This window comes from Ptychodera flava, chromosome 14, assembly GCF_041260155.1.
Source record: "Ptychodera flava strain L36383 chromosome 14, AS_Pfla_20210202, whole genome shotgun sequence".
NCBI lineage: Eukaryota > Metazoa > Hemichordata > Enteropneusta > Ptychoderidae > Ptychodera > Ptychodera flava.
Window position 1 is genome coordinate 6222507 of NC_091941.1, and position 144179 is coordinate 6366685.

Here is a 144179-nt window from a genome sequence, read left to right on the forward strand (position 1 = left end):
TTCATGAAAACTATAGAAGATATTGCATATTGCTATATACCATTTTCAAGAAGAATAAATCACCTTTCTAATGATACCCCATAACCTAGGTCATGTTAAACAGTAAGCTCAGCAGATCACGTACAAGAAGACAGGTTTGACAAAAATCCATGTGGGTCACAAAATCGTGATTTTGTGGTACCCTCCAAACATGACCATAACAGCTATTGAGTCCCTATATTTTGTCTGTTAAAATCCCATTTCTTATTCTAGGGATCCCAAGGCTTCTGAAAATTACAAGTTTGTTATCCTGTGGGGTTGGGGGTGCATGTAGACGCCCCCTCTAGCCTCGGCCTAATAGATTGTTAGTAATACTTGCTGTATAAGTAAGACAAGGAGGCATAGACAATTTTCCAAATACGCCTTATCAAAATTATTTTATCGAAAAATATTTAAAAATCAAATTATAAAATTAGACAGTCATCAATGATTTGTTACTTGTTGGAGAAAATTGCAATACGACTATGTGTGCACGTTTTAAAGTCTTCTTTTTAAGGCTGTGCATTAGTTCATTGCATAAAATGCCCATTCACGATATACCAGTGTAGCAAAATTTGCTATTTTAGTGACTAGAGACAATAATGCATGGTAAATACCAAATTTTGACATTTATTTTCTTCTTCAGCACGTTGCAATTAGTAAAGAACATCCATAAATCTGTTTGATTTGCTTCATAAGGAGGAAACAATAGTTATCGTATTTTCTTCCGGTTAAAAATACTGAATTGCCAGAAAAAATCGATTTAAAGTTATCCAATTCTATGACGTCATATTTTTTCACTAACACTTTATGCATTTTAGAAAGACCAGTATCTCAGCTTTCTAAAACTATAAGGTATATGGCATTTCAAGCCAGTTTACTTCATCAAGGAAAGAATGTTGTACCCCTACCCCTAGCTTTTGCACACCCCATACAGATATACGCAATTCAGAATTGACTCCAGAGAAGTAGTGTATAGTTAAATATCTAATGTTAACACTGTTTTTCTTGTTTAATATGTTGGAATAAATAATTCAAACACAAAAAGCTGTCAAAATTTTGCTTAATAAAAAGTAAATCACAATTGTTACATGGTATTTTGGGTAAAAAATTTCAAAATTGTCAAAAAAATTCATTTTAAAGTCGTCCTATTCTATGTACACAAATTAATTTTGCTAAAATTGGTGTTTCTCATAAAGAACAGAATCTCAGCTTTCCAAAAATGTATGGTTTGTGCTATTTCATGCTAGTTTACTTAATGTAGGGGAGGATATAGTACCCCCTACCCCTACCCATTTTTAGCCATTTTTTGCTGTACATGCAAATCAAAAACCAGCCCAGATAGGTAGTGCATCCCAAAATATCCAATGTTAACATCTTTTTTCTTGTTCAGCAGGTCCTAAAGAACAAACAAATACCCATGTAGTAGGGATGTGGGGGGGGGGGTGCACGGTGGGCCCCTCCAGCCCACGGACTACATACTTTCTTGTCATCCACTCTGGTGACTATTTCCGGGAGCTTATGCATGGACATTACAACTTATGCAACTTACTGTAATTTATAAAAGGGGTTTGGTTGCAGTACAGAGTGAAAGGTGATGATGACCTGGCTTTCATTTTGATATCGATAGAAAGAGCGCCCTCATTTTAACCAATGTATTTTACACACAAATGATGACTCATGGTTTTCTGGAGAATACCACCTTTAGAATGGCCGGCGCAAAATCTGTGTGATTGCAATGCTACATGTAGATCAGATTTGAAAACAATATCAACACATGAATAATGCTATGGTAAGTTGTTTCAGGTGGGGGCAGTCCCACTTTATTTTGAAAGCAAGTTATTTACGTAATAGCGTCTTCGGCACGTAGATAGAAACGGTGACTATTGGGTCAGCTATTAACTGTATACATGATCAACATAACAAGTCATATGCAAATTTGCAAAGAGAGAAATCTGCTGAAAAAGCAAAACGCCCTTTCCCAGTCCTCGAAGTCTCTTCTCACTGCAGATAATGTTCTTCCGTCGATATAGCCATATAGTATGAAGTCGCGTCTACAATGATGACAAAGTCCGGAGGATATGGGTTATCATTGTTATTAACGCTGATTCACATTCCCATTCCAGAATTTGTCCTATAACTTTTGTCTCTTGCTCCTCCAGTATCGCAAATTTGTAATCAAACAGTACACATATGACAGATCCCGATATTCAATATTTTTTGAATGAATAGTCGGATGTTTTGTATTGATAAATGAGCAAGATGTAAAATGAGACGCTTTCCTCGGTTAACTTGGTTATCTGTATACTAAATTGCGTCCAGACGTTTATTCCGATTTTTAATGCGGATGCGGATGCGGATGTCACACTTCTATGGCTTTGTTAGTGCTAAATGGGCTGGTGTGTTTTCAACTTTCTCTTTTCACTTAACTACCTACTGGATACAAGTGTTAAAGGGGCAATCTTGAATCCCTGCTTATCGCAGTAGTGGTTGTTGACATTGACTGTTTATGTTAATTTAGTCCTTTGTTCTCCTTTGAAAATTTTGCACTACTTGTCAATCTGCTCAGAGGTCAATCTGAAAAAGAACCTGCCATTTTACAGGAAAACGTTGGACAGACATGGAATCAAGCTAAGACTCAATGCCAAAAAACCTAACACTGTTCCTTGTACCTGGAATATTAAGAATGGAAGCTTTAAATCTAATACAAAAAGAAATGTCATTTGGCCAGTCAAAGCAAATAATTGGTGTTTGTATGGAAAGGACAAGCTTCTTTATCTTCATAGCAAAATAATTGCATTTTGTTGTTACTGTAATTTATAAAAGGGGTTTGGTTGCAGTACAGAATGAAAGGTGATGATGACCTGGCTTTCATTTTGATATCGATAGAAAGAGTGCCTTTATTTCAACCAATGTATTTCATACAAAAGTGATGACTCATTGTTTTCTGGAGAGTAGCGCCATTAGAACTTTGGAGAGTGCAAATTGGCGTGTTTTGCAACCCTCTTCTTGGAAGGGCGTTGAATGCCGTGGTGACGTTTCCACACGTTATGCAGAGTGGCCACCTGGGCTTGATTCGTTGTGCCGCGTTACGGCAACTTTATTCATCATTGAACTGACGTTGTTGGCAGGGTATGCGTTGTCAAAAGTAGACACAACCAAGCCTGTGGACTTTCCTGCTCATGAAGATTCCAATATTTACATGGAATACGAGAAGTTCGCAAATTTCGACCAGATCCATGTCACCGGCGTTGTTGTCTCTGAAGGATTACAAGGTAACTTTACTAATGTATTCGTACCGCTGTTGCTGACTATGAGTGGCGATATCGAACTCAATCCTGGACCTCCAAAGCAGACAAAGCAGACGAAACTTACAGATTGCACAAGTCAAAGAGAACTGAGATCGAATTCGACTTCTAATGCGACTGAACAAGAGATAAGCTTTATGCACGACATCAGTTTGACAGATATTGTACGTGAAATTCGAGAACTCAAAACAGACCTAAAGCGACAAATCGATACATCAGTTCACAACGTCCAAGATAGAGTTGACGAGTTAAAGGAAAAAGTTGCTAGTATGCGAAATGAATTAAAACAAAATTATCAAGAAACTGTTAGACTGACAGAAGAGAATAAAAGGTTAAAGGACAGTTTAAGCTCTATCAAGAGAACTCGATGATGTCAAAGGCCGGTTGAAGCGAGACAATCTCCTATTTCACAACATTGAGCAATCCAACAATGAGACCTGGGAAGATTCTGAAAACAAAGTGAGAAGTTTTATATCAGAGAAACTAGACCTGGATGGAAGCAACTTTGAATTTGACAGAGTTCATCGTCTGACCAACGCTAGATCTCGTCCACAGCCGATCATTGCCAAATTTGCACGTTTCAAACAAAGGGAACAAGTTTTACAGAGAGCACGAGAGGCCTTGAAAGACACCAACTTTAGGATTTCTGAAGAGTTTTCTCCAATGGTGAGAGAGACAAGGAAAAAGTTGGGTCCGTTTCTTCAGAAAGCAAGACAAGAAGGGAAACGTGCCTATCTGAATTTTGACAAGCTCAAGATCGATGGAACTCTGTATATATTCGATGAATCTGTGAATGATATACGCATTCTTCGCAAGAATCGCGATCGCTAGGGATCAGGCCGAAGCCAAACGTCACAGCATATATGTACAGACACGAGAAATACCAGCCTACAGCCTGAAAATGTGAACAAAGATACTACGAAGTCTGTTAGGGACACAAACTTTATTTGTTGGAACATTAATGGTTTAATGTCAAAATTCTCAGATATTGACTTCATGTCATATCTAACCAGATCAGACTTTGACATTTTATGCCTGACAGAAACCGGGGCTCGTACTCAGAATCAGTTTGACATTCCAAATTATGTATCCGTCAATTTAGTGAGAAAAAAGATCTCGCAGATGGGTAGATTTTCAGGTGGTATCTCGATCTTTGTAAAGAATACCATTTGTAAAAGTATTCAACAGTTACCAAGCACGTCAGAGGATTTTCTATGGGCAAAGTTATCTTTACAGGATAGCTATATAATTAATTCAGTGTTAATTTGTGTTGTGTATTTATCGCCAGAAGGTTCATCACAGTATGCAAATGTGGAAATGTTTCAAGTGCTAGAAAATGAACTAGCTTATTTCTCAGCCATTCACAAAGACTGTCCTGTTATTATATGTGGTGATTTTAATGCCCGTACTGGCTGTCTCTCCGATACCATGGAGTGTGATATGAGATTTTTACCAGTCGATGATTGTGATGTAGACCCACCTTTGCCGACTCGTGAGTCACAAGATTCTACTGTCAATGAATATGGCAAACGTTTATTGGATTTTTGTAAAAGTACCGATTTTAAAATCGTCAATGGCAGATATTTCAAAGACCATGGAAGTGGTGGTTACACATATATTACAAGAAATGGTGGGAGTGTAATAGATTATCTTTTGCTATCTTGTCAAGATCTTCACTTATTATCAGATATGTATATTGATACAAGAGTTGAGTCAGACCACCAACCATTAGTCTTCCAATTGGATTTGTCACCACGTGTTAATACAAAACTGGTTAGTTCTGAACACAGCAATGTTAACAATGCAACCATGTTCAGTTGCAAATGGAATGATAATCTGCGTACCTATGTCAATAATTTTTGGAGAAGTGCCTCCACAAATGCCATTGTGACTGAAATTAATGGGTTTATCGTTGATGGGAATATTCAAAATGCTGCCATTTGTCTGAGGGACACAATCCATAAATCACTTGCCTGCATGAAGAAAAATCTTACGATTAAAAAAGGTCAAAGACGGAACAACTGGTGGGATGACGAGTGTTGTGAATTTAAAATGAAAGTTACGAATGCTCTTAAAATCCACAAGGTCAGTCCTACTTCTACCACATTTGACAACTTTAAAGCAAGTCAACGTGCTTATCATAACTTGATAAAACAAAAAAAGAAAAGCTCTGAAGTATTGAACCAGAGAAGATTTGCTGAAGCTGCGCAAGACTCAAATTCAAAGAGGTGTTGGTCCATGTTGAGACCTTACTCCCCAGGTCCTCCAGACACCATTACTGCAAAGGAATGGATCGATTACTTTTCTGTTTTATTTAACACACCTTGCAATTTACATAGTGATTTTCAAGATTTTTATAAGGAAGTTGATGAGTTTGTAAATGATTCTTTTTCATTACACAATGCTGTAAATACTAATAACGAAGACATAGATATTGATATCAGTGTTCTTGATTGTGAAATCACACCTGACGAAGTAGATTCTGCAATTAACAAACTTAAATTAGGTAAAGCTGCAGGGGTTGATGGTATTCCTGTAGATTTTTTTAAAACCTCTTGTTGAGAATTCAGAGTGATTTTGTTAAACTTGTTCAACGGAATTCTCAATTCAGGTGTATTCCCCGAAGAATGGGTCATTGGTATGATTGTCCCTCTTTTTAAGAAAGGGGGGCACGATTCTGTCTGTAATTACAGGGGTATAAGTTTACTTCCTATTATAAGTAAGATTTTTTGTAATGTTATTTTCAAGCGTTTAACAAAGTTTGTTGAACTTAACTGTCCAATTTCGGAAGCCCAGGCTGGTTTTAGAGAGGGTCACAGCACTGTTGACAACATTTACATATTAGACTCTGCTATCTGGAAATATTTGTGTAAACATAAATCACGTTTTTACTGCGCTTTTATCGATTTCGAAAAAGCATTCGATAGGATAGATCATAACTCCTTATTTTACAAACTCGTTATGTTAAAAGTATTAAAATCAATGTACAAAACTGTCAAATCATGTGTTAGAACACCTCATGGGATTACAGAATGTTTCGAGTGTACTTATGGTGTTCAACAAGGCTCTGTATTATCTCCTCTTCTGTTCAACCTTTTTATTGATGACATAGGTAAAGCTCTTAAGAATGGAATGTATAATGGTATCCATGTAGGAATGTTGAAGCTTTTGTATCTCTGTTTTGCTGACGATTTATCCGTCACAAGTAGTTCTGTAATTGGATTACAAAGACAACTCGACAAATTGAGCCTTTATTGTAACAAGTGGAAGTTAAGAGTTAACGTATCTAAGACCAAAATTGTGGTATTTAGGAATGGAGGGAGGTTCAGAAACTATGAAAATTGGAAACTTAATGGGGTGCACGTTGAAACTGTGTCGTATTTTAACTACGGTACCTTGGCCTGACCTTGTCATGTTATGGAATTTGGTCAAAGGCACAGGAAAACTTAGCTAAACAAGGTAGAAAGGCTATGTACATCATATAAAGTAATCTCAGTAAATTTAAAAATGTAAATATTAATTTAGCTTTACGTATATTTGACTGTAAAATCCTTCCGATACTTATGTATGGATGCGAGGTTTGGGGATTTCATGATGGGAACGATGTTGAAAGGGTTCACACAGAATTTTGTAAACACATTCTAAAGGTCAGTTCAGGTGCAAGCTATCTTGCTGTCCTTGATGAACTTGGTCGACAATCTTTGAAAACACTCCGGCTTCCACGTATTATGAAGTATTGGTTGAAATTACTTCACAGTGATAATGATAGTTACATTAAACAATGTTACAACTATCAATATGAAATGGCTGAGAAGGGCTACCACTGTTGGGCCAAAAAGGTCAAAGAGCTTTTGTTCAGTTTTGGTTTTGGCATAGCATGGGATATGCAGACTGTAGGCAATGAGTTAGTTTTCATTTCTACTTTTAAACAGAGGTGCCTTGATATCGGTAGTCAACTATGGTCATGTGATCTAGCCAATTCCTCAAAGCTGGACTCATATCGGGTTTTTAAAAATATTTTGACTTTCGAAAAGTATTTGAGTTGTGTAAATGTTGAAATATTTAGAACAGCTCTTTGTAGATTTAGAATTTCTAACCATAACCTGCTTATTGAAAGTGGCCGTTTTGAAGGTCTAGCCAGAGAAAATAGAATATGCCAGTTATGTAATTTGCAATGTGTTGAAACAGAATTTCACTTCTGCTTTATTTGTCCCGTGTATGACGATTTAAGGAAAAAATTCCTCTCGCCATTCTTTTATGAACAACCATCAGTGATTAAATATACCAGCCTATTAAATTCCCAGAACCCCCATACTCTAATAAACTTGTCAAAGTTTATTTACCATAGTTTCACGTTACGGGATGGTCTGTTGCAGACAAATTGATATTACACATGGATTTTCTCAATTCTTTGTATAATGTTACCATTTTCAAGTAGTAAGCCCCACTGTATCTGTCTGTATATTTATTGTCACTTATTGTATAAAAGGCCGGAGGCCTGCAATACTGAATAAAGGATGATTGATATACATACGAGGCAGAATTTATCCAGAACTTAATCAAACAGAAAAAGGTCTCTGTAGCTCGAACTTTCAATCTAACATATAGATACATAGACGATGTTATTTCAATGAATAACTCTGAATTCAGTAAATATCTCGCTATGATTTATCCTCTAGAATTGGAGATTAAAGAAACTACAGAAACAGCCTTTTCTGCTTCATATCTGGACATTTTACTTGAATTTGACTCTAATGGTCACCTTTCTACTAGGCTATATGAAAAGAGAGATGATTTCAACTTTAGTATCATCAATTTTCCACAGCTCATTAGTAATATTCCACTCTCACCAGCTTATGGGGTATACATTTCCCAGCTTATTCGATATGCTAGAGCATGCAGTTCATATGGTGATTTTGTAGAGAGACATGGCCATCTCTCTTAGAAACTGTTAAATCAAGGTTACACCAGAGCAAGACTTGTCTCCACATTCAAACGCTTTTTTGGCAGGTATCGCAAGCTGGTAGATAAATACAATATCTCTCTTCGACAAATGATCACTGATGGCATCGATGACATTGGGCCTTAGTTAGTGACCACTACCTATCTGACTTACAGATTGATATATGGCGGGTGCCACATGTGGGGCAGGATGCGCTTACTATTTTCGAAACACCTGACATCACTTCTTGGTCTTCTGGCCAGGGGTCCATATATATTTCTTTCATGAATATGACTTTGTTTGTGTACCGTCTATTTACTGTCTGTTCTGTGCTGTTTTGTGTCTACGTTTACAACTATTGTCTTACGAATTCTGACCTACTGTCATTGGATTATGGATTGGTATGATTGCGATTATATATATATATATATATATATATATATATATATTCATTCAGAGCTTCCGTTATGAATTTCAAATCTGCTTAAAGCTGTACGCAAATGTTTTTTTTTTCATTTTGCGTAAAATGTATCAAAAATGCGTACAACTACGTGTAAGTACATATACAATAGCTGTATACGCGATATCGAAAGCTTCGATGAACATCATCATTGAAAATGTCTTTCTTTGATGAGTTGTACAATCTTTAATTGTTCTGTTCTATTCTCTGTACGCAAATGGTTTTTTTCATTTTGCGTAAAATGTATCAAAAATGCGTACAACTACGTGTAAGTACATATACAATAGCTGTATATGCGATATCGAAAACTTCAATGAACTTCATCATTGAAAATGTCTTTCTTTGATGAGTTGTACAATATTTAATTGTTCTGTTCTATTTTCTGTCGGCGGAATCGTTACTTTTTCTGTCTACTACTTCAGACGATGTCTTTGCTGAAATCTATCATTGGTGCTCTGAAGTCAAATTCGCCAAGTCTTGGGCCTTCCATGGTTATCATCATCAGATCATTTATGACATCTTCACTCAGACAACTACGTTCCGATATTTTAATCATGTTTTGGGTATTGAACCCACGTTCACATGGGACAGATGAAGTCTTGTATCATAATAGCCGATTCTGCAATATTCGGAAAGAGCTCACGATACTAGAGGTAAAGAAGCCTGCAGACCGCAATAAAACTATTATTCCAAAGTCCGCGAGGCATTAGCTTAAATTTGTTTGTATTTCAAGCGGAGATCCTCAGGGTTAATTTACAGGAACGCATTGGGCGCAACGGAAAAGGAACATGTTTTTGATGCAACGACGAACTCTATTGAACATGTTAAATTGTTATTGGTACAGCCTTGAAGGAAACAATTGATGCCACGTACTTGACAGAATGTTGCACAAAATATTGCAAAGTTCTGAACATTTTTTATCAGCAAACATTTTATTTTTGGTCCTGGAGAAAGTACGGATAGGAGGGAAACCACCTGTACTCATGCATTCGTTAGGGAGACTGTTTTTTTTTCAATGCGTATCGGCTTACACAGACGTCAATTAATTTGCTTACTGCGGTGTAATTATGCGTGAAATACACAGACTTTTGCGTCGATTAAAGCTCTGTTATATATATATATATATATATATATATATATATATATATATATATATATATATATATATATATATATATATAATTTGGCGTGGATTGAAGCTGTTATATATATATATGTATGTATGATGTATAGATGTATAGATGTATAGATAGATAGATAGATAGATAGATAGATAGATAGATAGATAGATAGATAGATAGATAGATAGATAGATAGATAGATAGATAGATAGATGGATGGATGGATGTTGGGGTGCTCGAATTGGATATTGTCAGTATTTTATTTCAAAGTGGTTTCTTCAGGAACAACCCGGGAGGTGCTGCTTTCACACTTCTCTTTCTCTGTCAGAACTAAATGGGAAGGTTTGCTATCAGCTTTTACTTTACATTTAATGACTTACATGATGCAAGTTTTTAAGGAGAAGGTTAGAATTATATCTATCAAGCTAAGAGTCATTGCAAACAAACGTTACACTGATTCTTGTACAAGGAATATTAAGAATTGATGCTTTAAATCAAATTTGACACAAATAGATGTCAGTTGACCAGTGAAAGCAAATAATTTCTCTATGTACTGAAAGGACAGGTTTTCTTTGTCAATAGCAAAACATGGCATTTTATTATTTCTGTAATTTATAAAAAGGTTTTGGTTGCAGTACAAAGTGAAAGGGGATGGCCTGGCTCTCATTTTGACATCGATAGAAAGAGCGCTCTCAGTTTAACAATTACATGTGCACAAGTGATGACTCGTTGTTTTCTAAAGAATACCGTAAATAACATGGCTTTAACAAAATTATGCCTGATTGCAATATTGCACGCAGATCAGATTTGAAAATAATACCTGCCACTGCATAACGCAAAGGTAAGTTGTTTCAGGCAGGGACACCTCATCTTGTTGAAAGCGAGTTGTTTACGTAATAGTGTCTTCCGAACTGAAGGTAGAAACGGTGACGATAGGGTTAGCTATTGACTTGGGACTACTTTTTCAACATAACAAGTCATATGTTAATTTGTAACGAGACAAATCTGCTGAACAAGCAAAACTCCCTTTTCCAGTCCTCCAAGTCACTTCTCACTGCAGATAATGTTATTCTGTCGATATGGCCATATAGTAGGAAGTCGTGTTTACAATGATGACAAGGTCCGGAGGATATGGGTTATCATTGTTTATTTACGCTGATACCCATTCCCATTCCAGCATTTGATCTATAACTTTTTTCTCTCTCCCCAGTATCGCAAATTTCTAACCAAACAGTACACATTTGATAGACATGGATATTCAATAGTTTTCAATGAATGGTCGGATGTTTTCTATTCGAAAGGGGCAAAATGTAAAATGAGATGCTTTCCGTGGTTATCTCTCTTATAAGCATACTAAGCAAATAGCTCTACCTTTTCCTTACTCCCACTCCCAACCCCTACGTATTATTTCAGACGTCGATTTAGATTTTTCCCGGATGAGCTACATTAAGTTCGTAATCAAATTCACCACTTTGGTTTATGTACAAACTAATGTAATAATATACGTATCCCCCTCAATGTTCATGTATATCTACACGTTGGTAAGCCCGTATTATACATGGTCAGCATTTCACTTCAAACTGCTCATTTCGAGGACAACCTGAAAGGTGCTACTGTCATACTTATCGTGATTAGTCACTGTTAAATGAATAAATTTGTTATCAGCTTTTTCTCTTCACTGAAAGACTGACTAGAAACAAATTTCAAAAGAGAACGTTGGACTTACATAATATCAAGCAAAGAGTCTATGCCAACAAATTTTACACCGATGCTTGCACCAGGCATTAAGAAGACTGACGCTTTAAATCGAATTTGAATCCAAAATATGTCATTAGACCAGTCAAAGCAAAGCATTCCTTTATCTGTTTCAGGCAGGAACACTTTAATTTTGCTTAATTAATACTGCTGGAGTTTCCAAAGACTTGACGTAACACTCAAGAGACACGAGCCCAAAATGTCTGACTGAAGCTGTGCAGCTCCCCTATTTGTACTCAAGTGGTTATATAATAGAATATAAGAATAATCTAGAACTTATATTGATATACTAATTACTGCTTTAAAATTATATCCCTTACACGACTAATTAAATTTTCAGAACATTCCACACATGACTAATTGAATTCAAGGTCGTGAGGTCGTGAAGGACATTGACCTTGAGAATGTTCTAGACTAATTAAACTCAGGTCATGAGTGTGGGCGTAAATGACCTACATAACGATATGCATCATAAAGCAAAACTGTTTTTATACCAAAGAATAATATGTAGTTATTAGGGAGCTGTCATTATTTATAGCCTGAGGGGGTCGGAGGAATCTGAGGGGGGGGTCACTCAAAAAATCGAAAGCTACAAGGGGGTTGCTCAAAAGTGGAGAATAAGAAGGGAGGGCTACTCAATTTTGTTGATATGTACTGAAGCATTTAGTGAAGTTATGAATTAATACGACAATAATAGTAAAGAACAGCAATATGTATGCTTGAGATATGTATGTTCATACCCGGTATATGTACACACACACACATTATATATATATATATATATATACCACAGGGTATATATATATATATATATATATATATATATATATATATATATATATATATAACACACATGATATATATATATATATATATATATATATATATATATATATATATATATATATAAATATATATATATATATCATAATAAAGGTGGTTTCAAGTAGAAACTAAAATCTCATTACACTATGTGTTTCACGTTATTGTGATCTTCAGACGAGAATGATCAGCTATTCGATGTATTGCAGTATTTCCAGATTAAAGATTGATATACATGCCTGAAAATTCATGAGAAATGTCTGCTTTCTATATTCTACATCGTATAGGTTACCGATAGGGGAAAATGTGTAAAGCAAGCTAATTCTGATTCTATAAAGTTTAAAACCAGTGGAATGCCTTGACAACAAACCCATATTTTATAGCAGGAAAATAATAATAAATAATAAATGTGAATAATTGTATGTCTGTCGCTATTTTCAGTTTTCAAAAAATGCAATCTTCATTAAAATCAGTGAACTGGAATAGAAGTTTTGGAATACTGTCTCAGATTTCTGTTCCTTTGAGTTTTTATAAGAAAAAAATCTGAAAAAGATATACCCCCAATGCCACCAAATAACACCATTTTAATCTCTATTTTTCAAAAGCTCCAACGGCAGGTGGGGGAACACCCCCTCCTGACCCCATTGCGCGGTCGCTTGTGGTGCTTTCGTACCACATCTTCGCCCTCTCGTAAAAAATCCTACGGAGAACACTGCATGTCATCAGAGCACTGGATACAGACCTGTACAACAGCCCCCGTCACAGCAATGGAACCTCTTTCCGACACAGACCTGTACCACAGGGTTTAATCAGGGTCTGTACAGGGCCTGTCGCAGCAGCAATCCATTTTACTGTACAGATATTTAACTTTCCCATTTTTTGGGGGGGGGGCACTCAAAATTTCTGTAGCAGAGAGGGGGGGGGGTTACTCAAACACGTCATGGTTGACAGGGGGGTTACTCGAAATTTTGGAGTTTCTAAAGCAATTTCTCCGATCCCCCAAGGCCGTAAATAATGACGGCTCCCTTACTATACTGTGTAGACATCGGGAAAGGCAATGGTATGCCTGTCACGTGATATCGTATGAAGATCGCCCTCAATAAAACCTAGGTATTTAATACGCAAGTGATAAGTCTTTCTATACTTGAAAATACTGCCTACACGATGGACAAAACAATACTTGTCTTATTGCAACGTTACATGTAGATCAGTTTATAAAATGTCTAACCATCATAAAGTAATAATTAGCGGTTTAAGGCCCGGGTACTGCTTGCCTTCTCTGCGAGTTACGGAGTACATTTACAAAAGTTTAAGGGCCACTAGACGTTGACCGGAAGGGGAATATGGAAAAGCCTACATTCAGTCACATGCAAATTAACAAAATAAAATCTACTGATAAAGCAAAACTGCTTTTTGCCTTTTCTGAAGATAGGTTCTCACTATAGATAATGTTCATTTGTCGACAAACTGTATTTAATCAGTCGCATTTATAAGGTGTATAAGGTCTGTAGGATACGGGTTATCATTGTCAATGTGTGTACATTCCTTTCCTCAAACCAGGATTTGACCTATACATTTTGCTACTTTCAGCTGTTTGACTACCTGTTTGATGGCAGAAGAAGGCCTATGAAGGGCATCAACCTACCACCTTTATACAGGAATGTTTCAATATTTCAAGTAAGTAAGCAAAACATGGTATTTTCCTTCGCCATCTGCAGTAACGATGAATATGCATAATAGTTGTAGGATCTACTCCTCCAACACATTAAATAATTAATACAATAATTTGTCTCAATATGTCAGATCACAAAGAAGCATATACTATCTTCCTTAAAACAAGACTATGTTATGTATACTATCTTCCTTAAAGCAAGACTATGTTATGTAAGCTATAAGTTCAACTTATCTTCTAACCAGTTGATGCTCGTTTGCAAGTATTTACTTATTAATGTAAGTGTACACTAATGTACATTAATATGTTTATGTATGTGTGTTTTGGTAAATATACCTGGATGTAATTTGGTAGGAAGGCCAAATAAAGTAAAATATCTTTCCTTGTGATGCTTTTTAGCTCCCCTGTTCACATTTTTGATCTTATGTCGCAGCGATGTCTTTCTGTCTGTCTGTCTGTCTGTCCGTCTTTCCGTCGGCACGATATCTCAAGAACTGCTGATCAGATTAGAATCAAATCTCATTCATAGATTTTGTTTGAGAATGGCAAGAACTGATTAGTTTTTGGTGAGTGTGGCTCGTTATTTCATGCTTATTTGCATAATTAACGATTTAAGCGAAAACACATATTGAGAACGGCTGCACAGAATAGTATGAGATTTGCTACAAATACTGATCACACAAGGACTTATCCGCCATTAAAAACATAAAGTTAATTGCTTATTTACATATTTGATGAATTTTTCTAGTAAGGGGATATATATGAATTGACTTGATCAAAATTGACTTTACCGCAAGTCGAATTTCCTAATTTTAAAATTTAATGAGCTCTCCTACCTAGGCATATATATATATATATATATATATATATATATATATATATATATATATATATATATATATATATATATATATATATATATATATATATATATATATATATATATAAATGAATTTTCCTGAATTAAATTGATCAATGTTGGCGAAATATGCTATGTTCAGTGATGATACTAGGTTAAAATAATATGCAATGTCATTAAGCATTTTCACTTCTGCCAATCAGTAATTTGCATATTGAACGAACTTTTCCGGTAGGGGATTTATATCTAGATTGGCATGATACAAGATGAAACTTGCTATGTATATTTAAGATACACTGACATAAAAATCATGAAAGTTGTTTTAGAAATTTTAGCTAAACGTATCACTAATTTGTATGTTTAAAAAAACCTTCCTAATTAGGGATATGTAACTGAATTGACTTGATCAAAGTTGACAATACATGTGATGGACATTAAAGATACTACCTAAAAAATTATTAAACGTCATTTCGCATTTTAACTCCTACCAATTACTTATTCGCTTATTTAGTGATATTTCAATGAACATTAAAGATACTGCGTTAAACATCATTGAAAGTCATTTCGCAGTTTTACTTCAGCTAATTACTAATTAGCATATTTAACGAACTTTCTAATGATATATATATATATATATATATATATATATATATATATATATATATATATATATATATATATATCCGTGATACGGGGAATATACTCATATCTCAGACTGATGGGAATATTTATATTGAAATGTGAAATCTGAAATGTGAAATGGAAATTCCCCAAGAGTGTGTTGAATGATGAGAATTAAACTTTTATCCCACCCGTTTTAGGTATCGAAAGAAAAGTGATGGTGGAAAATAACCTACTTATCTCAAAGTCATCAGAATGCAATCTCTATTCAATATGGAGATTTTGCAGAGTGATATTGCCATCTCTCTTGCAAACTTATGATTCAAGGTTACTGAAGACAATATCTTGTCTTTACATTCAAAGATTTTTCGGCGAGTGTAATGAGTTTGTTGACAAGTATGATATGTCTCTCAGACAGATGATCACTGCATGATGGCATCATTGATATCAGTCTGTAGACTGTGACCATGTACTTCCTATTTTACTTCCAGATTTGTACAGGGCAGGAGTTACATGTTGAACAGGATGCGCATAAACTTTCGAAACACCTGACATCACAATTTTCCGTTTCAAGAGAACGTATTTGCCACATTACTTTGAAGCCGCTAGATGTATTCTTCTTCTTGAGACAGCATATCATCCATATTATATACACGTCTCGGTGATATCTGAACTGATATGATCGCTTTGGTCTTTAGCTGGACGGTGATACTTCTTCTGCCCCAGCATATGCCCATTAATATACCTTAGGACGAGCATTCTAATGAGCTGAAAAGAAAAAAAGACCAGTTCCATAACACAAATGAGTAATACAGCAATAGATTGGGCATATGGTTGGATTAATGTAACCTAATAGCAACGTCTAACACCCTGATTTAAGTAATGCAACTTGGACAAAATGATGGTCGATCCATTCTTTGTATAAAATTTCTTGCATGTGCGTAATTCAAAGCTTTACCCCGCTGTAAACTTTACCCAGACTTAACGTTGCAGATGTTATATCGAGCAAATGAATGACTCTGAGTCAGTACCTGTATGTTGTTTACACTAGACATCTTAGATGTTTCTCCTTTAATCAGCTTTATGCAACTTCTAAGGAGCTCGAACGTCGGGATGACATTAAAGGGAGATGACAACACAGGTCCTGATATGAAATCCATTATTATTTTTGACTTTACAAATTTCCACTCGATGTCTACATTGTCCTACAGATTATAACAAAGAAGGGGATAATTGTCAAAAGGGAAAGTGTGCCATATTTTACTATAGTCACACATTGAAATTGTAGATCTATTGACAGGCACTCTAGGAGGCCTGAAAAGACCCCATTTGCGACACTCACGATTCCATTTTACCTCATCCAAACCATTTCCATATGCCAAATATTAATTGGTATTCATAGAACTGAAAGGTTAGCAATTCTTGTGTTTCATTGTCTTTCACAGTATACTAGAACAGACGATATGTAAATGTTACACATGAGACAAAGTTACGTGTCACTAGGTGAATAACACTGAAAATGCTGATATAGGATATGGCAGGATAAATAATTTGAGTAGCTTTGTATCAATTAGAAGAAATCCATGGGTGCATAGAAATATATGTTGGAAAAATCTCTTCAAAGAGCAAGTATTTTGGATCGAACTACATAAGCTGGCAGGTGATTCCATAGAATGGATCAACACTAAGAAAGAATCTGTTATTTGCACGATCATCGTGCCGGTAAGTCAAAAATCCCATAATCGACACGATGATCGTGTAGATAAGATGAAAAACTGATTAAAGACATGATCATCGTGTCAATAAAGCATTTTTGTCTATAGACACGATGATCATGTCGATTATAAGATTTTCCCGCTTTTTTGCACGATCATCGTGCAATTTGCATTTAATTGCAAGTTATCATGATCGTGTCGATAAGGTGCTTTTCCTTGCTTTACCGACACGATCATCGTGTCGATAGCCAGAACGAACGCTTGCGGGAGAGTCTGCTGATGAGGAACGGAAGCTAGCGTGGGTTGCCCCATGGAGGTACTTACTTTGTTAACATGTTGTGTTAGCGGATAAGGGGCAGAGATAAGGGATGGCATGGGGACAGCTATTCGATATAAATGATCAGCGTTGACCAGGACCAAACTGAGGGCGTGGCCTAAGTTTAGCGAATTGACCCCGCACATAGCAATATAATAAAAATTAGCACTCGCGCATATTTTTATGTAGAAATTTTGTTGCGAGTGTAACAATATTGAGACCCTGAAGCTACATAGCTCAGCAGTACAGGTTGATTTCAACAGATCTTTAAACTAATTTATGTCATACAAGACATACGTGTTTGTACTTATAGGACTTCCTTCCCTGTCTGCTCTCTAACGTCGGAAAATATCTTTAAATCCCGTCCACCACCCCTGCTCTATGAATAATTACCCATGATAAACCAGTTTTTATTTACAGCATAGGAACTCACCAAAGCTCTGCACACATTAATCATTCTTGAAGGCAAAAGCCACACAGCAGAAGAGGTGGTAAATAAAATTGCAGAAGAAAACCATAGGTGATTGAATAAACAGGCAAATATAAACAAACTAAGGGGAGGAATACGGGATCAAAAGGTAGTTAACTAAATGACAAAAATATTTTAAGGTTACACATCAAATTCTGCCACCAATTACCTACCTGTTTGTACTTAGAATCATAACACAGTATTCTACAGACCTTAGGCGGCTGGGACAAATTATTTGCCTGAAAGTGGCCAAGTGATGTAAACTATCCAATTCCGAGGCCATGTCACTTATAAAAAATTAAAGAATTAGTTGACAGAGCTCCAACTTCTTGAGTAGTTACAAAAGAAAGACGAAAATTATTATTGGAAATTTCTAAATAGATGACAGCCCTGCGTCCACATAGAACCTGATTGGGTGCAAACCGTCGATCTGGCCTAAAACGACTTTCTGCACCCCGTCTCTTAGTTATGCATAGTTAACTTTACTTCTTTAATGGAAGATGCGCTTGGAACCTTTTGATCGTCTTTGCAAACGATCGGCTGTTCCAATCATACGGTTTCCACCCGACTAGAATTTACCAACAGCGCCAAGAAACAAAGAAACGAAACACATTATTGAAGGATGGACACTTGACAAACAACCGAACAGAAACGACGCTTTCAGAGCGTCTTCAAAACAAGGTTAAACGACACACAACACTAATGGCATTGCAACATTGCAACAGCAACATTAGAAGAGCACAGCAATCAAACATGAACCTTGAACCACATAAAGTCAGGCGACTAATGGTCAACATATCTTGATCAAAAGACTCAAATTCTAAGTTACAAAACTCAATCGATGAGGAGAAATAACAACATGAATGATACATTAGTGAAAGCAAGACCTCACAAACAAACGAACGAACACCAACGACACAATCACAGCGTCTTCAACACAAGCAACAGCAATTTAAACGTCTTCAGTCTTCAGTCTAAATTTGCAATTTGATAGTAAATAAAGTACGATGCTGTACGATGCGATGTTGCCGATATAACAGGTTGAAGGACTTTCAGGAACAAGGATATTTCGGGTAGTTAAATAAGGAATAATATGTTGAATCTTGTAATTTTATCCCGTAGTTAACAAAATTAAAGTTCTTATAATTTTTTAGACAAGCTTTAGCAAACATTCTACTGTTCGCATGGCACGGTCTACCTTTAAACGTAGTGAGCGCGTGGCATGACAGCGATGTTACACACAGGACACTTGTTGACATAGCAACTCTTGTGTAAACAAACAAAATGGCCACTTCTCTCCGCTCCGTACGGCAGTGGAAACGTTTTGATCGATAAAGATTGTAATAACATATTGCACCATAAAGGTTCTTCCCGTGCGACCATTTGAATCCCGGTATCTTTTCTTATGGTGTTCATTGAGATATGGAGGATTTCTCGAAAATGCTGTTGAGAGGGTAGGTGTTTCGCACATGGCAATATGTTGGCCAAACCATGTGACCGACTGAAATGTCTTTTGCAAACTTGCAAGAGCTCACATTAACGATGGGCAAAATGTCAGCTTAAATATCCCACCGGTTCTGGAGAACTAGAATATTGTAGACTAAAATAAAATATGACGACCAAAAGTCGCTTGAATACTCACGATTGTGTGCAAACTTTAAAGGGCATGAGACCTGCATAGCGCATGCTAAATTTTAAGTTGATTGGCGCTGTGGTTCCGACAATCCAATATGGCGATCAGGTCACATGACCGGCGCTAATATCAAGATAAGGTGCACAGGTTCTCATAAGCCCTGAGGTTTTTGTCAAGTTAGGGAAGCTTCGATAAACCGTTTTCCAGATTTCGGATGATAAAGAAATGGTCGGAAGGTGAAAGATTAGGAAGAAAACTCCAGTAACAAATAGGGGCAAGGCTCAAGTGGGCTTGGGCCCCTAAAAACGTCCTATGATTGGAGAGTCGAAGCTTTATGTAGTAGAATGTATAACCACTGGACACTCGTGAGACAATAAGGTTAAATAACATGGGATTAAGGAATGGTAGAAATTCATCTAACTTGAACCCCCGTGCGGTCTTAATCCAAAAATCTAGCAACATATTTATATAATGATTGCAATTTCAAAAGAAGACAACAGAGAGAAACGCCTCATAATCTTCTTAACACATCAGTTAATCCCGATCTCGGGCCTTTTCGAGCCGGGGTCTAAGGAATATCTAAGTGAGACACTATGAGGGAAAATATATGATCAAAACCGCAGACGTATACTGAAAACAAACACTTTCAGTAGCATTTGATGATGAGGAAAATGTGGTAATAGAGCAACATCCAACATACAAATCAATTATCAAGAGACTGCCACTGAAACTGCATCACTCAGTTGAGACAAATTAACTGGTCAATCAGAAAGTCACAACGAAGAAACGCTGTGAACAAGCTCTACAAATATGACGATTACAAGTGATACCCACATCGTAACAAAAACATTAAAAAGGTTGAAAAATGCCTCTCTCACTTCAGGTAGAATACACACAACGGAGATAGACTGATCTATCTTAAGCTATATTTATTAGATTTAGCATGTTGACAAGAATAAAATTTCATCACTACTGTATGACAACCGTAAATAAAATAACTCTGAACTGAATTACTGTTATGATACTGTCAATTGAATGATTTCATTTGATCTCAATAGTGTTACAAATAAATAAAATTTGATTCCAGAATATTGGAGCTGAATGTTTACTCATATAATCAGTATTGTGATTAATCTAATGTTGCAAAGGTATTTTCATCGGTCGTGTGGTTTGGCAGCCATATTAGAATTTGCGAAACACCTAAAATAACCATGAACTAACATGCCGAATTCTCTTACCCAGAACCAAAAGACCCATGAAGCTCAAATTTTGCACCATTAAAGCAAATACTTTCAGTTTTTTACCAAAGGCGTGTTAATCGATTACTTGCTTTGGTAGTCATACTGCCAATTAAGGAAACCTATCATACCTATGACACCATATTTAAAAATCGTCGTTATGGGGACCAATGGACCATTTCAGCTCAAATGAACAAGTACAGTACCAAACTTTGATGCAAAGATGACCATGAATGCCTTTGACCTACTTTCACATATCTCAGAAACTGCAAGAGACAAAGGTTTGATTTTCCTCGGAAATTGACCAGTAGGGCACACATTCTTCTTCAGAAAATTGGGATTACGTTATTTGACCTTAGGCCTTTATTTCAGCAACTGCAAGAGCTAGGCCAACGGTTGAATTTTGCATATTGACCAGTAGGCCTACATGCAGCCAAAATATTTCTGGAAACGTTTGGAAGACTTAAGATGACCAAGTTTAAGTAATTTCAACGACTAGAGTTTTTTTGTTGGCTTATGATGAACAACGAAATAGATGCTTTGCGAAATCGCGAAATAACGAAATGACAACATTTCCACAACCCCCAATTTTTTTTTTCAATAAAATCTAATATTTATATAATGTCCGTGACCGCAGCAGTTGGTTTACTGGGTTTAATGAACGGATTAGGTATGTAATGGAATATTTTGAAGTGACTTCAATCACGGTCGAACTACAAAGTGATACATGGCGAAATCATGGGCCGCCATGAAAATATCAGTATGAACACGTACTCCCACAGTCTCTACAGTACCTGTTAAGTCAGGGCAGTTGTGAAGCTTCACAAATCTCTCTCGAAATAAAGCCATAACATTTTGGAATTGAGGTTTTTAATCTTCAAACACTAGCTGTCGAAACGCAGAGCTATTAGTCCGTGGGCTGGAGGGGTCCACCGTGCACCCCCCCCCATAAACCTACTACATGGGTATTTTTTGTTCTTTGGGATCTGCTGAACTAGAAAAAAGATGTTAACATTGGATATTTTGGGATGCACTACCTGTCTGCACTGTTTTTGATTTGTATGTACCGCAAAAAATGGCGAAAAATGGGTAGGGGTAGGGGGTACTATATCCTCCCCTAAATTGAGTAAACTAGCATGAAATAGCACAAACCTTACATTTTTGGAAAGCTCAGATACTGCTCTTTCTGAGGAATACCAACTTTAGCAAAATTAATTTGTGTACATAGAATAGGACGACTTTAAAATGAATTTTTTTGACAATTTTGAAATTTTTTACCCAAAATACCATGAAACATTTGTGATCTACTTTTTATTAAGCAAAATTTTCACAACTTTTTGTGTTTAAATTATTTATTCCGACATATTAAACAAGAAAAAAAGTGTTAACATCAGATATTTAACTATACAGTACTTCTCTGGCGTCAATTTTGAATTGCGTGTATCTTTATGGGGTGTGCAAAAGCTAGGGGTAGGGGTACAACATTCTTTCCTTGATGAAGTAAACTGGCTTGAAATGCCATATACCTTATAGTTTTAGAAAGCTTAGATACTGGTCTTTCTAAAATGCATTAGTTTTAGTAAAAAAATATGACGTCATAGAATTGGATAACTTTAAATCGATTTTTTCTGGTAATTCAGCAATTTTAACCGGAAGAAAATACGATAACTATTATTTCCTCCCAATGAAGCAAATCAAACAGATTTATGGATGTTATTTACTAATTGCAATGTGCTTAAGAAGAAAATAAATGTCAAAATTGGGTATTTACAATCCATTATTGTCCCTGCTCACTAAAATTGCAAGTTTTGCTACATTGGTATATCGTGAATGGGCATTTTATTGTTATGCAATGAACTAATGCACAGCCTTAAAAAGAAGACTTTAAAACGCACACACATAGTCATATTGCCATTTTCTCCTTAAAGTAAATAGATTGTTGATGACTGTCTATTTTTATAATTTACTTTTTAAATATTTTTCATAAAATAATTTTGATAAGACGTATTTGGAAAATTGTCTATGCCTCCTTGTCTTACTTATACAGCAAGCATTACTAACAATCTATTAGGCCGTGGGCTAGAGGGGGCGTCTACGTGCACCTCCCCCCAACCCCACAGGATAACAAACCTGTATTTTTCAGAAGCCTTGGATCCCTAGAATAAGAAATAGGATTTTAACAACAAAATATAGGGACTCAATAGCTGTGATGGTCATGTTTTGAAGGGTACCGCAAAATCACGATTTTGTGACCCACATGGATTTTTGTCAAACCTGTCTTCATGTACGTCATCTGCTGAGCTTACTGTTTAACATGACCTGGCTTATGGGGTATCATTAGAAAGGTGATGTATTTTCTTGATAATGGTATATAGTAATATGCAATATCTTCTATAGTTGTCATGAAATAGGGCCATAATTTACCCCATACCCCAAAGTTTATGTCGCAAATTACTGTCAAAACTAATCTAAATTCTACCAATTATTTACCTAGACATAATACAAAGGGTAATGTTGTGTATTAACTTTGTGTTATTTGCTAGAGGTACATGTTAGAAACCTGAAATAAACTTTTGACAGAAAAAATATTTGGATCCTGTAGCTGTAACAGTCATATTTTGAAGGGTTCCGCAAAATCACAGTATTACTGAATCACATTAGTTTTTGTTAAACCTGTCTTCTTGTAAGTCTTCTGCTGAGCTTATTTTGAACATAAAGAGGCATATGCGATATCATTTGAAAGTTAATTTACTTTTCGTTTAAATGATATATTGCAATATGCAATATCTTTTATAGTTTTCATGAAATGAGACCAAAACTTACCCCGTAACCCAAAGTTTTATGTCGTAAATTACTGTCAAAACTAATGTCAAATTCTACCAATTATTTTCCTAGACACTTTACAAAAGGCAATGCTTTGTGTAAAATATATTTCATTTGGTACAGGGACATGTCAGAAATATGAATTAGACTTTCAACAGACAAAATATTCGGGTTGAATGACTGTAACTTGCATGTTTTGAAGGGTACCGTGAAGTCAGAGTATTACCGACTCGCATATGTTTTTGTTAAATGTGTCGTCTTGTAAGTCATCTGCTGAGCTTACTTTTTACCATAACCTAGCTTATGGGCTATCATTAGAAAGACAATTTATTTGGCTTAAAACGACATATTGCAATATACAATATATTCTATAGTTTTCATGAAATGATACCACAACTTACCCCATACCCCAAAGTTTTATGTCGTAAATTACTGTCAAAACTAATCTTAAATTCTACCAATTATTTACCTAGACATTATACAAAAGGCAATGATTTGTATCAAATTGTTTTATTTGATACAGGTACATGTTAGAAACTTGAAATAAACTTTTAACACAAAAATATCGGATGCTGTAGCTGTAACAGTCATATTTTGAATGGTACTGCAAAATCACAGTATTGCCAATTCGCATACATTTTCGTTAAACCTGTCTTCTTTAAGTCGCTACTGAGCTTCTTTTTATTATAACGTGGCAAGTTGGTCATCATTAGAAAGTTAATTTACTCTTCTTCAAAATAATATATTGCAATATGCAATATCTTTTACAGTTTTCATAAAATAGGACCACAACTTACCCCACACCCCAAAGTTTTATGTTCCAAATTACAGTCAAAACTCATCTCAAATTCTGCCAACTATTTACCGGAACATAATACAAAGGGCAATAATTTGTATTAAATTTAGTTTATTTGCTACAGGTTCATGTTAGAAACTTGAAACGAACTTTTAACAGAAAAAATATTGTGATGCTGTAGCTGTAACAGTAATATTTTGAAGGGTACCACAAAATCATGGTATTGCCAACTCGCATACATTTTTGTTTAACCTGTCTTATTGTAAGTCATCTGCTGAGCTTATTTTTTAACATAAGTTGGCTATTGGGGTATCATTAAAAGTTTTTTTTTCCTTTGATATAATTTTTTGCCAGAAAGCGACCGACATATTGTAATATGCTTTGTAATATTGTAATATCATCTTAAGTTGTAATGAAATAGCAAACACCTCATCACCCCAGCCTTAGTTTGATTTGCAAACTGCATCTGTTCTAAAACTTTGCCGTTTGCGAATTTGGGATGTGGGGTAAGTGTTGGTCCTATTTCATAAAACTATTGAAGGTATTGCATTTTACAATATGTCGGTCGCTTTCTGGCAAAATTGTCTTTCCAATGATAGCCCATAAGATAGGTTAGAGTAAAAAGTAAGCTCATCAGATGACTTACAAGATAACACATTTAACAAAAACACATACGAGTGGGCAAGACTGTGACTTTACGGTACCCTTCAAAACATGACAGCAGCAACCATTCCATCCCAGTATTTTGTCTGTTAAAAGTCTATCTCATATTTGTGACATGTCTATGTAGCAAATAAAACAGATTTCATACAAATCACAGTCTTTTGTAATATGTCTAGGTAAAAGCTTGGTAGAATTTGAAATCAGTAGTGACAGTAATTTGCAATATAAACTTAAGGGTATGGGGTAAGTTTTGGTCTTATTTCCTGAACACTAAAGAAGATATTGTATATTACAATATGTTATATCAAAGGAAAAAAAACCTTTTTAATGATACCCCAATAGCCAACTTATGTTAAAAAATAAGCTCAGCAGATGACTTACAATAAGACAGGTTAAACAAAAATGTATGCGAGTTGGCAATACCATGATTTTGTGGTACCCTTCAAAATATTACTGTTACAGCTACAGCATCACAATATTTTTTCTGTTAAAAGTTCGTTTCAAGTTTCTAACATGAACCTGTAGCAAATAAACTAAATTTAATACAAATTATTGCCCTTTTTGTATTATGTCCTGGTAAATAGTTGGCAGAATTTGAGATGAGTTTTGACTGTAATTTGGAACAAAACTTTGGGGTGTGGGATAAGTTGTGGTCCTATTTTATGAAAACTGTAAAAGATATTGCATATTGCAATATATTATTTTGAAGAAGAGTAAATTAACTTTCTAATGATGACCAACTTGCCACGTTATAATAAAAAAGAAGCTCAGTAGACGACTTAAAGAAGACAGGTTTAACGAAAATGTATGCGAATTGGCAATACTGTGATTTTGCAGTACCATTCAAAATATGACTGTTACACTACAGCATCCGGATATTTTTGTGTTAAAGTTTATTTCAAGTTTCTAACATGTACCTGTATCAAATAAAACAATTTGATACAAATCATTGCCTTTTGTATAATGTCTAGGTAAATAATTGGTAGAATTTAAGATTAGTTTTGACAGTAATTTACGACATAAAACTTTGGGGTATGGGGTAAGTTGTGGTATCATTTCATGAAAACTATAGAATATATTGTATATTGCAAAAAGTCGTTTTAAGCCAAATAAATTGTCTTTCTAATGATAGCCCATAAGCTAGGTTATGGTAAAAAGTAAGCTCAGCAGATGACTTACAAGACGACACATTTAACAAAAACATATGCGAGTCGGTAATACTCTGACTTCACGGTACCCTTCAAAACATGCAAGTTACAGTCATTCAACCCGAATATTTTGTCTGTTGAAAGTCTAATTCATATTTCTGACATGTCCCTGTACCAAATGAAATATATTTTACACAAAGCATTGCCTTTTGTAAAGTGTCTAGGAAAATAATTGGTAGAATTTGACATTAGTTTTGACAGTAATTTACGACATAAACTTTGGGTTACGGGGTAATTTTGGTCTCATTTCATGAAAACTATAAAAGATATTGCATATTGCAATATATCATTTAAACGAAAAGTAAATTAACTTTCAAATGATATCGCATATGCCTCTTTATGTTCAAAATAAGCTCAGCAGAAGACTTACAAGAAGACAGGTTTAACAAAAACGAATGTGATTCAGTAATACTGTGATTTTGCGGAACCCTTCAAAATATGACTGTTACAGCTACAGGATCCAAATATTTTTTCTGTCAAAAGTTTATTTCAGGTTTCTAACATGTACCTCTAGCAAATAACACAAAGTTAATACACAACATTACCCTTTGTATTATGTCTAGGTAAATAATTGGTAGAATTTAGATTAGTTTTGACAGTAATTTGCGACATAAACTTTGGGGTATGGGGTAAATTATGGCCCTATTTCATGAAAACTATAGAAGATATTGCATATTACTATATACCATTTTCAAGAAGAATAAATCACCTTTCTAATGATACCCCATAAGCCAGGTCATGTTAAACAGTAAGCTCAGCAGATGACGTACATGAAGACAGGTTTGACAAAAATCCATGTGGGTCACAAAATCGTGATTTTGCGGTACCCTTCAAAACATGACCGTCACAGCTATTGAGTCCCTATATTTTGTCTGTTAAAATCCTATTTCTTATTCTAGGGATCCCAAGGCTTCTGAAAAATACAGGTTTGTTATCCTGTGGGGTTGGGGGAGGTGTACGTAGACGCCCCCTCTAGCCCACGGCCTAATAGATTGTTAGTAATACTTGCTGTATAAGTATAAGACAAGGAGGCATAGACAATTTTCCAAATACGTCTTATCCAAATTATTTTATAGAAAAATATTTAAAAAGTAAATTATAAAAATAGACAGTCATCAACAATCTATTTACTTTAAGGAGAAAATGGCAATATGACTATGTGTGTGCGTTTTAAAGTCTTCTTTTTAAGGCTGTGCATTAGTTCATTGCATAACAATAAAATGCCCATTCACGATATACCAATGTAGCAAAACTTGCAATTTTAGTGAGCAGGGACAATAATGGATTGTAAATACCCAATTTTGACATTTATTTTCTTCTTCAGCACATTGCAATTAGTAAATAACATCCATAAATCTGTTTGATTTGCTTCATTGGGAGGAAATAATAGTTATCGTATTTCTTCCGGTTAAAATTGCTGAATTACCAGAAAAAATCGATTTAAAGTTATCCAATTCTATGACGTCATATTTTTTTACTAAAAACTTATGCATTTTAGAAAGACCAGTATCTAAGCTTTCTAAAACTATAAGGTATATGGCATTTCAAGCCAGTTTACTTCATCAAGGAAAGAATGTTGTACCCCTACCCCTAGCTTTTGCACACCCCATAAAGATACACGCAATTCAAAATTGACGCCAGAGAAGTAGTGTATAGTTAAATATCTGATGTTAACACTTTTTTTCTTGTTTAATATGTCGGAATAAATAATTTAAACACAAAAAGTTGTGAAAATTTTGCTTAATAAAAAGTAAATCACAATTGTTGCATGGTATTTTGGGTAAAAAATTTCAAAATTGTCAAAAAAATTCATTTTAAAGTCGTCCTATTCTATGTACACAAATTAATTTTGCTAAAGTTGGTATTCCTCAGAAAGAGCAGTATCTGAGCTTTCCAAAAATGTAAGGTTTGTGCTATTTCATGCTAGTTTACTCAATTTAGGGGAGGATATAGTACCCTTACCCTACCCATTTTTCGCCATTTTTGCGGTACATACAAATCAAAAACCAGTGCAGACAGGTAGTGCATCCCAAAATATCCGATGTTAACATCTTTTTCTAGTTCAGCAGATCCCAAAGAACAAAAAAATACCCATGTAGTAGGTTTATGGGGGGGGGTGCACGGTGGACCCCTCCAGCCCACGGACTATATCTGTTGGCGGTGAGCGTGCGTAGCTATGCGGTGGCAGGGTTGACCTTTGATCCGCAAAGCTCTGCATGCATGGCAGGGCACAGGCGACCCAGTAAGTATTACTGAGTTTTTCACACAGTTTTCTCTATCATTTTCTCTTCTTTCTTCATGCTCTGAATGATCGGAATAAATAATATAAATGGTTTACATAACGTAACCTAGCCTCTGTGACTATTTACTTTACACTTCATTACAAGGACGTATATCTCTCATACACACATGCTGTAATTAATTAGTCAACACAACTAATTATGCTAATCCATGGACTTATCAGACGTTGGTCAACATCGGAAAGATAGGTTTTAGAATTCCATTCCTATCTTTCGCGATGTTGATCAACCTGTAAAATCCCTGATAAGTCCACGGATTAGCATAATTAGTTGTGTTGACTAATTAATTACAGCATGTGTGTATGAGAGATATACGTCCTTGTAATGGAGTGTAAAATAAATAAAGAGTCACAGAGGCTAGGTTAGGTTATATAAACCATTTATTTTATTTATTCCGATCATTCAGAGCATGAAGAAAGAAGAGAAAATGATAGAGAAAACAGTGTGAAAAACTCAGTAATACTTATTGGGTTGCCTGTGCCCTGCCATGCATGCAGAGCTTTGCGGATCAAAGGTCAACCCTGCTACCGCAAAGCTACGCACGCTCACCGCCAACAGATTGCTGCGTTTCGACAGCTAGTGTTTGAAGATTAAAAACCTCAATTCCAAAATGTTATGGCTTTATTTCGAGAGAGATTTGTGAAGCTTCACAACTGCCCTGACTAAACAGGTACTGTAGAGACTGTGGGAGTACGTGTTCACACTGATATTTTCATGGCGGCCCATGATTTCGCCATGTATCACTTTGTAGTTCGACCGTGATTGAAGTCACTTCAAAATATTCCATTACATACCTAATCCGTTCATTAAACCCAGTAAACCAACTGCTGCGGTCACGGACATTATTTAAATATTAGATTTTATTGAAGAAAATATTTTGGGGTTGTGGAAATGCTGTCATTTCGTTATTTCGCGATTTCGCAAAGCATCTATTTCGTTGTTCATCATAAGCCGTTTTTTTGTTGGATATTGATCAATATGGAATCGGTATTCACCGAAATGGGGTTTTTCCATATTTTCGAATTGCCTTTGACCTACTTTCCTGTATCTTGGCAATCGAAACAGGTACAGGTATGGTATCAATGGACATAGGGTACATACTCGAGCCAATCACTTTCAGAACAAGCGCACCACATATTTTATGTGCATACCTACTTCGAGGCTCACAAATAGGGCCAGACAACTTGTTCTGCCACCATATGGAGCTGTATTGACCAACTTTAATTTTCGGGACACAAATGGGACTAATAATTGCTTTTATCATCAATAACGATCATGCTAGGGCCCTTGCTTGCAGGTTTTATTATCTTTGAAACCGTAACATGTATTGTCGACATCTTTACAAAAGACAGAAAGCTAGTTAGAATTTTCAATTTTTATAGCACCATCAAAATATTCTATTATGAAATTCCAATTACACTGCCAGCAGAAAACAACTACGTGGCGTCTCAACTTCCCTTCTTTTTGATATTGTCATTTGAAACCTAATGTAAATGATAATGTGAATGATTTTACATTTGGTAAGGATGAAATGTAGGTACCCTTAACAGGAATACTTGAGCTAAATGTAGCTCTGATGCATTTACTAGGATATGTAAGATATATCTTGTGTGTCACTTGGAAAATCATTTTTACAACTTACCTGTATCTTGGTGAATGTATCTGACATCATTGCAATGCAGAGATTCAAGAGGATCAGCAATGTTAGAAAGCAAAATACACAGTATAGGATATAACTGGTTGCAGTCATGATGGGCTTAGGCAACACCGGAACACTGGTATTTGATGGATAACTTCCATTTGTCAAATTCGCATACGAGAGGTCAGATACGTAAACGTCCATTTGATCCATGGCATCTTTACCAAACATCGTCCAAAGCAAGGTAGCTACACCTGTATAGAATCTGTTGACAAAGAGTCGGGTGAAACGTGTCATCTGAGAAAGTTTGGGTTGAATTCAACATTTTGTAACTCACTAAATGTAGCGATTTGTCACTTGATATAAACTATTATCAAAGTAAAGCTAAAGTGACAACCACATACACTACACTCGGTGGCCACAAATAGTCAAATGGTTTAATAACAGCACAATTGAGCTGCAAATTCTTAACTGCAACCTCTTTTGGAAAAGTGCAAATAGCAAAATGTCACCGTGATTCGCATGTAAAACAAGTCATTGCAAATGACACAGCCCCAAATTGCAATTCAAGTGATTTGATTACATGTTACTGAATCGAAGTCAAAATAATGTAGCAATAAGAATTTGTGACTAGAAGGCATAATGATATATAAACATAGCTTTATGTCATAGCAACTTGTCTTTGTGCCAAGTTTAAATGAAATTGGCCTCGGCAAGTATGAATAATGCCTCCCCTGGCTAACATAAATGAGAATGGCTGCCAGGCAGCTATATTGGACGATATCACAGAAAGATACGGCCAATTTACTTCAAGCTAATTTAATCATAGTTATGTAAAATGTCACCGGAAGTTCGCTTGCACATGCCTAATTATATGCACATCGCAGCTTTGACCTAATTCCGCTGAAACGTTCGTCAACTCTCTACGTAGGGATAGCGTATGTAAACTCTGCTCCTGTATTTCCGGGCGATTTTGCCATTTCATAGGAAAAAAAAGCCTCAGCGTGAAAGTCATCACACTAATTTTGTAAAGTTTCTGTGTATTAGCTTGCAAAAATGTTCTAATTTCTGACAAAGTCGCAGTGGTCGATCGTGTGATCTGCATTGTGTCTGCTTCAGTTCGATAACCACATGGCTTGGCAGCCCTGATGTTATACTAGCGTACTTTGGCAAGACCAAATACTCTTAAGTATGACAAAAGCTCAGATATTACGTCTACAAATTACAACTTTCAATTTGATTGAACTTTTGTAATAAGTTAGGGTATCAAACGGCACCACAACCGTTAGTCTGGCTGGACAATGACCATGATTGACAGTTCCCAATGATATTTGACAGCTATTTTCTTTCCTTGTCATCATTTAGTCTTTTAACGAAAAATTGTCCAACGTAAAGAAGTTTTGACCTAATTTTAACTGTCTGAACTTGATTCCTTTCTCAGGAGTGAGCAAATCATGATTTGAGTCACAAGCCCCCGTAGCCAAAAACATTTATCAATAGCCGGACTGCCAGTGACTCGTTAAATTTGTGAAGTCCATTTTTTCACTGCCTGCTCTCAAACTGCAATATATGAGGGAAAAACTTGTGTTTGGCATGAGGAGTTTTGCCTAAGTTAACGAAACTCCTGAACTCAAAAATATGGCAAGATACCAATCAGTTCTTCTTAGCGTAACCATGACCGTTCTTACATGCATACATGATATGACTGTACTGTGATACTTTTGTGATTCCCAACTACCTCAACATGATATTTCGGTGACCTCTACAACCCTATGCAATAGAAACAATCCTGTCTCTTGATATCCATGTATTAATTGAGGAGATGAAATTACAACAAAAAATCACACAAAATAGCATCGTATACACGGTGTTTCAAATTGGTGTCGATCCCGATGTCATATCTGCTGTAGTTGCCAATGCCAGTCCAGCTACCATATCTCAACGGCCGATCATTTTCTCTATTGACACGAGCGATTTCATCGCCCACAGCAAGGTCCAAATAAATGATTTTTTTATTTCGAACAGTTATACTGATGACTACAACGAATTTTACAGCAATATTGTTTTAAGTTGATCTTTGAAAGATCGGTTTTTTCAGCTGCAATTCACCCACTCTGCATAGTACTTGATCCGTATCATAACAGTTGATTTTCTACGTAGATGTTTGACGTTGTCATGCATAACTTAGTTGTTTTTTCGAGATAAAGGCATTTTGTCTCTTGATATCCATGTATCTATTGTGGGAATAGATAACATTACAACAACAAAAAAAAATCCAAAAAAACACACAAAATAACATCGCCTACACGATGTTTCCAAGTGGTGTCGATCTCGATGTCATATCCTCCATCGTTGCCAATGCCAGTCCAGCTACCGTATCTCAACGGCCGATCATTTTCTCTATTGACACGAGCGATTTCATCGCCAAAAGCAAGGTCAAAATAAATGATTTTTTTTATTTCGAACAGTTATACTGATGACTACAACGAATTTCACAGCTATATTGTCTTTATTTCGATCTTTGAAAGATCGGCTTTTTATGCTGCAATTTACCCACTCTGCATAATACATGATCCAAAACGACTGTCGACTTTTTACATATATTCTTGACGTTGTCATGCATAATTTCTTTTTTTGAGATAAATTTCAAGCTTTATTTCTGATAACTTCATTTTTCCCCGGAATTGCAGGATTTCTTTAATGATATGTCAGTTAGGTTTTGCAAGGAGCCACACACCCTTTCTTGCGCCATGGAAAAGTAACCATCTTCGTATTCGCCTTGCTTTAATTAATAGGCAATACGCTTCTGTATATCGTTTGATGCTGATTGAATTTGCTACTTTCCTAATTTACGCAAGCTTTCAGTAGCTTGACTGTCTTCTTCCAAGGCAAGTACGTTCTGAATGTATTCTCATCGATCGTCATAGCGCACCTATTGGCATGTGTGGCGAAGACGTTGGCGAGTCGACTTCCGCAGCTGAACTATGTCAAATGACCATGCAAATGATATGCTAATCTAACTTTCGGTTGAATGAGGAAAAGGTCTATTATAGAGAAGTCTGTATTCCCTGTAGGGTGTATCTTGACTTATGAAATTAATTTGGATCTAAATTCCTGATCCATGTTTCAGGGTTTCCTGCATGAAATATTTGCTTAAGTTGGTTCACTATATGAAAAGCCTCAGATTTGTTTCCTATCACTTCAAACTGATACCAAATGGGACTAAATTACTTGAACAATTTTTAAAAAATGTATTGAAAGGTGTGAACAAAGTACATAGCTTGGGTCGTCCATACGTCCATATCAAAATAACGAGAAACAAATATTTTGCAAGAATCATATGTTGCATTTACACAATAAATGTCTGTAAGTACTGGGGCTCTCCAGATGTTTGAGTGGACAGACATCCTCACAAACGAACACATACAAACATGCACACACACATACATACATACATACATACATACATACATACATACATACATACATACATACATACATACATACATACATACATACATACATGCATGCATGCATGCATGCATGCATGCATACATGCATGCAAACATACATACATACATACATACATACATACATACATACATACATACATACATACATACATACATACATACATACATACATACATACATACATACATACATACAGACATACATACATACATACATACATACATACATACATACATACATACATACATACATACATACATACATACATACATACATACATACATACATACATATACACAGACAGACAGACAGACAGACAGACAAGCAGGTAGGCAGGCACGAAGAAAGACAAAAAGATAGACAGACTGACAGAAAGACTGACAAATGCAGGCAGGCATGCATGTGAATGCATGCATAGATACATACATAGATACTTAGATACATAGATACATAGATACATACATAGATACATAGATACATAGATACATACGTACGTACATACATACATACATACATACATACATACATACATACATACATACATACATACATACATACATACATACATACATACATACATACATACATACATACAGACAGAGAAAGGCAGACAGGCAGGCAGGCAATAGACAGGCACGAAGACAGACACACAGACAGACACACAGACTGACAAGTGCAGGCAGGCATGCATTTGCATGCATCGGGGCATGCATGCATACATAGATACATAGATACATACATTCATACATACATACATACATACGTACATACATACATACATACATACATACATACATACATACATACATACATACATACTGACGCTGGTTCGATACCGATCCCAATAGCTTCTATAGACTGTAGTATATCGTAGCTAAAAACCACAACTGGTGTGCATTTGTACTTCCGGGTACTTTGCTCTTCTACCACGTTTTAGTAAAATCAGTCGCAGAATCCTGAGTATGGTTCTGGATGTACAAAATCGAATCAAAATCACCGTGAAATGGTATATAAGATCATACAACAAAACAATCTGATGTACAGCTGTATGTCTTGGCAATGGGTAAGATATAATCGAGGCTGGAACATCAAGGTACTGCAATCTTGTTACAGCGATCTAATAAGGTGCTGATAACCGACGACTGATACCTCAACTCACATTCCAAAAGGAACAAGCTTAATAAATTACTGAAATCTGACTGTCTAGACATATTGGGCACTGGTTGATATATAGCCTACATATATGAATTTATTGAATATGCAAATGAACAAATTATGATATATCACTCTTAATAAATTTTATATATTATATTTTAATAGAACTTATTCTTTGGTGTAATTAGTGTAGCTCAGAATTTGGATCAAATTCAGTACATTCACATTGATATTTGGCCTAATTACAGAAACTCACTGAATATGCAAATGAGCTTTTGAGTGTAATTAGTGTAGCTCAGAATTTGGATCAAATTCAGTACATTCACATTGATATTTGGCCTAATTACAGAAACTCACTGAATATGCAAATGAGCTTTTGATAGCATTGAATATTCACCAACCTCCCAGCATAAAAATCTAAGTATTATCAAGGACCTTCAGAAATCTCATTAAATTCAACTGTTTCAGCTTTATTAAACATTTTTGGCCAATTACAACAATTCATTAAACAGGAATTTGAGCTTATCATAACCTACGTATGATCAAAGGAAAAAAATGATTAAGCAGTGCATTCAGTATTAATGTATGGCCGGTCAGAGAAATTCATTAAATATGCAATGAATTAATAATCATTTGCTATGCTTACCGAACTTATTGCAGGTCAATCAATAGTAGAGGTTTCGTCACAATCAGTTTATTCAGAATTCATACATGACCTAATTACATAAATTCATCAAATATGCAAATAAGTCTATCAGAATTTCATGCTCATCACACTTATAGTATAGGTTGGCCGAACTACTGATTGGCTAATCAACGGCCAAGACAAAGGTCATGGCAAGACGTCACTGGTTAAGTATAGTTGAACCAATCAGCAGTGGAAAAAATGACGTCATATGGTAGAATCGTTCTGCAGGCCGCATTTCACCGCGCTTGGTCTCAAAACACGGCTGATTTCTTCAAGATGACGCGAGTAGCACATTCATCGGCGATATATTTGAGGAGATGGTTAAATTTGTGATCCAACTAGGTGTATGGGAGTGTAGTTCTGAATGTTTTGTGCGAGCGCACGGCCAGTTGAAAAAACGGGTAGTGTGTTTTTTGAGTGATCGTGTAGCACACCATGTGAGTATTTAGGTTGCAGTGGCGGGCATATCGACAACGGGATCAATAGATCGATCCGAAAATCGATCTACTTTGTGGTCTACTGACATCACGAAAATGAACCTTTTTCTGATATGAGCAAGTTAGGAGATTCGTCAATAATCGCAATCATACATATCCGTAATCCATAACACTGGGTCAAAATTCGTTATACACTAGTTATAAACATAGACACAAAACAGCTCAGAACAGACAGTAAAGCACCGGTACACACGACAAAGTCAATAGTACGATGTACTCTTTTGGAAGGCGGGTACACTGTGTTTCACGAAATTGTAAGCAGAGTACACAGTTTGCATTGATATGTAAAACAACTACAGCATCAATATATGGAGGTAGCCTCTATGATCAAAATAATTATATTGAGTCTAAGCATGGAAGTACAAGCGATGATCGAAGACAGCCACTTTTGAACACCCCTCCTCACTAATTTATGGCCGAATATGAGAGTACGGTCCATTTGTTTTGGGTATGCAGACAATCAAAACGGATGTATGGTTTTCGTTCGTGGCTTTACATATAGAATGGCATGTCATGTGTGGAGGGCTGGAAGGGTTTTGACGTATCGGGCACAGTGACATTTGGACATTTGTATCACTATAGGAAAAAATGCGAGACTGGAGCAAGAAAGTGACACTTTCTAGCAATTAGTGAGATTCGCTTGCCATTTTCACCGCTATCAGTGGAGATTTTTGAATTCTCACTTGTGAGAAGTGAGAAAACCTCTCCTTGGAGAGAATCAAGTATGATAACAGTTTCTCACCAGTGAGACTTGACATTGTCACAAAGCACAGGGAGAATGGTATTTTAACAGTGAGAATGTATCATACTCGTCATGAATATATTCATTATGAAATATACCGATTTACTATTGATCATAAATCATCTGAAAGTTCAAAATTGTACATATGAAAGTACTATCATTATAAGCTTGTGTAATCAACGTTTGCAATTCCCATTCTGTTCAATTGGTTATGTGAAAATGTACTGAAGAAAATTCTCAAATGAGTACCAGTATTAACGCCAACTATGGAAAATAATCAATATAATACTTGTTTTCTACATTACGTTGATTCTGTTGATGTGGTATCATTCACAAAGCTTGCTGCGAATCCGTAGCCTTTGCCACTCGGGTAGCTTGGTCACTGGACTCCCAAAAGAACATGTCAAGGAGTGGCAGGGCTCGTTTTCGCAGCAATCACAAAGCTAGAGGCAAGAAGGACGGGCAAATAGTTGGTGCCTTGCTTTAATACCGAAGCTTAATACTGATGGCTGAAGGGTTGGCTTGCGTTCGTGGGAATACATATTGGCCTTTTTATAGATTTAGGCATCTGATATACGAGGGGACCCTTGCGGTTTGGCATTTTGACTTACTAACATATTACTGCTTGTGTACCCAAACTTGACTATGTTTTAATAGGAAATTTATAAAAACACGTTGTTGTGTATAGGTCAGCACTGCGTTAACGCCATCTTGATAACTGAACTGTGCTGTGGGATATGTTGACTTCCGTTTGAGGGGGAGTAATTAGCTAGTCTTGCGTCATTGTTGTTATTGTACGCGTAGAGGTCAATTGGTGTTCCTGAACAGCAGCTGATTGTGAAAACAATCTTGCCGGTCTTGCTCTGTCTTGCTCCATTTTCTCAACATTAGCAGTGGCGGTTGCGGTGTCATAATTAAAAGCAGTGAAGACTGTTTATGTACGATTCCAAGTAAACTTCTAAATTGTAGTCTTTTGAAGGACGGGTTTCCCGCGCCGATCGTGGCAGACGATTTCGTCGGTGAGTCCTAAAATTTTATATAGTGTGCATCGCGCAATCGTACCGTGTCATTGCGGGTTTTCACCCATAATGAACTTGTTATACTTCGTTTTTGTTACTTATCATCGGAATGCACCTGCAAACTGCTATAACATCTAAATTTTTAAGATCGAGGTCCTGGAAGTTCGTTTTCTCAACCTTAAGTTGGCATCTTTTTGTCTCGTCGATCAAGAATTCCCCTTTCAGATGGAAGCACTTTGACTATTCGAAATGTTTAGTGGGTATACAAAATTTATAACTTCCAGAAGTACAGCTGAACTCAAACCATACTACCATGGCTATGTGTGCATGACTCTTCAGCCAGTGCTCAATTACGTCACTTTTAGGCATTGATTACTCTTATTAGAAAGTCACAGTTTATCATGTGACAATATTTCAATTTTGAATTTGGTTGACTGAATCCAGATATATTTTTCATAATAAACATAATACTAGTATTTACAATGACTTGTGAATTTACAGATCATCCTGTGTCTATTTTCTGTGGTGGAGGCTATCAGTAAAACTGTTCTTAGCTGGACTCCATTTAGTAGTGTATGAATTTGATGTGTCATTTTTAATCTTGTAAAGGTACATTGTTCAATGATTTAGTGTTTTCCAATTTTATTTGCAGTGTTCAGAATGGCTGACTGTGGAGAGTTTACTCTTTAACATTTTCGTGAATACAAGGTTTCTGAACTTAAAAAGTATCTTGGCCAACGGAAAATAAGAGCGGATGGATGTCAGGGAGAGTTAGCAGTCCTGGCCTTTTGGGCATGGAAGTTGAAAATTCCACTAAATCCATCACAAATAGAGACTGAGAGACGAAGTCAGAGAAGGCTGACAGAAATACTGACAACATATTGTGGGCAGGTTTTACCGAACCCAGAAACAGTTACAGAATGGCACCAAGATATCAGGGAACCCCCCCCCCCCACTAACATATGGAGACATGTACAATTACCTTGTTAATACTCCAGGTAATTATATATTGATTACTCTTGTTGTTTTAGTATCGACAGTTGTTGATTCAGACTGTTTCATTAATTTCTAGCATTACAAATGTTTTCTTCAGTGATGGTAATTGATATGACACCTTTCTTCACAGAGAGTAGCATAACTTTTCTTTTTGAATGACAATATAAATTGCTAACTTATCATCATGCCATTTATCCTCTGTTAGTCCACACTTTCAAACCTACCGTCATTTACTCAGGGTGTCTCTGTACATTTTGATGTGTCTTAATGGTTTCATTCATGTATTGCACCATGGTTTTTGTATGTATAGAGTAACTTTTTGGTACAAGGAAATTAATCATGTTGACGAACTATTTCATCTCCCATGCTAGGTTTCTATACAGCAGACAGACTGAAAGCATACCGTTCCCTGGATGCATATCAGTTTTTCTTCAATGGCTTCGTCAATAAAGTTAACATCCACAAAGTAGCAGCCACATCATATATTTATTTGAAAACAACTGTAAGAAGGTCACAGGCTGCTAGTGATCCTTACCATGTTTGGGTAGTTGTCAACAGTGAAGATCTAACAATCAAGGGAGCTCGCTGTCAGTGTATGGCAGGGTAAGCATATTACATTTCTCAGTCAATTTTACATGAAAATGTACTCCATGTGTCCAATTGAGATGCTATCATTTCAACATATTTAGGCCACTCTACCTTCTTATTATATTACAGGTTAGGGGAAGTGTGCACCCATGTTGCTGCATTACTCTTCAAGGTCGTAGCAGCTACTGAAAATGGCCTTAATAGAAACCAAACATGTACTGACATATCCTGTACATGGAACGACGATTTTTCAGTCAAAACACGCCCAGCTCTGTTGAAGGAGATCAACTTCCAACATCCAAAGTACAATAACAAAATCAAAACATCTATTAAGCCCGTCCGCATTCCTAGTTCATCATCTGACTCAGGGTCTGATGATGATATTTGGGATGCTCTGTGTGAAATTCCAGGTTCCTCAGTTGCTCTTCATTTGATTCAACCTCAACGATATGCAGATACCGATGACGTCTTTTTTAATGGCGCTTCAGAGGAAATTCAAGTGGAAAGTACACCATCATTACAACAAGTCTCTACTGCAAATACAGTTATAGATGCAGCTAAACAGTATGTGTAACAAAGTGAACAGTGCATCACAGACGAGGGCATTTTTAACTACATCAAAAACAATATGACCCATCAACAGGCAAGTGCATTAAACAATGCTATTATGGAACAAGCTGAAAGTGAACTGTGGCATAACCATAGAAAATATAGAATCATTGCCACAAAAATGCACAGTATTAATCGCTTCATTGAACGCAAGAATCTTTTACCATCCAAGTCCATCATGATGTCCGTAAGAGGTCAAACAAAATTCAACAGCTTACACCCACCATTGGCCATCAAATGGGGGAAAAGAAAAAGAGGATGTTGCAGTACAAATGTACAAAAAAGCCATGTCCACACACCACAACAACTTGGTAGTCACAAGATGTGGATTGACTGTGCCAGTAGATGACTCTCACCTTGGCGTATCCCCAGATAGGATTGCGAGCTGTGACTGCTGCATGACACGTGTCATTGAGTGTAAATGCCCATACAGTGCCAGAGATATCCTACCACAGAAGGCCATAGGACGGACAGTCCAGTATGTCTCTGAAAATAGCGATGGCACCTACAGCTTGGTACCAACACATCCCTATTACACTCAAATACAAGCACAGAAGGGTATTCTCAACATTAAATCATGTGACTTTGTTGTATATACCAAGCTTGGTTTACTTGTCATACCTGTGCCATTCAATGAAATTTTCTGGCAGAGAGTTAAAGAAAATGTAGATACGTTCTATCTCAGACATGTTATTCCAGCCATTAGGGAAGAATTGCTACTGCCAGAAATTCCAACACATCCTTCTCCAGTCAGCTCTTCAGCAACATGTGAATTTAGAAACAGAATGCATGTAGCTCCAACCAGCCCTGATAACATAGTTCAGTCTGATAACCTTGACACAATTACTGAACATGTTGAGATTTCAACTGTAGCCAGCCTTGCCTCTGAAGGATTGCAAGCGGTTATGCCAGTCTCTTCTGACCATGCTTTGACCAGTCAACGAGGGAACATATCTACTCTGCAAAGCCATCCACTGACAAGCCAGCAAGACACCAACAATTCTACTCCAAGCAACTTCCAGCAACATAACGCCTTGGAGCAATCAACCAGCGCCATCAGTAATTTATCACATATACAACAGAAAATGAATCAAGAACACAAAAGCAGCAGACCTTTCATCTGTACCAAGCCAACGAAGAGAAAACGAAGATGTGTGTGGCCATGTGGTGTTTGTGGGCAGTCAGTGAAAAACAATGCAGTAGCTTGTGACGGATGTAGTATTTGGTATCATTTCAAATGTGTAGGCCTCACTGGTAAAGAAACTTACCTTGAAAGTGATGACTGGTTCTGCCATGATTGCAAATAAAATTGATTACTTTTTGCTATTCACATTACAGATACAAAAAATATATAGTTTTCTTCATTAACATATTTATTGCCAAAAATATATGGTATACCAATTGAATGTATGATCATAATATGTTCGTATCAACACTCCTGTAGCAATATAGCTTTAAGTTACAACAAAAGACAGTGACTATATTGTTCTCTTTTTAAATTATGTAAATGACATAAAAAACACAGTGGTCTTTAAAAATATTGCATGAAAATAGCATATGTGAATTTTTAATAACTTACCTTTGAAATGAAGTTTAGTACAAGAACACATTTGTCATATCTGTTTGCATGACATGGTCTCCTGCCCCAAGGGTATATAGTCCCTTGTTTGGGCAATAATGTCTTTGTTTCATGCCTTTCTTACACAGTTTTCACTCAAAATATTTAGATTTATTGGCAAATGATAATCAAATGCTTTATTTCCATCTTAGACAAATATTTGCTAAAAATGGAACAATTTTCATCATCGGATGGCGCATTGATATATTTATACTACCATGATGCAGTTTATCATTTTTTTCTGTAAAATTTCCCAAAAATCAGGTTTCCTATGCAAAACATGAACTTTCAACATTTTCATATCAAAAAGTTGTCAAGTTGAAAATAGTTACGGTTGCCTTTCAGTCCAATGATGATTATCATCAACCATTTACCATTGAATCGTATGGAGCGTGCATCATTCAATATTCGAGGCATGTGATAAAGTCCTCTTTTATTTGAACTCTTAACTTGCGTATTGAACTTCAGTGAAATTCTCTTGAACTCAAAACTGCTCAGTCTACGTTGCTAAATTATGACAGAATTGTTTTCATGGTAATATGTCTTTCTGTTTTCCAATTTTGAATAATTTTTTTACTAATACTCATATTTTATTGTTGTACACCACACTCAGAAAGTGCAGTAAGGCAAAAACTGCAAAACTCAAAGATGCAACTGTCGACACACACTTGATGAAGCTGCTGCTGGTGTTGGGGGAATTAAAGTATACAAGAAAGAAACTTCATATGTGGTAGTTTATCTTTGTGAGTTCAGATATACATGAACTTTTCGCTGTCATTCAAATCAAGAAAGCCAGGATTATACAAACTTTTGGAAAACAATAGAATTCTTGATAAGTTCCGTAGTTTGGATATCCTCTTACGCAAAGTGAAATTCATACTCAACTGAAGACTTACAATGTTTGAAGAATGTTACAGGAACTTTTGTTATCGAATTGACCTTCTACCCCATTCTCTTTGAAGGTTGTGATCCGAAATTATTTGTTTTGTTAGCAACTTCCTGTAGGTAAAAGACATTAAATCTAACAAGTATCTTTCAAATTCAAAACAATGAGATGATCAACCTTTTTTCCAAAAATGAATATAATTGAAAGAGCCTCAACAAAAGTAAAGAAGGAGCATGAGTAACAGAATATGAAGAATTGTACAATCAACAATATTCAAGTTCTGACTGTACCTGGTCTACTACCAACGGTGGTAGCAGATTTGTTATTGCCGCACAAACCGTAATAATGTCATTATGTAAATGTATTCTTTTTAAGGGGAACACTCCCTGAAGGATCCGAAAGCGTTTCATTCGTTCAATCGCTCTTTCAACGTGAATCCTCAGGTATGAAATCTGCCTACCACGCTCAATTTCCTTTTGACTAAGCTGAGTCTTTCCCCTGGTGAATGGAGGGATGTTTAATGTGCAACCCCGTTAAGCTAGAAGATCGCCAATATCAAAGCCACGGTCAGCCATCACCTGATCACCATATTCTAATTTATCCATAAATTCGGTCTCTGTGAAAAAAGGAGTTAATTGAATTCCTTTCATAATTTTGGTATATAACATTCATAGATAAAGTTGTCTGAAATTACACATTTCCTATAAAACAACAATTACCGAGTATACAGCTGTTATAATTATATTCCAAAGTTCATATAAAGAAAATAGGAGGCAGTGCACCTCTTAATCACACCAAACCCAATATATTCTCTCTCTCTCTCTCTCTCTCTCTCTCTCTCTCTCTCTCTCGCACACACACACACACACACACACACACACACATATATATATATACAGACATAGACACACTAAACACTAATCCATCAATTCATGTAAGTATATCATTACCAATACAATCTGCTGCTTAATATTATTATAAAGTATACGGTGCATCGACTGCATACAGGCATGCAATACAAACTTACCACTTTGTTCAACAATGTGCCGATCAGATGCCCTTCCTACCCAAACTTGTGACAACGTTGATATACCTCCAGTAGGTGAGATGCAAACCAAAAACTTAGCAGTATTGTGGTGTTTATAGTTGGAATATGTCTGCTGCCTCGCCGCGATATTACTTGGCCGCTCGATAAAAATTTCTGTGCAGTCGATCATTACTCTGGTGGCTGAATATGTTGCTTTAAACTGCTTTGGAAGACATGCAGCAACCTGGAATCAATGAGAGGCGAAATTTTTGAAAAAAGGTAAATCATTTGTAGGGAGTTCAGTATCACAGACATGTTGGAGATCAGGCTTCACCAGAGTGTACATAACAAGACACATTACAACCCCCTTGGCTAGGTGTCAACTGTACCAACCTGATATTCCAACAATACTGAGGTACGTCACTGAAAGTATCAATATTCTGCAGGCCTGCTCCAATGCTCAAAGACCTCAAACATCTTCAGAATCAGAGATGCTACAGTACCTACACATCTTGTTTTTGACTTTCAATCTGAGACGTAACTGTACTGACCATGACAATTTTTTTGAAAAAGGTTTTGTAAGTATTATTGCCACATACTGGTAACAAACACTTGCCCCAGAAAACTGAGAAGATATTAATTCTGCTCTATAAGTAATGGCAACATATAAATCAATTACAACTACATACCATATCTTTACTGGGCCATGCAATGAGCTTCTTTAAACATCTTTCCATCAGGGGAATCCATCTGTTAATTAAGAGTCTTGTTAAGCTGGTGCTGATTCGAAATCTATCAGCCAAATCCTCATCAAGAAGACCCAGTCTCAACTTCATCAGCACTAGTAAAAATTCATCTTTAAGTGACAACTTTCGCCCAGGTTTCTTGCCCTTCATGTACCATGGTTTTCGACTTGATCTTGTATTTGTGGATAGTTTTGCAGCTCTCTACATTAAAGGCCTTGTATGACGTTAATCCAGTATAGAAAAGTATTTTTTATCATCATGGCTTATCTCATTGATACTGAATTTTTGCTTCTGTGTTTGCAAATACTGCAACTTATCTATATTATTTTTCATTATCTTGATTTTTGTTATAAGTTTCTTAATGACACTTTGTAAATCTTCTTGCTCTGATGACAGACTATTGAGCAGCGGGGTTGACTTTTTATGTAAGATGCCAGAATTATCTCCAAGTTTACTCATCTCGAGATCTTCTGCCAGAGTGTTTTTTGTGGAGAGACCGTGGTTATTTACAAAGTAGTCATGATCTTCAATAAACCCATGCATTCTTATATCAGTCTGAATATTATATCAGAAGAAATAGTGTCTCTGTTATCTGCATCATCAAAACAAGGTTTTGGTTTCTCAATACAACTTTTATCTTCTGAGTTGGCGTGCCGCTTTTGCTTTTTCACTGGTGGTGGAAGACTTGATCGGATGATTGGCCGTCGTTCATGGGTCACTTTTACCTCATGGCCCATTTTTAATATAGGGAGTGGGTTTGATTTACTTTGTGCACCATCCATAAAATGTAAATCACACACCCTTGTGTTATCACTAACGCTGAAAGGTGGGGCTGTTTTGATTAGCTGTAGCCATTTCTGTCGTAGTTCACTTCTCGTTTTCGCTGATGGTATTCGGAAGAATTTGCTGTTGCTGGTGCAACCAACATCACAACAATGGCGACCTCGTCTTGGCATGATTATTCTGATAAAATATCCAAGAGGGAAATCATTAAAAATATGTACATATCAAAGTGAAGATTGTTGAATGACATATTATTGACTCTTCAATCGTTTTTACAGTCTGAGGTTAACGACACCTGACACTGGTTAGAAACAGTAACACGCTAATCTAAGATAAAATGTAAAGAAAAATTTAAACAGAGATTTATTTATTTATTTAATTATGAACCAACAAGTAGACCAAGTTACGACAAATAGGGATGATGAAAACAAATATAAAGACAAGAAACAAACAAGTAAAAATAGATTACAATTTGTGTAAAAAAATCAAGTAGCTGATGTAAATTACATCTAAAATTAATATTATTACCAAAAATATCTGAATTTAGTTCATTAAAAATAGTATTAAAACAGTTTTAGGCTTTGAAGTTTGCAGGTGCATTCCGATGATAAGTAACAAAAATGAAGTATAACAAGTTTATTATGGGTGAAAACCCGCAATGACACGGCACGATTGCGCTATGCACACTATATAAAATTTTAGTACTCACCGACGAAATCGTCTGCCACGATCGGCGCGGGAAACCCGTCCTTCAAAAGACTACAATTTAGAAGTTTACTTGGAATCGTACATAAACAGTCTTCACTGCTTTTAATTATGACACCGCAACCGCCACTGCTAATGTTGAGAAAATGGAGCAAGACAGAACAAGACCGGCAAGATTGTTTTCACAATCAGCTGTTCAGGAACACCGATTGACCTCTACGCGTACAATAACAACAATGACGCAAGACTAGCTAATTACTCCCCCTCAAATGGAAGTCAACATATCCCACAGTGCAGTTCAGTTATCAAGATGGCGTTAACGTAGTGCTGACCTATACTGAGAGATTTTGATAATACATTGAAACTGAAAATACTTGCAAAAGATGAGTTCTTACTTACGTAGAAAAGTATGCGTTGGTAACAGCTCTGATGTGAACACTGTGAAGAACGTAAAAGCTCATAGCGAACGAGAATACCACGATGAGGGACAAGCATATGAAGATGAATACATCCCTAGCCATACGGGTAAAAGAAAGTAGCATGGGGCCAAGTTTTTCATGAAGGTAGAAGAAATGCATGGTCCGCAGTAAAGCAAAGGTCACCAATATTGGAAATATGCTATAAAAAGCAAATATAGATACGTTTTTCAGTATGATGGTAGCGACGACAAGACCAAGGACTGCGATGTCGATCATGTTCCATAAATCAGAGAAGTATTTCGCCGCCCCCTGGCAGAATAATTGTTGAACCTCCCCTAGGAGTAAGCCGGCTGTCCATATGTACAACAAAATTAACAAAAGAAACTGTTCTTCTGGTGAAAACACCTGAACTGGTTGACTTATAAGTACTTCTTTGATGACCAAGAGATTGAGGAACATGGCGTACGAAAACATGTGCATAGTGAACTTTGTCTTTGGTGACTTGATGAATCTTGAGAGGGGTGAACACGGGATGAAAACGTGTATGAGGGCCAGGATGGGTTGAAACGCTCCGCACATAATCAGCAGAAACATGGCGTAGGTAAGTTTCCAACATATCCCGGAATTCTCTGACCACAGAGGTTGACCGTCAATCCAGGCGGAGTGTATGACGTGTTGAGTTTTTGAGTCAGCAATGAACTGCGCACCAAAACACATAGAAAACACACATCAGTATTCATTATCCTACATCGTTGTATGAATTAGTATTATGCAGTCTTAAAATTATGGTAGCAACGGTTTTCCTTCATGTATATTGTCTGCACAAAACTTGAGAGACGATAAAGTCAAAAAAATAAAAATAAAGGCGTTATAACTCTATATCTAAATTTGTACTGGCTCATAAAAAAGTAAAATTAAACTTGCATATGTATGTTGCAATATCTTTTCCAAGTTTTTATATGTACAAAATACAAATTGAATCGTACACTCAAAACTTTTAACAGATAAATGAAACCTACTTTTGTTTTAAGGTGGAGCTGCATGTTGCCAACACAGTTTTTTTTCAAAGCAATGTTTCTCATCTAAGATGACAAGTAAACGCCCTAATACTATATATTTTCAAAAGGCAGAGAATCTAAAGTTTACTATGGTATCAATAGTTTACTCGAAGGATGAAGGGTGTGTTTATTTGGGGTAAAAAACTACAATTTTGGTATTAATGATAAAAATTCATTTAAGTCAAAAACTTAACACCGTTTTCTAAAATGCAATATTTATGCTCTAAAAGTATTAAAGGTTGACCTAATTTCCATGCTTATTATTTTTATGCCAAACTCTGCTTTGTGCAGGCCTAATTTGCATAATTGACACAAATTGTCGTTTCGAATGTTACTAAAACAGCTTCCATAGAGATTGTCCAGTTACCCTGAAATGTAACGAAAAAAGAAGGGAGTTCGATTTATTAGTTTGTAAAAATCGGAAACATGATATTTGCTTAGAATTTCTCCTTTCTTTAATGAAGGCAAGCATTTTTAATAAAAGGTCATGTCCATTGGAAGTATTAACTTTTTTACATCTATTGTCAAAACTTTGGTAATTTGTCCTACGCCAAGGGGGGGGGGGTTAGGCTTCTGGCCATTATTTTAGATATATATCAACATGATGGAAATATTAAGTTTCTAATAAAAGATTCGCAACACTTAACAGTTATGCTTGTGAATCGTCTTTCTCATAATTGAACCTTCATTAGCATTAACACAAATAATATTTGAACCACCATGGTTGTGGTGGTGATGGTGGTGGTGGTAACAATTATTATGATGGCAATTATCATGATCATAGATTTATTCCCCTTTAAGTTCACATGTTCTTCCTCTAGATGGGCCATTTGCTTACAACCAAAATCCTTTTGTTGACCACAGAGAGTCTTGATTTTGCTTTCTGCAGGAGGCTATTGAGGCTGCTGAGATTCATTGCAGAGCCCATGAGAATGGAGAAAGGGGTACCTCAATGTAAAGATGTACAGCACGTGATGATATATTTGTGATGATATAGCTGTACCGCCAATCAGATCTTAGTTGCACAAATATAACTAAGGGGGCTGTTTATATAATGAACTTGCCATTTGCAGCTTCTTAAACTTTGTTATCATTACCATAAATCTATCATGAAAATGCGCAATGACTTTCAATATTGTTTTAACCTGGTATCATCAATAAGCATTGCATGTTTCATCAACTTTGATCAAGTAAATCCTGGTATACATTCCTAATTAGGAGGAAGTCATTAAATAAGCAAATCAGGAATTGAGTGATGTAAAAATGCTTAATAATTTTGAACAATGTTGTATCATAGTAACTTCAATGTACATAGCAAGTTTCGTCAATTTTGGTCTGCTCAATCAAGATATATACCCTTAATTACGGCTGACATATTCTTGTGTGATCAACATTTCTAGTAAATCTAATCAAAATGTGTGCAACCATTCTCAATGTATATTCGTTTTTTCTAAAATCATTAATTATGCAAATAAGCAAAAAGTACGCAAGCCACACTCATCAAAAACTAATCAGTTCTTGCCGTTTGCTAACTAACTCTATGTACCAGAAACTAATCAGTTCTTGCCATTTGCTAACTAAATCTATGTGCCAGATTTGATTTTGATCTGATAAGCCATTTTTGAGATATCGGGCCAACAGACATACAGACAGACAGACACACAGGCAGACACACAGACAGGCAGACGGACAGACATCGCTGCGACATAAGCTCACGCGTGTTAACACGTGATGTAAACATTGTTTTTGAAAAGTACAAGAAAAGATCTATAATCTATAAAATTTTGACAAAACAGACGATATAAAAGGTTGTGATATTCAATCCAATAAAACTTTGAATCTGAAATTTGGTTGAAATAATAGCAAATTTTGTAAAATGTATTATTCTATTTATTCACACACTTTTTGTTTGAATTAAAAATGACAAAAAAAATCGAATTAAATTTTGATTTGTTCTATTGTGCAATAAGAATGGGTACAGTTCATTCACTTCATGAACTTGAAATGAATGGTTTTGATATATTGATTTTCAGTGATTTTCGTGAAAATGGTGACTTTTAATCGCCATTTTGTAGAAATTAAGCAAATTAAGCGAATATTTTTCATCAAGTTTTGATTTTTCTAATATATCGAAATTCAAAATTCCTTTATTCGAAAGTATGACAATATTGTCAATTTTTCTAATTGTACATCCTCAATACCATACATGTGCCTGTTGCATTTGCAGAGTTACAGCAAAGTAGGTCAAAGGTCACAAAAATGTGCTGTATACCGATCAATTTACAAAAGAAACAAAACTTCTAACTTTTGTATTTGCACCTATTAATGAGAGCAGATCAAAGGTCTTCCAAGGTCAACCAAAATTTGGAGAAAAAAGTTGTCTCTCACTGGTCATCATCCAACAAAAACCAAGACTATAGCCATTATAATTATTGAGATATGTGAAAGTAGGTTAAAGGTCATTCGAAAATTCGGAAAGTTTTCTTTGCTTACAGGTCAGAAACGAAAATTCTCGTCTTTTTAGTCGCTTCCATACATGAAAGTTGGTCAAAGGTCATTCTATTTCACATCAGTCATAATAAACAAAAATCAAAATCTAGGCCTTATTATTGCTGATATACATGAAAGTATGGCAAATGTCGTTCAACGTCATCTCAAATTTATGAAAGTTTTGTTGCAAACTGGTCAATAAAAAAGAAAAGAAACTCTCATCCCTTGTAGTTACTGAGATAGATGAAAGTAGGTTACAGTCATGAATAACTTCATTTTGGAGAAAATAAAATTTATCCCATACTGATCAATATCTAACCAAAACCAAACCTGCCATTGTAGTTACTAAGTCACATGAAAGTATGTTAAATGTCATCCCAGGTCATCCAACAAAGGCAAATATCGTGTTGCTGTCATCGTCCATTTGAGCTTAAATTGTGTGTTGATTCCGGTGATAAGGATTTTTAGTCCCCACGGACGATCACGCAGATATCTCAGACATGCCGTGGTCAATTTCTTTCAAACTTTGCACAAGGATGAAATTTGTTTCTTCGCTTCGATAAAGTGTGTATGTGCGATGTATGATAGTGAGCATCCGTGCGTGAGTGCTTCACGAACTCTACAACGTGTTGAGCGGTCTCAGTCAGAAAAATGTAACAACTTAGCCGGCTATTGAACCACTCTTTTTGGGAGTGGAGATTTAGCCGAGTGGTTCTGTCTGTGGCCTCTCAGCTAGACGACTGATGCCGTATGTTGTGGGTTCGAATCCGATTGAAAACTAGCCGTATATAGTACCCTACACCATTCAGATGCAGGTCGATTTGTTTCACAATGCGATCCAATTTGGCCGTGTTAGAGGACTTTTTAGTTTACACCTCCATAGACTCCCATGTATAAGGCAGTTCTCCATAGACTCCCATGTATAAGGCAGTTCTCCATAGACTCCCGTGTATAAGTCAGTTCTCCATAGGCTCCCATGTATAAGGCCAAGAAAAATAAAAATTTAGTTTCTCATCGTATTCATATTGCAAAAAGGATGCAGTGACAGTTTTTAGTCCCCACAGATGAAGTCCAGGGGGCTTATAGATGTGGTCATGTCCGTCCGTCCGTCCATCCATGAGTCCATCCATTCACGCAGATATCTCAGACATTTTGACAAAATGTCACGTGACCTCGGTGACCTTTGACCTCAATACATATATGTCCATAACTCAGTAACCCCAAGTGCTACAACCATCATATATGGTATGATGGGACACCTTATGACGCCATATATTGTAGCTCATTAATTAGGTGCATATCTAATTTAAGCGAGCCAATAGAGCTAGAGGTCTGATTTTTGGTATATAGGGATAAGTTAGCAAGACAATTTTTTTACAAAATGTCACATGACCTCAATGACCTTTGACCTAAACCATTCATATTTAGTATGATGGGAGACCTTATGAAGCCACATACTGTACCTCATTAATTATGCGCATATCTAATTCTGAGCAAGCCAATTGAACTGGATGTCTGATTTTTGGTATATAGGGGTAACTATAGGATAGACATTTTTTGACAAAATGTCATGTGACCTCGATGTCCTTTTACCTATGATATACGTTTATGTCAATAATTAAGTAACCACAAGTGCTATATCCTTTATATTTAATAGGATCGGAGACCTTATGACAACACATGCTTTACCTTATCAATTCTGCACATATCTAATTCTGGGCAAGCTATTAGAAATAGAGGTCTGATTTTTGGCATATAGAGATTAATTAGCAATACAATTTTTTCTCAAAATGTCACGTGACCTCGATGACCTTTGACCTTGATCATACATATATATGCATAACTCAGTAACCACAAGTTCTATACCCTTTAATTTTGATAGGATATTAGACCTTAAGATGTCACATCTTGTACCTCATTTATTATGCGCATATGTATTTCTTGGCTGGTCAATACAGCTAGAGGTCTGATCTTTTTTCCCGATTTAGAACCGTTACTTAGACATGCCTCATGTGTTTCAAATTGGGAACAACGACATAGACCTATGTGCCCATAGATCTCAACATATACACTCCAGTGATACTTCTTAATGACCACATTTCCCTGCCCCATCAAGACTAATACTCCTATTCCAAGTGGGGACTATGTCATTGTCAATGACTCCGCTGTAACTATTATTTTATGGGTATCTCAGGTTTTTGTAAATGTCAATATGCTCAACAAATCACTTGAGCGTTTTGAACGCATATCATAAACTTGCAATCACACCTACTGATAATGATATGAGCAAACTTTCAGTTCTCATGGTCTATTGATTCTTGAGAAGATTTTTTATAGATTTAGCTGAATTGTTTCGAAATATTGCGGCCAAGGACATATGACCGCTCGCTCCTTTATTTGTAATTTTAGTAGACCGAGTGGACGCATAGAGTCATGCACAAGTTCTCCCTATCCCTGGACAAGGTTTTGCGTTTCGTAGCGATACAAGTGGCAGTTTCTTAGAAAAATTTGAGAAAGAAGAAAAAAGAAGAATTATTCGAATGACACCAATAGGGGCCCTGCACAGCTGGCTTTGGTCCCAAAAGGAGAAGAGGAAGAGAACAATTCTAGGAAAACCAACGCACAAACAACTTTCCCCATAGAGCCCTATGGCCGTATAACTTTTCGCCGAGGCTACTGGGTAAACTTGGAGCTCATGCGCACATGGCTTACGACCTGACTTGACCCCCGCAATATCCAGCGAATTTCAAAATCAATATGTAAACAATGGCTACCGATGGCAAAACATTTTGCATTGTCCCATTGATAAAGGCAATAGAGAACAGACGGAAAGCCTCAACAGAAAGACTGCAGCAGTCGGATAACTACTTCCCAGCAGAGGGTCATCGGATTGTGCAGCGTGAAACAGTTTTTAAAGTTAATTGTGTGGTTGTATGCCGACGATTTGCCGTACGCGTACGTACGTACTGCCATGAGGGGGGGGGGGGGAGGGGTGTCGGAAAGGCCTAGACGGACGTGATCAACATTGTGGTGGCACTGACACACCTTCATGAGTATATTGGCATATAAGTTGACATTTGAAGGCCTTTTTAGGTTTTGTGTGCCACACACAACATAGACGTGTCAGCATGTAGATATGCTTCTCCTCAGAGGGTCTATCACCGCTCACCTCCTCCATTTCCTAGGTCAAACAGGCCGATCCTATTTGTCAAAAGACGGAAAATAGGCTATGCATAAAAGACCGTGCCATAATTTACAGTCGCGTTCCTGACTTGGTTGTGGGTGTAAATGTTAGGTGATGTATTCAGGTCACTGGGAAAATTAGCGGTTTCCACATGAAAAATCTCATTCATCTACTCCAGGTCCTCTAAAAAGGACAGAATAAATGCCCAGAAAACTTCGGAAAATCACAAGTTTTTGAGAGCTATTTTCAAAAATATGTAACTTACGAAAGAAATAACAGAATTCCACCGGGTTTTCACTCTTTACAAGGTTGTCTTTCTGTCTTGCGATTTACGCATGTGCAGAATGTTTTCCGCAAGTTGTTGATGCAGAATCGAGCGTGATTCCAAGACAAGCAAAACCTGTCTGCATGAGCCGATGGCGGCGCTCTTCAAAAAATGACGTCATTGCTCATTAACCTCCCCCCTACAGAAAGTTATACGGCTATAGGAAAGTTGTTTGTGCAACGGGAGGCTGTTACAACCGATAACGTATTAACTAACCGATAACGTATCAAACCAGATAACGTAGTACAAATTCACCGATAACATAGTAAATCAACCGATAGCGTAGTAACGAATCAATAACGTAGTAATTTTCCTAACCGATAACGTATCAACAAATTTACAGATAACGTATCAATGAACCAATAACGGATTGAATCAACGTAGACAAGTCAACCAATACCGCTTCGGAGCGATAGATTGATAACATGCACAATCGATAGATCGATCGATCGATCTATCCATCTATGTTTGATAGATGGTGGGTCGATCGATCGATCAATCTATCGATAGATAAATTGATTGGTAGATCAATCGATAGAACGAACGATCTATCAATTCGATAGAAAGATAGATTAATTAATTTCCGTTTAATGTTAAATTTCTGCAGCAAATCAATCGTGTTTTGACTGTTTTCATGGTAGTACGAACGATAAGTTGATCTAAATGTTGTTAAACTACTGGAATAGGTTTGGGAAGTTGTTTCTAGTCTTGTATAGTAGCTATACATTTAATCCTAGTTGGGTTAAATTCTAAGAGATAGTATAATTACTGATGAAACAAAAGCAGGGGAATGAGCGGCTGTTGGTTTACACAGATAACCCTCCCCAGAAAGAAAACTATTGTATTATGTATCGGCTACAATTCAGACAGAAAGTATGGTTGTAATAGCAAGATAAGAAACAACTTTCCAAACCCATACCAGTAGTGTAGCAACATTTAGGTCAAGTTAGTCGTTCGTAATGCAACAAAAGTTATACAAGCAAGTCGTGTGAATACTTTGCTTCGCATATAAATGTGATTGTTAAAAAGCATTTTTTAACAATGTAATCGGATCAGCTACAAAATGAAAGACCTTTTTTCCGTCGAGACTGATTTCTGGCTCTAACAGACCAATTGCAATGTCGCAATCACCGACAGCCGACATCGCAAATTTCGCACACATATTGGATACATCACCTATAGAAATAACTGCGTATTGGTGATTAACCAAAGAATATTAATGATTTAGTCGTACAATTGACAATTTTTCATGTCATTAGAAATCTCCATCGGGTGTATTTGAAAAAGGTAAGCATATCAGTGATTAATATGCAGGAACCTAATATAAATGTATGAGTATCTATTATCTAATATAAATGTATGACTCTTGTAAGGCCAAGAAATATATAAAGTTTGTTTCTCATCCTAGACATATTGCAAAAACGATGCGGTGATGGGGATTTTTTTCTCAATTTTTTTATTCTTCAACAACTAACAAGAACGCGCAAAAAACATGAAAACGACATAGGAATGCACGCAGAGATAAATGACTTTTAATGCAGCAATGCACAGTTTTGTCAGTTTAATGTAACAGTGACATGTGTATACAGTTCTGAATGGAATGTTAGTGTCAGTTATTTTAATTACAGTTCTGTTTTATACAGCATTGTATTATGTACTGTCGTTACGTAAAGGTTGACGTGGCGGGTCGGAATTGACGCGCGCGAGGATGAGAAACAAACTTTTTTATTTTTCTTCACCTAAGCGTTTTTTTTTTCTATCAGCACTAAACTACATACGACTACTCAATAATTTGTAAGATGTCTTCGAATCCTACCCAAAATAAGATGCGACTTGGCGTGAATCATGACAGAAAGGATAAAAAGGAAAAAAAGGCAATATGTCTACAAAATCTGCTGACTTGGCTTGCTTACAGGAGTAACTTGAAAAATTAATGAATTCTGATTATACGGAATTCAATTGAACAATGAGTCCATATTTACCTGTAATTCGGTCCCAGAATGAGAGTTACATTGTAAAGACTTATTGTCATTTTGATACACTAAAGTTGTAAGTAGCGAAATTTTATGATTGGTCATGTTGAAAACGTTTTCCAATTCCTCCTAACTTAGAAAGTGTGTCGTTTAAGACACTCAAATATGTGTTGTAGCTTGGATTCATCCTGCAGGAATACTAATTGATTAGTTCGCATTTCCAAATTGATGAAATTCGATTCGTGATGTCTGAGTAATATCACGAATCAAACAGTATACTCCAAGTAAAAGTTACTCTGAAGGTGTAACTGACTGATTATCAGTGAAAAAAAGAAAGATACAACACTCATTAATAATCAGTCAGTTTCTATTTATTAATACTTTATCTGTCGGTTGACAATCTATTTGTTGACTTGATGCATTATCAGTTGATTGGAATCTTTACTCTTTGAGTTGGCTAGGTTATTGGTTGATTTGATACACAATTGGTTGATTCAATACGTCATCGGTTGATTTGATACGTTATTGTTCATTTGGCTACATTGTGGGTTGATTTGATACACTATCTCTACATTTATCTATCCGTCGATCTATCTATCTATCCATCGAAATATATATGCATAGCAATCTTTCTATCAGTTGAGCAATCGATCAATTCATTCGATCACTTAATCGATAGAGAGATCGATCGATTGATATATAAAGGCATTGATCGATCAATCGGTGGATCTATCAATTGACTAATGGATTGATCGATCGATCGAGGATAGATCTATCTCTATTAAATTTAATCCCATGAATCACTTGATCCAATACATTATCAGTTGATTTGATACGTTATCAGTAAATTTGTTGATACGTTATCGGTTAAGAAAAATTACTACGTTATCGATAAATTTTTACTACGTTATCGGTTAGAAAAAATTACTACGTGATTGGTTCGTTACTACGTTATCCGTTTATTTACTACGTTATCGGTAAATTTTTACTGCGTTATCGGGTTCGATACGTTATCGGTTAGTTACTACGTTATCGGTTGTAACAGGGGTCACGCCCGTATGGACTTGAGCCTCTTATAATATGGTTCGTGAACATTTACCATTTTCTGTTCCTTGTCAATTGATTTACGCAGGATATTCCAATCTCCTTTATCCCAGTATCTTGTCTTTGACTCGCTAGGGTTCTTTAACAAGCTCAAAACTGTTTCCTCGTCCTTGCAGAGTTCCAACAATTTGACGGTGAAGTTTTCAACATGGTTCGCCAGCTTTAAATAATCTTCCTATGTAATGTAGAAATAGTAAGTTCGATGTTTCAGAAACTAAGGTAAGATGTATAAGAGAAAACCAAACAGAACACTACATGTTCTACATTTTATGATCGTTCACTCCTCTTACACCAATATCCATTAGCTGACATATCAGAGAAGTTGGTATGTCCTCTTTACCCATTAATTGTGTTATAATTGTCACTATCTGAAGCTACGTTGTTCTGACGTTAATTTTAAAAGTCAAGGTCATATTAAAACAATATAAGCTACTTACACTGAAAATCATGTGTATCCCATTTGATGTTGACATATGTCTTAACAAGCTTGAAAGATTGAAAGCTGACAGAAGTGGATTTGCACTGGTGAGACTGATATACGCAGGGCTGGAAATTGCACCGTACAACTTCAGTCTGTGTAAACTTACTCTTATGTCTTCATCATAAGCTGAACCGATGTGGAAAAAATGCTAAATTAAGGTCATGCTCATACATAGATACATAGATACATACATAAGTACATATATACACTCTCGTAAAGTATATGATGTACTTACCGATGTAGTGCACACACACACACACACACACACACACACACATATATATATATATATATATATATATATATATATATATATACGCTTACGATACGAGCCACTCATTTTGGTGGTTTGACCTCTTTGGACATATACAAATTATATAACTACTTTTGATCTCTTTTGATCTTTCTTTTTTGCGCTCTTGTTACAATAATATGTAGGTATATTATCTTTCAGGGTACTTAGGTTATCAGTGTGAAGAGGTTAATACATTTTCAGTTAGGTTTGAGTGCGATTTCTATTTATGTTTGATAAATGTTCAGTAATAGTCAGTTGATTTATACATAAGGTCCCTTAACACGCACAAATGGCTCGTTTGGATTTCAGGGTCATTTAATGCACTTATATGCTATATTCATAGATAAGCGGCCTCTGACGTTGTTGTTTGAACGAAGAAAAAAAGAAGTGGCCATGAACATGTCTTCAAAGTTTCCCCCTACTTTGATGGTAATTTCAATGGTCCCATTCTGACTTGCTCTTACGCATGATCACCTCCATCAAAAACACAGACTCCTGGTTCATTAAAGATGACTGGTCCCTAAGGACACGAATTGTACTGATATTCAACGTTAATATTATACGTGAAATCGCTAGCAGGCCCTCCCTGAAAACTTAGTAGTGACAGTATTTTAACTTATTTCGGCATAATTGGTTCGTCAGTTCGCCTTGAGGCCTTCCTGCGCAGACTTTATTGAATTAATTCATGATGGCTATGTAGTCGACACAGGTGAATGTTGTTTATACCTCAGTCGCATCATAAATGTGATATACTCATTTGCAGAAATTATGTACACATTTGTGCCGACAGAGACAAGGTTATCCTTTTTGATAACGCATATGGAATGTGCTGCACACGCTCGATCGCGCGTATGGAAACCAAAGCCAGAGGCCGGGCTAGGGTGATCCGTGTGATTGTCAGCCTTAGACTGAAATGAGATCATCCTTCTATGAAATTCAGATCATATGATATCGCTTTGGTGTGTGTTCGCAGAAAATAAAGTCACACAAACAAATAGCTAAACCCATTTAATTGTAATGTGCACTGGGAAATTTTACTCAATTATTCAGCCCTGTGAAAATGAAACAAGTGGAATTTTTGAGGGTAGGAATTAACATTAAAGCGGGCTTACAGTATGCTGTTCAAAATGCTTTGTAAACATGGAGAAATCCTGGAATGTACAGCAGTGTACAATATTTTCAATTTTTATTAGGGTTCATGCCTTCCCTTTATTCAGTTACATTGATTAATAAATAATGTACTCCAAACTCAGTTCGTTGTACACTATGTTTCTATATAGGCGATATTCATTTCGTGAAGGATTAAATAGTCTGCAGTCAATCAAAGAAAAAAACAAAAGGCTGTGAGAATCACGCGCAGAGGTTAGTGACATAGAAAGAAGCCCTTTCAGGCCTGAAGTCATTACAAAGATATTTTATCTGCAGTGTATTACTTAATAACATTTGTAAAGTTTAATCTGCGGGCAGTTCATATTTTCAACAATACAGAACTATGGCGTATAATGTAACAGCTGTATATAAAGGATCACGTCTACAAAGTGATAGTTGGGCCTTAAGTGGGCTGGAATTATACTCACCCATATCACTATATCTGGTGCTTGACATTCTTGCGTTGGTAGTAAACTTAGTATATTCACTGTTAGGGAGCTCCAACAATGAGCTGATAGGTCGTGATGAATATTCAACAGTCCGATGGTGTAATCAATCATCCGTATTATTTACAAATACTCTTTTCTAAATATTCACCTTTAACTGCGACTTTCACATACTGACGATAGCATAGCACTAAGTTAAGCATCCATACACGCTAAGCTGATTTCCTTTCGATGCACATCGGTAATTGTACTGTAAGAGTTAGTCTCTACTACCCGTACTTTTGTTCTTTCTGAGCAACAGGCATCATACCCACCTTTCAAAATGGTGTGGCCCAGCGAGAGAGACTGAGCACAATCGAGACAACTGTTCGCGCACATTTAGGCAGTCGGTGGTCGAATGAGTTGATGCTAACTTGAAAAGTGCAGCTCCAGTAAAGAGGTCCAGGTGATGGTTCATAAGGTTTTGGTTCGAATCAGAAAGAGATTCCACGGATGATCGGTATCTTACTCTTAAACGCGGTTGAACGTTTGTCAACCTTCAATTTTTCTTGTGTACCAAAGCAGAGGGGCACACGCTAACCTGCACCAGTCATCAACATGTCAATAGGTGAGTTTATGATTTTTTTTACGTTATGATCGTGAGCATGACTAGGATAAGGGGCGAAGGCAGTCATATAATCAAATGTACATGTATGTATATCAAAAGTATTTAAGGTTGAAACAGTTCTAACGTAAAAGAAGGTATCTGTCGCATAGGAAAGGCCCTGCATTTGTAACAGAGCAATATGTATTGAATTGAAGATTTATCTTATATCAAACGAAGAACATGTGACATAAACCAGGCATTCAGAAAGTCACATGGCTGATTTACGCATGCACATACCATGACCAACATTGCGCAATATCGTGCTGAAACAACTTCTCCTGAACGATCGTGACTTTTAAAGCTAGTGTAAATGTGTTTTTACGAATATTGTCGCTCTTCATATCAAAGCTATTGCGTTAAGCGTCATCAGGCTATTGTTCGAGGAAAGTCATGATGTACAAAGCCATTGGCAATTAATTCTACAGCTGGCCACGTCTTCTAAAGCTCTTATGACACTGTAGTTTCTAAAGGACAGAAATCATAAACGATCATTCGTGAGGAACATTGAATTAAATTCGTATCGTCAAAAGCTAAACATTATGGAAAAAGATGGAAAGACCATGGCACAAAATGATAAAAAGACTTACCAGTGTTGGCCTCTGACAAGTTCAACATGATTTATAACCTGCTGTGCCGGCAGCAAAGGAATTCAGTGTCGGACAAATGAACTAATTCTTCCTCTGCAATACCGCTCCAATTTTTGCTTATTTCGATTTTTTAAATTCCGTAAAATATCCCCGCCACACACGCCATGCACACCTTCGTTTTTTACAATATTTTATTTCAAAGAAAGTCTGTTTTCAAGGAAGAATAATTCCACGATTGTAATGTTGTAATAGGCTCTGACTCATACAAATCTAATGGAGACGGCCACTTGCAGTGCGAACACAATATCTTTTGAAACACGCATTTTAGAGTTAATCGTTGTCCCCTTGATGGATATGTAAAATAAATTTAAAAAAAAAGAGGAGGAGGAGACATAGTGCCTCTCGGATTTTCAAGTTAATCGTTGTCCCCTTGATGGTTATGTAAAATAAATAAAAACTAAAGAGGAGGAGATATGGTTGCTCTCGGAATAACTTTTTTTGCTAAAATTATCTCCTGTTTATCCAGTTTATGAACGTTTTAGCGATGACATGGCAAGTAATTTATATTCCGATCATTGGCTTCTGGTCGTGAGAACGCGTCATATCGGGGCGTCAGTCCATCATGTGGAATTTGTAGAATTTTCCACGTTTCATGACGCGGGTATGTTGAAATAGGAGAATTAATGAGAATGGAATCATACCTTCACTAGAGTAATGATAGAGATATGTCAATAAAATACTGTCCAATATCACCCAGATAATATTTCAGGTTATATCAAATTGTTGTGTAAAACGTGTTTGGGTACTGATAAAGAGGCTATGAAGATAGACATTGAAGTAAGTCATAACTCATGTCGACTGGCGAGGTTTTGAAGCCTCAACACTTAAAGGTCTCTGCATGTATAAATTAATAAGGTCAGTGCCAACGACAACTGACACGTGCGTTGATTAGATCATTAGGCCCCATTCCATAAGTTGGGTAATTATTCGTACATTTTCTTCAAAAATGTCATCACAACCGTTACGAAATCGCAGTACCATGTAATGAGGGCAAGGTGTGGTTGTACCTATTCTAAATATAATCGATTTATGTAAATGAAAATATGGCCGCAACATACTATGTGAAATTGATAAGCGAAGGGAGATGTAGTTCCCATATACAATAATGATAATTTTCACAACAATTATGCGACTTATCAGGTATCCATGAAAATCGACCAACATGATTTAAAAAAAGAAAAAAAGAAGAAAGAAAGCGTTTTCCATCGATACTTAATAGTAGAGTCCAAGTACGGTCAGCTAACATCTGTGTCTTTAGTGAAATGTTGACTTGCCTGATTCAATAACACTTTGCTTATATTACTTTGGAGTTGCATTGTCAAATTTTGAAAATGTAGAGAATTGACCCCGTCAAAAAGCTGTGAAAGAGTGTTTACGTCGTCGAAAATGTCAACTACGTAGCAAGGAAAATTGAAGTCGCTAAGCTCAGATGAATTTCACAATTTCACTCACTTAGCGACTTCTATTTTCCTTTCTAAGATGAATGTTTCAGACAGTTAAACACCCTTTCATAGCTTACGTACTCTCAACAACAACAGCTGAGAGAGAGAGAGAGAGAGAGAGAGAGAGAGAGAGAGAGAGAGATCAAAAACGCTAGTACTTAAGTAACTTTTGTTTTATTAGTTTGGATTGTCACTTGGGCAAACATCTCGAGAGGGTTATTTGCTATTTTGTTTGCATCATTGAAAGAGAAATTTGAAGTTGACCCGAGTGAGGTTGAGAATGCCCATCGCGAGCCACCGCGGCGCCATCTTGACCGACGAAACCTGCGTAATACACCGCCTCGACCACTTCTGGTGAAGTTCATGTATCGTCAAACCAGACAGAAATTCTGAGAAGATCGCGCAGAGTGCTTGAAGTTTCCGGAATCCGTGTTAAAGAAGATTTATGTCTTCAGGACTATGAGAAGAAAAAAGCGTGGAAAGCTTTTGAGGTTTTTTGCTGAACAGCTTGCGAGTGTTTTCAGTAAATTGTTTAACTGGTCTTTGAATGATTATACAGTACCAACTATTTGGAAAAACTCCATCATCTGCCCTATTGCCAAAATTTTGAAACCCACTTCCCTAAATGATTATCGTCCAGTAGCTTTAACGTCGAGTATAATGAAATGTTTTGAATGTATCGTTCGCTGCAAACTTCTAAAATACTCAAATCCCTATCTTGACCCGTACCAATTTGCTTACCGACACGATAGAAGTACACACAATACCACAATCACACTGTTGCATCACGTGTACACTCATCTCGTTTATAGATTTCTCATCAGCCTTTAATACAATTCAACCCCATTCATGGCGTAAAAAGTTCTTAAGTTTAATGTCAACGTATTCTTTGGATCGTTGATTTTCTTGTAAATCGCTCTCAAAGGGTTCGCTATGAGTCAACCTATTCAATCTCTCGGTCCACCTTTACTGGGGCTCCACATGGTAGTGTTCTTTCCCCGATTCTATTTACACTTTACACAAATGAATGTCATGGTAATGAATCTACTCCACTTGGCAAGTATTCTGATGACTCTGCGTTAGTAGATTTATCGAACTCTGATACCACCTACTTTGGTGAAGTTTAAATTTTTTCGAAATGGAAAACTATCTTGATTTGAATGTGAAAAAGGCAAAGGAAATGGTTATTGATTTCAGGACAAAACCAACAGCCATTCCCAGTCTTTTGATGAATGATGATACAGTAGAAAAGGTTACTACATAGTTTACAAATATTTAGGTACCATCTTAGACAACAGGCTCACTTTTAAAGCACACATTGATTACATTAACTCAAAGTGTCAGTCCAGGATTTATTGCCTTCAGAAGCTCAGATCACTCAGTGTCAATTCTGCAATCTTAAAAACGTTTTATCCTTGTTTTATCGAATCCATGTTTACATTTTCATTTTTAGGCTGGTTTGAAGGTTTGACTTTGTGTGGCAAAAGCTTTCTAGGTAGAATTGTTAATATATGTAGCAAGATTGTTGATGTGCGGCTGTTAAATCTCGATGATCTATATAAGAAGGAAAAAGAGATTTTAAATGATCAAAATCATGTCTTAAGTATATTTTTGAGAACCTGCCATCCGGCTGTCGTTTACGGGTTCCAAAGTATAGAGCTGTGAGAACGAAGCTGAGTTTTATTCCAAATTCAATTTCAATTTTAAACAAGTCAAATTAGGCTAATGTCCAGCCTCAGTTCTATACCTTTGTGTATTGTGTGTGAGTGTGTTTGGTGTTAAGAACCACATGTAAATTTCTGGAGAGGAGATAATAAAGTTTTTCCGAATCCGAATCTAAATCTGCCAACAATGAACAAAGCGAATGCAGAAGGCAAGCGCGTGAAATTTCACGACGGAAAAGTTTTCATAAACGGTCGAGTGTATAATCTAGACTGTGAGTCGAAGAATGCAGTTTGAATCTGCTTTCGGATTCGGTAAACGATAAATAATGTACTCTCTGACTTTTTTTTCTGTTTAAGGTCTCTATCACAATATAGTTCTCGTTCACAATATAGTTTCCACGGACGTCAGTGTTGAAATTAAAAATTTCAATGAGAAGCTTTATTCCTCCTCTGTAAAATATGAAGAAGGCTATTCTGGGTTGCATAAAATATTTTACAAAACATAGATATTCCAAAATTGGAGGTTGGGCAGATTGGATCCTGTGAAGGTATGATAACGAAGGATGAAGCTTGGCAAGCAAATAAATTGTTTGCTACTAATAAAACTCCCAGAAATGAAGGCCTTTCTACTGATTTTTACAGGTTTTTATGGCCACTTGTAAGCAATTTTCTAGTGAATTCTTTAAATAACGCATTTCATACTTGGTCACTTTTCTTTTTCTCAAGACAAGGTGTAATAACTTTCCTAGAGAAACCGGAAAAAGGTGAAAGATGTATTAAAAACTGGAGGTTCATCTCTCTGCTTAATGCGAATTACAAAATTGCTACAAAGTGTTTGGCTAAAAGAATGGAAAGAGTTCTTCCCACTATTATTTATGAGACACAGACCGCTTTTGTCAAAAATAGATTTATTGGGGATATATCTGTCAGACTTATCGATAATATTTTGGATTATACAGACGTCTGATACAAATGATGTTCCCAGGGCTGTTGTTGACAATAGATTTTGAAAAAGCGTTTGGTAAACTTGGGTGGCTTTTTGTTTGAGGCACTCAAATCTTTTAAATTTAGTGAAGGTTTTATACATTGGATTAAATGTCTTTATTCAAATATCTCCAGTTGTGTTATGAATAAAGGAGTAAGTACAGGCTATTATAGTCTTTCACGTGGGATGACTTTTCACATCCTTGGAAATTTTTCTTGAAAGAGAAATTCAAAACGGTAGGCGGTATCAGTGTGCTTTTGAAATGTAATTTTGAAATTAAATTATTGCCTTTCTCTTTGTCAGATTTCGTAAAACGTTTGCTTACAGCATGGAGAGAATTAACTAAGGGGACTAAGTCAGGTAATCAGTGCATATGGAATAACCAACACATTTTGATAAATGGTAATCTGTGTTTTATAAAGAATTTTATGATGCTGGACATTTTTACGTAGGTCAACTTTTTGATAATGCAGGCAATATTTTGTATCGAAATACTTTTGGGAACAAACTTCCACAATATTCCTTTCTGAAATGGTGTGGTATTATCCATTCGTTACCAAAAGAATGGAAAAAGCATAGTGACATGTCTAGATTTAACGCTGATGATATGAATGAAAATGATTATAATATTAATATTTTAGATGTTTCATTACATTTACTTCAGTGTAAAACTACAATTCTTACTCCAAGCATTATTTCTAAATTGTTTATGGTACCAACATCACAGCTTTATTATGATCATGGATAAGGTATATCTTCTGAAAGTTGGACCTAACTATATCGATTACCTTTTAGAATCACACTCGGTGTCAAGCTTAGAGCTTCCAATGGAAATTGACCAAGAACATTCTTATGACAAACAGAAGATTGCATAAAATAATTTCATCTAAAGTACCTACCTCAAATTGTACCTTTTGTCGAAGTGATAACTAAACTGTTATAAATTTGTTTTATGATTTTGAGGTAGCTAAGAAATTTTGGTCTACTCTTTTCGAAACATGGGGAATATATTTTCACTGTACGAATATTGTATCAGCCAGAGTCATTTTGTTAGGAGATCCCGCATTAGCAAAGCTGTTAAATTTCGTTTATTAGTTGCCAAGAGATAGATATACATCAGTAGATGTGAAAATAAAACACCAACATTTGTCAATTTCAAGTCCTTTATTTTCAACATACAAAAAAATTGAACGTTACATTGCTATTCGAAGGAGTAAACTTGACAAATATATTAATAAGTGGGGAGACATATTACCAGTATTGGAAAAATCTTAAGACTTTTCAAATTTTCTACCTTTTTATTTACGAACTGTATACATTTTAGGTCCAGTAAATTGTGAAGTATATTGTATTTTCTTTCTTTTTGAAGACTGCAATAAAAAAAAATTTAGGGGTGTATTTTAAACATTAAGTCATTCTGTGTTTTGATGAAATCGTTGTCATGTCAGCTGTAAGGTAGGAATTTCAAAGTGCCAATTTTAAAGTTTGAATACAGTATTTTGAATGACCTGTAAATGTTTTCCACACTTTCTGTGCGTAAGAAGATGTCCAGAACTGTTGCACATAACTGGATGTCAATCATTAATATCAGTAATTCAAAAAAACTTTAGACTTGCCAGCCATCTAATGATATCTCCTGAGATGCCATAGAGAACTATTTTATAAGTTGTAGCCAAATCTAATGTGCGCAGTGTCTGAGAGGACCTTTTCTTTTAACATTGAAACCATGAAAGCACAGCTAATAATGACTTATAATGCCTTTTGTTAACTGTTATTTTAGTAATGAAAAGAGCACTATTTTACAGAAATCCTGTGACACAAAGACAAATAGTTGCATCTATGCGAACAAAAATATCTTGTCAGTTTTTTCTTTCTAAAGTATGTCACTGTCTGTGTATAGAGTATATATTGTGTAATATTAGGGCATAGTGCTTTCCTATGCTGATTCTCATAAAGAAAACAGAAAAGTATCAGCACTTTGTCACATTTTTCATATGAGCTGTAGATTTCATAATGATTAGTACGCTTTGCAAAACAGACTTTTTATTTGCCGAGATCACGATATTCTACAATATATCTCTTATATATATATATATATATATATATATATATATATATATATATATATATATATATATATATATATATATATATATATATATATTTGATTATAAAAGCTACGCAACCGAAGGGCGCGCCTAAAAAGTACAACTGAATAATGAAATTCGTGGCTGACACGATGCATTTTAGGAAAGTATGAGCCTGTCCAAAAACACACTGAACCCCTAAAAAAATCGTGACTCCCCATCACCAAAGTCAAAAACAGGGTGAACCCCATGGACCACCATCCCCGCCCCCCGAACAGGCTGAAGAGACTGACCAGTCCCTAAGCAGGGCCAGAGCGAGACCATTCTCAGTATATGCATGCCTATCAAACATGTTACAGTTGTCTAATTGTTGATTGTACGCTTTCAGCACAGTGACGACTTAGGAATTTTCGCCGTTTATCTCGATAAATCTCGCAAGGGAGCGTTGAGTTATTCTGCTCAGACCGGGCTAATCATAATCGATGAAATCGTGAAACAGCGATACTGCGAAATAGCGAAATGAAGAAATAGAGAAACTGAAAAATGAATAAATCAATAAAAAAAAATGATTAATGCGATATATAACATTGCCAGTGAACCGCCCTTACAGAATAGATTACAATGTAGCGAGATATTCGTAGACGTACCGAGGAAAGATTGAGTCAACTCTCTAATCCCAAAGTGAGGAAGAGAGTATGGTTAGGGAGAAAAACCGATATTTTGGGGAAAAGAAAATAATACAGGGGTGGTCTTATGACGGAAAGTAAGAGTTCCTTATAAAGTTGCATGGATAACACCTGGTAACCGGAGGAAAATCTTAATGACGGGGCATTGATAAGTTTACAGTGCAACCCGGTTCCAATATCTGGTGCGCTAAATTATAAAGTCTGGATCAGGCGACAATTTAAAGACACCTAAAGAGAAATTGACAATGGAACGCGTTGCACACAGTATTTGCAAAATAAAGTTCTTCGATACACAGTCCTGCGAGGTTCATTATTTGGACAACTCCATTTAAATTTGTTAATTACCCTTTTACGTAAGTTGGAATGTCTTTGCCCCTTGATATGAATGTAAAGTTTATTTGACGGCCATAAAACATACCCTAGGAGATAAAACGTGCAGAAATATTATTTTGATTTCGAAGTATTTCACGACACGTTAGATGAGTATGCATGTTAGGCTTCCCCGTTCAAAAATGCCAGTGACTAATAAGATGTAGTGCTTTGATTTTACCAGCGTTAATGATTTTTCTTTGGCTTTTTGATAGCAATACATGATTTAGTTCGCATGAATCGGCATTGTCATCTTTTACTCTCTATTGAATGGTCGGACGAACAAGGGAGGATAATTCCTATATTATACCATGGTCACATACGACCAAGGCTCCTGAGGAGGCAACAAGCTCATTATACTGTGTATGTTCATCATGGAAGTATTAAAATTGAAGTACAGAAAAGTACTCTTCTTCCGCTGTGAATTAGCAAACGGACATGTTTAGAACAAATCAATTGTCCTTCATCAATGTCCACACTTGATCTGACAGAAAGATCCAAATGCAGGCAATAAAACAGCTGGAGGTGTGAACAAACTCGAGGAGTGAACATGTTTCATTGTCACAGAAAATGTGTTAAGTGTGGACATTGAACTGTCCACTGACTTTCTGGATGTCACCATGGATGGGTGGTATCTCATATTTTCAACATTGGTATTGAGTGATGGATTGTTTACATTAATGTACATGGCCTCTAATAACCTTCTTTTGTCCCACGTGTTGTTCTTTGTCGATGACTTTGACTGACAAAGAAGACAATTCTGAAGGTTTGTATTTACTTTCTGAAATATTCTTATTTATAGCAGATTGATCTTTTTTCTTGTGTTCTTCAAAGCGTTCACTAAGGGGTCTGCTGGTCAACCCTATGTAATAGGCATTGCACCCCGTTGTTGCACAATCTATTTGGTAGATGACATCTTTCATGTTCTCTTTGTTATTTTTATCTTTTGGTTTGAGCAGGATATCGCGAAGTGTGTTGCTGATTTTGAAGTATGTCTATATCCCTTTCTTTTGTAGTCTATTCCTGATTCTTTCACTGGTGCCTTTGATGTATGGTATCACGATGAAACCTTGCTGTTATTGTGTTCTTGGTTGATGGGCATTTTTAGCTCACGTGTGTAAACACGTGGGCTAATGTCATAGCGATGTCTGTCTGTCTGTCCGTGTGTGTGTATGTTAGTGTGTGTGTGTGTGTGTGTGTGTGTGTCTGTCTGTTTACACGATAACTCAAATACGCCTAAACGGATTCAAGTCAGATTTGGTACACAGGTACCATATGCTACTTGCAACAACTGATTAGATTTTGGTTAGTATGGCTTGCATATTAATGAAGTTATGCGATATCGTTTTTATTCCCGTACAATGGTTTCCCTGTGGAGACGGTAATGACAGTGTAGACATATATCAAGAAATACTGCACAAAATTTCATGAAACTTTTCACAGATGGCAATCTCAGAACATTATGATGATACTGTGAGTGTCATGTCAATTATCTTCTCATTTGCATATTTAATGAACTTTCGTTATTAGTGAGATAACTCTGAAATTCCTGCACCAAACTTGATGATACTTGCAACAAATATTGATCTGATATGTATCTAATTATACTTAGAAGTATTGGGCAGTGTCAAGTTAATAAATAGCTCATTTGCATATTTTACTGAGTTTTGTAATTAGCCACATAACTCCAATATAACTTCACCAAACGTGATGAAATCTGCTGCAGATACTGATCCGACTAATATCTTACTGTAGTGTAAACCATTTAGTAGTGTGAATTTAATTAAGGGTTCATTTGCATATTTAATGAACTTTGTAATTAGGTATATAACTCTGAAATTACGGCACCCAAGTCAGTGAAATTGGGTACAGATATTGTTTTGATTACTATCTAATTGTACTGAGAAGCATTTGGCAGTGTCAAGTTAACAAATAGGTCATTTGCATATTTTATGAAGTTTCGTAATTAGTGATATAACTCCAAAATAACAGCACCAAATGTGATGAAATCTGCTGCAGATACTGATCCGATAGATATCTAATGGTGGTGTAGAGCATTTAGTTGTGTGAAGTTAATTAAGGGTTCATTTGCATATTTAATGAACTTTGTAATTAGTGATATTACTCCAAAATTACAGCGTTAAATTTGATGAAACTGCTAGAAATGTTGATCTGATAAATATCCGATTGTACTGAAAAGCATTGATCAGTGTCAAGTTAATAATTAGCTCATTTGCATATTTCATGAAGTTTTATAATTAGTCATATAACTCCGAAATAACTGCATCAAATGTGATGAAAACTGCTGCATATACTGATTCGACAGATATCTAACTGTGTTGTAAAGCATTTAGTAGTGTAAAGTTAATTAAGGGTTCATTTGCATATTTAATAAACTTTGTAATTAGGTATATAACTCTGAAATTACGGCACCAAATTTTGTTAAACGTGCTACAGATATTGATTTGATAAATATTTAATTGTGCTATGAATCATTGAACAGTGTCAAGTTAATTTAGAGTTTATTTGCATATTTAATGAACTTGCTAATCAGTGACATTACTCTAAAATTACAGCATTAAGGTGGTTGGAAAGGCTAGAGCGTCAGTTATAAATTTCAACAAAACTATTAAAATATAAAAGTAGTCAACATTCTCTGTGGAATAAAAAAAACTAGACATTTGGGCACAAAGGCATTGCAGAGTTATAGCCTGTTAAAACTTCTGTAAAACTGACCAAATAAGAAGAAGCTGAGGGGTCCTTAGTGTATTAACTATGGTAGAGGTCCCCTAGCTTTTAATAAAATGTTTGAAAAGGGAAAGTCATTATTTGCTGTTTTTCAGGAAAGTTTGTCAAGGCGGTGCTGGCATTCAGAGTAAGTGACTACTATTGTAAATGCATTTGTAGATTCTTTGAGTGTCAAAGAGGTGTCAAAAGAGAGATTAACCAAAAAAAACTGCTCTATGACTTCAAAAGAGGGGTGCAAATGTGGCTTGTTTTCAACATTTTTGACAGAATAACAGTTTTCCTACATAATTGTATACCAATTTAATCCAACTTTGAAATGAGATATGGACATGGAATTTTACAGCCTATTAACAAGGTTACAGATAAGATTTGTAAGGCACAATTTTCCTGTATTTGAAGTACTTTTTGAAAAATCACATTTTGAAATTTGAAAGAATTTTTAATAATTTTTTGATATATAAACCCATGTGAAATCATAAAAACAAATTTTATTTACAAATCCTGCCGTACAAATCTTACAATAAATAGTGTCAACATATTTATAACTAATTTGGTAATATTAATACTATCCAATTATTATTAAATTCAAATATGTAAAAAAAATATGAAAAATTAAATTTAAATATTTACTGGTGTCATATTTCAAAATCATGGCTGCAAATATACAATTTTTATATTCTTTGGAGAAAATATTAACTAAGGGAGTTATACTGAAAATTTGAACTAAATATCTTGATTCTAACACTTGAAACTTGACATTAACTCTGAGAAAAGAATTGGTGCAAAAATAGCCTTTCCAACCACCTTAAATTAAATAAAACGTGCTACAAATGTTGATCTGATGGATATCTAATTGTCCAATGAAGCATTGAGCAGTGTCAAGTTAATTAACAGCTCATTTGCATATTATATAAAGTTTTTATAATTAGTGATTAAACTCTGAGAGTACCGTGCGATGTTGAAAAAACCTACTGCATATAGTGATAACATATATCTTATTGTTCTGTGAAGTGTACTACTATTAATGAACCTGTTGTAAAACACGTGAGCATATTCAGTTCATATCTGGTCTTGTTTTTGGTCGATATGATGGTACTTGACTTTGATCTGGCCCATGTCGAAAAACCATTCTGTTTTAAAACATGGCATATATGTTTATATTCCTTCTATCTGTCTTCTTGAATTGATGATGGCAAAAACTCTATATCTATGTATCAGAACAATAGTACCAAGCCATTATCTACATCATAGTCATAAGTTCCATTGTGAAAACTCGATATGACAAAAATCAAGGCTTCAGGAAAACGTGTATCTCAAGTCTAAAAAGTGATAGTAATACCTAAGTCAGGCCGGAATTACATTCACCCACATTGCTTTATCCGGTCTTCAACATTCATGTGTTGGTGTTAAACTTAAATAGTGAATGTTGCGTTTCAAAATCAGTATATTTATCGTGAAGGAACTCCAACAACGTACTGATGAGTCGATAAATATTCAACAATCCTGTGGTCACCCGTTTTGTATACAAATGCTGCTTTTCTAAACATTCATTTTCAGATGTTTTTCTAAACATTCATTTTCATAATACTAGCGACAGCAGAACACTAAGTGAAGTACCTATACACGTTAAACTGATTTCAATTCGATGCACGCAGATCACCGAACCTCTCGAACAACAGGCATCATACCCGCCTTTCGAAGTGGTGAGGCCCAGCAAGACCGAAGACAATCAATCCAACTGTTTGCGTTAATGAGACAGTCGATGGTCAAATGAGATGATGCAAACTTGATAAATGTAGCCCGAGTAAACAGGTCCAGGTAATATTTTCATGTGGTCCTGGTTCGCACCATATACACTTTTCAGGCCAATCGCGATCGGTATCTTAACTCGCAAACACAGTTGAAACATTAGTCAACCTTTCATTTGTTTTTTTTTGTACCAGAGCAGAGGCGAATAAGCTCGCCTGCACCAGTCCTGTTGTCAAAAGGTCACAAGATGAGTTTTTTAGTTTGTTTACGTTGTAATCGAAAACATGACCAGGATGAGGGAAGAGAGGCAGTCATAGCATCACATGGACATTTCTATAAATCAAAAGTATTTTAGGTTGCAATGGTTCTAGCGTAGCAGAAGGTCTGTATTGGATAGAACTATCCCCCAGCATTTGTAGGCCCACACACTCAGTCACAAACTTTGCGTGACATCGTGCTGAAATTACTTCTACTGAACGGCACTGACTTTTGAAGCAGGTGTAAAGGTGTTTTTACGAATGTTATCGTTTTTCATATCAAAGAATACTGCATTGATCGTTATCTGGCTATTTTTACGGTTGTTCGAGCGAAGGCATAACGTAAGAAGCTATTGGCAAATTTACCTTAATCAATTAATAGAGCAGGCCGCATCATGACACTGCATTTTTCAGGGACAGAAATTAAGGATGGCCAATCGTTTGCAACATTGAATTTGTTTCCTCAAAACATAAATGTAACGTAAAATGATGGAAAGACATGTCAATTACATAACACACCAGATGTGAACTAAATGTGCTCACGTGTTTTACAACAGATTCACTAATAGTTGTACGCTTTACAGAATATATGATATATCATTATAGGTAGCAGGTTTCATCAAATTTTGCACAGAGCTCTGAGAATTAAATCACTAATTACAAACACTTAATTTAATATGCAAATGAGCTGTTTATTAACTCTGATACTGCTCAATGCTTCATGGGACAATTAGATATCTTTCAGATCAATATATGTAGCACGTGTCATCAAATATAATGCTGCAATTTTGGAGTAATATCACTAATTACAAAGTTCATTAAATATGCGAATGAACCCTTAACTAAATTGACACTGCTCAATGTTTCATAGCACAATTATTTATCAGATCAATATCTGTAGCAGGTTTCACCAAGTTTTGTGCCGTAATTTTAGAGTTGTACACCTAATTACAAAGTTCATTAAATATGTAAATGAACCCTTAATTAACTTCACACTACTAAATGATTTACAACACAGTCAGATATCTGTCAGATCAGAATTTGCAGCAGATTTAATCAAATTTGGTGCTTTTATATCGGAGTTATACGACTAATTACAAACCTTCACCCGGGTAGTTCGACTGTCTTTAAAGGCGCCCTTTTCAATCCCAGGTTCTCGCATTAGCGAATGTGTCAATAGCCCATTAACAGTTTGTCATTCTTTTGTTTTCCACTGAATATTTTATCAAGTGACTAATATTTATATTAGATAAATCTCATTTCCTCATTCATATTATCTACACCACAAAAGAAATGAAAGAATAATTATCGAACAATTTTTGTTGCAGTTTACATTGGAGTTTATTTCACTACAACTAAAAATTCTACTACTAATGATAATAATAAAGAAACTAAAAAAATAAACACTAGTCTAAAATGATTGAACTGATAGTATTGTTACTGGAAACGTATTTCCAGGCGCACAATTAAAGTTTATGACCTACTTTACTAGAGTTCAAGGCGTTTATACAATGGCTGTTGTCATAGGGTCCATTCACTTAGTTGACGTTCATATAGTTGTACAATGGCTGTTTTCTAGGATTAAAAGTCCGTCCTGTTGCTATGACGATTATAGTCTATCTATTAGGAAAGCTACTTTACACACAGAGTTCTATTAGACGATCCCCCCTGGGGATTTTATATTCCAACCCCGGTAGCGGTAATCGAGTCGATGATAAACTGATATTGACACGAACAAGTCGTAGGCTCCCCTTGGCTCTCCACTCAGGCCACAAAATAGGAACACACAGTCTATCAGTAATTCATTAACTGGATCTCCTCTGCAAGCACATTTACAGTCATGTAAAAAAACGAACGGCAATTATGTAAGCGCTTCCTTTTGTTTAAACAATCTCATTCAGGATGAGACTAAGTCAACATGGTAGCAAATACGTTCTGCAAAAGTCTCATTGAAACAAAAACTCTAAGAATCATAGAAAATTTCCTTCAGAATCACAAAACCAAAATTACAACTCCAAGAGAGAACTCTTGTACTTTATAAAATACTACTGGAATTACACTTACTACAGAATAGTAACTTACAAACTTTTTCACGTCGATTCGGAAAACACATTGTCCTTCTACGTTCTAAACTTGTGGGTGTATCTCACACTCTGAGACTTTTAAAAGTTCATTGCTTTCAATACCAAAGTATTCAAATACACATACCTGCAAGCACAGTCATGTAGAAAGACCAACCACGCTGACTTGGAATTATTGCTTGGTAGTAAAACTGATAATAATTCCTAAACGTACGTCCACACCAAAGTATTGTCTTCAATCAGTGGAAATCAGTAAAGCATTGCATTGTTGGTGAAGACACTATCCATGAAATTCCTGACATGTGTCATCACACTCAACAACAGGCAGTATACCTAATCACATGACATACAATCATAACCAGGGTTACATATGCAAATGAGTTATTAATTTGACGCTGCCCCATGCTTCGCAGAATAATTATATATATATATATATATATATATATATATATATATATATATATATATATATATATATGTATCAGATCAATATCTGTAGCAGGTTATACCGAATTGGGTGCCGTAATTTCAGAGTTATATACCTAATTACAAATTTATTTAAATAGGCAAATGAACCCTTGATACACTTCACACTACTAAATGCTTTTCACCATTGTTCGATATCTGTCGGATCAGTATCTGCAGCAGATTTCATCAAATTTGGTGCATTTATTTCGTAGTAATAGAACTAATTACAATACTTCATAAAATATGCAAATGAGCTATTTATTAACTTGACACTGCCCAATGCTTCTAAGTACATTTAAATATATATCATATTAACATTTGTTGCATGTATCATCAAATTGGTGCAGGAATTTTAGAGTTATTTCACTAATTACAAAAGTTCATTAAATATGCAAATGAGTAGATAATTGACATGACACTCACAGTATCATCATAATGTTCTGACATTGTTATCTATGAAAAGCGTAATGAAATTTTGTGCAGTATTTCTTGATATATGTCGACACTGTCATTTCTGTCTCCGTAGGGAAACCATTATATTAAAAAAAAGATATTTCATAACTTTATTAATATGCAAGCCACACTAAGCAAAATCTAATCAGTTCTTCCAAGTAGCATATGGTACCTGTCTATCTAATGTGACTTGAATCTGTTAAGGCGTTTTGGATTTATCGTGTAAACATAGAGAGAGAGAGAGAGAGACAGACAGACAGACACACACGCGGACAGAGGGACAGACATCGCTATGACATTAGCTCGTGTGTAAACATGTAATTGTATGGAGCCGAAATTTTGAAAAGTAAAGTTACAATGAGAATTATAGTATAGAACAATGAAATGATTTTTATCGGTCTGTTCCACGGTCAGAAAAGTCACACCATTTTATCAATCAGCAAACATTTTAAAATTAATTAACCAGTGAGTGTTATAAGTTGTAGACGGAAAGCTTAACTGACGAGAAAACAGGAATGTAAACTGTTCATGACTCATTTTGGCCTGGCAAGTTTTCTGCTTACTGGTCACGACTGAGACATTACAGAACTAGGCAGGAGAATAATCAAAGATGATTATGCAAAAATGTCTAAATTGATGTAGTTGAACATAGATGCACTCAATCTTCAACGGTCAATCTTTAGGGAAAGAGCCTATGTAAAGATTGCAATTTAGTTGCCAATGACGATAAAAATGACAAAGAAACTACGGTGACAGCTGTCATCAAGACCTTTGAAGCAAAACATATATATATATATATATATATATATATATATATATATATATATATATATATATATATATATATATATATATATATATATATATATATATATATATATATATATATATATATATATATATATTTAGTAGTAAATCGGAAGATGTTCCTGGCCGAGACGTTTCGCCCAGTCTTTGCTGGGCTGCTTCAGTAGGCCCTGTCCATTTCATTACTCTGCTGTTCTGTCATGTGATGTCACACGATTCAAATGGTCTACTGTCTATGGTTGAAGAAGACGACATCTGATGGAAGAAGACGACATCGTAATTCGACCAGCAGACAAAGGCTCGGGAATTGTGATTATTGATACAGATGAATACCAGAAACAAGTAGAAACAGAACTGGACAATAACACCACATACCAACGCGTAAACAAAGACAGAAGCAAGATCACAGAAAGGAAAGTAAACAAACTAGTAGAAACAATGTACAGAAACGGCCACATCGACAAGGAAACACGAAATTACATGAAAGTGAAAAACACCAATCCGGGAAAGGTGAAAGCAAACCCCAAAATGCACAAACCAGGTCACCCAATAAGAACCATAATCAACGGAATAGGAAACGCAACATTACCTCTCGCAGAATTTGCAGAACAAGAGCTGGAAGAAAATGTCACGCAACTTAACTGCTACATAAGAGATACGCCCCACTTCCTGAGGAGGGTCCAGGAAGAAGTACAACAACCACTTCCTGAAGGGTCCATCATCTTCTGCATTGATGTACGCGCATCATATCCAAGCGTACCCAGAAAAGGGGGCATTGTAGCATGTAAACAGGCATTAGACAGGAGAAAACAGCAAATACCCCAGCTGAAGATATAATGGAAGCCATTGACATAGTACTTGACAACAATAATTTTGAATTCGCCGGGCAACACTACATTCAAACTGAAGGCACAGCTATCGGCTCAAGGTATGAATTATGCCTGCACATATATGGGCACGTGGGAAAACGACCTGCTGTCCAAATGTAAAAAGAAGCCCCTACACTGGTTTAGATATGTCGACGATGTATGGGGAATTTGGACACACTCTGAACAAGAACTAACAGATTTCGGCAAACAAGCAAACTGAATTAATCCAAATATCCAAATCGAATTGCGCTATTCAACTGAAACACTGGAATTTCTCAACGTAAATACAAGTATCGAAAACTGACGAATACGTGCCAGCGTCTATAGCAAACCGACAATATTTTATTTCAAGTTACTTAACATTCAGCCTGTTTTCCAGCAAGAATAATGCTAAGATTGTAATTGTAGTAATAATCTCTGACTCACATGAGTCCTATGGAGATGGCCACGCGCTTTGAGAACATAATATTGTTTGAAGCGTGTATTTCTAATTTGGCGTAAATCGTTGGCTCCTTGATAGTTAAACGTTATCAAATATCACTCAGATAACATTTCAGTTCGTGTCAAATGGTTGTGTTAAATGTGTCGGGGTACTATTAAAGAGGCCAAAATAAGGAATCAAACTAAAAGAAAAAAGAGTAAATATCAGATTCCACCACAAAGGGAGTGTGTTGGGGTTCATGGTATTTCTCTGACGCATATGGGACCCATGAAATGCTGCTTTTAGTATTGTCCTGCAAGTTGTATATTTTTTCTTTATCCAATGCGAATGGATAATTGATATTCCTTTTTAATCGCTATCTGGAAATGTGATCTTCATGTTAGATACAAGCCATCAATGTTAATAATGCAGTATGTGCAGGGAGCTGATTACTGGCCTGGCTATTAACCGTGCGTTCAAATCTTTGCCATGCTATGAATGCTGTTAAGGTGGAGCTGCACGTTGCCAATACAGTTTTTCAAAGGAATATTTCTCATCTAAAATGACAAGGCAACCCCCTCATTCTATATATTTTAAAAATCCAGAGAACGTAAAATTTAGTATGGCCTCAATTAAGGGATTAATGTTAGTTAATATTTTGACACTATTTTCTGAAATACAATATGTCACTTGAAAGAAGAGGTATATGTATTGCATTGTCTATCCCTATTCTAAAGTTGCATGGGTTGAAAGACTGACACACAAAAAAGAGTGATTAAAACATGATTTGCAAAATCAAAATGCCTCTCCTTCAAAACGTAAGTTTTATTGTCAAACAAGATAATCTTTAATCATATTGCATCCCAAGAACATAATGTGAAAATGTCAGAAAATTTGACCCAGATAGAGTGGAGTTAAATTCTTTGGAAATCTAGTAGTCGGGAGAAAAGAGAAGCCAGGATAACGGATGATTTCCATATCTTTGCATAAATGAACACTTCTTTATCACGAAACTTCGACTGCGTGACAAGCTAAAATGTAAAACAAGCCAATATTTTAATGTTAGGTTAACAAATTAATCGAAATTGAAGGAATATTTCCTAAACAGTGATTTTGATCACAATACGCTGTGTTGGCTGCAGCGCGTCTTGAAAGGAGTTTACCTGTTGGCCTTTCTGTTATTAGCTTCTTTTTAAAAATTGTATTAGCCAAAATACTTCGAATTTTATTGAAACGAGAACTGAGTGCGCATTGTTACATGTCTCGACATATATCACAATGTTCTTACCTGTTGTATTCTATGTAAGATAGTTAAAATAAATAATGTCTCAGTAGAAACGCTGCACCATTTTATTTTCTGTGGCGCACTTTTTTATAAGTGGTGTGTGGCATTTACATTTATTTTTCTTTAAAAAAGTTGTATAATTGGAGAACTGCTACATATTGGAATTGAGATTGAAGAAGGTCATATTACTCATGTCGACTGACTAGGTTTTGAAGCTGCAACACTGAAAGGTCTCTGCATTTATAAATGAACATGGTCAGTGCATACACCGAAGACGACAACTGGCGCGTTCGTCGATTAGATCATGAGGCCGCACACTGTAAGTTGGGTAGTTATCGTTTGTACATCGTCTGCAACGAGTATCACCTCCGTTCTGAAATCGCAGTACCACTTAATGAAGGCAGGGAGCGTTGTACCTATGCGAAACATAACCGGTTTATGAGAAGGGAGTTGTATTTCCCATGGGTAATTGTAACGATAATTTACACAATAATTATGCAAAAGTACTGATAAGACCATCCACGCGAATCGACCTTGTTCATTTTTTCAATATAACATTTTACATCAGTCCTTAATCGTGGGTTTCAAGAATGGTCAGGTCACACCTATGCCTATGCTGAAATGTCGACTTGTCTGACTCAATAACGCCATGGGAATATTATTTTGGAATTGCATTGTCAAATTTTAAAAGTATATAGAACATGACCCTGTGAAAAAGCTGTAAAAGAGTATTTCAGTCGTGGGAAGTGTTCATCTAAGAAAGGAAAATTGAAGACGCTAAGTTCAGATAAATGTCGCAGTTTTACTGTTTTAGTGCTCAAAACTAGGCTTGATTTTTTGCATGCGTATGTCTTATCATCAAGTAAATGACTGGGCAGAAAATATGTGTTAGTTAATTTAAGTGGATTTCATAGAAAGTCGCACATGCAGGTTTGCCATTTTTGTTGACAAGAAGCTCAACTGGCCGATAAAGGTACAATAAAATTACTTTAAACAACAACAGCTTAGAGACAACTAAATGAGAGGTAATGCAATGATACTACGTGGACTAAATGTATTCCGAATGGCGTAGAGAGAGATATCTAAAAGCACTCACTGCATGAAAATACAGAGTTGCAGTTTCTCAGAAAATATCTTTTTCGCTAAATGGGCAAAACCTGCCTACTATATTTCAAAGCAAATGAACAAGTCGTTTGAGAGAAAATTTCCCTGGTACCGAAGTTTAGAACAGTTTAATTGACAAGAGGTTTTAAGAGAAGTCAATTGTCAATTGGATGGCCAACAGACAATCAGCTATTTAATAACTTGAGTCGTTAGTGGTAGTGAAAACTGGGCGATCATAATGCGTTGATAGATGAGATCTGCTGTATATTTCCTCACGGTTTCGGATGCAATGAGAAGAATGACTGCCTACCTCTTACAAGTCTTTCGACAAAATTTTAAAATACACATTTCTTTTAGACAGGCATCTAATGCACATAAAGTTCATATTACGAATTTGATCTTTAAGCAGGAGACCTCAAGATGACAAAGCCACCCTCTTCACCTTCATCTGACATCAGTTCAGGAGTAAATCCCGTTAATAGAGTCCTGTCGTCATCGTTCAGAAGCACAAGACGACTCGTCATTATGACCTGTGAGACAAAATAAATTAAAAACAGATTAGTAAAAAGGGTAACTATCACAGAGACATTACATGAATAAAAAAGAGACAATGGTCAACGAATTACAGCCTTATTTAAATTTGTGTTTGCAATTATCTATGAAATTGTGTGATATTTTTATCTCTTAATTTTGACAAAGATGTTATGCTTTGCTATAAAACAATACAGCATTACCGTTTACTAAAGGGATTGTGTCCAACTATCAGAGCCAGAGCATCAGATTGACCTTGTCATCACATAAAAAGAAATCCAAGTTTTCAGAAGTTTGGAAAGTTTTTGGTCAGATGTCTTTCCCAGGAATTTCTGAGAGCACAGTGGCTATTTTGTATAACGATGTCATTAATTATAGTAGTTGCTATTAAAATTTAATTGCTGGGGAGAATGCTGAATGGCAACTGAGTACATGGAGATGCATATGCCTCTCAGAATGCTCAAAAAGATCCCTGCAATTGAAGGGGTCTCTTCCCATCATGGTCACAATAGCATAAAGTGGCTTTGGAACAGGACATGAACAAGCTAGGAATTGGTGTTCATTTGTAAAAGTCAGGAATATTGATGAATGTAAAATGTCAGACACTTGTAACTGATAAGACATTTCTATACACAGCTATGCAAAAAGTATCACAAACACTAAGACTAGTTGAGAGGACAACAATGCATACGTGGATGAAACAAAGGCTGTCTATATAGTAGCGGCAATGTACGTACTTGTCAAGCTGTCTCTGTTGATGAGAAGGTTGCTCTCTTCCGTCCAAATTGCGAAATGGGTTGTATAGTTCACCCTGCATGGTTAAACTAGGGTTGAACAGAGAATAAAACGTGTTGCTTGTACTACTGGACCGCTCGTAACTGCATGGCGACCCACTCAAGGGACCAAATTTAACTTTAACCGCGGTCCCTCCACAAAACATTCGGGAAACGTTATTGTTAAGTCGTGCGATGCGCGTAGGATGGTAGGATGCGCGTTGCGCTGGCGTTTGCTGCTGATGACGTCACACCAGCTGTAGCGTTCCCTCAAGAGTGGGTACGATGGTGTCGTCTTTGACGAAGAAACTAGCCGGAATCGGCCATAAAGTGTACAGCTACTATGAAACTCAAGGATATTCTCCCTGAGAAGTATGTCATGATGCGGAAAGTGGGTGATCTTTGTTTTCCTAATGGATTTTCAGCGCAAAATTGGCTTTTGATTAGGCTATCGTTTGTAGGTCATTTTCATGGAATTGCGTCTTTTATATGCGTAAGCAGAGCGTGAAGTTTTTGTTCGCTCTGGACTGCAAACTCTCACGGTCTGTTTCATTCTGAAATCTGTTCTTGTGACTACCGTATACGTAAAGTTAAACTGATGAACCCAGTTTTAAGTACAGGTTTACAATAAAACGCAAACTTATGGTTTTCATGTGATGCTTTGTCCCGCCTTTTACAAAATGGCGTCCATTGGGGGGGGGGGGATGATGATCTGTGGTCGTTGTGTGAAGAATCAAAATATTCAGGATTGTTCGCTTTGCAGTTAAGGCAAATAAGTTCAATTGAGACCTATTTATCTGACTAAAAGCAATTTCAACTTACTTTAGCAATTTAGTGACCACAAATCAAAGTATAAAGTGTATAAACAAAAGATAGAAAAGCAGATAACCCCAATTCAGCCGAACGCCATTTTGTTTTTTTGAACCCTCAAGTGGATGTTCGATTCTTTGAAATCTTTTTTGATCGCTGAGCCTTTCGTACTAGATGGTATTTCACGTAGATTTTCTTGATTTCGGTAAGTGTAACATCATTTGAAATAAACTAACTATCCAAATTTTGTGTTTTATCGTATCCATTGGCGGAAATTTTAGGTAAAAAACATTGTTTTGATTTGAGCCCATCAGCAATTTTTCTGGCGTTTCATAAAGCCCTACTCAGCCATGTGCTTGATGTGTCACGCTGGTCTCCCGGTATGTAAAACAATGCATATATGAAAATAGACATTTTAGAAAGGGCATTTTTGTTTCGGCGTTCTATGTCCTCGAAAACCGTTGGCACTTATGTACTCTTGTCGCGGACGGGGCAGGTGAAGATCGTTTTAAAGTAAAAGTTACATTCGAAACATCGTCGACCTCTTCACTCTGTTCCTCTGAAATTGTGTTGCAATCGATGTCTTATCATCAAAAGAAAGGAAATCATCGTCGTTTACCATTACATTGGTAGTGACTGCAAGCGTAAATAAAAAACCCAAGCGTAAATACTAAACACAGCCTTAAAAATGATGTCATCGTTTATGCTAATGTTAAATCAAGTCTCGATAATGTCTTTACACAAATCAACAATGTAACGGAATCACAACGCGCATCGTGACAATAGAATGCACTTTGATTCCCGACCGTTTTGTGGAGGGACAGTGCTTTAACAGAGGTACAGCGTAGTCATAAAGGTGGCGCTTTATCGTTTACGATCCCTTAAGTACTTTAATATTCACGGGAAGAGCTAGCTTTGCTTAGAATCTATTATTATTTGTGTTCAATTATGACAAAATGTTATTTTTGGCACTCTCGTTTGACAAAAAGATTACAGAAAGCACCATATACTTGTGATGCGCCAGATTAGGCAACAAGCTTGACATTATCTAATTATCAATCGATAATTTGTGTGATACGGCTAGTTTTCAATCGGGTTCGAACCCACAACTTTCGTGATCAATTTTCAATTTTTTCAGTATTTTGAAGATCTGAATAATTGTATGCTCTATCTTGATCCAGCAAGGACGATGGTTATTAAAGAGGTGGGAGAGAGTTACACCTACACCTTTAACCCTTTGAACCCTGACCCCCTGATACTCTATGACGCCATCGGACATTTATGTCCGAGTGGTTAACTGACATCTTATAGCGTCATTTATGTAGAGAATACATGTTATAACTTGCATTGGATAGACGTTCTTCACTTGGAATGAACGCATCCCTTATAGCTCGATCAAGTGCAAAGTAAATATAAAATGTTACGAGCGTGTTGTAATTTTAGCCTAGAAATGTATAAAAGAGAAAAATTAGAGACAAAAAGAGAGCTTGGACTTGACCTAGACGAGACTTTCTCCAGCATTCTGTGCAACCCGTTATTGTAATCTGAATATAGACCAAGATCCTTTCTTTATTTTGTAACAAAGATCTCAGAAGTGGTGAGTACAACGGACAAGACAACTTGTTGTCTGCACCACTACTAAAAATATTACGATTCCCCGTGGTACCTGTAAGACATCAGCAAAATGTGTATCTCAAGTCTTCAAAGTGATATTTGGGCCTAAGTCAGGCTGGAATTATACTCCCAAATATTGCTTTATCCGGTCCTATAGATTCTTGTGTTTGTGTGTTAATGTGGTGTTTAAAAACAGTATATTCACCATGAAGGAACTCTAACAACGTACTGGTGGGTCGATGATGATATTCAACAGTCGTGTGGTCACCCGTGTTGTATACAAATACTGTTCTTCTTAACGTTCATTTCCAGCTGCGACTTCTTAATACTAGCTACAGCAGAACACTAAGTGAAGTATCTATACACGTTAAACTGATTCCAGTTCAATGCACGCAGACAATCGTACTTCTCGAACAACAGGCATCATACCTGCCTTTCGAAATGCGAGGCCCAGCGAGACCGAAGACAATCAATCCAACTGTTTGCGTTCATGAGACAATCGATCGTCGAATGAGATGATGCAAACTTGATAAATGTAGCTCGAGTAAACAGGTCCATGTAATAATTTCATGTAGTCCTGCTCGAACCATAAATACTTTTCAGGGCTGATCAGTATCTTAACTCGTAGACGCAGTTGGCACATTAGTCAAGCTTTTTATTCATTTTTTGTGTACCAGAGCAGAGGTGTATAAGCTACCCTGCACCAATCTCATCGTCAGTAAGTCACAAGGTGAGTTTATTAGTTTGTTTACGTTGTAATCGTGAGTATGACATGAATGAGGGGCAGCCGCAGTCATAGCATCACATGGACATTTCTATATATATCAAAAGTATTTAAAGGATGAAATATTTCTAGCGTAGCAAAAGGTCTGTATTTAATAGGAATATTACAAGCATTTGTAGCAGAGAAATATGTATTCAGTAGAAGATATAATTTTACATCTATGTAACAAAACCTGGCGTACAGAAGAGGACGTAGCAGTTCTTAGGCCTACACATACTAAATATAATGCAAAATGATGGAAAGACATGTCAATTACATGACACAAAATGATTGAAAGGCATTTTATCAGCTGAGTAAACGGCAAAGAAATTTAAAATTAGACAAATTAACCCATTCATCCTCCACAACACCGCTTCCATTTTGCTAATTTCGATTTTTGAACCCGTAAAATGTCTGTCACAAACACGCCATGCACCTTCATTTTCTGTAATATTTTATTTCAAAAACATTTAACATTCAGCCTGTTTTCAAGGCAGAATAATTCGACGATTGTAATTGAAGTAATAAGCTTAATAAGCTCTGACTAACATGAGTCTACTGGAGACGGCCACGTGCATTGCGAACATAATATCGTTTGACGCATGCATTTCTTAACTTAGTGTCTCTTTGATGGTTAAATGTTTAAGCTATAAAGCACACCAAGCGACGGTATACCACGAGATTTTGAGCAGTTCACGACGTATATGCACGAGCGATACCGAGTGCATATATGAAGTGAACTGCTCAAAATCGAGTGGTATACCGTCGCTGGGTGTGATTAATTGCTATAATTATATCAAAACAGTATATTGAAATTCTGGCGTGGAACGTCAAAAACGGATTTTCGCTCAACCGGAGAGCTCGTATGTATGCCAGCCGTGGTATATCGCAAATATACCACTGTTCTTTTCGCGTCTCGACCAATCAGATTGCTGTTTTTGCGCAATCAATATACTGGTATGATATAATATCCAAATTGTTGTGTAAAATGTGTCGGGGCACTGATAAAGAGGCGGAAACAAAGAATCAAACTGACAGGATAAAGAGTAAATATCAGATTCCACCACCAAGGGAGTGTGTTCGGGGTCATGGTATTTCTACGACGTAAAGAGAATCATGAAATGCCGCATCTTTTTAGTATTGTTCTGTAATTTGTACGTAGTAAGTTGTATATTTTTTCTTTATCCACTTCGAATGGATAATTGCCTTTCTTTTTAATCGGTATCTGGAAATGTAATCTGCATGTTCAATTCAAGCCATCAATGTTAATATGGCTGTATGTGCAGGGAGCTGACTAATGGCCTGACCATTAACCAAACGTTCAATTCTTCACTCTGTTTTTGTTATGAATGAATGGACCATTAAATCAGATACAGAACAAAAATACATAACAAATCAAAACTTCTGTCACCTATTCCTCTGAATCAAACACTTCATCGGCAAATGTGATCTTGTTTCTTAAGAAGTAAATAATTTTATTGAGAACAACTTTTACTGTTTTTTGTCTACTGCCGCGAAAGTACTAGCCATGATTCGTAAAAAATGCTCGTTGAAAGAACTGCACCACCACTAACTATCAGTGGTTCAGGATGGTCCTACTTAAATTTGTAAATCACAATTGTCCCATGGGCCTGGTAATATATTACCTTGAATGGAAATGATTATTGGACCAGTTTAATGTCATATTGCAAGAACTGCATTATGGCGCGTAATCAAGGCCAAATTAACACCTTACATTTTGAGCCAACCTGCATGCAACTCTCACCAACCTGCATGCAACTCTTACGAACCTCTATGCAACTCGCACGAACCTCAATGCAACTCTCGTGAAATGCATTTGCTTTGCGCCGCGACTCATTTCAGTCATACTCCCTGGAATACCTTGGAAGCTCAACTCATTTGAACAACACTACTTTCGTGAGTTCGTTTTTGAACTGAACGCATTCGTTTCGTGGGCAGTCCGTGCATATGTGTGTGTGTGTGTGTGTGTGTGTGTGTGTGAGTGGTGGGGGGACTTGGTTGGGCAAACCAGTTTTGAACTGGGTCAAATGCATGCTGATTTCGATTTAAATGAAGGCACTTTTAAGTTGAGAAAACCATACGTGAATTTGAGTCAACTGCATTTGGTTAACTTGTGTGAATGGAATTCTATCGTATTTTATTTGACTCTGATTTTACTTCAAGTAGACAGAATGTGGTTCACAACAAATCAGCCCATCATTAAAGTGACTAACTTTGCCCAGACAACATGGAAGCATATGAGACGTCACAAAGCGTCATATCAACGTCATATGACATTTCTGATATATTCAGATGTCATCTGTCATTGAGCCTGGGGATCAGAAAAAATGACCCGAAAGTGCATCATGTGCAGTGCAACGAGCAATGCTCTTAGGCAACTCGAGTGCCCATTGCGTTGCCACGCTGAGAGCTGGGTACCTAATTTGCATGCATAAAGAGGATTTTGCTTCAAACCAACACGCACACCCAGCGCTCACAAGTGATGGTTGGCCAGTTTTCTCCGTTGTGGGATAATACAGATTTTCGCTAAAGCGCGCCATAGATTTTCAAGTTGTTCGTTCTATGCATTCCTAAGAAGTGTTATCATAGTCTGGAGGGAAAAAAATCGACTTCTGTGGAGTAGTTTTTCGTGAATCCCCGATGTTATTTTTGACCGCGGCAATTGCGTCGTTTTCGTTAGCACGTCTTTGACGACCCCAATTTGGTATTTTTCCCAAGACCAGACCTGCATTACTTTGTGTAACCGATTATTTTTGGTGTTCGAGGTCTAGTTACTGAAAAATCGCCGGCGAAACTTTGCTCTAAATCTGACTTCGCCACTTCCTATTCATACTTAGATGGCCGCCAGTGTACACGCACGTATACACTGACCGTGGACGTACCACTTCAGTTACAGGGTACATGGGTATCTGTACGTAATGCCCCTCCATCCAGTATCAGGCATGTCTGTGCAGAGTCTGTGGCTTCGCCGACACACATACACCGTGTATATGGCAAAACAACGTCCGGGTTTACACGTCACTTTTCATCGACAATTAATACTAACAATTTCAAAGAAAGGTATACAGAATCTTTATACACGAGATAATAAACAATAAACTTCATGAAAGCATTAACATCTTGCCACCGGGTATCAAATACGAGGAGTTTGCTGAACGCTGGGGTGAGGTCATCGCATAGTTACAAATGCGTCGTTCGCGTTAACATAGTCTTACACTGTCCCCATTCATACAGAACACGGGAAAACCAATCATGAATATGTATACAGAGTTTGAATTGGGTTCACAGCCTTTAACCCTTGTTTTGTAGCCAATCAATTTACAGATGCGTATCCCCCTATATTTACGACGTAGCTATGGACCAGGCCACAAAGCTGCGGGGAAAATAAATATCCGTTTCGCTCACTTTATTGCCACAAAACTGCCCAAACAAGGAACCTGGTCCATTACTCTTCAAAATGCTTATTCATTATTTTTGTTTGTTTGAAAAGGAACGATTACGGATTAATAGAGCAAGAAATTTCAGGTGATCCGTATCCAGCGGTCGGCAGGACGGCCATGATGCCTCTCAAGGCTGCATCTCAAAGAGAGGCTGTCCCTCGTTATAATTTGAATTTCATTTCGTTGGTTTCACCTTTTTCAACCGTCATGAGATAACCGATGCTAATCTAGCAGAGAACATCAGGCTTTGAAAGGTCTTTACTTTTGCTGTATTTTCGTAATTTTTACAAATACACGTATCAGGATTTAACTTTTCTAAGTGGGTTAACGTTTTGGGGAGTCAGTCAAAATTTCTGTATTAGAGAGGGGGATTACTCAAATTTATCATGGTTGGCAGGGGGTACTAGAAACTTTGGAGTTCCGATGAAATTCCTCAAACCCCCCCCCCCCCTGCTTCCTTTAGTACGGGGGCATTATTCTGTTAATTTTGAATCACTAATGACTGTTAGAAAAAACATTTATCACTTTTATATATATACTTGCATTAAAATCGAGACGGGAAGGGTAATGAATTTAGGGAAAGCCTTTTCGGGAGAGTCACCATTTTCCACACACCCTGTTTTTTCAATCGCACCACCCCAGCCGCTGTTATATGATTACCTGTACGCATGAAGCATGCACGTGAAGCCATCTCGACATGACAAATTGTCGAAAATTTCCTTTATTAATTCGACCTGTAAAATGACTTTGTAGGAGTTTCTTTTAATTCAACTATTTGAAAAATAATCGCAATCATACCAATCCATAATCCAATGACATTAGGTCAGAATTTGTAAGAGAATAGTTGTAAACATAGACACAAAAACAGCACAGAACAGACAGTAAATAGATGGTACACAAACAAAGTCATATTCATGAAAGAAAGATATATGGACCTCTGGCCAAAAGACCAAGAAGTGATGTCAGGTGTTTCAAAAATAGTGAGCGCATCCTGCCCCACATTTCAAGCAAGATGAAAGCAAGTGCCGTTCAGAGCAGTCAAGTTTCAAAGGGAATAAAGTGAGTCAAATCAAAATTAGTCGCCGTGCGCAGTGCGCCCAAAAGCAAAGGCATTTCATTACGAAGCGAATGCCCTCCATGGGAGTTGCATTAAGATTGGCTCAAAGCAAATGCATTTCACGAGTTGCATTGAGGTTCGTGTTGCATGGAGGTTGGTGAGAGTTGCATTGAGGTTGGTGAGAGTTGCATGAAGGTTCGTGAGAGTTGCATGGAGGTTCGTAAGAGTTGCATGCAGGTTGGCTCAAAATGTTAGGCGTTAATTTTGGCCTGGATTGCGCGCCATACTGCATCGCTAAAATTGCCAAATCATCAGCATTTCTGCATGGGGTTTTAGTTTGTATTTTTAAAAAGTCAAAATTTATCTTTATCTCTGTTCACACAACGATTGTATTGCACCAAACACAACAACATAATATAATTCAGTTTATCTCCCATATAATGTTTGTGGCCTCTTTTTCATAAGCTTTTTAAAATTTCTAAAAAAATAGATTGAAATTTCTAATAGCAAAAATACTTCGAATTTAACTGAAATAATAATGGAGTACGCATTGCTCGACATACATTATAATGTTCTTACCTACTGTGTTCTATGTCAGGTTATCAAATGATTAATTCATCTCAGTAGAAATGATTAACAAATAACTCACTAATCTGAGTAGAAATGCAGCATCGTTTTGTTTTCTGTGACGCACTTTTTATCATGGGTGTGTTGCATTTATATTTATTTTTACGTTTCTGACGTCTTGTTGCTTTCTTTAAATAGGGTGTTCATAATTTAGTCTGGTCGGAAGGTAAGGTTCCTATGCACCCCATGGATATATTTTTAACCTACATTTTTGTAATCCTCATGGTATATAGTTAATGAGTTTTGATGTTCCCCAAATCAAATATTGTCCTATTGGGTTCATTTGGCGCCATCTTAGCCGCCATATTGGCCGCCATCTTGGATTTCAACAATGGGGTAAGGGTCACATATTTACCGCTAGACGGAAACAGAAACAATAAAATACTTTAAACGTTACATTTTAAGAAAGCCTAAATTATGGCCTTTTTATTGATGTATAACTTAATGGGGATAAATTAATACTCGACCGTCGATTAGACTCTACATCGGCTTTTGACCGTGAATCGTAAAATTTGCTAAATTTAAAACCCAATAATTAAGCCCGCGTTCCTCCAAACAATTTTTCACGAGGTATTGGTATTTTTTAGGAAGAACACACTTAGTGCAATTAACAAGAAAAACAACATTTAAAGTATGTGTCTTGAGATTTAGTGGGTGCAAGAGCTATGTTTTCTTAATACGTGGTAAGCAACATAACCGTGTGTAATATAAGAGGTTGGGGTAATGTTTCCCTCGCTGTTTCGAATCATGAATGATGAAACTATAATCATGTTACATTTTTGAAAGTGCTGAATTTGGCCTTTTAAACATATATAGTTTTATGGGGAAAGTCTCATATTTCAAAGTTACAAAGCTTAAACCTTTCAGTTTGTTTCGATTTTAAGTGATTTGTTAATACCAATTTATAAAGTATGGGGTAGGAATAATGTTTTCCTTTCTGCCTCGAACCATAATTATGAAACCATATAAATGTTATATTGATTGTAAGCTCTGAAAAGGGCTTTTCTATACATTTATAGTTTTATAGGGAAACGTCGCATATTTTAGAGTTACAAACCTTAAGCCTTTCAATTTGTGTCAATTTTAAGTGATTTTTTAAAACAAAATTAAAATATAAGGGGTAGGGGTAATGTTTCCCTTTTTGCCTCGAATCGTGAATCAGAAACCATATAAATGTTTTTTTGGTTAAAAGATCGGAAAAAGGCCTATCTAAACATGTATAGTTCTATCGGGAAAAATAGCCCATTTGAAAGTTAAAAAGCTTAAACCTTTCAGTTTGTGTCAATTTTAAGTGATTTTTTGAAACAATATGCACAAAACAGTTAGTCCGTTGGCCAGGTATCGAAATCATCCCCTCTAAGGCATTAAACCCACTATGATTTTCTGTTAGCTAGTATTCTCAGCTGTCATAATCTGCTTATTTGCCATTTAACTGATGGTGGGTAAGAGTGTAACGACTTGTATTGTAGGGGGCTGTCACGCCCTCACTAGTAAAATAGGAATGGGTTAGGGGTAACATATTTACCGCTAGTCGGAAACAAAAACAACAAAGTGCCACAAACAATTCATTTTTAGAAAGCCCAGATAATGCCCTTATGCAGAATGCTGTCGAGAGAGATATCTCAAAACACTTAGGTAACTTGTGTTTAATTAAGGGAGATTTTCACATGGCCAAACCTCTCCAGAGGGTTATTTGCTCTTTTGTTTGAATCCTTTTTGAAGTCACTTGACGATCTTTTCGGTCAAAAATGGCATTACAAAATACCTCAACAAAATCTTATACTGGAATTATAAAGTGATTGAGCTGGTGGCTTGTATCATGCGAATGTTTATCTTAACCGTTTTACTACCATTAGGTGGGATTTTCACACGGCCAAACCCCTCCAGAGGGTTAGTTGCTTTTTTGTTTGAATCATTTTGAAGTCACTCGACGATCTTTTCGGTCAAAATCGGTATAACAAAATACCCAAACAAAATCTTCACTGCAATTATTGAGCAGGTGGCTTATATTGTGCGAATGTTTATCTTAACCATTTCACTACCATTGTCACCCTGTTTGCCAGGGTGTTGCTTGAGTTTAAGCAGGGTCAGAGTTGTTCATTTTGTGATTATAAATACCTTGTAATATTTTTAAAAATATGGTATAAACATTTAGGTTTTTTGTTAATTTTCTTACTGTTAGCATGTGCGCATGCGCATAATGCTTGGAACAAATTTAAGTTCAAGTATAACAAGGCAGTATTGCTGAAGGCAATGAGTACTTGGGTCGAGATAGAGTAATTTTGAGGACTGTACTACTATTCAAATATGGTCTTGAATTTCCTCCTGTCAATTAGGCATTTGATTAACTGGTTATTAAACGAAGCAATGGCATGACAACGGCAAAATATATCTAGCAACTTTTGTGGAGTTTGAGGCAGGGGTTCTTTATTTATAGTGAAATTGCTTAAATCCTTAAATATTCAAATTACAGCAAATTTCTTTTGTTCTCGATGGTAGATGTCTAATATTTAGATGGGCATATTTAGATTTCTACCCTATAGTTATCCCTATATACCAAAAATCGGACATCCAGCTCTATTGGCTTGCTCAGAATTAGATATGCGAATAATTAATGAGGTAAAATATGTGGTGTCATAAGGTGTCCCATCATACCAAATACGAAGGGTGTAGCACTTGTGGTTACTGAGTTGTGGACAAATATATATATTTGATGTCAAAGGTCATTGAGGTCACGTGGCATTTGTCATAATAATTGTATTGCTAAGTTATTCCTATATACCAAAAATCAGACCTCTAGCTCTATTGGCTCGCTCAAAATAAGATATGTGCATAATTAATGAGGTACAATATATGGTGTCATAAGGTGTCCTATCATACCAAATATGAAGGGTGTAGCACTTGTGGTTACTGAGTTGTGGACAAATATGTATATTTGATGTCAAAGGTCATTGAGGTCACGTGACGTTTTGTCAAACAAATTATATTGTTAACTTATCCCTATATACCAAAAATCAGACCTCTAGCTCTATTGGCTCGCTCAAAATTAGATATGCGCATAATTAATGAGGTACAATATGTGGCGTCATAAGGTGTCCCATCATACCAAATATGAAAGGTTTAGCACTTGTGGTTACTGAGTTATGGACAATAATGTGTATTTGAGGTCAAAGGTCACCAAAGTCACATGATATTTTGTCACAATGTCTGAGATATCTGCGTGTACCGATGGAATCACTGATGGACTCACGGACGGACATGACCCAATCTATAAGCCCCCTGGACTTTATCCGTGGGGACAAAAAACTGTGTCACTGCATCCTTTAGGCAATATGAATACGATGAGAAACTAAATTTTTATTTTTCTTGGCCTTATAAATGAAAGTCTATGGAGAACTGCCTTATACATGGGAGTCTATGGAGGTGTAAACTAAAAAGTCCTCTAACACGGCAAATTCGATCGCATTGTGAAACAAATCGACGTGCATCTGTATGGGGTTGGGTACTATTCTTGTGCAAAGTTTGAAAGAAATTGACCAGGGCATGTCTGAGATATCTGCGTGAACGGACGGACGGACGGACTGACATGACCAAACCTATAACTCCCCAGGACTTCGTCCGTGGGCACTAAAAACAACGCAACAGTTATTACAGCTACACCGGCGGTAGGTTCATATCCAGAGCCCCGTACGGTCTGCCGCCGTCGCTTGAAAACAATCTCATAAACCTGGCCATATGGGCAACTGTGTGTGAGCAGCTGGATGCTTGACTTCCCGGAGAAGGCGAGCTATCACGTTCAAGCTCAGGATTATTTGTCGATCAAATTTCAGTAAATTTACCTTACCAGGGCTCGAAATTAGCGGTAGTCCCGCGTCCACAGACTACCAACTTTTCCCTGGGGCTACCAAAGTCCATGAAATGGTAGCCCACACGGACTACCAAAGCCTGGGACAGGAAATTACTTAGTGGGCGACATGATGTTGATCGCTGACGCCACTACACATGCTATACCGACGATCATACAGTCAACCCAGCTGGACACAGAAAGGACATGTCGAATTTGTTGCGACAAACTTTCAATAAAATATCATTTATATCTGAACTGATGTACTTGGATAACAGGCTCGAGAAATGATAGCCAATGAAAATTCATTTTCATATTTATTTAGTCACAATTTATCAATCACAATTGGACACAATTGGACACAAAATTATTACATCTGGTAAAGCGCCACCAACGTCAGAACAGTCCATTTCCCATCCAACATTCGCCGTTGCACAGCGCACTGCCGATCGAAGCTTTCGAAATGATATGACTGAACACGGATGAGTAACAATATGAGCACAAGACAGATTTCACAACAACTCGCTATATTAACTTTTTATGTTATGATTAGGATGGATAGTTTAAAAGTAAGTTTCGGATCGTTGACAGCACAGATGAACTGGGAGATGAACTTCAGTTCGTTGAAACTGGACACGCCTAATAATTTGTTACTTTTTCATAGAATGCCATGCCCTTCTCACACTTCAGATTAGTTCAACCGCCGATAAAAGCACAATATTCAAATCGTTTTCAATGCCGTTTAAAATTATTCTATTGTGGTGAACACGATAATAGTCCTAGGAAACTTTTCATAGTCACGCTAGATCAAATGCATGGAGCGACTATCATACTGCAGGTGCAAGTCATACCACGTTCATGATATTAAGAGATACACAATTATTGAGAGCTACAGAACACAAACTCATTCAAAAATATTCCTATTAGATCGATTCCTGAAAATAGTCAACGCACCGGTGTGTTTTTCCCGCTGAAATTCTCGCGTAAAATGTTAGCGGAATGTCGTTCTCTGCGGTCGCGACCTCGGTTGAACCGAAACTAAGTCCTTTGTTGTACGTCTTTTTCTTTTTAAAGATTTCATGAAAAATACAAGGCATTTAAATACACATCACTTCTACGCTTTTTGAAGTCAAATCTTTCTATAACTTACACATTGCATTTAAGTAGGCATTGTTTAATTTTCTGTATGTGTTGCCCTGGAACCGAATTGTGAATGGATGCATTACAAAGAATTTACTTCCTATGGCCTGATACTAGAAATGTAACAATTTTCATTCCGCGATAAGTGGCGACATTTCCGAGGCGCGAATTTTTTTTTTTGTCAGTCTGGTATTATTTCTCACTGACATCCATGGCAAGAAAGAAAAGTGATTCAGATCCAAAATTATTTGTAATGGCCAGGCAGGTCGGAATAAATAAAGTGGTCCTCGGAATCGCCGCTTTTAATTTAGCAGATTTTTTTTTCAGAAACTTGACGTATTTTCACCCACTTGGTTTGGTCTGTTATAGCATATTTAGTCCGAAAATCAAGTTTACAGCATTTATGTTTTCAACAGCCTTCAAATGTACAGTATTATGTTAAAATACATCATATGGAATATGTTGTGTTTCATTAAAGGGGAAGTTCACCAAGGATGATTTTTACATATGTGGTAGCTCTGTGGTCATTTACCCAGGAAAAGCTATTTTCACAATTTATAACTCGCAAGATTTTTTACAAAAACGATAAAATAGTACAGGAAGTTGCCCATGTAATTTGAATCATGGGAAAAAAGCTCCAAGCTTGGAGCTTGCATCATGTGATATGGAAGGGACCATCTTCGGATGGGTATGGCCCCCACATTGTCCACTCACAGTAATACAGTAGTAAACAGCAACACAAAATCTGACAGTGGACAGTTTATTATAAGTGATTCACCGTTTATGCAAGGATACTCAGTATAAACAAAAGTTATGTAAATACGCACAGCCTGGTTTAAGCATGGGTGAGTGGACAATGCCATACCACCATGGGAAAATGGTACCTTCCATATCACATGATGCAAGCTCCAAGTTTGGGGCTTTTTTCCCATGATTCAAATTACATGGGCAACTGCCTGTACTATTTCTATCGGTTTTTGTAAAAATCGTGCAAGTTATAAATGGCGAAAATAGCTTTTCCGGGGTAAGTGACCACAAAGCTAGCATATATGTAAAAATCATCCTTGGTGAACTTCCCCTTTAATTTTAACCATCTTGACCTGATGGTGAAATATGGACTTGGCAGGAAAAGGGATACTGTACGATAGACCTGATCATGATTATTGATAATAGACACCTTCTAAAGGTTTTATTTCGTATATACTAAATGCCATATTACATATATTAGAAATCTAGCCATAGGCCTAATTCTAAAAGCCCGCAGCCCGCAACCCGCAGCCCGCAACCCGCAGCCCGCACTTTAGCAGATACCTGTTGACCCCTAGCCCTGCGTACGATGCTATGTGGTACAGCTAACACACAGCATCGTACGCAGGGCTAGCGAGAGAGTTGCCGACATCGACGGTTATTTACGAGAAGTGAATAAAAGACTGTCATTTTTGGAAGCGATCGAGTTGCTGAGGTAGGCTGGGATACGACTTGGGCCCAAGAACGCTGAATTTCGGCAGTAATTTGGCTTTTTACGTCAAGTCCCAAAATGGATTTGAAGTCACCGACCCTACGTACGCGTACGGGTCTTTGCAGGGCTGTGGTGAGCAGGGCGATTACCTGTAGCGGAACACACAGCATCGTACGCAGAGCTAGTTGTCCCCAAGTGAAAATGTGTTCGCGATCAAATCTTCCTATATTTTTTCAGAATTTTCGACAAAATCATTGCTTCTTACATCTTTTGTAAAATATAAAATATTAATATAAAAATGCGATGTGCCATGTCTTCGGATTTCTAAAATATCGTTCGTTGACCGTTCGACGGAATACTCATTTCGCAAACTTGTGACGCAGTTGAAATTCAATACTGACCGCCAAATAATCTTAATGAGACTAATCATTCTAGACATCCTCCAAATTATCCAACCATTCGCGTTAGAGTTCAGCTCGCTTAGAGGATCATAACATTCTTCGGCCTTCGTTTAGATCGACCCTAATCTCTCCCATTTAGGAAATAAATACACAAGCTACCTTGACAAAACTTCGTGCACCATCCAGGACCAAACACACTACAAATCTGTCTTGACGTCATCATCTCCTTACATGGTAATCGGCATACCGTATTTTTGAGCAAAGGAGACACAGAATACGTCGGAGTATTCAGTTTCAAAACGTATTACATTGTGTGATGTTGTCAAAAAAAGGTAATGTTACTGCAGTGGTATAAATTACAAAACACAAAAGTTCAAATCAGTTTATTTTGGACTGGCTTTACCCAACATTTCATATTGTTTCTTATGCCAGATTTGACCACGTGCTTACTGGCGACCCCTTTACATGCAAATTTTGTGTCAAATGGTGTGTTCTCGTGGAAAAACAAACGTACGATTTCTATATGAAGGAGGCGAAATTTGCCCTCAAAACTCGAAACCACCCCTTTGGGGTGTACCCTAGCTATTTTGAACGAGCTTCTCGAATCTGCAGCTCTATTTCGAAATGATGGTCTGGTTTCCTCAGCTCAAGGATAAGTGTTCTCCATCGCTGTGGGCATTACTATTCTCAACTGGGGGTACAGTTTCCAGTCGTAATGTTTTTCATTGTGTCCGGGATATAAAACCTTTCCTTTTCACAATTTTACTTCGGTTAACACTAGTCCACATCTTGTCAGCGATTAAACATGTTTCAAGTTTAAATGTTAAATTCTGGTCTCGAGCCCTCTTGTTCGACCAAACTGAAATTACCCCTCCCACTTTGGCTCGTCCAGTGGGTGTAGCAAGGGTCGTGCCATCGCCTAGGAAACGGAGGGTGCATTAATTGTTGCATTTCGATGCACATTTTGATTATATTCAGAAGATTTTGTGGCAAAAACTCAGATAGAGAAGCATTAATATTCACATCTCACTTATTCAAGACTGGCTGAGAGCAGCACTTCCATTCAGTTAACATCATTACGCCATTTATTATGCCAAGAAAGATGAAGCCAAGACATTTTGCCCTCCCTGGTCTCAGCCAGGAATGGTTATACCTTACAGAGTTTTTTCCCACGGAATGAAAACAAATGTACTTGGGCTGAGGCCCAAGTACAAAAACCTCGAAAACTTCTTTTCAGTGTTGTCTGTTTGAATGTTACCGTTTAAACTTTTTCTCGTTTATTTGAACATGTCTCTTTTTTCATTCTGATGATGATGAAACCTTCGTTGACCTCGCTCATGGTTTGGTGCAAACGGCTCATTCGATCGGCTGAAGAACAATGACCTCTTTACCGTACCCAACGGGTACAAGCGAATCCATTTGTAATGTATAGTGACAGACATGTCAGGGTTGCTGATGAAGGTAATCCGAGAACCCGTAGTGAAGCCCAGCACTGAGCCGGGTCAAAGGGAGAGCATTCTTAGTATATGCTTGCGTATTAAACTGGTTATAGCTGTCTGCCTGTCGATGGTACGCTTTCAGCGAAATAATAACTAGACAATTTTTGTTTGTTTTGGTAAATCTCGCAAGGAAGCATTAGGTTATTATACCCAGAGCGGGCCAATGATAATCATTGATATCGTGAAACGGCGAAACGAAGAAATAGCGAAATGAAGAATAGAGATACTGAAAAATGGAGAAATTCAAATAAAATATGCTTTATACAATTTCAATAAACAGCTTCGTCACTTACAATATTAGTAGAACTTCAATGTTATCATTGAACACTATCTTGAATATAGAGCACCTTGTCTCCCATGACCTTCCGCTAAACAATAACTGTGCCAAATAAGTGTAAAGTTAGCGTCATCCTCATCCTCAGCTTCAGGCGCTAGGCAAAAATGATTCTGAGGATGGGCATAAGCATAGTCAAGCGCCACTGGCCATGTGCCGGCGTGCAAATGTGATGATTCACGTTCTGCAGTTTAAGCTAGAAACTGATGCTCTTTCACTCGAGTTATCGATTCATCTCAATTGATAAATCGCTATAAGGGCTTCAACAGCTCCTTCTATATGCATGAAGTGGTGACCTAAAATGTGTGTGTTCACAGGGAAGGACGGCCTGTGTTTTTCAAAATGACGCTGCACATAAAACAAAGACCCTATAAAAGTGTTTGGAAGAAGAAAGTGAACTCCCCAATTTTTATGTGCTGAAAACAGTGACCCTCCCTCTGCGTGTCAAAGTCCACATCAACAATATTTTAACCATAATTTCTTTGGTGGTCATCTCAGTGTTGTTGCTGGCATTTGACCCTGCATCATCTTGTACATCATTGATTATGCACATATCTAATTCTCGGCCAGTCAGTTTAGCTAGATATCTGATTTCTGGTGGACAGGGATAAGTATAGAATCAAAGTTCTACCAAAATGCCAAGTGACCACTATTACCTTTGACCTGGATTTAATTGACTGATTTATGGGGATGTTTGTGAAATATTTGTGAAATAATATGAAGAACAAGATATTTCTGGTAACTGTCAATTGATAATCAAACCAATGCAGGAGGTATTTTTGTCCTAGAACATTTTTCAATCACACACAAACTATACAATATTGAAGAATTAAACACTAAAGCTTTATTTGCACCACGTTTCACTATTCTGAATGACAAAAAAGAAACACTTTGTCTTGAACTCTTTTATCAACTAATTTCTCCGATGTGATTGTATGGAGCCGAAATTTTGAAAAGTAAAGTTACAATGAGAATTATAGTATAGAACAATGAAATGATTTTTATCGGTCTGTTCCAGGGTCAGAAAAGTCACACTATGTTATCAATCAGCAAACATTTTAAAATTAAATTAACCAGTGAGTGTTATAAGTTGTAGACGGAAAGCTTAACTGACAAGAAAACAGGAATGTAAACTGTTCATGACTCATTTTGGCCTGGCAAGTTTTCTGCTTACTGGTCATGACTGAGAGATTACAGAACTAGGCAGGAGAATAATCAAAGATGATTATGCAAAAATGTCTAAATTGATGTTGTTGAACATAGATGCACTCAATCTTCAACGGTCAATCTTTAGGGAAAGAGCCTATGTAAAGATTGCAATTTAGTTGCCAATAACGATAAAAATGACAAAGAAACTACGGTGACAGCTGTCATCAAGACCTTTGAAGCAAAACATATATATATATATATATATATATATATATATATATATATATATATATATATATATATATATATATATATATATATATATATATATATACAATAAATATGAGAACACATCAAGTATGTTTGGTACCTATTACTCGAGTTTCACGCATACACGCGATCGTCAGATAGGTAGATTTTATTGTGTGAAATTTGATATACTTTTTTTACAGTATATATATATATATATATATATATATATATATATATATATATATATATATATATATATATATATATATATATATATATATATATATGTAAGGGATGCTGGAGAATTGATTTTACAATTTCATCTCTACAACGTTGTTTCGTGAGTCGCAAAACTTACTCATAAGGAGACTAGTTTCCTGATGAGTGAATTTCGCGACTCACGAAACAACGTTGTAGAGATGAAATTGTAAAATCAATTCTCCAGCACCCTTATATATCTCGCTCTACTTTTGTATGGAGCACTTTGTATCGGACAAGTCGAACCGCATACTTCGTATATATATATATATATATATATATATATATATATATATATATATATATATATATATATATATGTACACCTTTGAATCAAAACATATATATATATATATATATATATATATATATATATATATATATATATATATATATATATATATATATATATATATATATACTTGTAAAAAAAGTAAGGCCCTTAATTCTCTCTCCGAGAAAGTTGAATTAAAATTTTTGCGACATATTTATGGAAGACATGACCTTCAAGTAGAGTTGCCACCAATATAGTACTAAGAAAACCAGTAAGGCTTGGTTCATTCTATTTTTGGTTTTTCCAGAAAGGTTGCGTAAACGATAATAACGTATTGATATCGTCAAATACAAATTTTAGTCTATAAACAATCTTCTATTTGAGTATAATGAAACGAAATTTTAAACGTCAACTTCGACCATTGTTGCCGTGTATGAGATATTTCGATGCATTCGGGCAGTTACATACTTAAAATTACACTTGCAACCACACATTGGCTCGTAAAATGTCTTCAGTCTTTGGTTAATACTGCATAAACAAATGCGGTTGCTTATCTTAAAAGGTCTGTTTGAAGAGGCCAAGGATTTGTCCCAACTTTCAGAGGAGGAGTTATTCTTTTGTGAGGAAGAAAGTTACAGTCGTAACCGGAAATTCATTCAATTGAATGAAGACGGTGATTTACAAGTTGTTGTTGCAAGGTTGCAGGTATAGTCATCTACTCATAAAATTTTGCCTTTCTCCTAAGGATTGTTACAGTTAAAATAGCTTGATTCGATCAAAGTTACAACCTGGCATATTTTGGATTTAATGTTAGTAACAGTGACAGCTTATTACAAAAGTCGTTTAATGGAGTCATTAGATAAAGAGTGTCCGGTCACATTTGCTTATTCCTACCAACGAAAATACCACGATTTGTGATGATATAAGAGTCACGAAATGTCTTACGTGTCCGTTATACACAGACCATCGTCGTTCATATTTATTATTTTTATATTGACTTATTTGTCTAAATAAAATCTAACTGCCATGCTTCTTTGCAGGGGAATACAGTCAATATCGATGTTCAGGTGGACGATGACGGAATTGAAGTGACGTCATTGATTGTTGCAGCGGAGAGAAATGACTTCAGAATGGTTCGTTATCTACTGAGTAAAGGAGCGAAAAGGTTGAGTGAACCAAATGAATCAAAACGTGAGAAAATCACAGATAATATTCTGAGAAAGTAGCTATATGTACGTTGACATGTGTAAAATTCCATAAGCTATTGTACGAGACTATTACAGCTACAACACATCCATTCACCAATGATGGAAACATTTAGAAAATTCTACTTACTTTTGAGCGGGCTTTCCGAAAAATGTTCTGCAATTACTTAATGAATCATTTTGGAAATGGATTTTCGAACCTGTTTTGCTTCTGTACAAATAACTACCAGATGCCTCCAACCTGTTTGTATTGATCGTGAAATACATTTTACGGTAATCAGAAATCGTACAATTTGATTATCATCATAAATAGTTATCAAAAAAGTTGTCTTTGTAAGGCCAGAGAGAAAACTAATTCTTTTAACTCAGATATTTTTGCAAAGCTACAGAGGCGGAAAGCGAATTTGACGAACAAACTTCCACTGATTACATCGTTATTGATGACTTTAAGTGTATAGTTTACAAACTGTCCACCATAATAGAGGCACTATATATACAGGCAGTGTTAAAAGAGAACACATTCGTAGCATTTACACTCGCTCCCAGAAGAAAACAGAAAAGCTGTAAATATATGCACAATACAAATGCCCTTACAGTAAAACAATCACAGCATTTTCATTTTAACATCCTCGAGGTGGGTCTAACATTTGAATTTATTCATTGTTCATTCGCCTGATCGTTGAATGCCTGGACATACAGCCGGAGAAAATGACAAACTTCATGTTGAGTTTGTTGAAGAAGGATACATGTCATGTACCTCAAAACCGAGGTTTGACATCTTAACAACCATTTTCATCGTGATAGTTCTCATACGTTTAATGCACTCACGTTCGAGCTGATGTAACTTTTATCACATGTCATTAATTTGTTGAACAAATTCCCGAATGTATCATCCGAACTAATGCTAAGCAATGTCTTTGGAACTGATTGGCGGCTACCACTTGGATTGCTGTTGATTAAAGTACTACTCATTATGCGCTGACCATTGCGAAACGGGGATATTACCACTGAAAGTCGACTTCCGTTGCATTGCACCACGTAAAATACTGATGTTAATTCAACCTGTTGATATTATTTGTACCCGGACGCCGTATAAAAGTCTCATTCGAAGTCCCGCAGACAGCACTGAAATAATTACAACGCGGAAGTATGTATTTCCCACAATTTCAAAACAAATCCGATTCTGTAAAGAGAATCGGCGATTCCGAGGGACAATATAATTATTCTGGCTGACCTACAGAGTATACTGCAATCGTATATGGGTATAGATGACCATCTTGTGAAAACTATTGTCTTACGAATTCTGACCTATGTCATTGGATTATGGATTGGTATGATAGCGATTATTTTTATACATGCAAGAGACTTACACGAGTGAGACACACTGACAAGCCTAAGACAGTTTATACTGCCTTCTGCAAAGATTGCCCGGCACTTATCCACAAATCTAAGTATGAGAGCTGTGACAACGGGAATGTAGTTGAGTATTGACAAAATGTACCAGCCAACGTTGTTTACTTTTGCTTATATTGCCAATATTGTCTTTCTCTAATGTAGGTGATACAACGGCATTTGGTTTGCGGCTTTTGAGAACGTACCGTGCTCTCTCTAGTCCTGCGTACATTGTTTTTACGAGTGATAATCCTTTACTATGTGCCTTCCAATTGTCCCACAAGATGCGCACTATGGCAAAACGTCGCGGAGTTCACAGCATCAACAAGGTGAATATCATGCACTAGGTAAAGGATCTTCCAGGCATTCTAGAGAACGTGTCACCACTGACCAGAAAGGCTGATGTAGATTCTTTGACTAGTGATATAGATATACTCGACAACAGAATGACATAATGTTTTGAAGAGACTATCTTCTACAGTTTTCAGAAAGAAAGTTTCAGTGAAATACTTTTCAACTGTTTGATCGTGAGTCATGCTTTGGCGGATGCAAGAACTGTATCGTCGTAGCGACGTCTCTGTCTGTCAGTCCGTCCGTCTGTCTGTGGACACGATATGTCAAGAAGCGAGTATCAAATAGTTTTTGGTGGGCGTGGCTTTCTTTCTTGCGCTCATATATATGATTAGTGATTTCAGAAAAATTGGATGTACATAAATTTGATGAACCTGCTGCAAGTATGTATCTGCAAGTATTTTTCACTCGAGGATATTACGGCCATGAAGATATTAAGAGGTGACATGAAAGAATGTGCTTACCATTTTAGGAAAACCTGACATCACTTCTCTGTTATCTTTACCCGAGGTCCATATATTTTATTTCTACAGCTTTGACTTTGTTGTCTGTATCGTAACGTTTGTGACTGGGTACGTACGTTGTGAGCTAGAAACCTATTGAAACCACAATATTGTCTATCTGTGCTGTGCTCTGTGTATTTTTATATCGAGTTTGTTACTGTGGAACATGTGACTATGATGTAGATTATGGTCTGGTATTCTTCTTCTGATTGCATATTTGATAAATTTTGTACTTAATGTAAAGCTATATATCAATATTTACCCAATCGAATCTGGCGAAACTTAATTGCCAAGAACAACATATCAATGAGCCTTTAGACTTTAATGTCACTTTAATGTTAGATAATTGGTAATCTGCATATTCAGCGGACTTTCGCAATAAGAGATCTATCATGTCTTGATTGACACAACCTAGGTTGATGAAACTTGCTACATAAATTAAAAATATAATGCCATAGCAGTAGTGAGTGATTTGGCATTTTCATGTCATCTAATTTGTAATTTTAGTTTTTATGATATTCAAAATTAGGACTTCACCAACACGATAAAATGTGCTATGTTGATTAATGTTTCAATGATATCGCCGTAGAGAAAGTATTGATGTTACGATGATATCACCGCAGTGAAAGTCATTAAGCATTTTCCCTTCAACTTATTAGTACTTTGTATATTTTTTAACATGTCTCTAATTACGGACACAAAATTTTATGGACTTAACTTCACCACAGGTGACGAATGTCGCTATGTATGTTGATGATTCAATGATAATACACAAGTGAAAGGTTTTGAGCATATCCACGTCAAATAAGTTGTAATTTTCATATTCAGTAACTACTTAACCAAAGACAATAAAAGACAAGATATGACCTTAGTGAAAGAAATGTAGCAGTTTCATTCACGTAACTGCTAATTTACATATTTATTTATATGACGCTATATATCAAAGGTGATACGGTTTGATAAAACTGTTCAGATATTGCTTAAAACAGATGAAAGATGTTCAATAACCATTTTGGATTTTGCTTTTATCTCTATAGTGGCTGCATTAAATTCACATAAGCCTGCTAGTAACGTTGATTTTAACAGGAAGTGGGCATAATGAAATACATTCTGCAGGTGCAGTTTCACATCAGGTAATCACAAACAGCAAGTTAATGAAATGAAATAATGTCAAAGAAAAGTTAAGATTTACACTCAACTGCAACATCTAGTGAAACTAGGGGACATTTTACGTTCATATCTGGTTTCTAATCTTTCCTTTCATTAATTATGACGTTTCTCTGTATTTGTCACACACGCAGCAAGAATACTTGGATCTTGCCACTCGCTTGGAAGATTTCACTGTGGAACTTTTACGGCTGTGCAAGAACAGTGAACAGGTGTTGACCTTGCTTCATGGGTCGGGAAAATCGAAAACAGTAAGTTGGAAAAGAAGCGGCCTCGTCACAGCTCGTGAGGCCCTTAAAACAGAACAGAGGCAAGTAAGTTTACCCAAAATAAGCAGAAGTCTGGTATTTTTGGGTCATTTGGGTAACAAAGCTCATAATTTGCAATGATATTTAATTGTAACCATATGCTCTTGAACTACGTTAGAGTGGCTGCGTATATCAGCGTGTGAGTCGCGATAAAGGACTAACTTTAGATACCAGAAAAATATCCACGTTAGAAGTACCGACATGATTAAATACATGGTAGAATATTGTTTTTAAATCTGCCTTATTACAGCATTTGGTTCCGTTACTTTGCTTCCACTGCCATAGCAAAGTACGCATGCTGTGTATCTGTGTATCGCTCCTGTCAACAATGTTCGATCCAAGGCGTTGGACTTGCGTTTACGACGATCGCTCAATATTTAGCTTTGCTTTCTCCCTTTTTAGTGCTATAAGTATGAAGGCAACAACTCGAGCTTATTCAACACATAGTAAAATGAAACAAATAAAACAGGTTTCATGAAGATATTAAAAAATCTAAAACGATTCGATCTTTGTATATTAATCAAAGGATCACCGTGCCACTTTTCACCACCATTGGTTCTGAATTGAGAAAGTTTATTAAGCGAGAAGTATGCAATCTGTGGGTACTTCAGACGCGCATAGACGCCATTGTTTTCTATGGGGATCGAGCTCTTTCGGCACATCGTAAAATGAAAAATACATCTGAAAAAAACCCGCCGGTTCAAATTGTTCATTTCGTTGTTATTTCTTACAATATTCGATATTACACACCTCAAAAATGTTAACTAAAACTCTGTAGTTTTGGCTTTTTCATTCTCTCTCTTATTTTTATGAAATGACGAGTTTACGATCGTTTTTCCTGTTGGCTGTGTTTTCACCTATTTTTACACAGAGCATTATAACTTAGGTATTTTAAGAATTTCTCTATGAAATTATTGCCGAAATATCATAAGGGAAAGAAGAACATTATATTTAGCTGTGCAGCTAGGAAATTCGGCGAAATTTTCAACATTCCGCGGAAGACGGAGTTTGCTCTCTGTACGTTTACTTGATGTATGTGAGGCTAAAAGTGAGCGCGCCTTGAGTGAATAGAATGGGTTTTTTTTGCCCACAGTGGATTTATATATTTGACATATTTTCTTTTACAATTTCAGTTCCAAATTAAAACATCTTACACACATTTTAGTTCGGGTACGGTATTTAGGTCTCTTATCATGACTTATGTAACTTATAAATATTCAGACAATTAATTGATTTCTAGACAGTCATAATGAATTATTTAGAGGACATGTCTGCTGAGTACAACTGGCCTTGCTACATTATCAATGATTCAATTAAAAAACTATAAAACAATTACATACTTTATTTATTGCGTACAGTGTCAAGTTGTCATAATTTGTACTGCATCATAACAGCTACCTTTTCTTTGTGCGATGGTATACTAAGAAACCTAACAAAATACTCTTAGCATCTTCCATTTTCTCCGAATAACCCTCTACTTTTAACTAAATCGGATTGTTATTGTGTGACTTTGTGGTATGAGCTGTGACAGGCTTAGAATATCTACAGAATTACACACAATGTCATTTTTTTTGCTTTTACAGTTTATCGGCCATCCATATAATCAACATGTACTTCGTGGTATATGGATGAGTGGGCAACCAAAGTGGTCCAACAAAGATGGCATCGCCTGGCAGTTCATTTATCTATTATTTTTGTTAACTGTCTGCGGCTTGTTGCAGCCCTTATTGGCACTGACACACATCTTTGTTCCTTGTTCGCCCCTGTCTGGCTTCATAAAATCACCTAAGAGTAGATTTGTTATGTTTTCTTTTTCGTACGCCTTTGTCTTAGCTGTCACTGTTCTAGGCTTATCATCGGGAAGCCTTATTGTTTCGATGATATCTATGTTTTGGTTCGTTGGCCTGGCACTCTGGGATATAGAACAAGCCATATTTTATGGTTTCCGGAGATATATAACTGACCCTTGGAACATGTTCGGCGTTTTTACACAATTTTATATTTTAATGATCATAGTTTTTAATTTGGTCAGCAAGTTCATATCTGCGCCTTTATATGCTGATGAAATTTTTCACAGCAGTGCCGCAATCTTCTGTTTATGTATTTTCCTGCGAGCTCTCAAGTACTTGTATCTCCAACACAATCTTGGTTCCATGCTCTTAAGCTTTACACGAATGATGTCAGATGTGTTTTCATTCATCTATCTATTCCTGGTTGTGGTACTATCATTTTCTGCTGGGTTGTTCACAAATTACTACGGTTTATATACCGATAAGGGTGACGATCAAGGGAGTGCTATTCCAAACAAATTTGGCATGTAAGTATGTCTTCATACCTTATTCCTATTTTCACCAGCGATGTATACTTATGGGTTATTATACGAAGTTGGGCGATACCGCGTCGTATTCGAGTGATGAGTCCGTATTTTGACGAGTTGCCCAGCGACGAAATCAACTGAAATCGAACTTGCTTGCTCATCGTTGTACTGATAAAAGGTTCGTTGCTAAGGAGTGATGACAACCGTATCACTTCTTGGTATTATTCCGCTGTTGTACCATTTCACTTCGAAGGAGGGTTTATGGCACACTTTTAAAGCGAACAATTTAAATATTAAGATGTCGACACAGGTTTCACACTAAAAAGAAGATTTTTTCAGCTTGCGATGGCGATGGATGTAAAAAACAGGCCGGGGTGTGTAAAATGAGTGTGTTTTCGTGTTTTGAAACGAAAACTCATCCCTTCGCGAAAGTTATGAGGCCGGCCAAAATCGGGTCAAAATACTCGCGCCGCGCCAACGTTCGATTTCAAATACGGATAGTTTTCAATCGGATTCGAACCCACAACATACGGCATCAGTCGCCTAGCTGAGAGGCCTGAGACAGAACCAGTCGGCTAAATCTCCACTCCCAAAAAAGAGTGGTTCAATAGCCGGCTAAGTTGTTACATTTTTCTGACTGAGACCTTTCAACACGTTGTAGAGTTCGTGAAGCACTCACGCACGCATGCTCACTATCATACATCGCACATACACACATATCGAAGCGAAGAAACGAATTTCATCGCTTTAACTGGGCGAACGATAACCTCGGGGACAATTCTGTCCACCAGCAGTGTTACCGACCCAGGATAGAAAATACGGATAGTTTTCAATCGGATTCGAACCCACAACATACGGCATCAGTCGCCTAGCTGAGAGGCCTGAGACAGAACCAGTCGGCTAAATCTCCACTCCCAAAAAAGAGTGGTTCAATAGCCGGCTAAGTTGTTACATTTTTCTGACTGAGACCTTTCAACACGTTGTAGAGTTCGTGAAGCACTCAAACTCGATCGAGCAGCTGAGAGCATAGAGCAAGCAGCTCTGCGACATCTATGAATGCACTGCAGTGGATATAATAGCCGTACCAGTCAGTTTATCTCCAAGAAATATACATGTCCCCAGACGTCAAATATGCCGAATTTACCATCTTAGAAAGGAATTTGTGAGCTGATCAGGGAAAACGTGAAATGAGTACACTTTAAGCAGTAGCGTCGCAAATCGATCCTAATTTTGTTGCTGTACGAATAAAACATTTCAAAGGTATTTTCATCGTCTGCTCGTTTATTTTAGTTACTGCCTTGCCTAAATAGAACTACCTAAACGAAACAACCTAAACGAAAGTTTTAATTTCCCTCGTATCTTACATTGTCTCCGAAACCCGCACCGGTGCCACCGGACACCATCATGACCTGTGAATCTCACTGTCTCACTGACATGACAGGTACAAATTTTGAGTGTGGATTTTTGTGGCTCATTTATGGCTTTAAACGATGTAATTCACCACTCAGATACTTAAAATCTTCAACAGGAAACTTGTCGTATAGCGGTTCTGTCAACCGAGATCGTAATCTTCAGTACGTGTCACAGGTCTATTCGCTCAGCAGTTTTACATGTATGTGAACATACCAGCGAAGGTCACACGTACGCGTAGCTGTAAGTAGTTCGGTTACAGTGAAAATATAATTCGTATTTTAACTAGTTAAAATACGGGTTCATACTAGTACCGTCTAAACAATAGGAGAATGGCAATACAGGCATAGCATGTATGATAATTTCTTTCACGACTGCTCCAAAAACTGGTCACATTACGCACTGCATCACAATGATATTGTGCTATATGTGTGTCCCTCTGTCTTTATATCTTACGTCATATACGTGATCAACATTGCTACTTTAGAGCTCATCTCAAAATCATAATTTTGGCGAAAACTCTGATGTCACTTCATTTCGAGTCAAATCTGACAAAGTTAAATTTATTATTTGACGTTTAAAATTACAGCCTTCGCCAAAATATACAAACCTTGATATGGTCAATTTTTGGAAAAGACCCAAGTGAAGATTTGAAAGCGTACTTTATGTGGAATCGTAATGAAACGATGGGTACCGAAGGTAGCGGGGATTTATATTATATGCTGATAGCAACAGTCGTAGGCAACGTGCTCTTAGTACTGTTTTGTTTCCTGACAATTCTGATATTGGTGAACCTTTGCATCGCCATGATGTCAGATACCTTTAGTAGGATACAGGTGAGAGCATGTCCCAATTGAATATTCCAATTTCTTAATTAACGTTCAGATTTTCACAACACCTTACGGATATCACATGGGGTATAAATGTATCAATCACTCTCATCATTATATGAAATTCTCTAAAGATTATTTTGGTGATCATAAATGGAGTGATGGCTTGAAAAAATTCATCACATAATAACATTTCAAAAGGGCTTCAAGGCCATGAAAATAACGACGAGCAAAATGCAAGATCGCCTGCCAATTACTCTAGACTAATGTAATTGACCTATACGCTTGCCAGTGACACTGCATAATGGCCTAGCTTTGAGTTCTCAAACATGTGGCCACGTTATGAACAGGATTATCCATAATCACGTGCATCTAAACAAGAGTGCTGTGCATAGCAAAATTGTAGAATTATACACGGTCAGGAAATTGTTTCTATGAAGAACTGGGTAGCAATGTTGTTGACGGCCATAAAAGCGCCATCAAGGCGATTCCCTTGAAGTATCGACACTCATTTGTTTGTCGATATGCAAAGACTCGACTGCAAAATGCATGGTTCATTTCACCATGGCGATACGTGTTCCAGATAAAGAATAATAAGAAGAACGATAAATTGCTTATGAATGGCTGATAAGTTAAAGTAAGCAGCCCGAGAAGCAATCTTGTTGCCATGGAAAATCGTAAAAAGCAATCATCATAGGAAATGTAATTTCCATAATTTAAATTTGTGGACTGACAGAGCACATCTTACCAGCCCTTGAGTTAACGTAATACAGCTTTTAACGAAACGTTGTCATCAACGTGTAACATACTTTGAAGGATTACAATTGAAAAAAATCATTACTTTGAAATATGAATATGAATTCTGCTTTGATATTTCCATTCCTGTAGGAAAATATCGACATCGAATGGAAGTTTGCACGTACGAAGATTTGGATGGACTTCATCAGAGGACCGGTGTTACCACCTCCATATAACCTTATACCAACATTTATGTGTATCAAAGGCATTGCGAAACGATTGATAGGATTAATACGTCGAGCGCGTAGACAACAAGCGAAAGATACGTCAAAGGTAAATTAGACTACAGGTGTGCAACTACCGGACAGCTTTTATATCCATTTTCAAGTAAAGTGCCGTTATTTGGTCGTTATTGTAATAACTAACTTGTGCAATAACGGAATCAGACAGGAGAGACATTCTTGTACTGAGAGACATCTGGTTTTATCTGACATCTTTACAAATGGGATGATTAGTCGAATCATCCTATAAAAGTTTAAATTGTGAATTTGTGTCAAATGTTGCGACCACTCATATTGTCCTCACACTAAAAGCGACATATGTAAAATATTTTTTTATTCTTCAAGAGCAAAGAAAGGTCTGGACTGAATCTTCAGTGTCACCAACTGGACGATGAACTAACACATGATGAAGTAAGTTCTTAATAACATCAATGTTTATTAATTCTATCAAAACTGAAGCACAATCGTGTAGGAGTTTCAGCTAATATATCCACACATGTGAGCAATGTCATGCCGATATCTGTATGTCAGTATGTCTGTCGGTGCGATTTCTGAAGAACAGATTATTGGATCAGAATCAGATTCATAGATTTCGTTTTGGAAACAATCGAGCCGCAAAAACGGATTAGATTATGGTAAGCGTGGGATTCATAATTATTGCTAATTTACATAACATATTATCAAGTCGTAGAAATAATTCCAGAATAAATGCATCAGATTGTTCATGAAGATATTTGACAAGTTCAAGGTCAATTGGTAGTTTCATGTCTATGACGTAATTCATTTGCATATGTAGCGATTTTTAACAATGTGGTGTATATACGTCTGGAAGGACTTTGCCGAAAGTGATGAACCTCGCTACAATTATTGAAGAGATAATATATGACAGCTGTTAAATTTCAGCTTATCGCTTATATGCATGTTAAACGAAACACATGTGACCCCTCAGAGTTTGATGATACGTGGTACAGGTACTGCTCAAAGTAAAAAAATTATGTAACGCAGTAAAGAGAAAGACAGTGTCGTGTCAAATGACTGATAATTTGCATATTGAACAATGTTTTAAGATGTCATTTATCTCGGTTATGATTGCATTCAATTTGATTGCCTTTCTTGGGAAAGGCTTCATCAAATTTGACAATCGTTGCCAGAGAGGTTGATCGTAAGAAGAGGTGGGCATATAATTAGACGCAATACATTGAGGACTACAGTGCATACTACTGAGGGACGGGACATTCTCAGTTCATATCTGTTGCTCTTTACGTGTTTCATTTTACGAAATACGTTAAATATGTTCTTTCAACAAAATTTCATTGCAGTTAATACGGGTACTCACAGTAAAGTACATCAACATATCACTGCAAAATCAAAGGAAGCACTGGGAAGAAATCCCGGAAAACGACACAAGCAATGACGACCCAAGGCATAGTAACAGAGGAACAAGTAGTTAAGCTTCGAATATCTGACACTGCCGTATTTATTGATCTTTCTAAAAAGAAGACAGTGTGCATACAGAGTTAGATATGACAATGAAATATTCTGAAAAATTATAGGGTTGAACAGTGAGGTATAATGACTCCAAATTGCACTTCTCAGGCTGCTTCATTTATTGACAATTGACTATATATGATGAGTTCTTTCACCAGATGTCTTCTGTACACAGAACAACTCGGTCCATATTTCAAAATTCTCGCAACATAGTTCTGATTATCATAATTTCCTGATTTCATACTGTGAATAATGAGAAGATCAACCCATTTTTCTGCGGAGGAGATAGCAATTTTGTATTTTGTTGACATATATTTTTGACAGCCATACACAATATTTTTAAGGAAACTAAGGGAATAAGTTGCATCTGTGTTGGCAAAAGAAAGGGTATTGATTTTTTTTTAATGTTCGTAACAAAGGAAATTTGCATGTCTGACAGGTGGTATGATGAGACCACCTTAGTTGCTGATAACTGTATCTTGACAAGTGTACAATTTTTAGCACTCCAAACATCGACTTCTCATTCAATTTACTCTTGAATTTTAAACATAATCAATAATTTTGGAACATAGTTTAAACAAATAATCCTGAACTTAAATTGTAAGTTAAAAATTGTAAAGAAACTGACAAAATTGAAAAGGCTTTAGAAAAAATGTCTGAGTGAACACATCAAGGGGAATTGTGGGTAGCCTCACTTACTGTGGGCCAGGATGTTATTATCGTATTATCGGAAAAGTATTCAGTTTTACTCTGTGAACGGCGTCATTACTCAGCACTTTTGGGGTTTAATTTAAATGGGAAAAATCGTTTGTTGGACAATCTGCGACGTTCCCTATAGGAGTTTGTTAACGCATTACTGTACATACCTATGTATGTGACTATCACTAAAAATCTTCTTGTAGATTGTCAGCGTTACATTGTAGCACGTCTCTCGGAGAATATCTCGCTAGAGGGATGCTGTCATGAGTAACACTAATGATATTAGTAGTAGACATTTATTGAAATCGTATCCTTCTGTGATCTTGATGATCAAATAAAAATTATACTGCAAGAAATTGAATAGAAATGTGTCCAAAGATACAGTATGTGTCTAATAAATACATGAATACGTGTTTGAGGCAAGTGCTTTCTCTTTTCTTAAATCATATATAAACTGTTTACTCATTTATAGAACATTTCCTTGTTTTTTGCGTACAAAATTGACATAAAATATTTGATGCCAGAGTTGATGTGTTTAATATTTTAAAGAAATCTCTCCGATGTCTGTAAGGATTTACAGGAAAAAACCAAATGTACCTCATCCTTTACCTTTTTATCCTAGCAAATCGATCATACTCTATTTGTAAAGTTTACCTTTCTATATACATAAAAAGTACAAGTAATATGTGGGCACTCGTGCGCAGTTTACTTATTGCTGACAGTGGGTTAAATATTTTTTAAAACGAGATACCATTCTAATTATAATAATTTTGTCTTTGATATCCTGTATTTACCTGGTATATTGTTGTGGTTACATCTTCATTATTTCGCACGTTATATGTAGTCTTTGATTTGACCTTTATATTCAAACTTGTGATTTTCTTCGTTACTTTCACGCATAGATTCCTAAATCAAATCATCCAAATCAAAGTTGATTTGAAAATATGTCATTTGAACAAAAAAAGGATACAATATCTTTAAGAGGATAATTTGCATTATATTATAATGCAAAATTTTTTTATACCGAAGAATAATATGTAGTTGTTACTATTCTGTGTAAAGAGTTTTGGATAGCAAGATATGGTCAAAGGCGGTAGTCTGCCTGTCACGTTATATCGCCCTCAATTTAACCTTCGCATTTAATACGCAAGTGATAACTCTTTCTGTACTTGAGAATACTGCCTGCACGATGGATAAAACAATACCTGAGTGCTTCACGAACTTTACAGCGCGTGAAGAGGTCGCAGTCTGAATTGTAACAACTAAGCTCGGTTATTGAACCAATCTTTTTTGAGATTGGGGATTTGGCCGAGCGGTTTTGTCTGTGGCTTCTCCGCTAGGTGACTGGGCACCTTACGTTCTGAGTTCGAACCCGATTGAAACCATCGTATTGTCCAATTGCAACGTTACATGTAGATCAGTTTATAAAATGATGTCTGTCCATCATAAAGTAATAATGAGCAGTTTAAAGAGGCACTCCCATTTGGTAACATTTTCAAAACACATTTTTTTCATGCCAACAGTCGATATTTGACGTGGCGACTGCGCGCGGATCGCGAGATATCGATAAAAACATGTCATTTCCCGAGCGTATTTTTCACATCCCGAAGTTTTACGATCGTTTCTGATTATGACGCGATATCCACTGAAGGTTTGTTGTTTTGCTGATTGACGATATTCTAGGGAGTCCATAATAAGTTCGAACGACGCAATTTTACCTCCCACTGCGAAGACTTTATATACAGCATTATGCCTTTACCACAGGTCAGTTTTTGAAAACTTCTTCTTAGCTTTGTTGTTGTCATTATTCTAAATCACTTGTATTATATTTTTAACCAAAACCACATAAAATAAGTTTTTACGTGTTAAATATTAGCCGCCTCCGATGACAACATTTTGTCGTCTGCCACACAGTACGTGTGGTTCGCCGCGCGCGTGGTATGCGTCTATACATACCACGCGGTGGCCGCTATGTATCAACCGCACGTAGCTGGGCTAGTCACCTATGCGAATTCTGGTGGAATCAGCAAAAATTGTTTTTCGTTTTATCACGAAGTCAGTAAGACTCAGCTTTCTCCCACGGGGCATGACTGGTCACCGAGGCAAGTGGCACTGTGGCGTACAGCAGCGTTAGTGTAGACTCGTACTCCATAGCTCAGTTGACAATGGCCCCAGTGCCGAACGTTCGATGTTCGGAAGCTGAATTTAGGTGGGCCACCGGAATTCAAACTTTTACTTTTTTTGAAGACATGTTTTTATCGATATCTCGCGTTCCGCGCACAATCGCCACGTCAAATATCGCCCGTTGGCACTAAAAGAATGTGTTTTAAAAATATTACCAAATGGGAGTGCCACTTTAAGACCGGGACACTCCTTGCCTTCTCTGCGAGTTACCGAGTGCATTTACAAAAGGACCACTAGACGTGAGTGTGGCGCGCATTTGTATACTCATTTGCATAATTAGCGATTTTAGCAAAAACAAATTGAGAACGGCTGCACAGAATACGATGAGATTTGCTACAAATACTGATCACACAAGAACTTATGCGCCATTAAAGACATAAAGTTAATAAGTTAATTGTTAATTCGCATATTTAATGAATTTTCTTGATTAGGGGATAAATCTGAATATATATATATATATATATATATATATATATATATATATATATATATATATATATATAAATATATATATGAGTGTGTGTGTATGTATATATATATAAATATATATATATATATATATAAATATATATATATGAGTGTGTGTGTATGTATATATATATATATATATATATATATATATATATATAAATATATATATATGAGTGTGTGCGTATGTATATATATATATATATATTATATATATATATATATATATATATATATATGTGTGTGTGTGTGTGTGTGTGTGTGTGTGTAGGTGTGTGTGTGTAGGTGTCAATTGACTTGACTAAAGTTAATGAAACTTGCTATGCACATTGAAGTTACTATGATACAACATTTTTGAAAGTCATTAAGCATTTTAACTTCAGCAAATTCCTTTGCTTATGTATTGAACTTCCGTAATTACGGATATACACTTGAATTAAATAGATCAACGTTGGTGAGACATGCTGTGTTCACTGATGATGTTAGGTTCTAACAATATGCAAAGTCATTAAGCATTTTCACTTCTGCTAATCACTAATTTGCATATTGAACGAACTTTTCCATAGGGAATATATATATATATATATATATATATATATATATATATATATATATATATATATATATATATATATATATATATATATATATATATATATCTGGATTGGCATGATACAAGATGAAACTTGCTATGCAAAATTTAGAATACACTGATATAACAATCATGGAAATTGTTTTAGCAATTTTAGATAAACGTATCTCTAATTTTTATATTTAAATAACTTTCCTAATTAGAGATATGTATCTGAATTGAATTTATCAAAGTTGACAATACATGTGATGGACATTGAAGATACTACCTAAACACATTATTGAGTCTTTCACATTTTTACTGCTACTAATTACTAATTCGCATATTTAGTGATCTTTCTTCATCGGGGACATATCTGGATTGACGATCAAAGTTGACAAAGTTTGCAATGAACATTTAAACATTGAAAATCATTTAACATTTATACTTCAGGTAATTACTAATTAGCATATTTAACGAATTTTTCTAATTAGGGATATATAATATATAATATATATACATATATATAATATATATATATATATATATATATATATTTATATATATATGTATATATATATATGGATTGACATGATTAAAATTGACAAAAGTGGCTCTGTACATTGAAGAAACTATGATAATTAAAAGTCAGTTTACATTTTTCTAGAACATTTAATTATTAATTTGCATATTCAATGGAATTTGCTTAAAGCCGCACTTTTCAATCCCAGGTTCTCGCATTAGTGGAGTTCTCCTCCCAGTCAAACACATGGCCAGTACGATGTTTGATTTCTATTATATTAATTACACAAACTGATTTCAAACTTTTGTCACCTTTTGCTAATCCTTCAAATAGAGCTTATATAACCGTTTGATTGACGGTCGGTTCAAATTGCAATCGGTCATTTATTCCCCAGCACCACACTCGAATTTCCTTAAAAAATGTCTTCCAGTCACGTTAGAATTTGAATATAACCACAGGGTTCGATTGGCAGCAGCTTTGTGCTGACCACTTGGCAGTCTGTCGGTCTTTTTGCGGTCTGAAAAAACTAAAAAGTGGCATTTTCTGGAGCGTGTGCCCTCATGTTGCATGTTTGGTGTCCACTTACACAGTGAAGCCGCCATAGGTTGGCGCCCTTTTAAAGGGAGGCTCCACCTTTAATAAAGATAACTATCAGAATAGTTAGGTAGGTAGGTAGGTTGGTAGGTAGGTAGGTAGGTAGGTAGGTAGGTAGGTAGGTAGGTAGGCAGGCAGGTTGGTAGGGTATGTTAAATATAGAATACTGCCTTTCACAATGGCCTGAACAAAAATCTGTCTGATTTTAACGCTGCATGTTGATTAGTTTTTAAAACAATATTCACCTCTTTAATTAAGTATAAGCTGTTTCAGGCTGTGCTCCTTGTTTGCTAGCTAGCTAGTCTATACAATAACATATTTCATAATGCACATGAAAAAGGGGACAGAGCAACGATTACGAAACGACAGTCTTATTACAATATTGTCGGTATTGTCAGAGAATGTTAGAAGCTCAAATTTCTTAAAAGACTTGATATTATCGCCGTATTCCAAAATGCACATACAGATATTGCATCTTTCGTTTAATCTGTGGTACGGGAAATATACTTATATTTCAGACAGATTGGAATATTTGTATCGAAATGTGCGAGCCTAGGTGGCTGATTCCCCAAGAGTGCGTTAAATGATGAGAATTAAACTTTTATCCCACCCGTGTTGAACCCGGAGGCAGAATCGATAGAAAAGTGATGAATAATGGAAAAGAAACTACTTATCTCAAATTCATCAGAGTACAACCTCAATTAAATATGGAGATTTTGCAGAGAGACGTAGCCATCTCTCTTGCAAACTTATAATTTAAGGCTACTTAAGACATTGGCTTGTCTTTACATTCAAACATTTTTCGGCAAGTGTAATGAGCTTGTTGACAAGTATGATATGTCTCTCAGACAGATGATCACTGCATGATGGCATCATTGATATTAGTCTGTGATCATTTACTTCCTCCTGAACTTCCAGATTGGTACAGGGTGGGCGTTACACGTTGAACAGGATGCGCTTACCCTTTCGAAACACCTGACATCACAATTTTCCGTTTCAAATGGACATAATTTGCCATAGATCTTTGAAGCCATAAGTTGTTATTTTTCCTTTTTGAGACAGTATATCATCCATATTATATACACGTCTCGGTAATATTTTAACTGACATGATCGCTTTGGTCTTTAGCTGGACGGTGACATTTCTTTTGCTCCAGCATATGCCCATTAATATACCTTATGACGAGCATTCTAATGAGCTGAAAAGAAGAAAAAAAGACCAGTTGCTTAAACAAATGAGTAATACAGCAATGGATTGGACGTATAGTTGGATTTCTGTAACTTATAGCAACCTAAAACACCATGATTTAAGTAACGCAGCTTGAAAAAATAAAGGTCGATCGATTCTTTGTATGAAAAATTGCTTCTGAGATATAACATCTCGAGTTTGCCTGTGTGTAATTATTCAAAGCTTTACCCCGCTGTAAACTTTACCCAGACTAAACGCTGAAAATGTTATATTGAGGAAATGAATGACTCTGAGTCAGTACCTTTATGTTGTTTACACTAGACATCTTAGTTGTGTGTCCTTTAATCAGCTTTACGCAACTTCTTAGGAGCTCGTACGTTGGGATGACATTAAAGGGAGATGGCAACACAGGTCCTGATATGAAATCCATCATTATTCTTGACTTTACAAATTTCCACTCGATGTCTATATTGTCCTACAGATTATAACAAAGAAGATAATTGTGAAAAGGGAAAGTGTGCCATACTTCTTAATTTAGTCACAGATTGAAATTGTAGATCTATTGACAGGCGCTCTAGGAGGTCTGAAAAGACACCCATTTGCGACACTCACGATTCCACTTTACCTCATCCAAACTATTTCCATATGTCAAATATTAATTGGTATTCAATGAACTGAAATATTCGCCATCCTTGTGTTTCATTGTCTCTCACAGCATACTAGAACAGACGATATGTAAATATTACAAAGGAGACAAAGTCAGGTGTCACCAGGGCATTGAGACTGATCGTACTGACATAAGATATGGAAGGATTAATAATTTGAGTAGCCTTGTATACATAAGAAGAAATCCAAAGGTGCATAGTTATATATGTTGCACACTCTCTTCAAAGGGCAAGTATTTTTGGTTGAACTACATAAGCTGGCAGGTGATTCCATAGAATTGATCAACATTTAGAAAGGATCTGTCATCAAACGGATGAGCCTAGTACTATAAGTTCAGTCAGGTATTGAGGAGGAGAAAGACCATGTAGTTGATGGATCGACGAGGAGTATAATTTCAATCTGAATCATGTGTGAAAGAATCGCAATCATACCCATCCATAATCCGATATCTGTCGTGAATTACATTATTGATTTATATTTTATTGCAATGTGTTATTATTATTATTGTTTACATTGTTATTCAGTCATTTCCTGTTCAAACCAGTTGTGATCTAGTATTACACGCGTTCCTGTGGGAAACTGACACAAACTTTATGGACCAGGTCATTCTGGCCAATCACAACGAAGCCCGCTAAAATTGTTTTGTCCTACCAAGGCTATATAAGCACGCATTCCATGTATTTTTTGGCAGTGAGCGAGAGAGCGTGCACGCATGTATGTCATGTAACAGTGTTGCAGTCAATAAACGTGCGTTCCCAGTAACAGTTCAGCAGCTCGGTGTCATTGTCTTGTATCGTCACCCACTCATTGCTGTGAAACGAACCCCCTTCCATTGTGGCTCACCCACAATATCACTAGGTCAAAATTTGTAAATAAATAGTTATAAACATAGACACTTGTGTGCGACTCAGGAAACTGGTTGAGTTACTACATGGCTGTAATGAAAATATCTCTTCTATTCATTAGTGTGAAGAGACGATCGGCTTACTTCAGGGCTCAATGTAAAAACTGGATGTATGAGCCAGGGAAACCATAAAACATTATATTGTTATAGTAAAGTTTTGCAGAACGTGTAGAATACATTAGAGTCAGGCAAGTGTATTTGTTTTGCGACAAGGAACAGGTGATATTTGGTTAGAACCGATATATCATTGACCCATACCAAGAATTTACAAAGACTGGGAAAGTCTGCAACTTTAGTGCCCTAATTTTATTCTGCTACTCATATAAATACTAAATATATTCATGCAAATTGGCTTAATTAAGAAATTCCGTACAACATATCTGCTGCAGTAACGCCGTGCGCGCGATTCCTACTGCACTTACTGTACGCTGAGAGCAATTAAAATGGAATTAAAATGACAGATGTAAGAGATTATATCAATCAGATAGAAAATAGAGTAAATTAGAGTCCGGAATGCTGTAACAAGTAATAATATAGTCATCCAAATGTTTTCGTGCTTCAACTGCCCCTCCCCATTGCAATCTTCTGATAGGAAGAGTGGCCGTAATGATTTTGTTTCGACTTTCACCGAAAGTCGCCGTGCATGTAGGCGAAAGCACGCGAGCAAGGTCACTCAGCCTCTTCATTGTTGGTTGGACCTTACACAAAGTTAACGGAATTTCATTGGAACCAGCATTTAAATACCGCCAGTAATAGAAAAGTACAATCATATCATACTATCAATACTATCACATTAGTGAGCGTTCACTTATTATGGCCAGGGTCGGATGGCAAGATCCAAGGGGGGGGGGTTCACCTTAAATTTAAAAACTGCAGGGGAGGGGGGGGGGTCATGTATATTTCAAACAGCTCAGAGGGGTGTTGGGTCATTTAATTTTCAAAATAATCCGTCCCGTCGAAAAGCAGTTTCAGTGTTCAGAAATATTCTGAGAGGTAAAAATGATACGCTGCATGATAGAACAAAAGTATAATTATCTGTCACATGAACATCTTGACTAGGGAACTCTAAGGCTTGTCTTATTGTAAATTGAGCTCACTGAGGGCAATGAACAATGCATATGTCGCAGTGTGTGGTTTTACGAGTGCGCAATATACTTTGATTTGATTGGACACCAGGATAATTGACTTATCGTGATTGGTCGTTTTGTTTTTTATATGTTTGTTGAATGTGCGCTGAGTGTTTGTCAAGTTTTCATCTGACTGATTTTCATTTAGCCAATCATTACCCTGTACATATCGCATTTATATCTTAATCCACCAATAGAAACACACAAATTATTTAACAGTTACCTGTAGACTACTAGTACCATGAAAAGTGAAATTACACTTTTAGGTGAAATTCCAATATCATAATTGTTGTCAACATCTGAACTTTCAAATACCCATTTCAATAAAGTACATTTATATCAATTATCAAATACCTATAAAAGCACAAATAAATTTAGCCTAGCATTGTAAAAAATTATTCGTAGTTTTCTCATAGACTCCAATGTATAGTGAATCAAAATTTTGGCGAAACTCAAAATCAAACTTCTTGCACACATCAACCTTTAACCATCCTAGTCTAACTAAATACTTTCACATGAATTATCAAAAGTCCATAAAATACATAGATTTAGATAATTTCTTGCACACATATCCATTCGCAACCACCCTAGTCTAATCAAGTACATTAATATTCATAATCGAGAGTACATAAATACATAGATTTTCCTGCTTTTGTATTTGAAAAAAAATAGTCATAGTTTCCTCATAGACTCCCACGTATTGTGGTTGGACATTTTCAGTGAAATTCCAAAATCAGATTTCTTGTACACATAATATGCACCTTTAACCATCATATTCTAATCAAGTACAATTATATTAATTATTCAACGTCTGTATATGTACAAGCATAGCAAGTTTTTCATTGGAAAAAAAATATTCACAATTTTATCATAGCCTCCCATGTATAGTGGATAAACATTTTTGGAGAATTCTAAAATCAATTTTTTGTCCACATACCAGTGGTAACAACCCTATTTATGTCAATTATCAAATATCTAGAAATGCATAGAAATAGTTTTGTATTGAAGAAGTATTACATAGTTTTCTCACAGACTACAATGTATAGTGAATTAGCATTATCCACAGCTGATTATCAATTAAATCCAAATATCGACATTTTGTACACACACTTTTGCGTAAAATGTTGCGATCCACCTGTAATTTCCGTCAAATCCCTTTGAGGGGTAATTTCAAAATTATATAGAAAGGCAGAAGGGGAAATTTGAACATTAACACCTCGTGATTTGTGAGGAGGGTCATTTAAAAAACCTGAGAATCTTTTTTTGGGGGATTCTATCGCCCAAAACCTTTCAGAGGTGTATGTGTGTGCAGCTTACTCAAGCAATGTGGGGAGGGGGTTTCATAAAATTTTTGTCATCTTAAAAGGGGGGGGGGTTTATCAATTTGCCGGCCAACCATCGGCCATAATAAGTGAACTCTCCTTTAGTTAGGTAGGCTTCAATTTACAGTCAATTTGTTTGTTGAATTTCAAAATAGAAAATGAAGATCGTTAGCGCACCAAATTCATGGCATTTAACGGGCAAATCTCAATATTCACTGTCAAGAACCATTTTGTTGATATATGACAGTAAACATCACTAATCAATCAATATGGGCATGTGCTAATGATAAAGGCTGAATAGGTAAACATCATTATCATAAATTATATATGAACAGATATGGAGTCTTGAATACACTACATCATCAACACTACCACTATAAACACTGCCCTAATAACAACAAAATCAACAAAACGAGCACACAAAACGGCAGCATCACCATCGCCGGCGCCACCACCACCACCACCACCACCATCAACAATAACTACAGAATTTTACTTATAATAATCCAAATATTTTCACGCACTCTTAAACATAGGGGTGTTTTGGGGTTTAAACGAACAAAATGATTTCCGTTTTGATGCCATGGCAACCATCTGAGGACGAAAGTATAAATTTTTGTGAAATTCCATAGAAAATGGCTTATAATGCTACAAAAAATTCATAATATCAGTTTGAGGGTCGTTAATGAACAAACGTGCTGTTTAAACTTAAACTAATATGTCGTACAATATCTACATGTTTGTACTTATATTGTACTTAACCGTCTGCTTTCTAACCGCCGATAAGATCTTTAAATCACGTCCACCACCCCTGCTCTATGAATAATTACCCATGATAAACCAGTTTTAATCTAAAGCATAGAAACTCACTAAAGCTCTGCATGTATCAATCATTCCTGAAGGCAAAAGCCACACAGCAAAAGAGGTAGCAAATGAAATTGCCAAAGAAAACCATACGAAATTCAAAAAACACGAAAATATAAACAAACTATCGGGAGGGATACGGGTTAAATAGGTAGGTATTTGTATGACAAAAATTAGTTTCAGGTTACACATCAATTCCGCCACGTATTACCTACCTTTTTGTACTTATAGGAAGAACACAGTATTCCATAGACCTTACAAGGCTGGGACAAATTATTTGCCCGAAAGTGGTAAAGTTGATGTTAACTATCGAATTCAGAGGCCATGTCACTTATAAAAAATAAACGAATTAGTTGACAAAGCTCAAACGTCATGAGCAGTTACATACGAAAGACGAAAATTATAATTGGAACTTTCTGAATACATGACAGCCCTGCGCCCACACAGAACCCGACGGTCTGCACCTCGTGTTTTAGTTATGCATAGTTTGCTTTACTACTTTAAAGGGCAGGGACTTGTTCCCCAGGATCAAGTTTGTTTTAGTATGTAAGAGGATTATGGAGTGTCATTGTCTTTTGTTTTCCATTTAAATCGTAATCTAATAAGTAGTTTCCCTGCCAGACAATCAGACGCCAGCACAGGCCTTTAATGGAAGATGCGCTTTGCACCTTTTGATCGTCTTAGCAAGAGATCGGCTGTTCCATTCATACGGTTTCCACTTCTATCGGAAGAGCCCTTTAGACCAACGAGGTGAAAGTTTCCAAAAGGTGTCAAGTACATCGGACTAACCTAACATTTGAGGAAAAACATCGGGAACAATAGAATGAGTTGACGGGTCATAATTCCAAATTGGTCAATTTGTGTGTGGGCGCAGCGTACAGTTGCAACCATGCAGTTTGGTATGTCCTTATCTGAACAATTTGTTTTAGAGGAAAGAGGAATGAGTAAAAAAATCGTTGATAACAAGTATGCCCTCATCAACTCTAAAAGCATGAATTTCACTTCAGCGCCTACCGGATGCAAGAGCTGTAAGAAACACAGTCTTATATGTCAGAACCTTACAACTAGCAGTATGTAGAAGCTCAAAAAGAAGCCCTGTAGAGCTCGCAACACCAGCGACAAACTCCACTAAGGAACCAATTCCTTTCTCGTTGGTCTCTCAATCCTTAAATTTTTGATTATAGCAGAGAGAGACTATTGTTAAGAAATTTTACTGTCATGATGGTCAATATCTTACATAATCCAAACCTCTTGCTTTTTAGTTTCTGTGATATATCAAAGTTGGTCAAGGTCATGCAAGGTCATCCAAAAATTTCCTGTACACAGCGTTTTTTCCATACTGATCAATATCCACAAAAATCACATCAATTACACTGTCCCTCTCACATAGTTTACAATAAAACCTTCAATATGGCTGAAAGTTGTTAAAATTCTGAAATCATAAATTTCCTGCTCTCGTACTTGTCTTACATATAATGCAGATTTCATTAAAATTCGCACATATCTTAACTATGTCTTCACCGATGACTTGCATACAAAAAACGTTGAAACTTGTCTGATAAGTAATTTTGAATAATAAGATTGTTGATCACATTTAGCAGAAAAATTCCTAAATACGAAAACCTCCAGATTTCATCAGAATTTGAAGACGTCTGAACTTGGTTTCCGAAGAGAAACATGTCAAATTCCGAAATTGTCAGACGATTAGACTAAGTTTGAAGAATATGACATTTCGACTGGAAATAAAAAATAGCCTTAAAATATTACATGGCAGATTACACCATAATTTGCGCGCATCTCAACTATGTCATCTCTAGGAACCGATATACTAATATTCTGAGCTGTTAGATGAGTAGTCAAGAATGAATATTATTTTTAAAATTAAAAATAGCCTTAAACCATATACTACTAAATCGCAGATTTCACCACAATATGCAAACATCTCAACTAAGTCATCTCTTGGAATCATTATACCAAATTTTACAGTTGTCGCATAAGTAGTTTCGACGTACATGATTTTTTGACCAAAAGTCACAAAATAGTCTTGAAAATGCTACATTATAGATTTCATTACAACTTAAATATATTCACACCAGGTTATCCAAAGTAACGTCTGTACCAAATTTCAAGGCTCCTATACAAAAATATATGAAGAATACGACTTTTTGACCAAAAATGACAAAATTATTTTTAAAAATAGAAAATGGTATATATATCCCAATAAAACGATTAGAGAAATTCATAGAGTTTGTCCAAAGTACGTATGCACCAAAAGTTAACCCGATCTGGCAAGCAGTTCCAGAGTTTCTGCATTGTCACTGATTTAGCCTTTTTTACGTCATTTAAGATAAGCTTCAGCAAACATTCTACCGTTCGCATATATGGCACGGTCTACCTCCAAACGTAGTAAACTCGTGGCATGACAGCGATATCACACACACGACAACTGCTGACATAACAACTCTTGTGTAAACAAACAAAATGGCCACTTCTCTCCGCTCCGTACGGCAGTGGAAACGTTTTGATCGGATTATTGCACCATAAAAAGTTCTTCCCATGTGACCATTTTTGAATCTTTTTTGTATCTTTTCTTATGGTGTTCTTTGAGATATGAAGGATTTCTCAAGAATGCTGTTGAGAGGGTAGGTTTTTCGCACATGGCAATATGGTGGCCAAACCATGTGACCGATTGAAATGTCTTTTGCAAACTTGCAATTGCTCACATTAACGATGGGCAAAATGTCAGCTGAAATGACCCACCGGTTCTGGAGAAGAATCATCTTGTAGATTTAAGGGGAATTTTCCAAAAATAAAATATGACGACCAAAGTCGCTTGACTAGTCACGATTTTATGTGCAAACTTTAAAGGGCATGAGGCCTGTATAGCGCAGGCTAAATTTCAAGTTGATTGGCCCTGTGGTTCTTCCTAGGACAATCCAATATGGCGATCAGGTCTCACGATGCTAATATCAAGATTAGGTGAATGAGTTTTTTATAGGCCTTGAGGTCTATGTCAAGTTAGGGAAGCTTCGATGCAGCTGTTTTCCAGATTTCGGATGATAAATAGACATCAAATCAGGTCCAATAATCGTTATCATTCAAGGTAACTAAGAAAGTTACCAGGTCCAAGGGACATATTGAAAATGACACAGGCAATGGGGTCATCTTGAACCACAAAGTAGTGGTGGTACCAGGTGTCCGGAATGGGTAAGCGTACCCTGCCAGCTAGCCGCACCCGTCAAGATTGACCCAAAGCGACAAATCCATTGTTATTTGGTGAATTCACCAAATTACTTTTGTGAGTCAAAATTTGGTATGCTGTCACTCATCATTTGAGTAACAGACAGGTCATATTTTGATACAACATCTCCGTATCTACCGTAGAACTTCTTAAATGATTTCACTAATCTACTTTCTGAGAACCCTTGCCTCACTAACTTTTGAGCTAATAGGCTGTGTCTAACTCGCAAGTCTTCACATGAATTGCATGCTCTACTGTATCTAAGAATATAAATTTTTTAATATAACCCAAACGGGATTAGAACCCCCACACACTCACGGCAACATCGCCTAGCTGATAGGCCTCACACAAAACCAGTCGGCCACTGCTTCCAACCCAAAAGAGTTGGTCACAGTAACCGACTTAGATGTTGCAATTCTGTGCGCGACCGAACAACACGGTGTGCGTGGAGCAGACGACACACAGACACATTATACACACAGACACAGTACACACATATATAGTAATCGGAAAAGCACGAAGCTTTTTTACTGAGCTATCAGACAGACTCGGGGACAAGTAAATATCCACCAGCAATACTAAGAATAAGAAGTTGTGAAATATACACACCATAAGCTGGAGATGATGGTATATTGCTCGACAAAAAGGGAAAGTTTATGATTTCAAAATTGAAATCGTCTCTTTTGTCATACAGCTTAGTATATAGTGTATTTTGTCTAATTTCAAACAATACCTCTAGGTATGAAGCCGAGTCCACACTTTCAGTTGTTTCTTTTATTTCTAAATCATCTGGGTAGATGTGGTGTAGATAATTGGATATATCAGGATTGTTTAAACTGATGAGATCATCGATATATCTGTGGGTGTTGTTAAATCGCTTGGCAATCCTCTTACATCCAGATTTCTGAAGTGATTGTATGAATTCTGCTTCATACGAATACAAAAATAAGTCTGCAAGAAGTGGGGCGCAGTTTGTGCCCATGGGAATGCCTATGGTTTGCCTGAATGTCATGCCAGCAAACTTGATAAATATGTTGTCAATAAGGAAATATAGCATTTGAATCACCTCAACATCACTGTATTTGAGTTTGGCATCGCTGTTGTTGGTAAAATAGCCCAAGTTGCGCTTGATGGCAATGTATTCATACCTACGACTACCATTCTTGTAAAAGAAGGCTTTCTTCACGAGAGATGATAGCCTGTCTTTAAGTTTGTTATGTGGGATGGTTGTGTACAACGTTGAAAAATCAAATGTGTAGATTGAATTGTACATGTTTTTGTTATTTTGTAAAATATGTAACAATTCTTTGGAGTTCTTTAATATCCACATTTGATTGACCCCACTAGTTTCATAAACTTTGTCACAATATCGTACTAAACCAGATTTAATGGTTGATAAAATGATGGTTAAAGGTTGTGACAAGCGTTTTGTTGTACACATACTGGAACAAGCTATGAAACGTTGTTTACAAGGATTCTTATGGATCTTAGGAATCCAATATAGATTAGGTAATACCTTGTCATCTTGCGCTAACTTGATGCCAAACTCACTTAAAACTGTTGAATGGTTCTGCAATATTTCCTCTTCAGACAAGTCATCGTTTATGACACAGTCCCCACTTGTTAATGGGTACTTTGATTACAGGTCCTCAGAGAGGATAGAGTCCTCTTCATTAGGTCTGTGATAAAAATACTTTTGAATAAATTCGCTTGATACATGTGTGAGTTGTAGTTCAGGACATGGAAAAATCGTAATAAAATGGCCACACGGTGGCCATATTGGATCGTATCACAAAACAAATATATGTGCATATGTATGACATAGGTCAATGTCCTTGTAGCAAATTTGATTAAAATTGGTTGAGATATGCCTGAGTTATGGCTTGTACATGAAAAAATCATAACAAAATGGCCGCACAGCAGCCATATTGGATCGTATCACCAAAACAAATTAATGTGCATATGTATGACATTGGTGAATCTCCTTGTACCAACTTTGAATAAATTCACTTGATACATGTCTGAGTTATGGTTCTGGACATGAAAAAATGTGATAAAATGGCAACACGGCGGCCATATTGGATCGTATCACATAACAAATCAATGTGCATGTTCATGACATAGGTCAATATCCTTGTACCAAGTTTGAATAAAATCGGTTGAGTTATGCCTGAGTTATGGCTCTGTACATGAAAAAATCGTAACAAAATGGCCGCCTTGCGGCCATATTGGATCGTATCACAAAACAAATTGACGTGCATATCTATGGCATTGGTCAATGTCCTTGTACCAACTTTGAATAAAATCGGTTGAGACATGTCTGAGTTATGGCTCTGTACATGAAAAAATCGTGATAAAATGGCCGCCTGGCGGCCATATTGGATCGTATCACAAAAAAAATTGACGTGCATATCTATGACATTGGTCAATGTCCTTGTACCAACTTTGAATAAAAACAGGTTGAAACATGCCTGAGTTATGGCTCTGTACATGAAAAAAATCGTAATAAAATGGCCGCCTGGCAGCCATATTGGATTGCATGACAAAACAAATCGACGTGCATCTGTATGACATATGAAGTAATCCTTGTACCAAGTTTGAATGAAATCGCTCCAGGCATCTCTGAGATATCTGCGTGAACGGACGGATGGACGGACGCACGCACGGACGCACGCACGCACGCACGCACGCACGGACATGACCAAACCTATAAGTCCCCCCGGATGGTGTCCGTGGGGACTAATAAGGTTGAAAGAGAGTATGTTGTGCTACTCTCATCATCTGAGTTAATCTGAAGTTCGTTCTTTAAACATTGAATGTAATATTGCTTGCAGACAAAGACGATGTTGTTTGATGCTTTGTCTGCAGGCACAACAACATATTTATCGTGTAAAGCATCTAGACATTCCCTTACAGAAGGGTCATCAAAGGCAGATGTAGTGTTGATGACAGTATGGGAAGAACGAAGACGTGAAATGCGAGATTTTACCTTATCACGGACTGTGCGAAGCCAGTCTGAAAGACATCCAACGTCTTCGTCTTCGAGGGCAGCCCACTTTTTAGCATAAGCCTCAGCAGCATCCATGATTAACTTAAAGTTAAAGTTCCAGTTTACTTTGGGTGGCTCGCGATATTTTGGGCCAAACTGGAACAGCTGCCGAAGCTTATGATGTGTAACTATCTTCATGTCACCTGTTATTATATGACCGTGAGGTTTGTAACAAAAGGGAGATGACATACAATCACAAGTACTATCATGAACATTGTTCTTTATATCAATTTCTTTCAAGACCCTATTGTAATTAAACAATTTCCTAAGAAATGGTCGGAAGCAGAAGATTAGGAAGAAAATTCCCGTAAACCAATACGGGCAAAGCTCAAGTTGGCCCCCAAAACTTCCTTTGATTGGAGAGTCGAAGCTTTGTTTCACATGAGTTTACCACCACTGGACACTCGTGAGACAATAAGGGTTAAACTACATGGGATTAAGTCATAGTCGAAGTTCATCTAGCCGCGTGCGGACATAATAAAAAAATCTGGCAATATATTTATGTAATGATTGCAATTCCAAAGACAAATGACAACAACGCCTCAATCTTCTTAACACCTCAGTTAATCCCGATCTCAGGCCTTTTCGAGCCAGGGTTTAAGGAATATCTAATCAGAGTGGGACATCATGAGGGAGAATATACGATCAAACACTGCACACGTATGCTCAAAACAAACACTTTCAGCAGCCATTAACACTAATGATGAGGAAAATGTGGTGGTAGAGCGACATCCACATTCAGATCAATTATCAAGAAACTGCCACTGAAACAGCATCACTCAGTTGAGACTAATTAACTGGTCAATCGGAAAGTCACAACAACGAAGAAACGCTGTGAACAAGCTATACAAATATGACGATTACAAGTGATACCCACATCGACACAAATACAATAAAAAGGTTGAATAATGCCACACTCACTTCAGGTAGAATACACGCAATCCAAGGGAGATAGACTGATATATCTTAAGCTAATTTATTAGATTTAGCATGTTGACAAGAATAAAATTTCATCACTACTCTATGAACATCGGGAATAAAAGAAGTCTGAACTGAATTACTATTATGATACTGTCAAATGAATGATTTCGGTTGATGTCAATAGTGTTACAAATCAATAAAATTTATGATTCCAGAATATTTAAGTATCTATGAAAACTTACCAACAAACCATTGGAGTTGAAATGTTGCTTATATAATCAGTACTGTGAGTAATTTAAAGTTGCAAAGGTATTTTCATCGGTCATTCGGTTTGGCGGCCATATTAGAATTTGCGAAAAACCATGAAACAATCATGAATTAATATGCCGAATTCTCCTTACCACGAACCAAAACACCATTGGAGCTAAAATTTTGCCCCATCAAAGCGAATACTTTCAGTTTTTGCCAGAGGCGTGTTAATCGGTCACTTGGTTTGGTAGTCATATTGCCAATTAAGGATAACCTATCATAACTATTAAAATATATTTAAAAATCGTCTTTTGAGGACCAACTGACCATTTCAGCTCAAGTGAACAAGTACGGTACCAAACGTTTATGCAAAGATGACCAGGAATGACCTTTCACCTACTTTAACATATCTCAGGAACTTTAACAGCTAATGGTTTGATTTGTCTTAGATATTGACCAGTAGGGCACACATTCTTCTTTTAAAAATAATTTGGATGACCTTATTTGACCTTAGCCCTTCTTTGTCTCAGCAACTGCTAGGGTATGCGACCGGTTGAATTTTGCATATTGACCAGTACATGCAGCTAAAATATTTCTAAAAACGTTTGAAAGACTTAAGATGACCAAGTTTGAGTAACAACAAGAACTAATTTTTTGTTGGATATTGACCAGTATTGAACCGGTATGCACAGAAATTGGGTTTTTCCATATTTTCGGATTATCTTTGACCTTCTTTGCCGTATCTTGGCAATCGCAACAGGTGCAGGAATGGTATCAACGGACATAGGGTACATATTCGAGCCAATCACTTTCAGAACAAGCGCACCACATAAATTATGTGCATACCTAATTCTAGGCTCACAAGTAGGGCCAGACAACTTATTCTGCCTCCATATGGAGCTGTATTAACCAATAATTCTCAGGTAATAAATGGGACTAATAATTGCTTTTATTTTCAATAACGATCTTGCTTGGACCCTTGCTTGCAGGTTTAATTATCTTTGAAACCGTTATATGTATTGTCACATCTTTACAAAGGACGATAAAGGTAGTTAGAATTTTCAATTTTTATAGCACTATCAAATTATTCTATTATGAAATTCCAATTACACTACCAACGGAAAACAACTACGTGGCGTCTCAACTTCCCTTCTTTTTGATATTGTCGTTTGGAAACCTAATGTAAATAAGAATATGAATGATTTGACATGTGGTTGGGATGAACTGTAGGTAACTTTAACTGGAATGCTTGAGCGAAATTACTGCTTTGATGCATTTAGTAGGGTTTGTAAGATATTTATACAACTTACCTGTATCTTGGTGAATGTATCTGACATCATTGCAATGCAGAGATTCAAGAGGATCAGCAATGTTAGAAAGCAAAATACACAGTATAGGATATAACCGGTTGCAGTCATGATGGGCATATGTGTCTTCTGCAAAGTCGACATCGGAAAACTGGTATTTGATGGATTACTTCCATTTGTCAAATTCGCATACGAGTGGTCATATACGTCCATTTGATCCATCGCATCTTTACCAAACATCGTCCAAAGCAAAGTAGCTACACCTGTATAGAATCTGTTGTCAAAAAGTTGGGTGAAACGTGTCATCTGAGAAAGTTTGGGTTGAATTAAATACTTTGTAACTCACTAAATGTAGCGATTTTTCTCTTGAAATAAACAATTATCAAAGTTAAGCTAAAGTGACAACCGCATACACTACATTCGATGGCCACAAATAGTCAACTGGTTCAATAACAGCACAATTGAGCTTCAAAGTTTTGACTGCAACCTCTTTTGTAAAAGGGCAAATAGTGTCACCGTGATACATGTAGAACAAGTCATTGCAAATGACACTGCCCCCCGATTGTAATTCAGGTGTTTTGATTACATGTAACTGAATTGAAGTCAAAACATATATAGCAATAAGAATTTGTGACCAGAAGGCATAAGTATATTTAGACAGAGCTTTATGTCATAGCGACTTGTCTTTGTGCCAAGTTTAAATGAATTGGTCTCGGCAAGTATGAATAATGGCTCCCCTGGCTAACAAAAATTAGAATGGCTGCCAGGCAGGTATATTGGATTATATCACATAAAGAGAGGGCCGATGTCCTTCAAGCTAATTAAATAACAGTTATGTAAAACACAGACAAACAAGGTATAAAATGTTGAAAATATACTATACATGTAAACCAAACAGAATAAACTAACAACAGCTCAACTGACTTTCCAATGTTGGACATCGGTGAAAAACAAAGAGACTTGAATTATTTCCTAGTTGCGTCATAAGTATGTGTAACATTAAATGTGAATACCTGTTAGAATCAGATAAAAATGTACAATTTCTTGTGACAAGTATTGAAAGCAATATATATATATATATATATATATATATATATATATATATATATATATATATATATATATATATATATATATATAGTGCTTACATAATTATCAATAGTAATTGTATATTTTTGTCCCAATGTGTATATATATATATATATATATATATATATATAAAGAGATTACTTAAAGTACAAAAGTAATGAAATCTATCACATAAGTTTCATGCATCTTGCAATCCTCCGACAGAATTCTGAGGATATCTGAGGATTGCAAGATGCATGAAACTTAAGTAATAGATTTCATTACTTTTTACTTGAAGTAATCTGTTTATTTATAACGCTCTGCTTTAGCATTGATCACTGTAATATCCCACGAGGACATCTGTACACTTTGAGATATATATATATATATATATATATATATATATATATATATATATATATATATATATATATATTATATATTATAACAACATATATATATATATTATATATATATATATATATATATATATATATATATATATATATATATAACACTACATATTATAAATTATAGTTATATATAACTACAAATTATCAATGCTGACAAATCTACATTGTTAAACAAACGCTCGGAATTGGTTTCACAATGCGCAACCAAAACAAATATTATTTATCAAATTTTTACACAACCTGCAAATAGAATGATACGTGACGTGATCATACATATATAGGAGTGTTGAACTAAGAATCCAATTACTTATTCTGTCTGATGATTGCAGGATGCATGAAACTTAAAGTGGCACTCCCACTCGGTAACATTTTTAAAACACTTTTTTAAATGCCAACGGTCGATATTTGACGTGGCGATCGCGAGATATTGATAAAACATGTCCCCCAAAAAGTAAAAGTTCCGGTGGCCTACCTTGAAGAGGCACTCCCACTTGGTAACATTTTTAAAACACATTTTTTAAATGCCAACGGTCGATATTTGACGTTACGACTGCGCGCAGATCGCGAGATATAGATAAAAACATGTCATTTCTCGAGCGTATTTTTCACATCCCGAAGTTTTACGATCGTTCTGATTTTTACCCGAAATCCCCCGAAGGTTTGTTGTTGTGCTGATTGACGATATTCTAGGGAGTCTACAATCTACAATAAGTTCGAACGACGCAATTAATCTACTTCCCACTGCAAAGACTTTATATAGAGCATTATGCCCTTACCACAGGTAAGTTTTGTAAAAACTTCTCCTTAGTTTTTGTCGTTTTCATTATTCTAAATCGGTTGTATTATATTTTTAACCAATACCACATAAACATCAGATTTTACGTGTCAAATATTAGCCGCCTCCGATGACTACATTTTGTCGTCTGCCACACAGTATGCCGCGCTCGTGGTATGCGCGCGTGGCATGCGTCTATGCATACCACGCGGCGGCTGTTATGTATGAACCGCACATAACTGTGCTGTTCACCTATGCGAATTCTGGTGGAATCAGCAAAATTTTTTTCGTTTATACGCCAAGTCAGTAAGACTCAGCTTTCTCCCACGGGCCATGACCGGCCGACGCCAGTGGTACTGTGGCGTACAGCAGCGTAAGTGAAGACTGGTACTCCATAGCTTCGTTAACAGTGGCCCCAGTGCCGAAAGTTCGACGTTCGGACGTTGAATTTAGGTGGGCCACCGGAATTTAAACTTTTACTTTTTTGAAGACATGTTTTCATCGATATCTCGCGATTCGCGGGCAGTCGCCACGTCAAATATCGACCTTTGGCATTTAAAAAATGTGATTTAAAAAATGTTACCAAGTGGGAGTGCCACTTAAATTCAACTTCCGAACATCGAACGTTCGTCACTGGGGGCCATTGTCAACTGAGCTAGGGAGTAGGAGTCTACTATGGCGCATAATCAATGCCAATGTTCGATCTTAACATTTTGGATTCGTACTCTTCATATTGGATTCGAAAACACAATTTTCAACTTTCGAACTCAACATTTTGGATTCGTACTCCCCATGTTTGATTCGTGTATCCAATTTTCATCTTTCGGAGTCCCGATTTTGGATTAGTACTCCCCATTTTGGATTCGTATATCAAATTTTCATCTTTCGAACTCCCATTTTTAGTAACTCCCATTTTGGAGTCGTATATTCAATTTTCATCTTTCGAAATCTCGTTTTTGACTAACTCATAGAGGTCCCTTAGAACACTAGCAAGAGAACACAAGTTTACGAATAGTCAAATGCGTTTACGAATAGTCAAATGCCACTTTCAAAAATCGAAGGTGTCATTTTACAGCAAGTTATCCATCACTTTGTTAGGGAGTCCCGAACACGTGGTGGCACTGAAGTTATTTTGAACTTGGACGACTTCGAGTTAGTTAGTGACCACATTAGTGGCAGTTTGTCTAGGCTGCTACATGAACTTGACCAACCTGACAGATGAGGAGATGTGCTACATAGGCGTTTTTATGCTTTATCCCCGCGCATGTGCGGACGATCCAACTTGATACGGAACCTGAAATCACTTTCTGTCTGAGAGCGGTTTTTCATTGTCTTTGGTGGTTTATGATTCGCGTTTGTTACGTTACGGTCAGTTAGAGTGCATCTTTATGCTACTACGTGAAATATTTTTCGACGCGGCCCTTCAATAATTTTTTTCATAAAGAAATATATATTTTGAGCAATTAAAAGTGACTTAAACATTTATATTCGCTTAACTTTAAACAAAAATAAACAGAAATCGCACACACACGTTTTGAGAAGATGCAAATTTCGATCGAAAATATTGCAAAGTTGTCAAAGGAAGCACTGAAATCTGATTTCATAACATTGTACAATAACATTGTATTTGTCTGTAAGAAGTATTATTTTGAATGTCTTACAGACGAACTTGGTGTAACTAAGACCTCCACCAACTCCACTTACAGACAATCAATGTTCAGCAAATCTGAAATTTGGCAATCCATAAGTCATTCATGGATAATTTTAATATTACAACAAAGGATGACCATAATAAGTTGCCTAGCTTATACTGGATACCAAAGCTCCACAAGACATCTTACAAAGCAAGGTTTATCGCAGAATCTTCAAAATGTTCAACAACAGTTTTCGAAGATACTGACTCCTGTTCTTTGTACTGTTAAACGGGGACTTCAAGCATACTGTGATGTTGTCTTTTCTCGGAGTGGTATAAATCAAATGTAGATATTAAAAAAATCGAAGGAACTCTTGGAAAATTTGAAATCAAGATCTGTTTCAAAAATAACATCTATTAAAACTTTCGATTTTTCCACATTGTATACCACAATACCATATAATAAATTAAAAGAACGCTTGAAAAACATCAACCAAGCATTTTTCTACACAAACGGTTCACGCCGTTACAAATATGTGGTATTGGGGTATAATTCTACATATTTTGTTAAAAATGTTACTAACGCTAAATTGTTTTATACAGAGAAAGACATCAGTATGCTTGAATTCCTCATCGACAGCATATTTGTAGAATTTGGAGGACACATTTTCCAACAGTGTATAGGAATTCCTATCGGCACTAACTGTGCTCCCTTGCTTGCAGACTTATTTCTGTTCTCATGTGAGGCAGAATGTATCCAGAACTTAATCAAACAGAAAAATGTCTCTGTAGCTCGTACTTGCAATCTAACATATAGATACACAGACGATGTTATTTCAATGAATAACTCTGAATTCAGTAAATATCTCGCTATGATTTATCTTCCAGAATTGGAGATTAAAGAAACTACAGAAACGGCCTTTTCTGCTTCATATCTGGACATTTTACTTGAATTTGACTCTAATGGTCACCTTTCTACTAGGCTATATGACAAGAGAGATGATTTCAACTTTAGTATCATCAATGTTCCACACCTCATAAGTAATATTCCACTCTTATCAGCTTATTGGGTATACATTTTCCAGCTTATTCGATATGCTAGAGCATGCAGTTCATATGGTGATTTTGTAGAGAGACATGGCCATCTCTCTTACGAACTGTTAAATCAAGGTTACACCAGAGCAAGACTTGTCTCTACATTCAAATGCTTTTTGGCAGGTATCGCAAGCTGGTAGATAAATACAATATCTCTCTTCGACAAATGATCACTGATGGCATCGGTGACATTGGGCCTTAGTTAGTGACCACTACCTATCTGACTTATAGATTGATATATGGCGGGTGCCACATGTGGGGCAGGATGCGCTTACTATTTTCAAAACACGTGACATCACTTCTTGGTCTTCTGGCCAATGGGCCATATATCTTTCTTTCATGAATATGACTTTGTTTGTGTACCGTCTATTTACTGTCTGTTCTGTGCTGTTTTGTGTCTATGTTTACAACTATTGTCTTACAAAGTCTGACCTACTGTCATTGGATTATAAATTGGTATGATTGCGATTATTTTTCTGAAAGGGTACTTAAATTTCCTACCATATATCCTTCTTTATAAAATGACAACGACGTGACTCCAGACGGGTTGCTAATTAGGTAGGCTTTCCACTTGTATATGGGTTGCGTCAAGCATAATCCTACTGGATGATTATGGATACAATGTTAGTTCGAAAAAGTGCTTTACGTTTGCAAGGCCACCGCGAAGCTGTCGGCAATAAGATCATGTTCTCGTTCCTTTTCTCTAAATCCCCCTTGAATTAAAACATTTGCGGTAAGAATTATACCTAAAATAAATACTACCGAGGTGCGCTGAAATACCGTCACTATAACATAGTTTATAGAGTTTTTATAACAATGTTCGTCAGAGAATTTTTATTAGAAGTTTCTTCTTGTCCTTGACCCTAAAACGGTGCCAAAGAGACATTTTCAGTGTTCCAATTATTCAACTTAAGATCCAGATATAAGTATCACGATATCATGGAGTAAGTAAATTCTGTCTAGGAATGGGTAAGAAAATCCGTGCTGTTTACATCTTGAAATTCATTACTGAGATTAAATATAATCACCAGTTTCGGATGGAATGTAAATTCTGCATGATATGTTTCACATGGTTTATATTTTACTAAGTTTCATGTTTTCTTCAGAAAAGGCATTGTTCCAAATGACATAAAAGTTTCTAAACACTATGCTTTGCGCATGATTTTGAAAAGACGGCTCTAATATTTTTCTGGAATATTTTATGTACATTAAGGTTTTTGAATAGACAGAACATACTTCAGTTCGGTAGAAATATACACAATCTGTCTAAACATGGACGTTTCAAATAGGATTTTACATATTTTAATATTTTGACATATATGTGCCGGACATAGTGGTGTCCCATAGGGTTGGAACACTGAAAATAAATCAGTAATTAAATCGATGGTCATCAAGGTCCCATGAATGGACAGACTTTCATATTTTTAAACATTTTATCACTTCTTAAAACTGTAACAAATTATAATACAAAGTAAAAATTCAGCAGTATATACCACTGCATATACATTAGCAACAGAACCGGATCGGCAGCTGCCAATCTAATCCCGGCGAAGAATGTGCGGGGATAAGATCGGCAGGGATAAAAACTGCACTGCGCCGGTTCACATTTTCGTAACCCGAGAAATCCGATACAGTCATGTGACATATCTATGACGCGTTCTGACGTAGAATGGACAAGAAGGAAAAACGTGCCAAACTACACTGTAAAGTTAAGTGTTAAAGGATAGAACACCAATTAAACGCCTTTTTGTAACACTTTTTGAACGCGTCTAGACGTTCAGAAATTTAACACTACGTGTTCAACCAATGTTCAATTTTTTAACACACGAGTGCAGATTTTGAACACTATGTGTTCATCAGACATTATATTGAACACCATGTGTTCCATATCTGAAAACACGTTGCACATGAAATGCGTTCAAAAAATTTAACGCATTTACGCGTTCAAAGGGCTGTAACACTTTTTGAACGCATGGACGCCGTTCAACGATAAGTGTGTTAAAGGTTAGAACACATGATATGCACTTGTTGAACACCTTTAATTTTGCGCGTTCATGGGGTGTTCAAGCCTGGAAATAACAAAACAGACCACTTATATTCAGTAAAATTATTTTATTTAAAAATACAAAAAAATTCCTCTAGTAAAATACAGTTATTTAGCGTCAATTGGGCACATAAACACCGTTGGTGTTTTCCTCTGACAAACTTTACAAAGTGGCCATATGGCCACTTTGTAAAGTTTGTCAGAGGAAAACACCAACGCTAATTAACACCTTCCTATCAATACATAAACAAAAGAAAATCCCCATCAACACTGTAGATCGTTTTCAAACAATATGAACAAAGTAGTGACAAAACAGGTTTTACTTATTGTGGATTACGTTATATGTTCATACTTGCAAAAACGTACGAAAACATCTGTTTGAAAAAGCTAAACATTTGGCTTACTTGAAATATCACATTTTGATAATTCCTTATGTCTTAAAAATGTCTGAAATGTCTTTAATGTCTCAAAAATACAATTTTGTGTATTTCATCATAACTTGTACATATATGATTAGGAAAATCCCCAGAAACCTGTACTCCAAATATTAAATGAATCGTACTGGCCGTTTTGAAGAAAACGCTTGGGATGTAAACATTAGAGGATGATGCCACACATTTACCTATGATATAAGGTCTACGTCCTTAACAGCAAAGCTAAAATCAGTAACAAACCGAGAACAAAAGACGTCTTGATCTAAAATATAAAATAATCAAAGATTTGGTAGCAGGTTATGATCAACTAAATGTTACTGGCATAAGCCTTCAAAGACGTGAAGTCTCCTTCATCAGATGCTAGGGTGCAATAATGATTTGAAGCAGAAAGCGACAGAAAATTCAGAGTGGAAATTTCAGAAAATTCCGAAATTTAGAGTGTAAATTTTTTACTGTGAATTTTCTGTGGCTTTCTGCTTTAATTCTTCATTCCACCAACGCATCTGATAAGGGCGACTACAAGTATTTGAAAGCTTATTCTCCAGTAACATTTAGTTAATCATAGCGCTATGATCTTTAATTATTTATCTGAAAATTGGGGGCTCGTCCGGGATGGGTTATTGGATTGAATGAGTTATTTATCGTACAGTTAATGTTGCAGTAGTGTTTTTAAATAAACTGCAACGCAAATTGTACGATAATCATTCTTTCCTGGTTTGTTTATTGTGTGATATGAACCTTGGTCGGGTTTAATTATCTGGCTAAATTTAATTGTCAGTTTAATTACCCGGTTACAAATCACTAATTACCAGCTTACCATCACTCTATGTACGTAGCTTAGAGCTTAGTGTAATAAAGTAGCATCTTAGATTATATTGTACTCGCTGTTTCCAGTCGTCTTTACATCCTTTCATCATTGGAATACTAGCCTTGCCGGCCCCGACACGCTACCACATAACCGACAATACCAACGTAACCTCGGTTATATCATCCTCTAATTATTTAATGATTTATCTGAGCTATGTCCAGAACGCTAGCGTTCTGGACATAGCTCAGATAAATTCAGAACAAAAATACAGAATCTTATCAATTCAGTTACTAACCCTCGAAAGTTCAAATCTACATCAGAGATGAACTGAGGTTCTCAAGCTTGTTTCCAGACAGCTATCTGTACACTCATATTCTTCAATTTCTGTACCAATAGCTTCTGTAATAACTCTTCGATTTCACGTCCATCCAACTTTTCACATCCTGAAAATAATGCAACAATAGATAATATGGCGACATGAGACTTCAAATGAAAGACAATGTGGCCTTATTAGGTTAAGGAAAAGGGGTGACTTTTGTATACAATGCCTCTTTTCGTCAATGTTACAAAATATTGGCTTCTTCGTGTCATCAACTGATGAACAGTAAAAGCAAAGCCAACTCTCATATGCTAAAACAATATTCTTCGATTTTTAACTGAAGTTTTAAATTTACATGCGATTGTGGTTACTAAAAGACATGTGTTAGCTGTGATTACGCAGCGGTAATGTGGCATATCGATCGCGCTCGGGTCAAGGGTCATCGCTCCAGTGATGGCCCTTGACCCGAGTGCGATCGATACCCCATGGCCCAAAACACTGCTGCGTATTCACAGCTAGTGTATGGTCCACCAGCCACTGAAAGAAATAAAGGTTTCTTCACGTAGTTAAGCTTTTTCAAAGTACAATACAATTAATTTCGAGGGATAATAATACAGATGCTTCAAAATCCAATACCTTTTAATATTTTGGAGAGAAAACTTACCCTTTCTGGTCTTGCTTTCGCACGATCACGACTTCAGCGTGCGCTTACAAGAAAAATGTCGCAACTTCCGTTTTGATGCATCATGGGATAAGAAAAGGCACCAAACTTGAACACCAAGTGTTAAGAAGTAGAACGCCTCTTGCACGCCGATGTTAAAGTTTAAACGTTCATAGTGGTTTTTTGATTTTCTTTTCAAAATTTCAAAATTTCAACCCGTAATAAACGTGTAAAATTATTTTGTATACTTCCTTTTTTAGAAAATACATGCTTTCAGCAATTGTAGACCGGAAATATTTTCAACTTATTGTGAAAGTCGTTACACCGAAATCCGTGTACGTATGCCGGACAGCGAGGCAGTGGTAAAGTTAATATAGCCATTGTAAAGTAAAAAACACAAAAGATTGTTAATTGTTTCACAGTATTGTAAAATTTCTGTGATGCTGAGTTTTTGAACACTTGAAGGAGATAGTTGTTAACACTACGTGTTCAGGTTTAGAACATCATTGTTAATAATATGAACAATAGTGTTAACAATATGAACACTAGCCGTTCAAATTTGAACACCGACATGTACATTTTGAACACGTAAAGACGCGTCTAGCGTCCGCTATTTTTACAGTGTATGCTGAAGCAACTTTCGAACTTACAATTTTCAACTTTCGAATTTCCATTTTGAATTCGTACATCGCACGTTCAACTTTCGTATCCACAATGTTCGAACGCCCATTGGAATTCCCACCATCGACGTTTTTCTTAGCGGTCTTCAGTACAGTATTTGTGTAGGCATCGATGGCCTGTGACTCAATTCTGGTCTCACACAGATTAACCCTTTTAACAGGAAAACTGTCATAATATTTACAGTACATTTGAAAAAAAACCCCAACATTTCATCACGGAAACACCCTAGATAATCGCGGTCGGCTAACCTAAGTTTAACGCATCTTTGCCTTGCTAAGAGCATTTGGCATTTGGACTTACTAACATATTACTGCTTGTGCACCCAACATTGACTATGTTTTAATAGAAAATATATAAACATGTTGTTGAGAGATCTTGTTAGTACATTGAAAATGAAATACATGCCAAAGATTTGTTCTTACTTACGTAGAAAAGTATGCGTTGGTAACAACTCTGGTGTTTACAACGTGAAGAACGTAAAAGCTCATGGCGAACGAGAAGACCACGATGAGTGACAAACATGTAAAGGCGAATACATCCCCAGCCATACGGATAAAAGAGAGTAGCATGGGACCAAGTTTTTCATGAAGGTAGAGGAATTGCATACTCCTCAGTAATGCCAAGGTCACCAATATTGAAATTAAGCCATAAAAAACATCTAAAGATACGTTTTTCAGCATGATGCTAGCGAAGACAAGACCCAGGACTGCGATGTCGATCATGTTCCATAAATCAGAGAAGTATTTCGACACCCCCTGGCAGAATACTTGCTGAACCTCCCCTAGGAGTAAGCTGGCTGTCCAGATGTACAACAAAGTTAACAAAAGAAACTTTTCTTCTGGTGAAAACACTTGAACAGGTTGACTTATAAGTACTTCTTTGATGACCAAGAGACAAAGGAACATGGCATACGAAAACATGTGCATAGTGAACTTTGTCTTTGGTGACTTGATGAATCTTGAGAGAGGTGAACACGGGATGAAAACGTGTATGAAGGCCAGGATGGGTTGAAACGGTCCACACATAATCAGCAGAAACATGGCGTAGGTAAGTTTCCAACTCATCCCAGAATTCTCTGACCATAGAGGTTGACCGTTAATCCAGGCAGAGTGTATGACGTGTTGAGTTTTTGAGTCGGCAATGAACTGCGCACCAAAACACATAGAAAACACACTTCAGTATTCATTATCCCGCATCGTTGTATGAATTAGTATTATGCAGTCTTAACATTATGGCAGCAACGATTCTCCTTCGTGTACATTGTCTGCACAAAACTTGGGGGACGATGAAGTCAAGCAAAAAAGGCGTTGTAATTCTATGTCTAGGTTTGTACCGGCGCTTTAAAAAGTAAAATAAAACTTGCATATGTGTGTTGCAATCTTTTTCATGGTTTTATATGTACAAAGTGCAAATTGAATCGTACACGCAAAACTTTGAAAACACACACGTAACCCACTTTTGCTTGAAGGTGGAGCTGCATGTTGCCAACACAAGTTTTTTCAAAGAAATGTTTCTCGCCTAAGTCGACAAGGAAACCCCCTCATACTGTATATTTTCAAACAGGAGAGAATCTTACGTTTACTATGGTAGCAATACTTAAATCGAAGGATGAAGGGTGTGTATATTTGGGGTAAAAAATCTCAATTTTGGTATTAATGATAACAATTTATTTAAGTCAAACTTGACACTGTTTTCTAAAATGTAATATGTCACTTGAAAGAAGAGTACGTGTAGCATAAAAAGACAATTTTATTTTGAATAATGTATTCGCATTTTAAACGGCATGGTTTGAAAGACTGACACTGAAAAAAAGTGATTAAGGACATGATTAGAAAAATTAAAATGCCTCTTATTCACAATGTAAGAATTTTATTGCAAAACAAAATAGTTGTGTTTCTATATCACTTAAAGAACATAACGTGAAAATTTCAGAAAAGTGGAGTTAATTTTTTTGGAAATCTTGACATTGGAAGAAAAGAGAAGCCAGGAAATCGAGTAATTTGCATACATTTACATACATTAACTTTTCTTTATCGCGCAACTTACGACTGCTTGGCAAGCGAAAAGGCGAACACAACCAATATTTTAATTCTCGGTGAACAATAAAATTGAATGTAATAAAAATATTGGTGAGCAAATATGTTTTGTTGGGTGCAGTGGCCCCTTAAAAGTCAACATGACGATAAAGATGAACTGTTTTTGGTTTGATTATATTTACAAGTAACGACAACACAGAGATGCTGCTTTCATTGCGATTAAGGCACACACTAGCCCATTACACACACACTAGCCCATTACAAATATAGTCCAGTTAATTTAGGGTTATTCTAGGACTAAATGCAACAGAAATTATTCCTTCCCCATGACCTTTTGAAATGTCCCAGTAATGACAATAAAACTCTCAATAAATTTTGAGCGTCGGGGAGATGAGTTTTACCATTTTAAACATTCCTCTCACCTTTTATGAATATATAATGAGCGCGTTTGAACAAAATTTGAAAGTATTTTATCGATACTGTCAGATTTTACTTAA

At 36.4% G+C, this 144179-nt stretch overlaps 5 protein-coding genes across 6 annotated transcripts in view; 3 read left to right on the forward strand and 2 right to left on the reverse strand.

The window, feature by feature from the left end:
* Positions 1-15806: 15806 nt before the first annotated feature.
* On the reverse strand, positions 15807-57065 carry LOC139149105 (short transient receptor potential channel 6-like). The gene is made up of 6 exons (XM_070720661.1): positions 56901-57065; positions 56459-56638; positions 46310-47028; positions 30382-30643; positions 16610-16783; positions 15807-16346 (listed from the first exon to the last, which is right to left on the reverse strand). The coding sequence occupies exons 1-6, from the start codon at positions 56934-56936 to the stop codon at positions 16224-16226; spliced, it is 1494 nt and encodes a 497-aa protein (XP_070576762.1). The 5' UTR covers positions 56937-57065; the 3' UTR covers positions 15807-16223.
* On the forward strand, positions 38908-40175 carry LOC139149100 (uncharacterized). The gene is made up of 3 exons (XM_070720655.1): positions 38908-38950; positions 39320-39551; positions 39666-40175. Exons 1-3 carry the CDS (start codon positions 38923-38925, stop codon positions 40108-40110), a joined length of 705 nt encoding a protein of 234 aa, XP_070576756.1. The 5' UTR covers positions 38908-38922; the 3' UTR covers positions 40111-40175.
* A 2129-nt stretch (positions 57066-59194) lies between the features above and the next one.
* LOC139149106 (short transient receptor potential channel 6-like) lies at positions 59195-105210 on the forward strand. Its single transcript, XM_070720662.1, has 5 exons — positions 59195-59441; positions 100411-100553; positions 100889-101039; positions 102611-102774; positions 104601-105210. Exons 1-5 carry the CDS (start codon positions 59432-59434, stop codon positions 104853-104855), a joined length of 723 nt encoding a protein of 240 aa, XP_070576763.1. The 5' UTR covers positions 59195-59431; the 3' UTR covers positions 104856-105210.
* Positions 105211-106257: 1047 nt separating this feature from the next.
* On the forward strand, positions 106258-114015 carry LOC139149107 (short transient receptor potential channel 5-like). Its single transcript, XM_070720663.1, has 4 exons — positions 106258-109337; positions 110220-110402; positions 110696-110761; positions 111670-114015. The coding sequence occupies exons 1-4, from the start codon at positions 109167-109169 to the stop codon at positions 111799-111801; spliced, it is 552 nt and encodes a 183-aa protein (XP_070576764.1). The 5' UTR covers positions 106258-109166; the 3' UTR covers positions 111802-114015.
* A 2340-nt stretch (positions 114016-116355) lies between these two features.
* Positions 116356-144179, reverse strand: part of LOC139149104 (short transient receptor potential channel 6-like) — a 52120-nt gene continuing 24296 nt past the window's right edge. For both annotated transcript variants that reach the window (XM_070720659.1, XM_070720660.1), the window contains 4 exons: positions 142073-142791; positions 131719-131989; positions 118367-118540; positions 116356-118075 (listed from right to left, as the gene is read on the reverse strand). In XM_070720659.1, the coding sequence (XP_070576760.1) occupies positions 117977-118075; positions 118367-118540; positions 131719-131989; positions 142073-142791 (1263 nt within the window). In that variant the 3' untranslated portion in view covers positions 116356-117976. The remainder of the gene's footprint in view (positions 118076-118366; positions 118541-131718; positions 131990-142072; positions 142792-144179) is intronic.

Coding starts and splice junctions, on each gene's coding strand:
- LOC139149100 (XM_070720655.1), top strand. CDS start 38,923: ATGTACAATTACCTTGTTAATACTCCAG. Junction 38,951..39,319: donor TTACCTTGTTAATACTCCAG/GTAATTATATAT, acceptor CTCCCATGCTAG/GTTTCTATACAGCAGACAGA. Junction 39,552..39,665: donor CGCTGTCAGTGTATGGCAGG/GTAAGCATATTA, acceptor ATTATATTACAG/GTTAGGGGAAGTGTGCACCC.
- LOC139149107 (XM_070720663.1), top strand. CDS start 109,167: ATGTGGAATCGTAATGAAACGATGGGTACCGAAGGTAGCGGGGATTTA. Junction 109,338..110,219: donor ATACCTTTAGTAGGATACAG/GTGAGAGCATGT, acceptor CCATTCCTGTAG/GAAAATATCGACATCGAATG. Junction 110,403..110,695: donor AAGCGAAAGATACGTCAAAG/GTAAATTAGACT, acceptor TTATTCTTCAAG/AGCAAAGAAAGGTCTGGACT.
- LOC139149106 (XM_070720662.1), top strand. Junction 101,040..102,610: donor TGAACCAAATGAATCAAAAC/GTGAGAAAATCA, acceptor TCTCTAATGTAG/GTGATACAACGGCATTTGGT. Junction 102,775..104,600: donor GAGTTCACAGCATCAACAAG/GTGAATATCATG, acceptor TCACACACGCAG/CAAGAATACTTGGATCTTGC.
- LOC139149105 (XM_070720661.1), bottom strand. CDS start 56,936: ATGTCAACATCAAATGGGATACACATGATTTTCAGT. Junction 16,784..30,381: donor ATACATTCACCAAGATACAG/GTAAGTTGTAAA, acceptor TATAATCTGTAG/GACAATGTAGACATCGAGTG. Junction 16,347..16,609: donor CTAGTGTAAACAACATACAG/GTACTGACTCAG, acceptor TTTTCTTTTCAG/CTCATTAGAATGCTCGTCCT.